We start from the raw sequence: 120,386 nt of genomic DNA, 5'->3' as shown, positions 1-120,386 counted from the left end.
GAGGAGTGGACCAAAGAGGAAGCTTGAATCTATCGTTGCTGTGGCTCTGGTGTAGGCCAGCAGCTGCAGCTCTGATTAGACCCCCTGGACCTTCCATATGCCACAACTGCGGCCCTAAGAAGACACACACACAAAAGAATTGGAGTTGTCTAGGAAGAGACATTCAGAAGATCTGAATGTCAGGACTGAGCCTGGAGAGCCGTCTGGGACTCATCAACTTCTTGTTGGTAACTAACACCATAGGAGTGGACCACATTGCTTTAGGGAAGTATGCCAAGTGACAAGACAAGACATATGAAGACGTTTTGCCATAATGAAGAAAATATGGCGACAAAAATATTCTAAGGTGGAAAGAAAGGGAGGTGAGGGGATTTCATTAAACTTGCCTTCTCCCCCCCATCACCCCAGGCTTCAGCCCATCACCACTTCACCCTCACTACCATGCTGCTACCTCTTTCGTATCCACCCTGATAATTGGCATGGGACTAACACAGCATTTAGTAATCCTTGCTCACAAATTGACTATAAAAAACAACTTTCCACATTCACCAGTAAGTATGCGGTTCTTGGAGAAAATTTGCCTGCCAATAGGTTCCTCTCTCCCTCTCTGATGGGAGAGAGATTTTCCTGAGGCCAGGCATGTTCTTAGGTGACCATGGTCCATGAGACGCTGTCAACCAGTCTTTGTTTGACCAGCTCTTCTTCTAACTTTTGCTTTTCCGGCCCTTCAGGTCTTTGTCCTATAAATTCGTGGAAAAACCATTGGCACGTGGTCAGCTACTGGACCTTCGAAAAACAGTACCAGCACCTCTGCCCCACTCGGCCCAGCCCCACCCGCAGGCAGTTAATAGGAGAAAGGAGTAACTGTGTCCCTCCTGGCTTTCGGTTGTGCATCTTGCTCTTAAATCCGAGGCCTCTGGGGCTGAATGAAACTGGACAAAGTGTGCTGAGTAGCCTAACAGGGATGGTTCTTTTTCTGAAAGTTCCCTATTGCGGAAAAATAAAATTATGTGTTTAATTTATGAAACCTGATGCCTGATTTGCCTTGGCAGCCATTCTCCTGGGCTTGGCCAAGAGTCCAGCAACACTAGTATACTGATTAATACCAGCTCAGCTTTCTGGAGAAGAGCATTATTTACTTGACCATTTTCTTAAATCCCTTTTAATTTGGGTGTATCTTAACATGATCTTATTGGCTTTAACATGCTGTATCTCTGACCACTGGCCCCAGAGAAGCCTCAGGGAAAACTCTTCTGCTCTGTGCACTTGCCTCGCCATCACAAAGCAAGATTTTGTTCCATCCGGTGATTAGAAACGGCATGTCACGTGCTCTGTTCCTTCTGGGACAGGCAAGTTCTAAGTGTACTTTTGTCCCCTGCTGGTCCTCAGGCCACTAGTAGAAAGGGAAGGAGACGATGCTTCCCAGAATTCAAACGGAGCTTTCTGCAAGATTCCATCCTCCCTTCCAGCTTTCCTCCTCCCCTCCTCCCTTCCAGCCCCCTTTGGATGGTGACACCTCGGCTCATTCCGCCCCTCCCTTGAAAAGCCCACAGGATATCAAATAGCGTTTCTCTGAGGGGACACAAAGGACCGAGGAAAGGTTGGGCCCCAGACAGTCCCTGACAGGGAAGTGTAAACACAGCTGCGGAGATGGCAGAAAGCACCCTCCCTCCTCCCCCATTTCCCACCCAGAAGCAGGGAAGGGCCACCCTGCTGTGGAGAAACAAACAAGAAAACAAAGCAAAGCACAACCTAAAAGCCTGCATGAAGGTCACCAGGAACTGGGGCTGCTGCCCAGGCCTTGGTGGGGCCAGCTTGCGTGCCAGGCCCCTCCCTGAAACACTTCGAGGCAAAGGCAGCTCCAGAGCAAGTTAAGGTCTGGACACCACTGAGCCTGGAAACATGGCCCAATTTTGGAAGCCTCTCCACCCCCGGACATTGTGTCCTCTGATCTCAAAATCCCAGCTTTCCGCCTCAGGTACTTAGCTCCTGACCCCTGGTTGCTTAGGGATCATAATAATGCATTCAATTCAGCAAGCAAGAACAGGCCCACAATAAACCCTTGTCCGTGGCTGTTAGAAGTTTAAACTCTGAGCCTCCAAGCCAAAACATTGGCCTCCTTAGTCTTTGTTGATTACAAAATAAATAAGTCCAGCAGGAAGGGACTTTCTCTTGAGGGGGATTACTTGGGCGGGTGGGATTCAGGCTTCGCTTTGCGCACATTCTGAAAGCTCCAACCTCATGGCTAGGGTGGCACTGCCCGTTCTCAGCTCTCTTGGCACAATTAATGCTGGGCCTCGATCCCACAGGGCGCGCCTTTGGCACGGCCCCGCCTGGGAAGTAGCCCTGATCAGCTAGACAGCTAACGAGCTGTGCTTCCTTCCTGGCCAGCAGGGTCCTCCACGGTAGAACTGCAGGACTAGAAAAAGCAATAATAACCTTCAAATACGGGCCACTCAGTATGTGCCTGGCGTTGTGCGAAGTGCTTTGCAATGATGGGTCGTCTCCTTCCATTCGAACTCAGCCATAGCCTTACATGCGTTTTGCAGCTGAGGAAGCCAGAGCTTAAAGAGATTCTGGAACTTGGAGTTCCCCTCGTGGCTCAGTGGTGAACGATTCTGACTAGCATCCATGAAGACGCAGGTTCAATCCCTAGCCTTGCTCAGTGGGCTAAGGATCTGGCGTTGCTGTGAGCTGTGGCGTAGGTTGCCGTCTTGGCTAGCATCCCATGTTGTTGAGGCTGTAGCCGTGGCATAAGCCGGCGGCTAAAGCTCCTATTCCACCCCTAGTCTGGGAACCTCCACATGCTGTGAGTACAGCCCTAAAAAAGCAAAAAAAAAAAAAAAAAAAAGAGACAGAGATTCTGGAACTTGCCCAAGGTCACCCAGCTGGTAAATGGTGTGGCCAGGATTGGGGCCCCGTTGTTCTGACTCCAAACCTGTACTCTGAACGACTCCACTCTACCTCCACTTTTCCTCTGAGGTCTAGCTCTGAATCACGAGTTTGTTTCCTCCACTGTTGTCTCCTCTCACCAGTGGAATCAGAAAGCGAAATGGATTTGAGACTCTTCTCTGCAAATTCAGGAGAAAACAGTTCCTGAAAGGCAAGGGTCTCCTCACTTGCTCTGTACTGGAGATGCCAGTCATAGCTGGACACTGGACAGACCCCATATCAGCACAGCACAGCCTGTGTGGAAGACAAACAAATCCTAGCCAGACAGGAAAGGGGAGTGCCCCTTGGCTCTGAGACTTCCCCTTCTTTCTTTCCTGGCTTATCAACAGAGTCCCATGCTTCTGAAACTATGGCCCTTTGAACCTCACTGCAGCTAGGATGGGATACAAGGCTGTGGGGACTCTCTAGGGGAAAGAAAAGGACAACACATAAGTCTATAGATGACATCCATGGGAAGGAATAAATCTAAATCGCATTTATTTTTATATTTCACTCATTGCCTTTAGCATTCACATAATCACTAGATATTGGACCGGATGTGAACGTACATCATCTCATGCAAGATACCCGGGGGGCAGGTATTGTTATCCCCAATTTACAGAGAACATTGAGGCTCAGGGAGATTGACAACACTGGTAAAGTCGGAGGACTGGAATTTGAACCGAGGCTAGGATTATCTGACTCCAAAATCTGTATTCTTTTCAATACAGAGTGGCATGTAATGAAAAAAAAAAGAAAGAAAGAAACTGGAAGGATCCCAGAATACCTTGGACCTAGAGTTTCATAACTCTATATAGTACATATTATGATAGTAACTACCGTTTATCTCAGGCTTACTAGTGCCAGGCATGGGGCCAGATGTTTTAACATGCCTCATCTCTACTGCTCAGTGAGATACACACCAGAAACCCCATTTTTGTAGATAAGGAAACAAGCTCAAAGGAGTTAAGTAACTTGCACGAGGTCATATACAATCAAATAAGCAATGGTGCTGGCCTACTTGACTGCAAAGGGTGTGCTTTTAACCACTCAGGCAATAGAAATAATAATTGTTGGAGTTCCTGTCGTGGTGCAGCGGAAACACATCCGGCTAGGAACCATGAGGTGGCGGGTACAATCCCTGGCCTCGCTCAGTGGGTCAAGGATCTGGCGTTGCTGTGAGCTGTGGTGTAGGTCACAGATGTGGCTCAGATCTGGTGTTGCTGTGGCTTGTGGCATAGGCTGGCAGCTGTAGCTCTGATTGGACCCCTAGCCTGAGAACCTCCATATGCTGTGGATTCAGCCCTAGAAAAGACAAAAGACAAAAAAAAAAAAAAAAAAAAGGAAAAAAGAAATAATAATTTTATTTATATATATATATATATGTGTATATATATATACATAATGGACCAAGCACTCCTCTATGTCCTGTATTTTTTTTTTTCTTGCCTGCGCTTGCAGCATATGGAGTTCCTAGGCCAGGGATCAGATCTGAGTCATAGTTGCAACCTATTTTGTAGCTGCAGCAATGCTGGATCCTTAACCCACTGTGCTGGGCTGAGGATAGAACCTTCATACCACTGCTGCAGAGATACCACCAATCCTGTTGTACCACAGTGGGGACTCCTATCCCCATTTTAAAGATGAGAAAAATATGCCTTTTATAAGATCACTTAAGCTCACATTACACACATAGCACGTGTTAAACATACATGTGCTTAGTCTCCTATTTGCTGAAGTTGGATCCTTGCTACGCTCTTGAAAATGATTTATTTTCTAACATTGTGGATTTTTTTCATTATCCACCTAATGCATTAAAGTGGGAGAAAGGATGTGAAAAGATACCACCTGCAGGTGAAAGAAGCATAGATAGGACAGGAATCATAATGAGTGGGGAAGGCCCTGAGGAGCCCTGTCCTGGCTGCCCTTCTGGCCAGGCTTCCCCATCCCTTACTATTTCCACCGGGTTGGATGGATCGTAGGTTGGATTCTGTCTAGCAGGTTGGATGGTAGGTTGACTGCCATCAGGTATTGATTAATCTTTCTCGGCCTCAGTTTTTTCCTTTGGAAAGTGGGTTGCTATGGTACTTCATTTAATAGAGTTGTGAGTTTTCAGTGAAACGATTTGTACAAAGCCCTGAGCATGCTGCTTGGCTTCCTGGAGCCGTCCCCATGTTATACAACACCTAGACTTCTAAGGTGCTGGGAGGGGACAGAAGAGCTCCTGGGGATGGTTTCTGAGGACCAGTCCTAAGGAGTGGAGGAAGGGCGAAAACGATCCTGGCATCTAGCATTGGGTCCCGACAGCAACCATGAGTCAGCCCCAGGTGCCGAGGGACCAGCAGTGTTCTCAGCACTGCTGGGCGTGTGCTGTGGTCTCTTGGCCACCATCCTCTTCAGTCACGCTGTCTGAAAGTCCTTCTTGTAAATCTGGCCTGGGTTCTTTTGAGAAAAACAGCCTCCACCATGTGATGTCATGGTCCAGCTTGGGTCAGGGAAGGAGGAGAGGAGGAGGCTATGCGCACAGAGTGGGGAAAGAAGGATCTTCCTCTTTCTGGAGGGCTCAATCTGGTCCTGGAAAAAGCCTATCTCCTTCTCCCCTCTCCTCAGGACCCAGTAAAGAATCAACATCCTGGGGTTCCCGTTGTAGCTCGGTGGGTTAAGAATAGGACTAGTATCCATGAAGATGCTGGCTTGGCACTGGCCTCACTCAGTGGGTTAAAGGATCCGGTGCTGCCGTGAGCTTCAGTGTAGGTGGCAGATGCAGCTCAGATCTGGCATTGCTGTGGCTGTGGTGTAGGCTGGGAAACCCTAGGCTGGGAACTTCCATAAGCCATGGGTGTGGCCCAAAAAGACAGGGGGGAAAAAAAAGAAAAAGAAAAAGACCAAAAAAAAAAAAATCAACATCCTGATTTTGTAGTGAGAGGGAGGAGTTTCCTGGTGGCTCAGAAGGTTAAGGATCTGGCCTTGTCACTGCTGTGGCTTGGGTTGATGCTGTGGCACAGGTTCGATTCCACGCCCTGGAACTTATGCATGTTGTGGGTGCTGGCAAAAAAAAAGAGTGAGAGGGAGGTGATAAGTCTAATGGCTAAGATATGAAGCTTAGTATCAGTCTTGGGTTTAAATCCTGGCTTTGCCAATTATTTTCTCTGGGACCTTGAGCAAATAACTCCTGTTTTCCCCATTTCCCCCATGCACAAGATAATTCTGAAGTTACGGTGGTGAAATATTTGCTTGTTTGTTCGTTTTTGCTTTTCAGGGCTGCACCCAAAGCATGTGGAGGTTCCCAGGCTAGGGGATGAATAGGAGCTAAGCTGCTCGCCTTTGCCATAGTCATAGCTACACCAGATCCGAGCCGTGTCTGCAACCTATGCCACAGTTCATGACAATGCTGGATCCTTAACCCACTGATCAAGACCAGGGATTGAACCCACAACCTCATGGTTCCTAGTCGGATTCGTTTCCGTTGCACGACAATGGGAACACCTATGGTGGTGAAGTTTTAAGAAATGCTTGCAGCTCACATAGCATATGTGCCAGAGGACACATTATGCAGCACATAGTAATTGTTCAATAAACGGTAGCTACTGTTAAGTCCCTAGCAGTTGGTAAGGAAAATTGCTTGACCATTTTCCCTGCTTTTTTCCTATAACTTACAGATCTTATAAGGGAGCCAACGTTTTCTCCAATAACCATTCTTCCCTGTGAGAGGGGATCATGCGGGAGATGAGGAGGCTGGGGAGAGATGGAGCAGTTGTGTCCTAACCCCTTTGTCTTTCCCTCCCTTAGTCAGCTGGCTCCCTGGCTGTCCCTGCTGCCTCCCTGCTCTCTGAAGAAGTCTGTCTCCTCTCTCCTGCTTGGAAGGATCAGCCCCTCCCAGGCAGAACTTCTGCCTTCCCTGACCCTGACTCTTCCCCACACCTTCCCCAGGTGCTCTGCTTGCCCTCTTCTTCCAGACAGCTGGGCAAGAGGCTAGTGTGTGTGATGGTCTTTACGCTGCAGAGATGCTAGTTCCTGGATGCTCATAGCATAGAAGGCCCCTGGTGCTTTTTACTCCCCCTATGTTGTTCTGGATTTGTCTGCCTGTGTAGGGGGAAAGCTGAGAATTAGAAAAGGCACTCCTTCTTAGCATGACGTCACCTCTCTCCCTGATCTGGGCGGGACAGCTCTTGGCCCGTAATAAGAAGGGAAATTTACAGGGCAGTAGGATCCCTGTCCAGGAGAAGTCAATCTAGGTTGGGGCCAGAAATCTCATGTCAATGTCCAGCTGGATCAGAACCAGTTCCCTCTCTTCCCAAGTAGTGAGGGTAGGGGTCGGGTAGGGATAGAGGAATAAGGGAGTGTGTGGGAAACTCAAAACCTAGACCTCACTGGGTGTAAGAAAAAGAGATAAAGACACTACTATACTACAGAGGCACATCTGTGTATCGTGTCATGGAAAGATAACCTAAGGCATAGTATTGATTTTTTTTTTTTTTTTGTCTTTTTGCTATTTCTTTGGGCCGCTCCTGCGGCATATGGAGGTTCCCAGGCTAGGGGTCGAATCGGAGCTGTAGCCCCCAGCCTACGCCAGAGCCACAGCAACGCGGGATCTGAGCCGCGTCTGCAACCTACACCACAGCTCACGGCAACGCCGGATCCTTAACCCACTGAGCAAGGCCAGGGACCAAACCTGCAACCTCATGGTTCCTAGTCGGATTCGTTAACCCCTGCGCCACGACAGGAACTCCTGATTTTTTTTTAAGTCACTGAACAATGAGGATATTACATCCCATTTTATGTTTTTTCCTAAAGTTCAAAAAAGGTGAGAAAGGAATGAGTTTTCTGTGTTTAAATATGTTGCAGTGAGGGGTTCCCGTAGTGGCTTAGTGGTTATCGAACCCGATTAGCATCCATGAAGACTTGGGTTCAATCCCTGGCTTCCCTCAGTGGGTTAAGGATTGAGTGTGGCTGTGAGCTGTGATGTAGGTCGCAGACACAGCTCAGATCTGGCGTCGCTGTGGCTGTGTTGTAGGCCCGAAGCTACAGCTCTGATTCAACCCCTAACTTGAGAACTGCAGGTGCAGTCTGAAAATAAGACCAAAAAAAAAAAAAAAAAATTTGTGTATTACTTTCAGTTAAAAAGTACATCTTAGGAAGTTCCCACGTGGCACAGTGGGTTAAGGAGATGTTGCCACAGCTTGTGGTGCAGGTCACAACTGCGGCACAGGTTTGATTCCTGGGCCAGAAACTTCCACATGCCGTGAGTGTGGCCAAAAAAAAAAAAAAAAAAAAAAAAGTTCACTTTTACAGCAAGTGTGTATTTTAAGGAGTTCCCATCGTGGAGCAGCGGAAACGAATCTGACTAGGAGCCATGAGGTTGTGGGTTCAATCCCTGGCCTCGCTCAGTGGGTTAAGGATCCCGGTGTTGCCATGAGCTGTGGTGTAGGTTGCAGACGCGGCTTGGATCTGGCATTGTTGTGGCTGTGTTGTAGGCTGGCAGCTGTAGCTCTGATCAGACCCCTAGCCTGGGAACCTCCGTATGCCACAGGTGCAGCCCTAAAAAGACAAAAAAGACCAAAAAAAAAGTATATATTTTAAAGCAGAAATGAGCATAGAAAGGAAAAGTAAGGGCTCCCAGGGGTGGAAAACAGGACTTCCATGAAAGAACCAGCCTCTGTCCCTAATGAAGCCCTTCTCTGTCCCCTTGCTGAAGATCATGGGACTATTTCCTATGACACCTTGGAAAAGGTGAGGTCTCTAGTCCTTATTCAGTCCCAAAGGACCTCAGTAGCAGACCCCCCAGTTACCAGGTTGCCCCCAGGAGTCATCCAACTGGCGAAGAAACTTGGGAAGAGGAGAATCAGGGGAGAGTCTCCCAACAGGAGGTCTGGACTCCCAAGTTCAGGAACGGCTACAGTGAGCTCTCCTTCGGCGGTCTCCCCACCCATCAGGACGCAAGCTCAACCCAGCTCTAGGCGAAAGCCACCACTTTCTTCCAAGTCACTTACTTTTCTCCTTTGGTACTAAGATCATTTTATATATGAAAAGGCTGAGCTCCAAAGACATGAAATAGCCTGCCCGAGGTTACACAGTGGGACACGAGGCAAAAACTGCCTTCAGAGTCCTAACCACAGTTTATTTGTTTTTATCCATGATACCACTCCCTTATGTAAAACCCAACATTTGTTTCGGTCAACTTTGATCTTGATCCCAACCCCAGTCCTAACCCACAGTGGGCTCGGGTGTTTCTGGCCAGTGGAAATGGCCGATTTGGCTGTCTGCCCCTCTTTGCTTCCTCCTCCCAGCTTATCACCCAGAAATCTCCCTCTTGACCATGTTCCCTTTTTGCAAAGGGCAGTCAAGGGTGGAAGGGAAGGCACGGAGTTTGTCCCTGGTGTGAAGTGGCTCCAAGGCTGCCTGGCTCTTCTCTGCACAGTGCAGAAGATGACCCTCACCAGGAGGGCTTTGAGGTTCATGCCAAGTGGGCAACTTCCCTCTGGATGCCTTGCTAAAGCAACCTCTTGACCCTACCCCTGGTGGTACAAGAGGTTATCAGTGGCCATGATTTAAGAGCCTAAGACCCTGAGATAAAGATTTGAAGAGAGATCGTGACAGATAATTTGTGGTGGGCAGGAATCAGTAAACTGGGACAACAGCAGCAGCTGAGTCCAAGGGTCAGTGTCTGGGAGTAATTTAGGAAAGTTTGGTGCTGACAGCTGTGTCTGGAGTTGAACGTCATGGCCAAGGCAGCTCCTGGGATCCTCCGCTGCTTCAGACTAATGAAGCTCTGGCTCAGGACACGGAGACAGCTGTGGTGTGGCAGAAGTCACAGCCGCTGGGGCCCCAGGCTCAGCCTTCCTGCTTCTCAGAAGAGCGACCTTAAGCAAGTCCTTAGGAAAAGAGGAAAGGAAACCAGTGTCTGCTGAGTTCAGTGCCCTTTCACAAGTGTCACCCTCACTATGATTTAGTCCCACGTTCACACAGAAGGGATCAGAGAATTCTTGATGGTAACTGATGTCATTCCAGGCTATAGAGCTGGAAAGCGGGAAGGCAGGACTCCCGGGGCTGAACTCAAGTTCTGGGCTTTCCTCTGAGCTTTAGCTTCCTCCTCTGTAAATTATGCACCCATCTCATGAATGAAGCCACACATTGTAGGTTCTAGTCTAAACTCTTCCTTTCTCACAACCTTGGCCTTGAAGGGCTGTGGCTATTTTCTCCTTGCGGGGGGAGTAGTCTTACTTTTGCCCCTGCCCTCAATCTGCTTTGTGGGTCTAGGGCCCAGGGACTGCCTCAAAGGGAGGGTATGGGCTTTGGTTTCCCCTCTACCCCCATCCCCAGGCCTTCTCCCGACTCGGAAGGGCTGGCTCCCTCTTTTCCTCCCCGGTTTTGGCAGGCAGGCCGACAGCAGTGGGTGTTCCCAGGGAAAGGGAACGCGGAGCCCAGCTCAAGGCGCCCCTTCCCCCACGGCCCAGGACAACCCCAACCCCCAGCCTTAGATACTGAGGCGTCGAGAGAGGCCCTCTGAGCTCCCAGCCCCCTCCCTCTCCCCACACCCTCCTCCCCCAACACTCCCCCCACAAACTCGCGGAGAAAGGGAAAGGGCGACTAGAGTGCGGGGAGCGGGGAGCGGATGCTGGGAGACCCCGGCGAGGCCTGGGCGCCATGCAGCAGAGCCGAGGAAATGATCCCGGTTCTGGGGTTACGAGGGGAGCTGTCCAGCCACACGGGGTGAACTGGAGGAAAGGGTGGGCCAACGCCGGCCAGGCGGGCGCCAGGGCCGGGTGGGGCAGCGACTCCCCCTCCAGCCCGCGGGCCCCGGGCGTCGCCCCCGCCCCCCACGTGGCCGCAGCCGTCCCAGCCCCTGCGAGGAAGCGGCGCGGCTTCCTGCGGCTGGGGACGAGGATATTGGCGCCCCCGCCAGCGCCCGGCTCAGCGCCGCCGCCCCTCCTCGCCTGCTCGCCGCGCGATGGCCTCGCTGCGAGCGGAGCGCGCCGCCGGGGGCCCGCGGCTCCCCGCGACCCGCGCCGGGCGACCGGCAGCGCTCCGCCTCCTCCTGCTGCTGGGCGGTGAGCGCAGCGCCCCGGGGCCCGGGCAGGAGGCGCGGGAGGCCCTGGAGGGGAGGGGGGCTGGACGGCCGAGGCCGGAACGGCCCCGGGGTGCGGGTGCGGACAGCGCTGCCCTTCGGACGGCCCCGCCTCGGTGAGGACGCCGCGCGGGCTGCTTCCCACTTGGCGAAAGCTGGGGTGCCAGGGCCCCTCCGAGAGGTCTTGGGAGGTCTGGGGCTGATGTGGAGGCAGGGGGTTTGGGTATGAGTGGGAAGGAATTGGTGCAGCCCCTTTCTTCCGGGCACCCGGTGGGGGCCTGCCTTACTCCTCTTTCTCTTCTGAGAGTAGCCCTGATTTCCAAGAGTCTCGGCCCCCAACCCACAACCCCCCCTCCTCCAGGCTCCACCGCCCAGATCCCCATCCGACCGCTCATTGCTCTCTTTCTTTTCTGCCCACAGCTGTCCTGAAGCCCCAGGAGTCCCTGGCTCAGCATTTTCCCACCCCAGATTACTTAAATTTAGAAGGTAAGTACCCAGTGGCTGTGGGAGGGTGGCTAGGGGAAAGAAAGAGAGAGGTCAGTGAACAGGGTCCCTTTCCCACAGGCTAGGCCCCAAACTTAGTTGGCTCCCCTAAATTCCCCTCTCTTTTCTCTTGGGGTTCCTTATAGTCTTTCTACCTCTCATCCCAGAGGGACCCCATCAGCTCTGAGCTGGTCCACCTCACAGTGGGTTAGAAAACCCCCCTCCCCCAAAAAAAGGAATTCCTTTTTTTTTTTTTATCTTTTTAAAGCGGCACCTGTGGCCTATGGAGGTTCCCAGGCTAGGGGTCAAATCGGAGCCACAGCTGCCGGCCACAGCCACAGCAACACCAGATCCGATCAGAGTCTGTGACCTATACCATAGCTCATGGCAACGCGGGAGTTCTTTTTTTTTTTTTTTTTTTTTTTTTTTTTTTTTTGTCGTGGCTCAGTACCTTATGAAACCCAGTGAGTATCCATGAGAACGTGGGTTTGATCCTTGGCCTCGCTTAGTGGGTTAAAGATCCCGTGTTGCTGTGAGTTGCGATGTAGGTCCCAGATGCTGCTCAGATCCTGCGTGGTGTAGACTGGGAGCAACAGCTCCAATTTGACCCCTAGCCTGGGAACTTACATATGCTGCAGGTGCGGTCTTAAAGGAAAAAGAGGAAGGCCCCAGAAAAAGTGGATGTGGAAGCTCTTGTTAGGTAGGGAGGTCCGTGCACACGGGAGGCATTAAACTTTTCCTGAGCTGGGACTCTCTCCTCAGCCAGGAGTGTCTTGCTTGGGAAATTTCTGAGGCTCTCCTGGCAGTCCCTATATTCAAAGACAGAAACCGTGGTTCCTCAATGGAACTATCTGGATCAGAGGGCTTGGAGGGAGGGCTGGGGTGTGGTCGATATGCAGCATCTCTACCTACAGGGAAAACACTGGAGGAGAACTATGAGACAGATGCCCAACTTTGCTGGCACGATTATAAGGATTATATGGACTCTATCAAAAAGGATTGGTGTGACTGGGCCCTGATTAGCAGGTAGGGGCAATGCCGGAGGCGGTTTGGACCAGGGGTGGGGGCTTGTTCCTTGTGGGCCTTGAGTGAGTGTGGGCCGGTCCTCTTTCTGGGCCTAACCCCTCCCTCACTCCAGTCCTCTCCTGCCCCCAGGCCTTATAGCATCCTTCAAGAATGCCTGGAACAGAAAGCAGATGCGTTCAAGCTGGGCTTCCCCAATCCCTGGGCAGAACGGATCATCTTTGAGGCTCACCGGATCCACTTTGCCAACTGCTCCCTGGTGCAGCCCACCTTCTCAGACCCCCCAGAGGATGTGCTCCTGGCCATGATCATGGTCCCCATCTGCCTCATCCCCTTCCTCGTCACCCTCGTGGTATGGAGGAGTAAAGACCCTGAAGCCCAGACCTAGGGTGGCGTGAGCTCTTCAGTAGCCATCTTCCTCCTTCCCTCTGCCACCACCAGGTCTCTCTCCTCCCCTCCCGACTTCCTTCCCTCACTCCCACCCCAACCGCAGAGCCTTAGATTGGTGGAAATGGAAGCTGGGTGGTGTCATGGCACAAGTTCTGTAATCTTGAAAATAAAACTTTTTTTTTTTTTTTTTGTACGCCATTCCCCTCCCCATCCCATCTGTATCCTTCCCAGACTCTCTGCCTTTCCCACAGGCCCTCAGCTCTAGGGAGCAGAGCTGGAAGAATCTGGATAGGTCCACAGTTCTGTTCACTTACCTGCCCCCATCCCCTCCCCCACCTGAAGGCCACACCCCTGTACTCTTTCCTCCCAAGGCCAGGCCTTTCCTGCCCCTATCCAAACCCAGCTCCAGGAAACAAGCAGGAAGAGACTCCCTTCCGGTTTGCACAGCTGCTGGAGAGGTGAGGGGGGAGGGAGGAGGGAGGACTCTCTGCTGTGACTCCTGCAAGAAGCAAAGGGGACCACCCAGGAGCCCTGAATTTTACTCTTCTTCATGGCTCAGTTGATTTCCAGGGCCTGGGAGTTGGAGCCCTGACATGACCAACAAGAGTCCCTCCCTAAGGACCTCAGGATTGAGGACAAAGGCAGTGGGGGCTTCTTTTAGACTCACCCCAGGACTTCCCCTCCAGGTCCTTGGCCCTCATCCTACATTGTCCTGGACCCTGGGTGGGTGTGGCCTACAGCCTGGCTGCACACTGCCCCCTGGTGTCCACTAAAGCCAACAACCAGAAGAGGGACATGACCTGGAAGAAGCTCAAAACAGAGGAGATAGGACCATGAGATAGAGACCCATCATCCCCATAGCAACCTAGTTCTTCACTGGACCCTTCTGTTGGCTTCCTGATCCATACTTATGCTTCCTTAATACACCTTCCCACTTTCTAGGGACATACCTAGAGACCATAGAGAACCATTTCTATACTTGGACACTCCTGTATGTTCCCTGGACAGTGAGGCCCAGTTCTCACCAGGAAACCTTCACCTCCAGTTCTCCCTGGGACAAACCTGCCGGGTCATCAAAAACATAGGGAGTTCCCATTGTCATGCAGTGGAAATGAATCCAACTGGGAACCATGAGGTTGTAGGTTCAATCCCTGGCCTCACTCAGTAGGTTAAGGATCCAGCATTGCCATGACCTGCAGGGTAGGTCACAGATATGGCCCAGATCTGATGTTGCTGTGACTGTGGTGTAGGCCGGCAGCTGTAGCTCCGATTCGACCCCTAGCCTGGGAACCTCCATATGTGGTGGGTGCGGCCCTAAAAAAAAAAGCAAAACAAACAAACAAAATCTAGAAAGGAGTTCCCATCGTGGCTCAGCGAGTTAAGAACCCAACTAGTATCCATGAGGATGCAGCTTCAATCCCTGGCCTCGCTCAGTGGGTTAAAGATTCTACCTTGCCACGAGTTGTGGCATAAGTTGCAGATGTAGCTTGGATGTGGCATTGCTGGCTGTGGCATAGGCTGGCAGCTGCAGCTCCAATTCAACCCCTAGCATGGGAATTTCCATATGCTGCGGGTGCAGCCCCAAAAAAGACAAAAACCAAACAAACAAAAAAACAAAACAGAAGCATCTAGAGAATAACTTTGTTCTTCATAAAGACATCTGTTTACTCCTTGTGGCACCTGGTGCCTCTCTAGGACCTCTCCTTCCCTCTTTGTTGATGTATGTGCCTCCCTGAGTACATGCATAGCTACTTCCTGGGACACGCCTGTCTATTCCATACATACATACCCACATGCTTCCTGGAATACATCTATTCATTCTCTGAGACACACTTCTTCTCTCCTTGGGACACATCTGTCTCTAGAGACATACCTGTTCCCTAGGACATTTTGACTTTTCAACAGAGAGAAATCTTTGCTCTATTTCCATCAATGCATCTGTCTTCTCCAAGGGTATACCCATCCTCTTCTTGGCTCATATTTGCCTTCATGCATTTTTTTTTTCCAGCCATGCCACAGGCTACGGAGTTCCTGAGCCAGGATCAGATCCAAGCCACAGTTGCAACTTACACCGCAGCTGTGGCAACACTGGATCCTTAACCCACTGTGCCAGGCTGGGGGTTAAACCTGCATCCCAGAGTTCCAGAGACACTGCTGATCCTGTTGCGCCATGGTGGGAACCCCATGTATTTTACTAAAATACATCAATTGCATGCTGGTGTAAGACACTGTGTATAGCATATTGTGTTGGGAACACAAGTTAGATAGGGCTAGGCTTCTGTTCCCAATGCCTTTCATCTAGTAGGGAGCTGATATGTACACAAATAAACACAAACAATGGCCTGTGTGATGAGAGTCATGGCAAGAGATGCAAAGCAAATATGATCTGAGTGCAAAGGAAGGAGGGATCATGTCTACCCAAGGTGTGATCACAGGAGGTGAGATCACAGGAGGGTGACTGTAGATTTGGCACCTGATTAGCCTTAGATTGAGTACATTCCCCTAAGGGAGAGAATAGAAAGGGAGGTGAAATTGGAAATTATTGCAATAATCTAGTCTTGAGAAAATGAGGGCAGAGGGACTAAAGGAGTGGTAAATGGGGAAATGGAAAATAATTTAAAAGTAGGAAAGATGATTAAAAACAAAGGAGGGAATCTGTAGGGTTTGGCTATGAAGGTGAGGGAGAGGAGAGATTAGGACTGACTCCAGCTTTGAACTGAGTTACTAGGACAATGGTGGAAGTAATAATAATTTTTAAAAGCCCATTAGGAGGAGAAGCTGGCCTGAGAAAAGGATGTATAATATGAGGTAACAATGGAACAGCTGTGATGTACTACAGAGAGTTAGAAATGGGAGTGGTGGTGGGAATGCTGGTGGTAGAAAGGGATTGGAGCTAGAAGTATAGGTTTAAGAGTCTCCTGCACATAAATGCCATATGAAGCCATGCGAGGGATGAGAGTTCTCAGAGAGGTGTACTGAAGAAGGCTGACATTCTTAGGAAATAACTACATTTAAACAATGATGGAAAAAGAGCATGAAGGGAAAGATCAGAAAGACAGTAACAGAAAAGGATAAAACAGTGCCATGGGAGCAAACGGGATGATGCCCTTTGAGAGAACATCATCTATTGAATGGTGGACCAGGAATTGTACACAATGAAGGATGGACTTTGATGGAGGAGATATTAGAGATCAGACAGGAAATTAAGAGGCTGGTAGAGGGAAGGAAACTCCATCTTTCCAAGGAGAGATGACTGCATGTTTGTAGACTAGAGGAGAGGAGCTAGGGGAAAGGGAAAAAGGGAAGATGAAGAGAAGTCCTGGAGGAAATTGGAAAGGAGAGGCAAGAAGATGCCAAAGGGTTGGGCTTATAAAGGAAGAGTGACACTTCCTCCTTTGAGTCCAAAAAGGAGCAAAGGTGGAGAGGAATTTTTGAGAGATGAATTGTGTTAGGTGACAGAGAGGAAAGATTAAGGAGTTCACCTGTATGGATTTAATCTCACAAAAATAGAAGGGAAGGGCATTCTGCAGGGACACAGGAGATGAGAACAGGTGGAATGGCTTGATGGATGTGGAAAAGTTTGAAGAGTCACCTTGAAGAATGTGACAGGGAGTCAATAAAAGACAAAGTATCACTGGGGTGCATTGATTACCCAGCAGCGAGGTTAGTCAGGGAATCTGGGCTCAGTCATCAGGTTCTGGTGTTTGTTTGTTTTTTTTTTTTCCCCAGTAATACTCCTGGGCCAAGGTGTGAAAAAAAGGTCGTGGGGCAGGTGGGCAAGAATCAACAACTCTGGTTTGAAGTTCTCTGGATGGCAAATGGGTTTAAGGATCCTGCGTTGTCACTGCAGCTTGGGTGACTGCTGTGGTGCAGGTTCGATCCCTGGCCTGAGAACTTCCACAAGTCACTGGCAGAGCCAAAAACAAAACAAAACAAACAAACTCTGGTTTGGAAACTGAGCAGGAGGTAAGCAGGCAAGGGGACAGAATTGAGTAGTCTAGGCTGGGCAAAGAGTCGGGGTCCAGAGACTTGAGACTAGATAGGTGAAGAAGTGGGAGAGTTGTGAGAGGGGTGGCTGTGGTCAAATATGGCAGCTCTGAGTCATGGAATCAGAGCCGTTTCCAGTGATAAAAGCTACAAATGTGCTCCTGGAGAATGATGGAGTGGAAAGAAAAAGGAATTGAGGAGAATGGGGAATTGCGAGGCGTTTAGCTTAAATGACACAAAAGTTAATATTAAAAGAAACCTAGCGAGTATTAACACTCTGGAGACCTGGGTTCTACTTGCAGTTCTACTATGCCTCTTTTTTTTTTTTTTTTTTTTTTTTTTTTTTTTTTGTCTTTTGTCTTTTTGTTGTTGTTGTTGTTGCTATTTCTTGGGCCGCTCCCGCGGCATATGGAGGTTCCCAGGCTAGGGGTTGAATCGGAGCTGTAGCCACCAGCCTACGCCAGAGCCACAGCACCCCTGGATCCGAGCCGCGTCTGCAACCTACACCACAGCTCACGGCAACGCCAGATCGTTAACCCACTGAGCAAGGGCAGGGACCGAACCCGCAACCTCATGGTTCCTAGTCGGATTCGCTAACCACTGCGCCACAACGGGAACTCCTACTATGCCTCTTTTGGGGAAGTCACTACCCTTCTCTAAGGCAGAATGAGAAAACTCCTCAGGGCTCTTTCTGATCTAGACAGCAAGGATTTGGGGGATAATGGCAAGGAACCAGCAGGGACGCCCGGAACCTTTCTGCTATGCTTTCTACCCGGACGAGTCGGGGAGGAGACCGGAAGTCCTTTGCCGCCGGGTTCCGGGGTTCCTGGGCTACTACGATGGCGATGAGTTTCGAGTGGCCGTGGCAGTATCGCTTCCCGCCCTTCTTTACGTGAGGCTCAGACCCCGAGAAGCCCCGCCGGGCCTCCCTCCCCTCCCCTGGACCCCGGGCTCAGCCCTGATGCTTCAAACGGGGAGGGGGAGAACGGACCCGATCGCCACTACCCGCAGTCCCTCACTTTCTCCCTAAAACGCGCCTCCGGCAAGCGCCGCCGGTCGCCCTCTCACGTCCTCTAATTCTTTGCCCCACCCGCTTCACCCGGTAGGTTGCAACCGAACGTGGACACTCGGCAGAAGCAGCTGGCCGCCTGGTGCTCTCTGGTCCTGTCCTTCTGCCGCCTGCACAAACAGTCCAGCATGACGGTGATGGAAGCTCAGGAGAGCCCGCTTTTCAACAACGTGAAGCTACAGCGTATCCTCCCTCAGGCTCTTCCACAGCCCACACACATGCACTTCCACACTTCCCTACATGCCCAGACTTCACACCCCTCTTCACCCACAGAAGGCAGGTTCCCACCCAAACTGGACTTGGGAAAGAGCCAGTCTGTGCAGCTGACATCCATTTTTCCTCCAACTCCAACCCAAATGCAGTGCCAAGTGCTCTTGTCCTAGGCAGTGAGTACCCAGGTGTCATTCAGATCTTACATTTTCTGCCCGGAAGCCAAGTACCAAGTTTATCAACCTGAGCCTTTTTGACTCGTTGAATCTTCTGTCTTCCTCTGTATGAGGCTCAAACTCTGGCATTACCTTTAGTAATTTTCTCCACCTACTCTTCTCATCCCAGGAAGTAAGGGTCATTTGCTTTAGCTGCCTGATTCATCCCTAAAATATCTGGAGAACAGCTGAGGAAGGAGAGAGGTCAGAGGATGAGAAATAATAGTACCTTTCATTCTCTGAAGCTTTTCCTTTCAATTGGACTAGTTCTCTTTATCTCTCCCCCTCCCAAGATGCAGAAAATGCCAATTTATATCCTATTGGGGAATTGCACATTTATGTGTGTGGGAGGGAAAAGAAGGGTAGTTCTAAGCTTGAGCCTGGCTCTGAGAAATTTTATCCCACCCAGTTCATTCCATTAATGCCATTTCCTTAACCTTAAACCAGGGAAGCTCCCTGTGGAATCAATCCAAGTTGTATTAGAGGAACTGAGGAAGAAAGGTGGGTTCAGTTCCCCAAAGTGCTTATTTTTCCTCCTAGTCAGCTTTCTTTCTTTCTTTCTTTTTTTTTTTTTTTTGTTTGTTTGTTTGTTTGTTTGTTTGTTTGTTTTTGCCTGGTAAGGTTGCACCCATGGCATATGAAAGTTCCCAGGCTAGGGGTTGAATCAGCTACAGCTGCTGGCCTATGCCACAGCCACAGCAACACAAGATCTGAGCTGAACTGTGTCTGTGACCTACACCACAGCTCAGGTGTAGGTCACAGACATGCTTAACCCACTGAGGGAGGCCAGGGATCAAACCCGCAACCTCATGGTTACTAGTCAGGTTCATTTCTGCTGAGCCACTACGGGAACTCCTAATTGCGTTTTCTTAAGGGCACCTTAGCACAAGTCTTTTCTTTTAAAACCTTTTTTTTTTTTTTTTTCCTCCCTCGGTTTGAAGCCGAGTGTTCTGTAGAATAGTCCAATTCCCTGAGTTCTTTTCCCCCACTGGTATACAAAATTGAAGTATCTCCATCTGTGTCTTAAGACCTAAAGAGAAGGGAAATGAATGCCTTGAGATAATAGTAGTAAAACAATTCTTGAATTTCTCTCTCTGAAAGCTGAGTCTGTTCCATCTTGGTTTTTGCCTCTTTGTCTCTTTTTAGAGCATGATGCTTTTTCATAAGTATCTGTTTTGCAGGGAACTTGGAGTGGTTGGATAAGAACAAGTCTAGCTTCCTGATCATGTGGCGGAGGCCAGAAGAATGGGGGAAACTCATCTATCAATGGGTGAGACTATTCGGACAGCAGTGACCCAAGGCAAAGGAAAATGAATCTGCTCAGCAGATGCCTGGTGCTGTCAGATCCAGACTGAGCAGAGTGGGAGGGGGTAGAAAGAGGAAGTGTACGTCTTCCAGGCAAGTCTCTTTCATTGACTCAATTTCCCTGGTTGCAAAGAACTTCCCTTTCTTTGCCCGTAGGAGGCCAGAGGCTATGTGAGGCCATGTTTGGAAGATGCAGTACTGGGAACCATGAGTACTATTGTTGGCTGGAGCCTCTGGCCACAGAAGATAAATGGGGAAAGGAAGGAAAAAACAAAACAAAACAAAAACCTGGAGCCCCTCCCCCCCCCACATCCTTATGGGGCTGTCCACAATATAAATGAGACATTCTGAACCAGTGTGGGCATTGGGGACAGACTCTCCCTCTCGAATTCCCGGTTACTACCAGCCCTAAACATTCCCAAGGGACAGAGGAGGGGAAGAAGCATCAACAACCCAAATATAACAAACACATAGCACCCATTCTTGAACAGGAAAACAACCAGAGTGAGAGGTCACTCCTCAGCCACGTAAAGGCCTGTGGTTTAGTGGTTCCGCATGTGTGTGCGTACATGTATAAATATAGCACCTGTAGGGCTTGTGGTCTTCAGGCCACACCTCTGCTGAGCTGACAGTTCTGGTTTGAGAATAAGTATCATTCTTGGGTCAAAGAGGTGGAGCTGGTGAGTTTACCTTCTCCCAGGGAATTCCTGGTTCTTATTCAGTTGCTGTTCTCTGTGTCCACAGGTTTCCAGGAGTGGCCAGAACAACTCCGTATTCACTCTGTATGAACTGACCAATGGGGAAGACACAGAGGATGAGGGTAATGCTTTTCCCTTCCGCCGCAGTTTTGTCATCTGAATCCTCGTCTCTCTAATCCTTTTTTTTTTTGGTCTTTTTGCCTTTTGAGGGCCGCTCCCTCGGCATATGGAGGTTCCCAGGCTAGGGGTTGAATTGGAGCTGTAGCCACCGGCCTACGCCAGAGCCACAGCAATGTGGGAGCCGAGCCTCGTCTGCGACCTACACCACAGATCACGGCAACGCTGGATCCTTAACCCACTGAGCAAGGCCAGAGATCGAACCCACAACCTCATGGTTCCTAGTCGGATTCATTAACCACTGGGCCACGACGGGAACTACTCTCTAAACCTTTTTTAGTAGACATTCGGATTTCCCATTTTTCTGCCTCTGAATTCTAAATACTAAATAATACAAGGGTTCTTAACCCATGTCCAAGATTTTCATAAACCACCTGAATTCACATGCAGAAACCCATGAATTTTGTTAGTGGGTGTGTATGTGCATTTTTCTAGGGATAGGGTCTATAAGATTTTGAAGGGCATCTGTGACCCATGAAAAGGTATGAATTTTTGGTGTAGACACCAAATGAAGAACCTGGGCAGGAGATTAAGCCTGAAATCTCCTTCTTTGCTGACTCAGGCTTTCTTTCACCCTTTATTCTTATAGAGAGCTCAAGATCTGTGGGTGTCAGCTAAAGGGATTGGGCCAACACCCCCATCCCCACCCCCAGCCCTTTAGAATATTCTGGTTTCTGGCCAGGCAAGGATTTGTATACTGTTTGATTTTTACATAGTGTAAATACTCTCTTTTACCTCTGACTTCATATTCTGATCCCCAGGATCACCAAAAGTACCAATCTTAGCTGGGGAAAAGGGGGCACCTCCCCTTTCTGCCAGACCTGGCTGCCCCAACCGAGTTTACAGCTCTTGGCTTTTCCCCCCTTTCCTGCAGGCCTCTGCTTGCTACTCCCACCATCATGCCATGACTTCAGTGCTGCAGCCTTGCCCAGCCCACCACTCAGGCCAGGCAAAGTTGGAGGCTTCCTCAGAAAGCAAGCTCCCTGACTCAAGAGCTGGGCCCCCGCAGGGGGTGAGGTGTTGCAAGCCTGTTAAGGCTTGCCTCCTGCCTCTTACATCTCCCGGCAGTATCTTGCTGTATCTCTAGATACTCAGCTGGCCCTTGGCTCCCAGCCTTGTTCTTTTTAGCTAGGAAAGGACAGATATCTGTGCTGGACCTTAGCAGTCTCCTGGCCAGAGGTATGGCTGTATCTCTTTGTGTTAGGACAGGTCCTCCCAATGGGTACAGATGCATTTAGGGTCAGTGTGCAGGTGACAAGGGTCTTCACCTCCCTCGGCTTGATTGTCAGGGCCCCGTCTTTGTGGCCCACAAGCAAATGGTGTTCCTCTTGTATATCAGAACCTAATGGGGGGGGGGGCTGGTAATGCAGGAGCACATGTGGATTGTGTCTGATTGAAGGGGGAAATAAGCATGAACTCTCATTCCATGTTGACTCAGGCTTTCTTCCACCCCTTACTCCTGAGGAATTCCCAGGAAGGGTGGGTGGCAGCTGCAACAATATAGATGGCCTTGCTAGGTCTCAGCTTCCAGCTAGCCTGCTCTTCTCAGAGGCCTTGAGCCCCACGGAGCTGAGTGTCCCTAACTACCCATCTCTCCCTGTCCAGAGTTCCATGGGCTGGATGAGGCAACTCTACTGCGGGCTCTGCAGGCCCTACAGCAGGAGCACAAGGCTGAGATCATCACCGTCAGCGATGGCCGAGGCGTCAAGTTCTTCTAGCAGAGACCTGTCTCCCTTTACTTCTTACCTCCCACCCTTCCAGGGCTTTCAAAAGGAGACAGACCAAGTGTCCCCACAGACTGGATCTGTGACTCCACCAGATTCAAAAGGGCTCCAGTCCAGGGATGGGTTTCTTACCTTCACCATGTGTCTGTCCCTGGAATAGGGTGAGGCTGGGGTGCCAGGGAGAAAAGATGTGCATCTTCTTGCCCCACCTCCTCTTCTGAACTGGGGTCTGTAAACCTGACACTTCACATGTGTTCACATAAGTTCATACACACATGCGCCTGCACAAGCTTCTGTCTCTTCCCTCTCCTACCCTCTCAGCTGCTGCCACCTCCCCTCTCAGGCTGGTGCTGGATCCTTCTTAGGGGATGGGCAAAGCCCTGGCTGCAGGCAGCCTTCCAGGCAATATGAAGATAGGAGGCCCAGGAAGGGGCCTGGCAGTGAGAGGCGGGCCGGACACAGATTTATAACATTAAAAAGCTCAACCCCACTGTCTGCCGTTGAAGTTACTACTGCAATGGTCAAAGGGAGGGTTGAGAAATGTTAACCTGCTGAGTGAATCCCAGCCTAGGAGAGGGGACAGAAAGGCCTGTGAAAAGGTCCTCCCAGGCTGGCAAGCTCCAGTGAGCCTGTGGTTTTACATCTGCTGGGTGGGCTGCGTGGGGGAGTGCTGATGGGACACAGCTTGGGGACAGACAGACTGCTTTCTGTCTGTGAAATGGAGTGACTTAACAGCTCACTCTGCCCTCCGCCATCTCCCCTTGGAGGTCCTGAGCTCCTCTGGAGCCCCTCCCTCCCTCCATCTGGTCTGGGTGGGGTAGTTGAGACCAGGGGGAGCTGAGGGGGAGTAAACCGGATATGGCCTTGGGTTTATTGGCAACTTAGGCAAACAGAAAGGGGAGGAAGGAGAGCCCACATTGCAAAAACAGCCACTCTGGCCAGGGCCAGGCTGCGGTCAAGGTAGGGAGGTGCAGAGGATGGGTTACCCGGTCCTTGGTTTTGGGGAAAGGCTTGCTCTGGGGTGCACACACCCATCGCTGTGCAGCCCAGAGGGACTGCAGCTTCGGAGAAAACCAGATCTTTCCACTGACCTCTGTATTGTCGGCCTGGGGCCACTCCGGGCGATTAGGAGGGGGTGGGGCCGCTTTATCTGGGGCGTGCAGGCCGGTGGTATCCTCCTCCTCACCACCCCCTCTTCTAGAGCAGGGGAGCCGCCGTCACGTTTCATCTCCCCGTCCCAGTACCTTCCCACTCCCCACCCCCTAACTGGTTTGCGCTCTCTTAGGGTGGGAGGACCCCGCCGCCTCGCACCCGGCTCTCTCGCTTCGGAATGAGACTAAGGCAGGGTGCCTGGGAAGGCCGGGGGGAGGAGGGCCAGCGGCCGGGGGCGGGGCGGCGAGGGGCTGCGCTAGGGGCTCCTCCGCGCTCGAAGCTCCGGGGGGGCGGCCCTGGGGGGTAGGGGCGGGGCGGGGCGGGGCGGGGCTGCGGGGCCGGCGAGCCCGGGGCTGGAGCCCCAGTAGCTCCGCTGGAGCGCTGCGCACCCAGCCAGTTTGCCTGTCAGGCCGCCTCCTCTCCCGCCGCCCGGCTTACAGCCGTGCGACGCCCGGCCCTTCCTCATGCTGGCACCTCCGGCCCCGGAGGCCGCGGTCCCCATGCTCCAGTCGGAGGCCGACCTGGCCTTGCGGCCCTCGCCGCCTCTCGCCGCCGCGGGACCGCCCCGCCTCGGGCCCCCTCCCCGCCGGGCGCGCCGCTTCTCCGGGAAGGCTGAGCCCCGGCCGCGCTCCTCTCGTATCAGCCGCCGCAGCTCAGTCGACTTGGGGCTGCTGAGCTCTTGGTCCCAGCCAGCCTCACCCGTTCCGGAGCCCCCGGATCCTCCGGACTCCGCTGGTTCCGGCCCCCCAAGGAACCCACCGCCCGGCTCTGAAGAGCCCCCTGAGGGCACGTGGACCGCGGGCGTCCAGGTGAAGGCTGCAGACCCTGTGAGTCCAGAGCTCGCGGGGTCCACAGGAGCCTTGGGGTCCCGGGAATCGCAGAGGATCCCCGAGGCGGCGGCCCGGGAGCGGCGGCGGGAGCAGGAGGAAAAGGAGGACATGGAGACCCAGGCTGTGGCAACGTCCCCGGACGGTCGATACCTCAAGTTTGACATCGAGATTGGACGTGGCTCGTTCAAGACGGTGTATCGAGGGCTGGACACCGACACCACAGTGGAGGTGGCCTGGTGTGAGCTGCAGGTGCGGCTGGGCGCCCCCTCGGTGACACCACAGGATGGGACCCTTTGGAGGGCTTGGGATGGGAGATTCAGGGGACTGCAGCAAGGGGGGCTGTATTTTCCAGTCAAATGTCCAGACACTCTTGTCCCCCTTGCTCTGATGATTCATGGACCTGGCTAATACTGGGCTGTGGAAGGAGAAACTGAGGCAGGTGATGTATGGTGGCTTCCCTCTGGGTTTAGACATTCTCTCTTTACAGTCTCCATACGCAACCCTAAGAGATGGGAAATTGAGTAGGGAGCCAGTTCAGACCTGAGGACTGGCTGGCCACACCACTTTGCAGCCGTGGTCACCCACCATCTCTTCCTTTCTCTTTCCCCTGAGTCCTGAGACCCTCAGTCTGACCCTGGTCCTCCTGCTCCTTCACCCTGGATCTTTGTAGATTAGGAGGCTGGAATGATGGAGGCCAGGAGCTGAGACAGGGTCCCATCCACTTCCAGAAGATTTAGGGCTGTTGTGGCAGGACGGGGCCCTCCCAGGCCTCTTCTGGAACAGTTAGACTTCTGGATTTCTCCACAGCTGGAGGAGGGGGAGACAGGGAGCTCCAGCCCTGGACTGAGTCCTCATCCCACTGCCTACCTGGCCTCTCCCTTCCCAGATCCAAAGGCGCTGAACCCCATGGGCTTTAGGGGTATGTTGGTTTAAAAGACCTTACTTCCCGGGGGGAAACCTAGTTAGGTCTGGGCTAGCAGCTATGGATTCAGACAGGGGGCCAGAGCCTGGGGGAAGGGTCCTCCCCTCCAGCCCTGGCATTGGGCTCACCCCTCGCGCCTGCCAGTGCCGCGCCCCAGGCTCTAGGCCAGGCAAGGAGAGGCGGCCAAACTGGGGGTGGTGGTGGAGGAGGGAGATGGGGGGAGCGTGAGACAGCCATGGGGCAGGGGCGGTCTCCTGGCGCCTGGTCTTGGATCCTTTCTCTCTGTGTACCTCCCTCTGCTGCCCTCCTGCCTCCTGCCTCCCGAGCAGTTCCCAGTTTCTGAGGCCAATCCCCTTACCAGCCCCAATTCTCTGCCCGCCCGTCCGCCTGCTGCCTGCCTGCTGCCAGCCCCCAGGCGTCCCCTCCCGCCCCATGGCTGGCCTGGGCGGCTACAAAGACACTATTGAGCTCAGGGCTCCCAGACCGGGCTGCATAAAAGCACTTGTGTCCAGCAGGAGGGTCCAGGGGCGGCCCCAGGCCCAGGGTGGGCGTGTCCTTGGAGCAGCGCAAGGGGGCTCACTGGGAATTCGGTGTTTACAATTAGTTGGCAAGTGATTCCACCTACCCAGGCCCATCCATTGGTTCCCACTCTCACCTCTCTCTCCCAGTCCCACCCCGTTTGCTCCTACCCTCCCTCCATAGGGGTCCTGGGCCTGATGTGACCATGCCCCTCATCTCCTACACCCCACAGACTCGGAAACTCTCTCGAGCTGAACGGCAGCGATTCTCCGAGGAGGTGGAGATGCTCAAGGGGCTGCAGCACCCCAACATTGTCCGCTTCTATGACTCGTGGAAGTCGGTGCTGAGGGGTCAGGTTTGCATCGTGCTGGTCACCGAACTCATGACCTCGGGCACGCTCAAGACGTGAGCTCTGCACCTGCCGGTGGTAGTTGGTGGGAGGACTGGAGGTGGGAGGTCCCCGCTGCTTTTGGAAGAGCCCCAGTCTCCTCAAACTCTCTACCCAGGTCCCAAACCAGGCTCACGCTCTCCCATCCACCCCTCTTGAGCGTCTGGCCCCTAAAGAGCCCACACTACCTCTGTCCTCCTCTCTAAGTAGCCTATCTTCCTGCCGCTCGTGGGAATCTGGCCTTATCACTCCTCCTTAAACCCCCTGCAAGTCCCCACCGCCCTCGGGATAAAGTCCACACTCTAAGGACTGCTCACAAAGTCCTTATAGAGCCAGGCTACAGTCTAGACAAACTGAATTCCCAGCACCTCCTCCCACCCTGCCTTGTCCCTTGCTGTCTGCGTGCCTTTGAGCACGGGTGTCGCTTCTGCCTGGAAAGACTCCATCCTCCCTTCCCATTTTCACCCTTGAACTTCTACTCATCCTTCAAGATGCAACATAAAATTTATTTCCTCAGTGAAGCTCTCCCTGATGGCGGGGGCAGTTAGTCATCCCTTCCGGCGCTTCCACAGCACCTTGGCGGCGACCCTATCTATGAATTTACCGCCGGTCTCCCGTTTTGTAACCTCGTGTCTATCTACCACACCCCTGACTGCGTTTGCGCCTGAGTCCCGGCACGGATCTAGGCCAGAAGATGCTCGCAGAAGATGCACAGGCGGGGGAGTGGGTGGGGCTACGCGGTATTTTCCAGCGATGGCGGGGCGGGGGGGGGGGCTCCTACCCCGGCCTATGTGTGCCCCCTCCCCACGACCTCCGCGATGCGCTCTCCTCCAGATACCTGAGGCGGTTCCGCGAGATGAAGCCGCGAGTCCTTCAGCGCTGGAGCCGCCAAATCCTTCGAGGGCTCCATTTCCTACACTCCCGGGTACCCCCGATCCTGCACCGGGATCTCAAGTGTGATAACGTCTTTATCACGGGGCCTACGGGTTCCGTTAAGATCGGGGACCTGGGTCTGGCCACGCTCAAGCGCGCCTCCTTTGCCAAGAGCGTCATCGGTGCGTCCCTCCAGGAGGGTCCTTGCCCTTTCCTACCCTCCCCATGTCAGGAGAGCCCCTCGGGACCCCCCTCCCCCCAGCAGGGTCCTTCAAGATCCGCGGGGTTAGAAGACCATAGGGAAGATGGGGACACCTATGGCATTCCCCCCCCCCCCCCCGCCGCCACGACGGGAGGGTCGGTTGCTCGCCCTCCAGAGCTCGTGGGGTTGCTCCCGGGCTACCTAGCATAGTGTACGCTCAAGGGGAGGGAAGAAGCCAGAGCGGAGGCTCTGCAGCCTGACGCCTGCTGTGGATCTTACAGGGACCCCGGAGTTCATGGCCCCAGAGATGTACGAGGAAAAGTACGATGAGGCCGTGGACGTGTACGCCTTCGGCATGTGCATGCTGGAGATGGCTACCTCGGAATACCCTTACTCGGAGTGCCAGAATGCCGCGCAAATCTACCGCAAGGTCACTTCGGTGAGAGGGGGTAGGGAAGAAAGGGAATTACAGGTCCCTCTTCCATTTTCCTGCTGCAGCCACCCCGCGGTCAATGCCCTTTCCCTTACTGAAAAACGGCTAGACATAAAGACGCCCTGGTGAGCACTGAGCGATATTGGATGCACACACGGCTCCTCCAGTGCAAGCTATTTAGAATAATGACGTGTGTAGCGCTCCCTAGAGTTTACAAATGATTTCGCATCCAATCTCCCATCCGATCCTTCCAGCTGCCCCGCGAGGTGAGCAGGGCAACCGTTCTGCCCTGAATTTTACGAATGAGAAAACTGGCTCAGCGGGAGACTTTTTCAAGGTCCCACTGTCGATACTTGGGGCGGCGGGGTGGTGGTGGTGGTGGGGACTGGAATTTGAAATCAAATCGCAGTGCTTTTGCGACTTCATGCCCTGCTGCCTCGGGCGGGGAGCGGGGCTGTAGAGAGCTGAGGTGCCAGGGCCGGAGGGCCTCACGCAACCCCATTCTCCAGGGCACGAAGCCAAATAGCTTCTACAAGGTGAAGATGCCCGAGGTGAAGGAGATCATTGAAGGCTGCATCCGCACGGATAAGAACGAGAGGTGGGAAGGGGAGCGGGATGGGGATGGGTTGGGGGGCGGGCGGCAATGGGACTCCGCTCAAGGTGGGTGGCGCCGCCTTCAGGTTCACCATCCAGGACCTTCTGGCTCACGCCTTCTTCCGAGAGGAGCGCGGCGTCCACGTGGAGCTGGCGGAGGAGGACGACGGAGAGAAGCCCGGCCTCAAGCTCTGGCTGCGCATGGAGGACGCGCGGCGGGGGGGCCGCCCAAGGGACAATCAGGCCATCGAGTTCCTGTTCCAACTGGGCCGGGACGCGGCCGAGGAGGTGGCGCAGGAGATGGTGAGCGGAGGACAAAAGGCCCTGCACCTGGCATCGGAGGGACCTGTGGGCGGTGACCCGAGGGGCGCCTGGGTGGTGGTGGGAGACCAACCCAGCTTCCAAGGGACTCCTTGCCAATCCCGGCTTAGCACACCCTCATGCACACCCCGTGTTCTGCACAAATTGATGATTTCTTTTTCCAGAACAAGCCCCAGGTCCTCCGACCACCCTGTTACTTCCTGTTGACTCGGTTTTCCTGAAATGCCCTTTTCTCTGACTTATCTTTTTTTCTCTTTTTTCATCCCCCCTTCCCCATCTTGTCTTTTCCTCGATTTAACTTCATGTTCAGATCTATCAATTTCAAGAAGTCTGTCTTCTCTAGAGTTAAAATTAAACGTTTCTTACTTTTTAGTCGGTCCTGCGGGCATCATCGGTCTTGTTTCATACCAGGGTACACTCCTGTCTTTATTCTCCACTAGATTATAAAGTCCTTGAGGGCAGAGACTGTGTGTATTGACTTTTCTATCCCTGACAGTGCTTAGCCTTTGGTGAGAGCTCGTTAGTCATCACTTCTGTACACAGCTGAGAGCCCTTTCACATGCGTTTGATGGTTGTTAACAACCCTGCATGGAGTGATTTTATCCCTTTATTGATGAGGAAGTGAAAGCTGAGAGAGGTTGAGTAGCTTGGACAAGGTCCCAAGCAAGTGAGTGGCAGAAATGACTCACGTTCAGATTTTAGGTCCTATCACCCTGTCCCACCTCCTTTACATGCCCAGCAGTTTGTTGTTGAAATGAACGAGATGATGAACAGAGGCTGGGGGACCAGGAGAGGCATATATGGGAGGCAGAAGATATGGGGCTGCAGAGGCTGGGGAGGGAAAGAGTATTTTTTTTTTTTTGGTTTTTTGGGGCTGCACATGCAGCATATGGAGGTTCCCAGCCTAGGGGTTGAATGGGAGCTGTAACTGCTGGCCTACACCGCAGCCACAGCAACATCAGATCCAAGCCGCGTCTTCAACCTATACCATGGTGCACGGCAATGCTGGATCATTAACCCACTCAGCCAGGTTAACCCAGGGATCGAACCTGAATCCTCATGGATGCTAGTCAGCTTTGTTTCTGCTGAGCCATGACTGGAACTCCTGAAATTCGTGATAGAAAAATGCAGTTGAAAGACTGGGGATCATTTGTCGGTGGGTCTGGGTCTCAGAACCTGAGACTGTGTTTGAAATATGGCATAAGAGCAGGTCTCTGTAGCATAACTCGAACCTGACCTGAGCTCGCATCCTGATCAGTCACATACAGGCATTCTTGACCTTGACCCTGTTTGGGGGATTGTGCTTTGTAGGATGTTGAGACAAATCCCTGACTTCTACTCACTAGATGCCAGTGGTAACTACCCCCCAGTTGTGACAACTAAAAATTGCCAAATGTTCCCTATGTACCCGGAGAACAATTGACTTACTGTATAACCATGAACTGCCCACTCACTTTATTTCTAAAATGGGGCTGTTAAGACCTGCCTCCGAAGGTTGCTGGGAGGATTTAATGATGATAATATAAAGAGCTGCCAGTTAAGATACACAGTAGGTAACCAATAAATGTTGGTTGCCTTTCTCCCATATCCTGGAGGCCTCAAGGTGTCCTGATGGGTCTTTGTTGGGGCAGGAGGAAATCAAACTACCTCAAACTGTGTTCCTCGCCCTCCTAACTCCAGGTGGCCCTGGGCTTAGTGTGTGAAGCGGATTACCAGCCAGTGGCCCGGGCAGTGCGTGAACGGGTTGCTGCCATCCAGCGAAAGCGTGAGAAGCTGAGAAAAGCTCGAGAGTTGGAGGCCCTCCCCCCAGCACCAGGACCCCCACCAGCAGCTGTCCCTGTGACTCCTGGTCCCTCCAGTGTCTTCCCCCCTGAGCCTGAGGAACCAGAGGCAGACCAGCATCAGTCCTTCCTCTTCCGCCATGCTAGCTACTCATCTACCACCTGTAAGTCACCTTTGACCTAGGGACCCAGGTCCCAAAAGGCTTGGCTTCTGCCCCCTACCCAGAAGTTCAGCCCTACCTGGCCTTCCACATCTAGCCATAGCTTCTTCTGGGAAGGAACTCTCATAGCTCCAGGCCCCTCCTTGCCCAGCAGCCCCTGTCTTCCGCCACCATTCCGCTTTATTTCCCCTTTTTTAATCCCCTCCCTCCCCACCAGCGGATTGCGAGACTGATGGCTACCTCAGCTCCTCCGGCTTCCTGGATGCCTCAGACCCTGCCCTTCAGCCCCCTAAGGGGGTGCCATCCAGCCCCGCTGAGTCCCATCTCCGCCTGCCCTCGGTGAGAGGGGATCACATGGGGGGCTCCCAGCCATGCCCAGCTTCTGACTCCCTTCCTGTAAAACCCAACCCCATGACCTGGTCCCATGTCCTTGGAAGTCCACTCTTCTTGTCCTCCACCTAGTACCACAGCACCCCGGACACCACCTCTTTGGATCCCAACACTTATGCTCCCCTGACCTCATGAACCCATGTCCTATTTCAGGCTTTTGCCCTCTCTATTCCACGTTCTGGCCCTGGCAGTGACTTTTCGCCTGGAGACAGGTAAGTTCGGGTCTGAGTTGGGGTGTAAGGGTGAGACATATGGGGATCTCGGGTCCCAGTGTCCACTCTGACACCCCTCACTCCCTTCCTTTTCCCAGTTATGCCTCAGATGCAGCATCAGGCCTTAGTGACATGGGAGAAGGGATGGGACGAATGAGGAGACCCCCAGGGAGAAATCTCCGGCGCAGACCCCGATCCCGGCTTCGGGTCACTAGTGTAAGCAAGGGTCACAGGAGTTGGGGAATAACCTACAGGGCACGGAGGGAACTGTCAGGGGATGGGGGAGGTCTGACAGAAAAAGGGGAGAAGCAGTGTGTTACTGGTACCCAAGAGGCAGCCGGTCATGTTTTTAATATGAGCATTTGGGGGTTTGGGGGCAGAATATGCTTCTTTCTGGTTCTAATCTGGCCACTGTCACTTGGTTGGAGTGGGGTGGGGACTTGTGATGAAGACTTGACCCTCTGATGACTCTGACTCTGAAGGTCTCAGACCAGAATGACAGAGTGGTTGAGTGCCAGCTACAGACGCACAACAGCAAGATGGTGACCTTCCGATTTGATCTGGATGGGGACAGCCCAGAAGAGATTGCAGCGGCCATGGTGAGGGGGAGAGAGAGAAGGATGGGGTCTTTGAGTCTGGGACAAGAGTCTCCCTCCTGATGTCCCCTGGTGCTGAACCCCACCCCCAATCCAAGAGCAGGGGTTTTAAAGCTCATTGGCACTCAGCACAGTGACACTGCAGACATCTCTGCTCTTGTTTGGGGGAGATTTCTGTTTATCCAGTAAGGCTGAGATCCTCAGCGGGGGCAATTTGAGACTAACACAGGGTACACAAGTGCTGCAGTGAAGTGTGCACCAGACACATGATACTGCGGCTGTAAGTAGAGAGTAGGCTGGGGGAAGCTGGGGGAAGAAGCAGAACTCCTGCAGGGTCTTGACAGATGGGTAAGAATGACAGTGAAGAGTGGAAAGGGCGTGTCTAATGGAGGTACAGCAAAGGAAAGGCATGGAAATAGGGAGTGACTTGCAATATGGGACTGGGAGGGCTTCATGGAGACCTTTGTCATTGGAATTAAGGGTTCCGGTAGGAGAGTCGTGGAAGAGAAGTTGGGCCTGTAGAGTGGACCCAGATGATAGACAGTCTTAAGAGTTAGAGTGTGGTGTTCCTGTCGTGGCTCAGTGGTTAACGAATCCGACTAGGAACCATGAGGTTGTAGGTATGATCCCTGGCCTTGCTCAGTGGGTTAAGGATCCAGCGTTGCCGTGAGCTGTGGTGTGGGTTGCAGACGCGGCTCAGATCCCGTGTTGCTGTGGCTCTGGCGTAGGCCGGTGGCTACAGCTCTGATTTGACCCCCTAGCCTGGGAACCTCCATATGCTGCGGTGTGGCCCTAGAAAAGTCAAAAAAAAAGGGGGGGGGTTAGAGTGTAACATGGTGAGAATAGGTTTTAAGAAGACGTCATGGCTCAGCAGTAATGAACCAGACTAGTATCCATGAGGATGCAGGTTTGATCCCTGGCCTCACTCAGTGGGTTAAGGATCCAGTGTTGCCGTGAGCTGTGGTGTAAGTCACAGACTCAGCTCAAATCTGGCGTTGTTGTGGCTGTGGTATAGGCTGGCAGCTGTAGCTCCTATTTGACCCCTAGCCTGGGGACCTCCATATGCTGCGAGTGTGGCCCTAAAAAGACAAAAAAAAAAAAAAAAAAGAAGAAGAAGAAGAAGAAGATTGTTTTGCTGTGCAATGTGGGAAAGGGTTGAGGGTAGGGAATCCAGTTGGCAGGTGGACACAAGAAGCCAGAGGTGGTTCAAGGAGAGAATGGATTATGGGGGAGGGAGGAGGAAGAAAAGGGATGAATTTGAGGGTTATTTTGGGAAAATGAATTATTCTGTAATCCAGTTTATTGACAAAGTACAATATACATAGTTGATACTCCATAAATATTTGCCGAGTCGATACAGTGGGGAGTTAGGGAGAGGGGATATCAAGGGCAACTTGTAGCTTAGAGGACCAAATGGGAATAGGCCATTAAAGGAAAGAGGAAGTTAGAAGATGAAGGTAGGATTTTTATTTGTTTCTTTTTAGGTTATGTGTGGCATATGGAAGTTAGACCCCCCCAGGCTAGGGGTCTAATCGTAGCTCCAGCTGCCAGCCTACACCTAAGTCACAGCCACAGCAACAAAGGATCCAAGCTGTGTCTGTGACCTACACCGCAGCTCACAGCAATGCTAGATCCTGAGCAAGGCCAGGAATTGAACCCGTGTCCTCATGGATACTAGTCGGATTCATTTCTACTGTGCCACAATGGGAACTCCTGAAAGTAGGGTTTTTTTTTTTTTGTTTTTTTTTTTTTGTTTTTTTTGGGATCATGATGGGCTTGAGTAACAGAGGGGCAGGCAAGATAAAGTCCTCCATAGGAGCAGGATATGGTCAGGCATGGCTAGAGAGAGCCGTGGATCTAGGAGTGTCAGCACAGGGCTGAGTGTAAGAGGAGACAGGCCTGCAGAGTCAGAGGCATAGAGGTGTGTCCCAGTGGATACCCTCAGTTCTGGGATGGAAGCAGCGGGACTAGGTCATCGAAGGACAGAGATGGAACCTGATGGACTGGAGGAACTCCGAAAGATGTTAGTAAAAATTGAGTAAGGAGTCTTGGAGTTCCTGTTGTGGCTCAGCTGGTTAAGAACCCGACATAGTATCCATGAGGATGCAGGTTGGATCCCTGGCCCCTCCTCGGTGGGTTAAGGATCTAGCATTGCGGAGTTCCCGTCGTGGCGCAGTGGTTAACGAATCCGACTAGGAACCATGAGGTTGCGGGTTCGGTCCCTGGCCTTGCTCAGTGGGTTAAAGGATCCGGCGTTGCCGTGAGCTGTGGTGTAGGTTGCAGATGTGGCTCGGATCCAGTGTTGCTGTGGCTCTGGCGTAGGCCGGTGGCTACAGCTCCAATTCCACCCCTAGCCTGGGAACCTCCATATGCCGAGGGAGCGGCCCAAGAAATAGCAAAAAGACAAAAAAAAAAAAAAAAAGGATCTAGCATTGCCATGAGCTGTGGGGTAGGTTGCAGATGTGGCTTGGATTCTGCATGGCTATGCCTGTGGTTTAGGCCAGCAGCTGTAGCTCCAGTTCAACCCCTAGCCTGGGAACTTCCATATGCAGCACATTCAGTCCTAAAAAGAAAAAAAAAAAAAAAAGAATTGAGTAAGGAGATTGTTTCAAGGAGGAGGCACAGGGCGAAGCCTGGAGCAAGACCACGCTGGCTTTTGTCAGGAGGAGCTCTTTGTGGAGACCGGTTTCAGGGGAACGGGGAGGTGGATGCCAGGAGGGAAGGGAATAAGGGAATGGGAGAAACGCCAGACTTCAGGAACTCTCTCTAAAGCGTCTCCTCTGCCACGTCATTCCGCTTGTGTCCAGGACAAAGACAAAATTTCCCTTGCATGCAGGCTTAGATCATCTTCTGACAAGCCTTTCAACCCTTGAAGAATCTTTCCTTCAGTCTCCCTGGTTTCTGGATGGTCTGATGAAGAGGCTTGGGTGCTTCAGCTTCTGCCTTGATCTGTTTGGAGGTCTCTCACCCTGGGAGCCTTCTCTCCTGGGCTTTCAAGCCCCACTCAGACCCCTCAGAGACAAAGTGACCCTGTCCCTGAACCGAAGGTCCAGTGCCGTCTTTTCTCTCTTTGGCAGCCCACCCTCCACTCCCCTGTATGAGAATTCTCCTGAGACTTAGATCTGCTTTCATTGCTTTTTGCCCCCAAATCTTTAGTGGTTACCCATGATTACTAAATCGGGCTACCCAAGGGAGCGTGGCCTTTAAAACTCATAGCACTTGCCACTGTGTTTCAGTTTTCACTATTTTGTGAATGTTCCATGCCCTTTCCTGCCTTAGAACATCATGGAACATAGGAAAGGGTGGACTTTTACATAGGACCTGAGTTCAAACTACAGCTCTGTGATTTACTAACGCAGCAAACTTGGGCAAGTTTAACCTCTTTGAACGTCGTCAGTGAAACACAGGTGATGATACTTATTTTGCAAAGATGTTCTGATGTAATATATAATTTATGAGAAGTGATAGAGCATATATGAGAAGTAGAATAACGACATAAATATGGGAAGTGTCCACGGTGGTAGGTCCTCAGTAAAGGGTTACTTTTTTTTTTTTTTTTTTTGTCTTTTTGCCATTTCTTGGGCTGCTCCCGCGGCATATGGAGGTTCCCAGGCTAGGGGTTGAATCAGAGCTGTATCCGCCGGCCTACGCCAGAGCCACAGCAACGCGGGATCTGAGCTGCGTCTGTGACTTACACCACAGCTCACAGCAACGCCGGATCCTTAACCCACTGAGCAAGGCCAGGGATTGAACCCGCAACCTCATGGTTCCTAGTTGGATTCATTAACCACTGAGCCACGACGGGAACTCCAAAGGTTACTTTTCTTACTCATTCTTCAAGGCTCAGCTCTGGAGCCATCCTAGCTTCCCCCTTATTCTCTAAGATGGTATGACCTGCTTTCATCTAGGAATAGCATTTTTGAAAATTGTGTTAAGAATCACATAACATAAAATGTACCTACCGTCTTGGAGTTCCCATCGTGGCTCAGTGGTAACGAACTTGACTAGATCCATGAGGATGTGGGTTTGATCCCTGGCCTCGCTCAGTGGGTTAAGGATCTGGCGTTGCCGTGAGCAGTGGTGTAGGTCACAGACGCAGCTCGGATCCTGTGTCGCTGTGGCTGTGGTGTAGGCCGGCAGCTACAGCTCCAATTCAACCCTTAGCCTGGGAACTTCCAAATGCTAAGTGTTTGGCCCTAAAAAGACCAAAACAACAACAACAACAACAACAAACAAACAAAAACAAAAACGGACCATCTTAACCATTTCAAAGTGTACAGCTCAGCAGTGTTAAGTATATTCACACTGTTGGGCAGCAGATCTCTGGAACCTTTTTTTGGCCGCCCAGCGACATGTAGAGTTCTGGGGCCAGGGATCAGATCCAAGGCAGTTGTGGCCTAAGCCACAGCTGCGTCAACACTGGATCCTTAACCCACTGTGCCCAGGTGAGGGATTAAACCTGCATCCCAGTGCTCCCAAGATGCTGCCCATCTTGTTGCGCTACAGTGGGAACCTTTTTATCTTGCAAATCTGAACCTTTATACCCATTAGACACCAGCTCTCCCTTTCTCCTTCCCATTTTTTTTTTTGGCTGCGCCCGTGGCATGTGGGAGTTCCTGGCCCAGGGACTGAACCCGAGCTACAGCAGCATCCTGAGCTGCTGCAATGACAAAGCTAGATCCTTAACCCACCACCACAGGAGAACTCACCTGTCCCCCTCCTAGTTTTTTTTTTTTTTTTTTTCCTCACAGGAGGAGCAGCTTGATGTGGGATCTCAGTTCCCAGAAGAGGGTTTGAATTCCTACTGCAGCAGTGAAAGTCCTAACCACTAAACCACCAGGGAACTCCCTAGAATAGCATTTTTATCTATACCTCAATCATAAATGCCTTACCTACTTGGGCTGACTTGCAGTCTCTTGAGTCAGGTATATATGTGTCTCTTCCATTAGATTTTGGATTCTTCAAGACTGGGACCTTGTTTCTTGACTTCTTATGTTTTTCACAGAACCTAGTGCAATGCCTGGCGTCTACTATGTGGTCAGTGTTTGTGGAATTGAATGTTACATTTACCACTTTTTTTCTTCTTTTTCCTTCACTCTGTGGGGCTGTGTGTGTCTATGGACCAGGGTGATATACATTATAAGTCCTGTGAAAGCAGGAATTTTGTCCAAAAGCATGTGAGGCAACAGTGGAAAGAACTCGGGTTTTGGCTTTACGCAGATCCAGGTGCAAATCCCATGATCTTGGGATGACTGAACTTTACCTTGTTAAGCGTTGGTTATCTTAACTCGAAAGTGGAGGTGTTAATATAGACCTTGGAGAGCTGCCGGCGGTGGTAAATGTGATAAGATCTGCATATACAGGCGTGCTGTGCATGTTAACTCCTTTCCTCTAAGCTGTACTCCTTACACCACACAGTGCCTGGCACAAACAGATACTTATACTCGTTTTAGGTTGGTGGTGAGCAGAAGCAAGGGGGTGAGGGTTTGTTTTGTTTTGTTGTCTTTCTAGGGCCATACCCACGGCATTTGGAGGTTCCCAGGCTAGGGGTCAAATGAGAGCTGTTGCTGTCCATCTACACCACAGCCACAGCAACATGGGATCTGAACCGCGTCTGCAACCTACAACACAGCTTACGGCAACACTGGATCCTTAATCCACTGAGCGAGGCCAGGGATCGAACCTGCCTCCTCATGGATACTAGTCGGATTAGTTTCCACTGAGCCACAATGGGAACTCCAGGTCGGTTTTTAAAACTTGGGGCAGAGAGAGAGGGATGAGTGGAGTAACTGAGCCCGCCCTCTCCCTGCTGACTCTTGCCAGGTGTATAACGAGTTCATTCTGCCCTCGGAGCGAGCCGGATTCCTGAGCCGGATTCGGGAGATTATCCAGCGAGTGGAGACACTGTTGAAGAGAGATACTGGCCCTGTGGAGGCAGCTGAAGACCCCCTGGGCCCCCAGGTCAGACCCCTCTGGGCACCTCCAGGGGACTCTGCTCCAGGCTTCATTACTCACTGCTCTCTCCTCACTTCCAGATGCCTGGGCTCTAACTTGTCTTCATTTCTGGGACCCCAAAACAATGGCTTTTATCCCATTTGAGAATCGAATCGGTATTGTGGGTGAGGTCTACACCACAGCTGAGGCAAAACCAGATCAGATCTGCATTCTGGACCTAGGCAGCAGCTTGTGGCAATGTTGGATCCTCAACCTACTGAGTGAGACCAGGGATTGAACTCAAATCCTCAGAGAGACAGCATCGGGCTCTTAACCTGCAGAGCCTCAATGGGAACTCATCAATGCATACTTTTTAAAACTCATTATTTGGAACCAATTTCAGACTTAGAGAGAAGTTGCAAGAATTATGCAAGGAACTCCTAGATTCCCAGCCTAGATTTGCCAGTTGTGTTTTGCCACATTAGCTTTAGCGTTCTTCTTCCTCTATCTACGTGTGTGCATGTATTTTTTTTCCAGAACCATTTAAGCAACTTGCAGACATCCTGCCCCTTTACTACTAAATATTTCAGCAAATACACTTTTGAATCCCATGAAACACATCTGTGGACTCCTAGAAATTCATGAGTCCTTGCTTGAGAACACCAGTCTGGAGTTCCTGTCGTGGCTCAGCTGTTAACGAGTCTGACTAGCATCGAAAGTGGGTTTGATCCCTGTCCTCTCTCAGTGGGTTAAGAATCTGGAGTTGCCATGAGCTGTGGTGTAGGTCAAAGGTGCAGCTCGGATCCCATGTTGCTGTGGCTCTGGCATAGGCTGGTGGCTACAGCTCCGATTGGACCCCTAGCCTCGGAACCTCCGTATGCTGCTGGGGGAGGCCCCAAAAAGACAAAAAAAGAACCCCAGTCCAGCACCTTCTGTCTAAGACACAGCTCTTCTCACTGTGACTGTGACCCCTTTCTCTCTCAGGAGCCAGCATCTTTGTCTGCCCTCCCAGGCTCCCTCGCAGACCCATCCAGTGGTATGTACTGCACACTGTCCCTACTCATCCCAACCCCTGGGTTGCGGCACAGGGAATGGAGGACCAGAAACTCAACATCCCTCCCTCCCCAGCAGAGCTCCAGACCAGCAGCTCCCCAGAGCAGAGGAGCTGGGCAGCCTTCTCCACCTCTCCCTCTTCTCCTGGAACCCCCTTGTCTCCTGGAGCCCTCTTTTCTCCTGGAACCCCCGTTTTCCCAAGCCCCATCTTCCCCATCACTTCTCCCCCATGTCATGCCAGCCCCTCCTCATTCTCCCGAATTACTTCCCAGGTCTCCCCAAATCTCTCTCCACACACCCCCAGCTCTCCACTTGCATTCTCTGCCAGTGCACCCCAGTTTCCAGTCCCGTCTTCTCAGTTTCCACAGAGTTCTCTCCTCCCCAGTTGTTCCCAGGTCACTCTTGCTCCTTCTTCCTTTCCTCCCTGCCCCTCAGCTTCTCCCCTCCCCTCCACCACAGCAGCCCCTCTCCTCTCTCTGGCTAGTGCCTTCTCACTGGCTGTGATGACTGTGGCCCAGTCCCTGTTGTCCCCCTCACCTGGGCTCCTCTCCCAGTCTCCTCCAGCCCCTTCTAGTCCCCTGCCTAGCCTGCCCGCTCCAACTCCCCTTGCTCCTTGTGGCCAGGAGAGGCCTTCAGCTCTGACAGCTGAGATGGAGAATGAGGTGAGTAGGAAACCAAAAGGGATGATTGGGGGGCTCCATTCTGGATCATTTCTCTACTCATGGATCCATACTTTGTAGGCCTCTCCAAATCCTGGTCGGCCACTCCTGGGTGAAGCCAGACTGGCGCCTATCTCTGAAGGTGAGGCCTCTGACCACTGACCTTCCCCTGCCCGCTAATCAACCTCAGTCACTTTATATCCTGCCCCTGATTTCTCTCCCTTCTGCCCTGGCTCCCTCCTTGTCTCCCTACAGAGGGAAAGCCCCAGCTTGTCGGCCGCTTCCAAGTGACTTCATCCAAGGAACCAGCCGAGCCTCTTCTGCAGCAACCGACATCTGGCTCCCTGAAGCCTCCAACCCCTCAGCTGACCTCAGAGAGCTCAGACACAGAGGACAGTGCTGGAGGCGGGCCAGAAGCCAGGGAGGCTCTGGCTGAAAGTGACCGCGCAGCTGAGGGCCTGGGGGCTGGAGCCGAAGAGGAAGGGGATGATGGGAAGGAACCCCGAGTTGGGGGCAGCCCTCCACCCCTGAGCCACCCCAGCCCAGTGTGGATGAACTATTCATATAGCAGCCTATGTCTGAGCAGTGAGGAATCAGAGAGCAGTGGGGAGGATGAGGAATTTTGGGCTGAGCTGCAGAGTCTTCGGCAGAAGTAAGTCCGGGGAGGACGGAGGTCAGGAGGTGGACTTGGGAGAGCGAAGTGTTTGGCTGGCCTCTCATGCTCCTGGTGTGTCCTCAGGCACCTGTCAGAGGTGGAGGCACTACAGACACTACAGAAGCAAGAAATTGAGGACTTGTACAGCAGGCTGGGGAAGCAGCCCCCACCGGGTATTGTGGCCCCCGCTGCTATGCTGTCCAGCCGCCAGCGCCGCCTCTCCAAGGGCAGCTTTCCCACCTCCCGGCGCAACAGCCTGCAGCGCTCTGAGCCCCTGGGCCCTGGTGAGACAGCTGTGGCCCAGCTCCCATCTTTCTCAAGTTCCCTCCTTAGTAATCTGTTTTTTTTTTCCAGGCCCTGGGGGTCTGCCCCTTGGTTTGGGGGGACTAGCCCCCCTCCCCACATGGCCCCCTCCCTCACTCAGTGCTCTCCCTCCCCATCCTGCACCCAGGCATCATGCGAAGGAACTCCCTGAGTGGCAGCAGCACCGGCTCCCAGGAGCAGCGGGCAAGCAAGGGGGTGACATTCGCCGGGGATGTTGGCAGGATGGTGAGGGCGGGTCCAAAGGGAGGGAGAGCCCAGGGAATGGTAATGGGCTGCAGCTTTGCCCTCTTCCCACCCTGGAGGTTTCTTCAGTGCTTTTTCTTTTCCCTCCAGTGACTTCTGAACAGAAGCCATGTGTCTCACCCACACCAGGGCCCACCATGGAGCTTGTGCTCTCAGAATCTGCTGACCAACACAACTCTGCAAGGAAGACCTTGGCACTGAGGGAGTAGGAGGCCCAAGGGGCATGGAGAGTGCTACTCCATTATTATAAGAGTCAAAGATGTTGGAGCTGTCTGCTGTGTGTAGAAGGCAGAAGTCCTGCGGCCTACCATCCTCATCCTTGCCACTTCCCCAGCCAAGAGTCAACCACTAAGCAATCCCACCAGAGCCCAGATGCTTCTAGGGGGCACACTCCCAGCTGAGCATGAGGAGGGGGTGTTCTCACACCAGAATTAGTAGCAGCCAATAAAAATGCTGGCGCCTAGAACCTGGTGATTTTGTATCTATTGGGCCTTAGGAACTAGGTGCAAGCTTTGTGGAGTAAGGCAGGGGAGAATTTAGCAGAGGAATTTAGAATTCCCCTCTCACAACAGGGAGACAGGGATGGAACCCAGCCTTCTGGCTTCTTGCCAGCAGTCCATGTGGAAACTGCAAGGTCAACAATCCACCTGACCAAGCTACAATTCCATCCAAACCCCACCATAGTCCTACACCAGCAGGCCCAGTAGAAGTTAAAAGAACAAAAGCTGCTTGTCCCTCATATTTCATCTCTCTCTCCATGGGAAAAGGTCAAGTTGGAGTAGTGTGTTCTCTCCCCCCCTTCTTCTTTTGGTAACACCTGTCGCATGCGGAAGTTCCCAGGCCAGGATCGAACCCACCCCACAGCAGCAATCTGAATTGCTGCAGTGACAATGCTGGGTCCTTAACCCACTGGGCCACAGGAGAACTCCTGGAATAGTGTGTTCTTGAGGGTAGAGGACAGAAGAGTGTCCTTCCTTCCCCCAAGACCTAGTTCAGTCTCGAACAGCCCAGTGACCCACCATGATCTCTCTCTTAAATCAGGTGGAAAGATCTCATGGAAAAAGTAATTCTAGTTAAACATTTACGGCTCCCTGGGGCAATGCCATTGCTGTGGTTACTGCCTGTAGAGCTTTCCAGCATGAGTGTCAGCTCCAACACACTCACTGGACTCAGAGAGATGACTCAGTTTATTATTCTCAACCTGACCCCATCTTCCACCTTAGGCTCCAACATTGCAGAGCTGCCACACCCACCCCCATAAGAGCCCACCTCTTCTACTCTGACCTCCCTGCCAGCACCTGGGAGGAGAAGGGGTTAAACAACAAAGTGAGAAAGACTGGGAAAAGTCAAAGTCAAGGTCGGACACCTCAAACAAGGAAACAAATTAGGAGTCAGTGTCCACACACACTGGGAGGTGGGCACGTTCCCTTGACAATGGCCAAATGCACAATCCCTGGCTACTTGGGCTCTACCATCGTTCAAAACTGGTAAGAAGGCCAGCAACGCTGTGAGCAGGCTTCAACTTCTACCGAGTCACGGGGCATCAGTCATCGTGTGAAGGGGCTCCAGCAGGTTGGAGATGCACCATGCCCATGTGGATCAGTGTCCTGATGCCCTTTCCAGAGCTCGGGCTCGAGCAGCTTTGGCCTCATCCTCCAGCTCATCCAAGAAACGCTCCTGGGACACCGAGTAGAAGGTGTAACCATCTGGGGAGGTGGGTTCAGGAAACCACGTGGAATGTGCGCATTCCCTTTTCCCACACTTGCTCAACCACCGCTGCTGATCATCCTCCCAAATTCGATCTTCTGCCGTCTGCTCCTGGGAGCCCTCACCCGACTCCGTAATCATTAATCAATTATACTAAAATACTACCTTTAAAATGACAACGTAAGGTACACCAAACGCTTGATTCAGAGTTAAAAGGAGCCAAGGTTTTCATATCTCGGGCTCCTTCTACCACCCCCACACTGCCCTCCTACACGCCCCTGCTGCCCTTCCTGTTCCCCTAAATGCGGTCTCCCTGAGTCTACAGTCCAAACGGATACAAATTGCCAACACCAGCGCCCCGATGCCCAGGCCGGTCACGATGTTCCGGGTCCGCCGCTGTGGCAGCGTCTTCTGCCACTGGGCGAGCTGCACCTGCCGCATGAATTGCAGCTGCTCAGGAGTCAGTTTCTCCCGAGTCGGGTCGATGCGCTGAGCCACGGGGGCCTTTCCACTCTTAGAATCCACAGGATTGCCAGCTCCCGGCGCCGCCATGTTACCGCTCCGCCCTTCACAATTCCCGGGGCGCGGTGCTTGCTGGGAATCGCCGTCCTCGGCCGCCGCAGGGGGCGCTGGGAGATGTAGTGCGCATTTCCTTTCGAGAAGGGAGTGTGGCTCCTGGAAGTAGGGGGAGGGCGGGGCAGGCGGGAAGAGACTGTGATTTCCGATTGGCTGAGGGGTTCGCGGCCGTTGGGGCGAGAAAAGGCTGTGGAAAGCTTGAGGCTGTGGTATGAACAGGGTTTTCCTCAGACTTGAGGGGAGGACAAGCGCGCAGAAAGGGACGAATTAACCAGGATGCGGCAGAAGAGTCTACAGAGAAGCTAAGGGCGTCGGTTTACGGATCCAGTGAGCGTTCAGGTGCCCGAACAGGGTTCTGAAAATGGACCGACCTGTAAGGCCAAGATTGGCCTCTCTCAGTGACTTTCAGTTTGGAGCTGTTGCCACAGAGACGATCGAAGACACTCTGCTCCACTTGGCCCAGCAGAATGAGCAAGCCGTTCAGGAGGCCACGGGCCGGATGGGCAGCTTCAGGGAGACCCGGATCGTGGGTGGGGACTCAGCCCGGGGAGCTGGGTTTATGGGTAACTGGGGCACCAGTCTTTGAGGCACCGACCTTGAGATTCAGTCTAGTCTACTTTATTCATTCAAATAAGGTTTTGGTTTTGGTTTTGGCACCTACTAAAATGCAACTGCTATATGCCAGGTGGTTGGGGTAACAGTGATGAACAAGACTCACCAGCACCCTACCTTTGGTTTCAACACGTATAGAGTACTTATTCTCTCTGCCTCCTGGGATAGAAAGATGAAAGATCTAGTCCCTGCTTTCAAACCATGTATGTAATCTTTAGAGGACAGTAGGACAAATCTGCAATTGACTAGGTACAAGTATGGTTAGATAAGCGACATACCACATAAAGCTAGCTTTTATAGGGAGTGATGGAGTGAGGTGGGGGTAGGAGGAATTAAAGGAGTCCTTCAGGCATCGTGGCATTTGAAGTAGATCTTGAAGGAAGGAATCCATTTTGTTTGGCGAAGGTGGTGGAGAGGGACTGTGTTTCTACTAACGGGGTAATACGAATCAAGCTATGGAAACAGGGACACTTTGGATGAATGCAGATATCATGTTATCCAGGTTGGCTAGAGCATGTGGAAGAGTAGGTGAAATTCAGACCAGAAAAGTGGTTTGGAAACATTCCATGTGGAACTTTAAATGCCAAGGTGAGGAGTTTATACCTGACTTATTAGGAAAACAAGAAGACATTGAAGGTCTTTTTATAGGAGAGTGATATAACTGTAAACTTTCCCTTAGAAAAAATTATTTTGGCTGTGATGTAAAGGATGGATTGGAGTAGGGAGAGATGGGAGGTAGGAAAAGTGGAGTGGAGTCTTTGTCAGTAGTTTTTGTGACAGGGCAGAGAAAATGACAAGGGAAGGTAGACTAAAAATATTTCAGAGGTAAAATCAGGGTCCTGCACTGGATGAATTTCAGAAGTGAAGACAGCCAATATTACTATGCCAAAAGATTGAGCCTAGAAATATAGTGGTGCCATTAAGAGAAACACGCACATACATTAAAAAAATAGAACAAGAGGAAATGTGACATTTGGGAAAGAAAATAGCTTTGGGATCTCCTGAGTTTCAGGTGCCTATAGAAAATCCAGAGGAAGGTTTCTAGCAGATTATTTCAAAAGTAAATCAGAAGATAGTCATAAAAAAGAAAAAAATAATGCCATTTGCAGCAACATGAGTGGAACTGGAGATTCTCATACTAAGTAAATCAGAATGAGAAAGACATCATATGATATTGCTTGTATGTGGAATCTAAAATATGGCCCAGATGAACCTATCTACAGAACAGAAACAGACTCATAGATATGGACAGCAGACTTGCTGCTGAGGGGAAGGAGAAAGAAGTGGAATGGAATGGGAGTTTGGGGTTAGTAGATGCAAACTATTGCGTTTGGAGTGGATAAGTAATGAGGTCCTGCTGTACAGCACAAAGAACGATATCCAATCACTTGTGATGGAATGTGATAGAAGATAATATGAGAAAAAATATGTATAACTGGGTCACTTTGCTGTACAGCACAAATTTTTTTAAAAAGTAAGTCAGAAGAGAGGTCAGAATTAGAGATAAGGTTTGGGGAGCTATCTCTATAATGATACTGTTGAAATTGTGGCAAAGGATGAGTTCCTAGAGGGAGAGAAGAGTAGCTGGTCTAGTACAGTTCCTTGGGAGAGGTTTTGTGTTCGGGAAAGTGGAGTAGGAAGAAAAGCCGTGAAGAAAATAAACGGAGTGGTTGAACAGAAGCAAGAGACCTTTGGAAGCAAGAGGAGAGTTTCATGAAGGATGATAGTCAGTAGTTTCAGATGCTTCAGGGATATGAACAACGGGAATGAGTATTGCAAAAGGGCCATGATGAACAATTTGGATATATTTTCTGACCTTTGAGACAATCATTTCAGCAAGTTGTAAAAGGGAGAAGCCAAATTGCAGAACATTAGGGAGTAAATGATGAAGTGGAAGCAGCAGGTGTAAGCTAGGCTTTCAAGAAATTTAACAGTGATGGAAGCTAGAGAGATAGAGCCCTAGCTTAAGAGAGTAGGGGGGGTGTCTTTTAGTTAATAGATCTGAGTATGTTTGTAAGTAAGGAGGTGGAGTCAGCAGTGAGAGAGAGATGAAACCCTCATCCATTCCGCCTAACCCAAAGAGTTTTCTTGGCAAATTAAAATGGAAAATAGAAACGATTGCCCAGATAATTAGGTCAAAACCAAAACCAAACCAAACAACTGCGTGTGCAGGCAAGTGCGCGCGTGCGCGCGCGCGCACACACACACAGAAACGAGACAAAGAAATAAAACCTAAATTTTGGCAAATAAAAGGACTAGCTAATAACACAATTATGTGTTCTAGGATACTTTGCTTAACTGCTTAAACTAATTATCTTCACTGGACACTGTTAGCAGAGCTTAGCCTCTGTAACAAGGTTTTGTCCATATATCTATGTATAAACGTGTGTCAAGTAGATTGCTAAACTGTCTTGTGCTAGCTTACACTTGATCTTAGCCAAAAGGCCAAAAAGCACTTGTCTTGTGCTAGCTTAAATTTCACAGTTTTTTTTCAGATTTTCTCTGAAGATATATGGTAATTTGCCTGTATGTAATTTGCTAATCAGTGTTTAAAAGTTCCTAATTATGCAGGAGTTTTGAGAACTAACATTTAACCTTGTTTCCACCCTTTAATGATATTGCTAACTAAACAGAATTCTATCTGGGGCTGTTCTTTCAAACAGAAACACAAGCAGCCTAGAATTTTGCCAAGTTATCTTACCCTTCCCACCTTCCCAGTGACTCTCCGATCCCAGGTTGGGCTATGTTCCCTGATTTAGGGGATGTTTCTTCCAAATAAGCCAGTTCACAGTAACAAACTTGTTCCTGGGGAGAGGCTCAGCTACCACAGATTTGCCCAACGAACTGGTGGCGGAGAGGTGGTGTCCAGCTGTAAGGTGAATTGTGTTTGTAAAGCAATAGGAGTCCTTCAGAGGGTGGTTACTAAACAAACAGTGTTATGAAGAATACCGAAGCTCCAGAAGAGACCTTTCTGTTCCTGTCAACATTCCACTGAGAACAGAATATAAGGGTTAGGTTTTTATCCATCCAAGAATCTCCCTTGAAGCTGGAGGTTCCCAGCATGGTGTAGAGGCCAGCTAGACCAGCTGCTATTTTTGTGCATAGCCGGCCAAGCCTTTTATCAGCTGAGACCCACAGGAAGGCTCAAGGGGCAATGAGCAGGCTTGGTAAGCTTTTGTCTTTGCACTCAGCCTCGTTTTCATGCCTCTCATCTGCCTATGGCAGCAAAGGGAACCAGGCTCTGCTTGGGTTGTTTCAGTCTCATCTTTCTCACCTCCTGACCCTCTTCCCTGGGCCCCCTTATGGCTTTTACACAACACCAAGAGTTCGCAGGGTCATTTTGGTTGCCCCTTGTGAATTAGGCTCCTCTTTCTTGTTTTGGCAGAGTTTGTTTTTCTCCTGTCTGAACAATGGTGTCTGGAGAAATCTGTGAGCTACCAGGCTGTAGAAATCCTAGAAAGGTAAATCCCTGAGCATAGGCCTTTGTGAGGGGTACCTCTCAGAATAGCTAATGTACCCAGATCTTAAAAAAAAACAAAAACAAAACCAAAGCAGTTGTCCCTTACCATCCATGAGTCCTGGTTTTCACCTTTTTTTTTTTTTTTTTTTTTTTTTTGCGTTATAGAGCCTCACCCACAGCATATGGAAGTTCCCAAGCTAGGGGTCAAATTGGAACTGCAGCTGCCAGCCTACACCACAATCACAGCAACGCAGGATCTGAGCCATGTTTGCATCCTACACCACAGCTCATGGCAACACTGGATCTTTAATCCATTGAGTGAGGCCAGGAATTGAACCTGCATCCTCAATGAATACTAGTTGGATTCATTACCGCTGAGCCACAAAGGAAACTCCCTGCACCTTTTACTTGCAAATGAAATTTAAAAAAAAAAATTTTTTTTTTTTTTTTGGTCTTTTTGTCTTTTTAGAGCCATACTCATGGCACATGGACTTTCCCAGGCTAGGAGCCCAGTCGGAACTGTAGCCGCCGTCCTACACCACAGCCACAGCAACTCGGGATCTGAGCCTCGTCTGCCACCTACACCACAGCTCATGGCAATGCCAGATCCTTAACCCACGGAGTGAGGCCAGTAATCGAACCTGCAACCTCATGGTTCCTAGTTGGATTCGTTAACCATTGTGCCACGACGGGAACTCCTGAATTTTTTTTTTAGCCAGCAGTTGATATTGGAGAGAATAAGAGGTAGCGTAGTTTGAAGCATGAAGCCCATTTAGTTTGAATGAGTATGATTGTTCCCTCTCCCCTTTCCCTTCTTTATAGGTTTATGGTTAAGCAGGCAGAGAACATCTGCAGTCAAGCCACAATCCAGCTGAGAGATAAGGCGGAGCCTCAGAACTGGAGGGCTCTGAAAGAACAGCTTTTCAACAAGTTTATCCTGCGTCTTGTGTCATGTGTTCAGCTGGCAAGCAAACTTTCCTTCCACTACAAAGTAAGGAGCTGCTCATGGGCACCTGAATGTTAGGGAGAAACCAGCTCATTGAAACGTGACTGTGAGGAACCTGCTCTTGGGCTAGGTGATACTACTAGTGCAGAAATTCCAGAGTGTAATTATGCTTCCTATGCATACCTCCTACACACACACACACACACACACACACAGTCACACAGAGGCAGTTATCAAATAGCCTGTAGTTCTGTTCCCAAAGCATAATTGCTGGACAGATGCCATCATTCATACAGGTCACCTTTCCTCCTCTTGGACTCAAGGATGGTTTACATAAGGTGCCTGAAATGCCAACATAACTATTAATATTAAAGGCAAACTATTACACTTATAAAGGATGTTGCCACATCAGTAATGCAGTGCCTGTATGGTAAAGTATCATTCATTCAACAAATATTTTCAATGGCCAGATGCTACACTAGGTGCTGTGGCTACAAGAGTAAAAATATTGTCTATGCTCTCAAGGAATTTACTAATGGGAGAAGACACACAGGCGAGTAATGTGAAAAAGTACTCTGATTAGCATAAATGCAGATGGCTGTCAATGTACCTAATCAGCCTTGGAGACTCAAGGAAGTGTATTTAGAGAAAATGGCTTCTTTGAGGCGAGTGTCGGGGAGATGGGTGGCTCTTAAGGGAAGAGAAAGGGAAAGGGGGGGAATCCAGACACAGGAAATAGCCTGTGTAGAGGTTTGGAGAGCATATGGGTTTGGGAATGGCAAGTAATTCTGTAAGATAAGTGTAGAGTGTAAGGGGGAATTATCAAGAGAGATGCGATAAAGGCACAGGCTGGATTGTGAAGGGCTTTGTATACCGTGCCAAGATGTATGACCTCTATTCTGACACTGCTCTCACCTTCACTCTATTTTGGTTTTCTTTGCTCAGATAGTCAGCAATGTTACAGTCCTGAATTTCCTCCAGGCTCTAGGGTATCTACACACCAAAGAAGAACTGGTGGAGTCAGAGCTTGATGTTTTGAAGTCCCTGAACTTCCAAATCAATCTGCCGACTCCCTTGGCATATGTGGAGATGCTCTTGGAGGTTTTAGGTACTTTATTAAGTGTGTCGGGCATGTGGGTTGGAATCTTCCATACAAGGCAGTAAAAGGGAATTAGTTGCTTTAGTGGTTAAGGATTTGGAGTTGTCACGGCAAGATTGTCGGGTTAAATCTCTGGCCCAGGAAATTCCACGTGCTTCGAGTGTAGCCAAAAAAAGAAAAAAAAAAGAAGGCAGTAAGAAAGCGCCCAGGGGTTTGAGGGCAGTGGGCAGAACCTGACAATGAGGAAAACAGCAAGTCCATGATGACTGAGGAAAGCCGTTTAATCTAGCACTTGTCAGGGGAAGAAACACCAGTCTTAGCAGCTGGTTTCTATTTGACTGCATTAAGCACTCTCCTATTGCAGGATCAAAGAGTTGATTTTATAGAGAGGCATGAGATAAAAGGGGACAAACACACTCTATTTGTATATATACTGTAGATGGCAGTTTCTCTACCTCTCCCTTTGTCCTTTAAAGTCGACCTCCAGCTAAAGAGGTTTCTCAGAGTAGAACATAGCAACCAGGAAGCACATGAGCAGCTCAGCAGCTTTGTGTCATACGACAACTATGATTCTGATCAGAGAAGACACACACAATGCTTTTTACTACATGCATCTCCATCTAGGATACAATGGCTGTTTAGTCCCAGCCACGAGGCTACATGCGACCTGCCTGACCCTACTCGACCTAGTCTATCTTCTGCATGAACCTGTATATGAGAGCCTGCTGAGGGCTTCCATTGGGAACTCCACACCCAGTCAGCTGCAAGGGTAAGGCAACTCCTTTAAATGTAGGCTCCTTCCAGAAAAAGGGAGTCAGGAACAAACCATGAGAACTTGGGTAATGAAGTTTACCTAGCAAGGCACCTGATTCACTGCTACCTGTGCAGGTTACCTTGTTCTAATTAACTTCCAATATGTTGTTTGGATGCAGATGACCGAACCCAATCAGCAAAACCATAAAGGCTTTTACTTTCAAATTTAAATGACTTCAAGTAATTAGCATTTTCCCTAGTTCTTTTTTTATAGCTGCTTATAATTTGAGATTACTGAACTGCTTTTATAGTCACTTGGGGGAAAAAGCCAGTGATAGGGTTGCAACTTGGACAAAAGTGTTTGATTACTGTAAAGTCAGACTGGTAAAAATCCTCACAGTTATATTTGTTAGGGAGGCAAATGGAAAACAAAAGGTCCATAAACCATTCAGACAGGAGGCTCATGTTTTAATCCCAGTAGAGTTGCGGGAGGTTGGAAGAGGGAGTCAACGAGCTATTACTTGGCCATTTCCTTCCATGCATTAAAAATTCTAAGGTGACCAACATAAACAACTCAGAGTTGAAGTTCATGACCCTAGGATTTGGAAGATGCAATTTTAGCTCCAAAATTAATATGGTTTTAATCATTTAGGGAAAAGTTTGTTTCAGTGAAGGAAGACTTCATGCTGTTGGCAGTAGGAACCATTGCAGCAAGTGCTTTCATCCAAAACCATGAGTGTTGGAGCCAGGTATGCACCACTGAACAGGACCAGCATGGTCAGAATTCATTTAATAGAAAGCATTCTCTCATCAGTTAAAGGAAAACAAAAGACAAGCTATAAAAAACAAGTGCCAAGACCCAGGATGAGGATGAATAAGCAGGATTTGGGAGAGAAAAAACTAGAGTAGGACTGAAAAAATGTCCTCCAGTTCTCCTCTTATGAAATTGGAAATGGAGGCCCAAGTTCAGCCTGTTCGTTTCCCATTATGATGATAATCTGCTACTATGTTGAAGTCCAATAAGTATATCCTCCCAAATAGAGAAGATGTCAAGACCCAAATATCCCTCTTGTATTTCACCAAACTGGAGATAGCAGAGGGAAAAGTCTAGCAGAAACTTTCCATGCTAACACCCTCAGGGCAAAGGTATCCTAGTGTGATCTGGCCATTGGCAAACACTGGGATCTGGATTTAATCTCCGTAAATTCAGAAAAAATTTACACTTGGCTTGAGAGAACAATCCAATCCCAGCAATGTGTCTGTCTGTGCACTAACACACACTTCTTTAGTAATAAGAAATCTGTCTGTTTCTGAAGGTTGTGGGGCATTTGCAGAGCATCACTGGCATTGCCTTGGAGAGCATTGCTGAGGTCTCTTACGCAATCCTGACTCACAGTGTGGGAGCCAGCACTCCGGGCCAAAAGCAGCCTGTTCCTCCCTACCTGGTGGCCCGAGCTCTGAGGGCTGCTGCTTCCCCCGAAACATGAGGCAGGTGGAATCTGCCAGATATAAACAACAGTTTTGTATTCCAAGTTCATGCTTATATTTCTGCCTCAGAGAAAGAGTTCAGGTGAATAAGCATGTCCTTTTTGTCATATCAAATGGAAAATGTCAAAGGCTGAGAGGAGATAGAATATCAGTGAAATTCGTTTATTTCTGTTTGACAAGATATTTATGGCTTTTCTTTAACTGTTCATTTTATTAAGAGAGAACATCAGACATGGAGATTAGTATTAACCCAAACTGAGACCATCTGGGTGACCTTGACTGAGCATCAAGGAAGTAGCCTTTATTTTCCCTTAAAGTTAAATATTTCTGTTCCTTTACTAAGAGCTACACAAATAGGGCTTTCTCCACAGCTGTCTATTTTTCCATTAGAGTCTTTTTAAAAAACTAACACCCATCTCTAAACACGTTTCAACAGACTTTCCACATACCTGCACTTGAACTCAATTCTCCCAGAATACAAAGCACTCTATTTTAGTTAAAGAAAAACCCAACAGTGCACCTCTAGGCAGTCATAAGACTGCAGGAAATCTTTTATTACAAATAATTAAATCTCTCCATAAGGTCTCAAACAGTATCAAACACCATTTCATATCTCTAACACAGAGCAGAGCAGGCATTCAGGACTAGAACCAAGTGAGAAGTGTTGAATTTCAAGCTTCTGATCACATCACATGGTGACCAAAGCTTATATGTCATTTTCTCACGTTATCCAGCTGTGCATCACACATCTTGTCGTCTCAGTGGAGACAAAAGTTTCTACTTCATACTGTAAGTACAGGAAATTGAGAGACATAAAATCCAGTGAAAACACGTCACTCTCAACTCAGTTAAAAAAACAACAACAAACAAATTAGCTGTTTTGAGGGGTCAGAGGGAAAGGAAGGCATGGGGTTAAGAGTCAAAACTATGACAAAGGCTGGTCGCACTATACATGGCCTGTCGTAGCTCTGGAAATTTTCTGTCCTATTTTAAAATAAAGTGGCTTTTGTGGATTTTGTCTTTTTTGGTATTGTAAACATGTGCTATTGAATAGTACCCGATTTTAATTTAACAATTTTTTTTTTTCAAACAAAACAAACTTTAAAGCCTTTGAGGCAAACAATCCCCTAAGGAATAAAGAAAGTCATTTGTTATAAAACTGTGAGGATACCCAAGCAAGACCCCACTTAAGATTCGTCAGCATGAACTTGAGAGCTTTTGTCCACTGTTCCTCAGAGTTAAACTGGGTTTTGATGGAATAGGAGCCGCCACTGCCTCCTGTGTCTTCAATCTTGCCTTTCTCCACATCCATCCTGCAGATGGACACAGCAGAGCTCATTAGTAACTGAGAGCTGAGTTAAGTCAGTTCAGGCAAATGGGCAGGGACTTGATCATGGGACCATTCGCGTCATTTTATCTATTAAAGAACTCTTGGCGAAGAACGGTAGTGTATTTTGGATTTGCTTGAAAGCCCAATATCAAGAAGGCTGTCACAAGAGCCTCATTGTCATTGTGGAGTACAGGGCAAGGACACACACCCGAACAGATGAGAAGCCTGGAGCAGAGGGTAAGTGCCGGTTTCAGTCCTCCTCACTTGTTTTCCTAGGCATCCCTCCACTCATGGGGAGAGAAGGGAAGCAGAAGAAATGAAATTCTTTGTTTTGGGGAGACTGAAGCAGCCCAGCCTTACTCTTTAACTAAAGCCTCCATCCATTTCTGGGCTCCCACGAAATTTGAAAGCATTCCTGTATATTTCCAAGGGCGTTAAGGGAAAAAAAAAAAAACCTTTCTGAAATTGGAGAGGCTTGAGCTCTGTGCCAAGAAAATCCCCCCACATCATCTAAGTCAACATTCTTCTTCTCCAGGGACCAGCTGGTCACGATCTGTCCAGTGTTGGATCCATTTTTTGCCCATCAGTGTCAGGTGATTTTACTCCATTTTCTGCTTTCCCACCACAGATACTAGTTTTGCCTCCATTCCTACTGTCCCTTCAGTTCTCACTTTGGTCCTACTCTAGGTTCATTCAGCCCTGGGGGATACTGACCTGTAAGGAAGACAAAAACGTGTCTCGCCTTTCTCAACCTCTTCTTTGAACTGCTGCACACAGTCCAGGAAAGCCACCATCGCATGATCAAACTTGTTGTCCCAGAAAAACCGCAGCCCCCCAGAACAGTACAACGGCAGCTCCTACCCAAGAAAGAGAACTGGCTGTGGGTATGGCCCTAACACAGGCTACCAGAGATGGTTCCCAATCCTATCACTCTCTCAAGTCATATCCTAACTGTATTCCACTGGCAACAGTCACCTTGGGCAAATAACAACACACCCAGAACTGTTTCGCCATCAGTGCCCCATCCTGGTGCACACATTCTCCTCTGATCTGCCCATGTCCCTTCTTAACAAACTCTAAAAACCTTATTTACTGTACAGGCCCCAAAGAGACAAGACACTGAGCAGGACTCAGGGCTCATCTGTCTAAGAAAGAAACTAAATAATGCCATTATCAGGAGTAAACCATTTCAGAGTTCCCTGGTGGCCTAGTGGTTAAAGAGCCAATATTATCACTACTTTGGCTTGGGTCACTGCTGTGGTTCCATCCCTGGCCCAGGAACTTCCGCATGCAGTGGGAACAACAACAAAAAGTAAATCATTTTGTTACGGGGTACAAGGATTTTTGTATTCTAGCAAAAATGGAGCTTCCTAGAGTACCTTAGATTTGTCTGTCAGAGACTCCAGATATGAATGGTTTCCATAGGGAACAAGTCGATACCTAAAATGGAGATGCAGACAGAGGTGGATATAGGATTCCTCCTAAAATGATTACTGGGATGTTACAACACAGTGATTTTCAGTCTTCAACTACCCAAAGACCTCTCTTATTATTCCCACTCCTCTCCCATCTCCCCAGGTTCCATGTTTAAAAGGTTTTGTTTACTGAACAAATTACATTTATTATATAATCATCTAGGGGCCTTTTATGGATGAATGTATGTTCCCGTTTAGATTTAGAAGCAAAAACTGAAAAATAGCTCAGGAACACAAGGTTCCAGAGACAGGAAGATGGGGACCACTGCTATGGTCATGCAGTCCAAGGACTGTTTGACCAGTGGAACGAACCTGAGGCGAGGGGACAACCAGAAGCCGACAGTCTTCACAGAGAGAATACTCCGTTTGTTGGGAACAGGGGCTCTTGCCATAGTGGAAAAAAGTACTAGGCGGGAGATAGAGCTTATATCAGAGACACTCCGTACATTCAAGAAAGGACTACATTTCTTACCTCTGAAATTTCAGGCCCATCTTATTGGCCAGGGCATGGAGCAGCAACACTGTCTGGCCCCAGGCAGCATTAATCTCATTCCATTCCACGGGAACACTGGGCAGGCGACCCAGCCTGAAGTTATTGATTGTGCCAAATTGTCCACTGTGCCTAGAGGAGAAGGGCAGGGAAAAATACAAGGAGAACTTTAAACTTGGCAAAATCTAAAATTTCCTGCTCTCCCATAAAAACTGGCATAAATCTCTCTTCTTATCGCCAGATTCATATATCCAAGCTCCACTTGGTACTTTAAATACATGTCTAAAATGTGAGTCACCATCTTTCTCCCTGCTGCTCAGACGCCAAAGTAGAAACTCAGGCGTCATCCTTGAATGCTCTAGCTCCCTCCTCCGCCCCAAACCACCAGCTCTACTGATTCTATCTCCTAAACCTCTTAAATCTGTCCACCTCTCTTCAGAGTCAATTCTCCTACTCTACCTTTTCCTGTTTAGATTCCTACTGACAACTTCCCTTAGCAACAAGCATGCCCTCTTCCCCTAAGTCATTTCCCACATCACAGGTAAAAACCATCATTCACAAAAGCAAATGTACCTTTGTCACTTTCCTGCTTAAAATGCTTCAGTGGCTCCCACTGCCTTTTGGATAAAGTCCAAGTCCCTTAATGAGCCCTACAGCTCCTTTAGGAATTGGTAACTCTCCAGTTTCATATCCTGTCATTCTCTCCTTTACACTCAACCCCAGACACAATAAGCTCCTTTCAGTTCAGTAGGAGATTACCACCCCCACGTCTCTCTGTTTCTGTGCACATGATGTTCTCTCTGCCAGGAACAACCCCATCCACGTCTCAGCTTCAACAGCTTCTTCTGGGGGAAATGTTCCATGCCTGGCTGCAGCCTCCCCACATTATGCCCTGATGTGTTGCCCAGCACCCAGCTGTATTACCACCACTTCACTGTATTACAATTGCGTTACCCATCCATCTCTTCCATGAGATTGGAGCAACTGGAAGGCAGAATGTACACTGCTTGCTGCTGCCTTCCTAGTGCTTAGCGCAGTGCCTACCACGAGGTAGACGCTCAACAGAAACCAGCTGGAATGGATGAAATGTCAAATAAACGAATAAACAAATGATGCTGGGGGCAAGCAATCAGCACCAGGCAGAAGACCAGAGTTTTATGTGGCTGGAGGGCTCCGTTCCTTCCCTTTCCTTGGAAGAATGGGTGCCACTAAGCTCTAGAAGTCTACTCCCCCCCTTGTGCCCATCCCATCACAAGGAATACAAGAAACCTTCATCTAGTGATCACTCATTAGATGGGGTGATAATGTAATAGAATACTATTTCATAGGAGGTGGGCACTCTGGCTTGGTGGCCAACAACTAACATCAGGACGTGTGGCGCTTCCTAGACGCGCCTCACCCTCCAGCCCTCATTACCAAATGTGGAAGGTCGCATTAAAGACGTTGGTTTTCTTCAGTTTGTCCAGCTGCATCTGGGCATAACGCATCTGGTTTTCCACACTCTTCAGCTCATCATCCAGCTCCAGCTGTTGCCGTTTAAATTCACTGTATTCCCTTTGATACCTGTGAAGTGCCATGGTGCCCAAAGGCTGTTAGTTGGGGGCTAAAATTTCTTTCTCACCACCCCCCCTTAATGATTTCCTCCAGTGATTATCGTCACTTCTAGTTGCAGCATCTTTTACAGCTGGCATAGCTCCCAAAGGAACACACCTGCCCTGGCCGTTTTGCCTGGGAGGGACAGAAATGTCTCAGATTCCAGCTGCCCATGTGCAAAGAGGGGAGGAAAACAAGACTCTACCAAACCGGACCAGACAACTCCTGGATTTTCCAAAGCAAGGTGATTTGGATTTTCCAGAAACAAGGTGAATTAGTCAAATTGAATGTCTATCACTTCACTTCTATATGCTTATTGTCCTTTGGTCATAATTGAATGTCTATCACTTCACTTCTATATGCTTATTGTCCTTTTATTTTTTTCTACACCTGCAGCATGGAGAAGTTTCCAGGTCTGGGATCAAACCCATGCCACAGCTATGACCACACTGGATCCTTAACCCACTGAACTACCAAGGGACTCCTTTATTGTCCTTTAAATGGTTAGTATACATCATTTATAATGGAACTTGTCATACTACCCGTTGAGAAAATTAACTATTTTCTCTGTCCTTCACGTCCCCACCTTTAATTAGTTTGGACACTGTCTCCTCCACTAGACAGAGGGTTCTCTCAGGTCAAGAGCACCAATGACATTTCTGAGCTCGAAAAGAATGAACACAGGCCAATATTCTCATCTTTCCAGAGGAGAATGCTGGATTCAGTGGCTGACTTACCCAAATGAGCCCCATTCCCTACAGGACAGAGCTGTTCCTAGAGGCCTCCTTCTCGGCTCTTTCTTTCTTTCTTTTTTTAAAATTTATTATTTTTTGCTTTCTCGGGCTGCACCCATGGCATATGGAAGTTCCCAGGCTAGGGGTCAAATCGGAGCTACAACTGCCGGCCACAGCAACATGGGATCCAACTGCATCTGTGACCTATACCACAGCTCACGGTGATGCCAGATCCTTAACCCACTGAGCGAGGTCAGGGACCAAACCCGCAACCTCATGGTTCTTAGGCGGATTCGTTTCTGCTGCCCATGATGGGAACTCCTCGGCTCTCTATTTAACCAACACTTTTTTTCACTTAATCATGATGACTCTTCAAACATAAGCATCCCAACAATCCTCTGGAAACAGGGCCTGAAAACAATATGCAGGATCTGGAGCAGACATGCTGCTGAATGACAGCTGACTGCAGTTTACAAACTAATCCAACACATTCAGCTGGAAGCCACCGCCTCACCCGAAGTGTTGAGGGCAGGAAGACAGAACAGGGTGATGACTCACTGAGCTTCCTCCTGATCCAACCTCTCAGCCTCGGCCTGGACCTTCTCGAGATTTTCTGCCACTATAATACGGTTCTTTTCCACCTCTTCCAACTCCTGGATCAGCCTCTCTTCCTCTAATGCCAGCTCCCTTAGCTCCATCCGGAGCTGTTCGCTGTCATCTTCATGCATTTGCTCTAAGATCTCCAAACAGCGTCTGCCAAGGACACAGGTGGAGAATGCTTACCAGAGAGAGCCTCTTATTCCATTTACCCGAGTGGAGCACAGCTCTTGGGTAAGGGCCACGTAGTCCCAGGGCAGTGAGAGCTCGAAGACCCAGAGCTCCATTTCCCCGCCCAGGCTCTGGAGGCACTCACTTGTAGTTCTGACACTCATTTTCAGTGACATTGAGCTGAGTGTCCAGCTGGTCTAAAAGAGTATCTGTGCATTCCTCACACAGCGGGTGATCCACATCTGTCTGGCCTGACATGATGTCAAAAAGATCCCCAGTGACCTGGAAGTGTGGGAGAGTCAGGGCAGGGAGGGGCCTGGGCGACTTGCCCAACACCCACCCTCACCAGCCAGGCCCACTGCCTGACAGCCAACGAGGCCGACTTGCCTTCAGTCTTCGGCTGAGGTTCTCCATGGTGCCACCATCGGATGCCTCCCCGATCAGAGTGAAGCTGTTGGCACTTTCTGTAGACATCATCCTGCAGACAGCCCCCCGCCCACGGGCCACATGAGGGAGCAGAGAGGCCTCCTCCACCTACTACAGTGCCAGTGGCAGAGACTCTCAAGCACCGGCTGAGGGGCCTCAAGGCGCATACCCACTCCTAGCCCGACTGACCTCCCCAGGGTACCTCTCTCCTAAGGGAAGGCCATGCTGGTCACTCAGCATGAAGGTTGGCCTGGATAGACTAAGGAGGGAGAGGGGGATTAAAAACGGATATAAGTGTGTCTACAGTAGAAAAGGAAAGTGAATTAGGAAAGACTATTTTTTAATATTATACCCTTTGCCAGCCACCTTCCCATGCATCAATACCTAAGGACCTGAACATCTAACAACATTTGGTAGCTTAAAACTTTTTGAGAGCCCATCTCTTTTCTTAGTCAACCATGCTCTCAGTTTTTCTCAGTTCTTCCTCAGGAGGGCTATCGTCCCTTCCCACTGTGTGGATGGCTACAGGAAAGACCCCATCAACACTGGAAGGTGATGGGCCAGGTGTAAGGGAATGCGTCTTTTCTGGAAGAGCCAAAAGGCTAGGTGATGATTCATCTCCATCACCTGGCTCCAGGTCTCAATTTTGGGTTCAGTTAAAATGCTACTGGCCTTTGGCAAGGAACAGGGGGCTGAGGAGTAGTAGGCACCTGGCTGGGGGGATGAATCTGCGAGAGACACCATCCTGGCGAGTTTCAATAAATGGCTCCTGGGAAGGAAATAAGAGGGCATTGGAATTCTGGCAGCTTAGAGGTAGAGTCTATTTCCCCTACCAAATAGTTCCTCAGAACTATTTGGCTTTAGCCTTGACTCGTAACCACAAGACGTGAGAAACGACAGACTTAAGAAATGGGTATTACCCTAGCCAATCCTTGGGTGCAAAGGACCCCCGGTACAGACAAATCCCAAGTCCCATTTGATTTCTTTTTTTTTCTTTTTTTCTTTTTTCTTTTTGCCTTTTCTAAGGCTGCTCCTGCGGGATATGGAGGTTCTCAGGCTAGGGGTCAAATTGGAGCTGTAGCCGCTGGCCTACGCCAGAGCCACAGCAACACGGGATCTGAGTCACATCTGCAACCTACACCACAGCTCACGGCAAGGCTGGATCCTTAACCCACCGAGCAAGGCCAGGGATCGAACCCGCAACCTCATGGTTCCTAGTCGGATTCGTTAACCACTGAGCCATGACAGGAACTCCCCATTTGATTTCTTATGGGGAACAGCATTTCCTAACTATGTCAGGCTCTGTTATAGTTAAGCTGGCATTTTCTCAGCACTTACCAGTCGGGGTAGGGAAGAGAATGCCCTATATCATGTCACATGGAAAAAGCCAGAGCAGACTGCAATGAAGTTTGCCATGGCATAGAACAAAGTAGATAATTTTATCTTTTTCATACTTTGAGACAATTTATATATGATTGGAATCTTTTTTAATCAAAATCTTATGACATCTATCTTTGACAAGAAAATGATCACTCATGTTAGCACAGCTTAGAAAAATGACATGTTCTCTAACACTGACAACCCTTTCTAGCTATTTAATGCATGGACACAATTTGACGTCTGAACCAAGATACTTTAGAGACTCCAGAGGAGTGGATGTTAAGCATCAGCAATGACAACAGAAGTAAATCGGGAATGCCCTGGGACAAGGTGGATACACAGGTCATTCCGTCTTACATATAATGGTTTATAATTCTACTTCTAATAAACAAACGCCTTGCTCCACATGTTCAAATGGATGCCTCCTTCAGTAACCCTGTGACCTCAGGTGCACTTCTGCATCTCCAATGATCCACAGTGGCCTGACTGCAGAATTGTCTTTTGTTTTTTTTTGTTTTTTCTTTGTCTTTTTGCTATTTCTAGGGCCACTTCTGTGGCATAGGGAGGTTCCCAGGCTAGGGGTCTAATTGGAGCTGTAGCTGCCAGCCTACACCACAGCTCACGGCAATGCCGGATCCTTAACCCACTGAGCAAGGCCAGGGATCGAACCCACAACCTCATGGCTCCTAGTTGGATTTGTTAACCACTGAGCCACAACGGGAACTCCAGAATTGTCTTTTGTTAACCAGAGATCCCAAACGTCTGGGGGCTCTAGAAGCACCAAGTACCATGCAGAAACCCACTTTGCATTCCAGTGTGTTCATACCTCTCCTGGATTAGCCTCTTCCTCCTGGGTCTCTCCTGGTTTCACCTGGGCTGTGGCAAGTAATGGAGCTAAGAGCAAAGAAAACACTGAGTCTTTCAGAAAGAGTCTTAGAACAGAAGCATGTATAAAAGTATGAAAAAAGAATCAGAAATATCCTCATTGGCACCCTCACCTCCCCCTTTTCCTTAAAGTACAATTTACACAAAGAAGAATCTGTTGTTGTCTTCGCCTTACCCCCAATAAGTCAAATTAAAGTTTTCTGGTTTTTTGTTTTGTTTTGTTTGTCTTTTTTGCCATTTCTAGGGCTGCTCCCGCGGCATATAGAGGTTCCCAGGCTAGGGGTTGAATCGGAGCTGTAGCTGCCGGCCTAGGTCACAGCCATAGCAACACAGGATCCGAGCCATGTCTGCAACCTACACCATAGCTCACGGCAATGCTGGATCCTCCGCCCACTGAGCAAGGCCAGGGATCAAACCCACAACCTCATGGTTCCTAGTCGGATTCATTAACCACTGCGCCACAACAGGAACTCCAAGAATTGTTAAATTTTTTCGGTATAATGGTATGTCTTTAAGGAGACAACTTATCGTTCAAAAATACTAAAAATACTGAAATATTGGATCTTCCTGTTGTGGCTCGAGCAACGAACCCTTCTAGTATCCATGAGGATGAGGGTTTGATCCCTGGCCTTACTCAGTGGGTTAAAGATCTGATGTTGCTGTGAGCTGTGGTGTAGGTCACAGGTGCAGCTCAGATCCTGAGTTGCTGTTCCTGAAGCTGTGGCTGGCAGCCGCAGCTCCCATTTGACCCCTAGCCTGGGAACTTCCATATGCTGCCCCTGTGGCTCTAAATAAAAATAAATGAAAATACTGAAACATTTATATGTTTAGATTTGTTTCAAAATAATTTGGGGGGAGGGGAATGGATGGGACTGTAGATGAAACATGGTTAGCTATGTATTGATAATTGTTGAAGCTGGGTGATGAGTACACAGGGATTCATCATTAAACTTTGAAGTTTCCCTTAACAAAAGTTAACACTCCCTTTCCCCAGAATAATTGGGAAGGAACATGAGAGAACTTTCTGAGAAGATGAAACCTTTCTACATCACAATGTAGATCTAAGTTACATGAGTGTACCCATTTGTCCGAAATGTACAGCTAAGATTTGTACATTTCAATGCATGAGAATTTACCTTCAAAAAAGTGGGGGGGGGTAAAAAGCAAAATAATTGAGTGGGGATGGGAGATGAGTGGAGGTATAGAGAAAACAAGAATGGCAAAAAGTAGCTAATTGTTAAAGCTAGATGGGAGTTCCCGTCGTGGCGCAGTGGTTAACGAACCTGACTAGGAACTGTGAGGTTGCGGGTTCGGTCCCTGCCTTTGGTCAGTGGGTTAATGATCCGGCGTTGCTGTGAGCTGTGGTGTAGGTTGCAGACGCGGCTCGGATCCCGTGTTGCTGTGGCTCTGGCGTAGGCTGGTGGCTACAGTTCCAATTCAACCCCTAGCCTGGGAACCTCCATATGCCAAGGGAGCAGCCCAAAGAAATAGCAAAAAGGGGAGTTCCCGTCGTGGCGCAGTGGTTAACGAATCCGACTAGGAACCATGAGGTTGCGGGTTCGGTCCCTGCCCTTGCTCAGTGGGTTAACGATCTGGCGTTGCCGTGAGCTGTGGTGTAGGTTGCAGACGCGGCTCGGATCCCGAGTTGCTGTGGCTCTGGCGTAGGCCGGTGGCTACAGTTCCGATTCAACCCCTAGCCTGGGAAGGAGCGGCCCAAGAAATAGCAACAACAACAACAAAAAAAGACAAAAAAAAAAAAAAGAAATAGCAAAAAGACAAAAAAAAATACATAAATAAAATAAAATAAAGCTAGATGATGGATACAAGAGAGTTCATTATGCTATTTTCTTGACTGTATGTTTGAAATTTTCCAAATACCTTGAGATTATCTGATACTTTGCCGATAAAGAAACCAAGAAATCAAGGCTTAGAGAGGTGAAGTAACTTGCAAAAAGTCATTCAGTTAGTAAATGACTGTCAGGATTTAAATCCAAGCGGGGCGTTCCCATCGTGGCTCAGTGGAAACAAATCTGACTAGCACTCATGAGGACACAGGTTCGATCCCTGGCCTTGCTCAGTGGGTTAAGGACCTGGCGTTGCTGTGGCTGTGTTGCAGACCAGCAGCTACAGCTCTGATTGGAACCCTAGCCTGGGAACCTCCATATGCCACGGGTGCAGCCCTAAAAAGCCAAAAAAAAAAAAAAAAAAAAAAAATCCAAGCAGGCTAACTCCAGACTTGTGAGTTTATTTACACTGCCTATTCAGGTGTTCCCTCTTGGCTTAAGGTTAAGAACCTGGTGTTGTCACTGCTATAGCTCTGGTTACAGAGCTGTGGTGTGGGTTCGATCCCTGGCCCAGGAACTTCTGCAAGTGGTGCAGCCAAAAAACAAAGCCAAAACAAAAAAACCTACCTATTCGGTCTTTTTTTTCTAGCTTTATGTCACTTCCTAGGACTTTGAGAACCTTGTTCCTCTACTTACCAGCTGGGTAAGTTATTTAACCTTTCTTAGCCTTAACCCTTCATGGGTAAAAGATAACTTTACTACTACTCCACAAGGGAGTAAAACTGTACTACTCCATAGGGGTTGCTGCAGGGACTAAACTAAAAGTAAAGCATGTAATGCACTTGGTATATGGCAAGCCCTCAACAAATGCTGTTTAATATTATATATACACATTCCTTTACTATGAAGCAACAAGAGCAGAAAACTAAGGACCTTTCCTTGCTATAGAAAGCTCTCAGGAGTACACAGTGTCAGAACTCCTCTATGTTTCCTATGAGAAAACAAAAAGCCAGAGAGATGAAGGGACTTTTCTAGGCTCAGGAGGCATGTCTATGGCAGATGTATAGTCCTTAAGATCTTCATTTCCAAAGCTGCCCACTTTCAACGATCCTGACCACCCTCTTTCCAAGGGTCCTCGCTAACCTGTAAGCTCCTGAATGGTAACACGATCCAGGATCTTGAAGCTCGTGTCCAGTTTCAGGGGCTGGCTGCAGCGCTGACACACGAAGCTCACCTGCATGGTGCTGCTGGATGTCTTAGACCCCTCCATCCCTGCGGCGGTGGAAAGGAAAGGATGTTACGGAAAACCGGCGCCCTGAACCCTCGGTCTGGGGCTCCACCTGCCTTGCTGGTGTGGTGCAGGGGTAAAATCCCCGCCCGCGCCGTTCCCTGAAGGACCGGTGGGGTACCAGGCGGACCTCTTCCGGGGTTAGCCCCAGCAAAAGCGGTTTACGACCCAAAGACAAGGAGGGTTTGCAATAGGGACTGTCAAGGTTTCCAGGTTCCCTTCCAAGGACGCGGTTCAGCCACGCATGCTCTTCACCTCGGGACCCGGAGCCCGCTACCCTGGTCCGGTCTACCGCGGGGGCATCGTGGCCGTGGGTCTACCCGGGACCAGGGCCTCCAAAATTGCCATCGCCTAGCCTTCACCTACTTCCCGGTCGGCCAGCGGAGGACTTCCGTCGGGACCGGATGTGACGTCACAGCAGCTGCCGCAGCTGAGGGTAGGGGAGTTCAGTCGCCGTCCACCCTCTCCTGTCCGGCTGCGGCATCTAGGGGCTGAGCTAGGAAACGCGGCAGGCATGGGCTGGAGGGCCGGTGCTGGGGGGCGGGGAAGTGGAAGGACCGAATTGGGAGGGAGTCAGGACAATCCATCCTTCTCTAATTTAGTTTTTAATACCTATAAAGTTATGCCCCCCCTTTTTTTGTCTTTTTAGGGACCCACCCGCGGCATATGGAGGTTCCCAGGCTAGGGCTCCAAGAAGCTGCCGGCCTAGGACACAGCTGCGCAGTCTCCGAGCTGAGTCTGCAGCCTACACCACAGCTCACTGCAACGCCGCATCCTTAACCCACTGATCAAGGCCAGGGATCGCAGCCACCTCCTCTTGGATGTAGGTCGGTTCGCTACCCGCTGAGCCACGGCAGGAAATACAAAGTTATACTTTTTTTTTTTTTTTCCTTTTTATGGCCACACGTGGGACATATGGAAGTTCCCAGGCTACGGGTCCAATCTGAGCTGCAGCTGTCGGCCGATGCCACAGCCACCCAAACGCCAGATCCGTTTGGCATCAGCAACCTGTTCTGCAGCTTGTGGCAACACCAGATCCTTAACCCATTGAGCGAGGCCAGGGATCTACTATTCGGACTCTTAACCCTCTGAGCCACAATGGGAACTCCTTCATTTTCTATTTCTTTTTTTTTCTTTTTTTTGTCTTTTTGCTATATCTTGGGCCGCTCCCGCGGCATATGGAGGTTCCCAAGCTAGGGGTGGAATCGGAGCTGTAGCCACCAGCCTACGCCAGAGCCACAGCAACACGGGATCCGAGCCGCGTCTAGCAACCTACACCACAGCTCACGGCAACGCCGGATCCTTAACCCACTGAGCAAGGGCAGGGACCGAACCCGCAACCTCATGGTTCCTAGTTGGATTCGTTAACCACTGCGCCACGACGGGAACTCCCCATTTTCTATTTCTATATAAGTTTCAATTATAATTAGGGAAAGTGGAACACTTCAGGTGTTGAAATGAATTATAAAATTTTAAAACTAAAACTTTTTTTTTTCTTAGTGCAGGAAAATCAATGGAACAGAATGTAGTTAAAAAATAAGCCAAGGCGTTCCCGTCATGGCTCAGTGGTTAACGAATCCGACTAGGAACCATGAGGTTGAGGGTTCGATCCCTGGCCTTGCTAAGTGGGTTAAGGATCCGGCGTTGCCGTGAGCTGTGGTGTAGGTCGAAGACATGGCTCGGATCCCGTGTTGCTGTGGCTCTGGCATAGGCCGGCGGCTACAGCTCTGATTGGACCCCTAGCCTGGGAACCTCCATATGCCGTGGGATTGGCCCAAGAAAAATGGCAAGAAGACAAAAAAAAAAAAAAAAAAAGCCAAGTAGGAGTTCCCTTTGTGGAGCAGCGGAAACGATTCTGACTAGCATCCATGAGGATGCAGGTTCCATCCCTGGCCTCACTCAGTGGGTGAAGGATCCTGAGTTGCCATGATCTGTGTTGTAGGTCGCAGACACAGCTTGGATCCTGCTTGTTGTGGCTGTGGCGTAGGCCAGCAGCTGCAGCTCCGATTCCACCCCTATCCTGGGAACTTCCATATGTGGCCCTAAAAAAAGCAAAAAAAAAAAAAAAAAAAAAAAAGCCAAGTATACTAGGGGGTTTGGTATGTGATAAAGCTGGTATTTTATTTATTTTATTTTAATTTTAATTTTTTATTTTTTGTCTTTTCTAGGGCTGCACCCTCAGCATATGGAGGTTCCCAGGCTAGGGGTCCAATCGGAGCTACAGCTGCCGGCCTACATCACAGACACAGCAACACAGGATCCGAGCCGGGACTGCAAACTACACCACAGCTCATGGCAATGCCAGATCCTTAACCCACTGAGCAAGGCCAGGGATTAAACCGGCAGCCTCATGGTTCCTAGTTGGATTCATTTCCGATGCACCATGACGGGAATTCCAATTTATTTTATTTTACATTTATTTTATTTTAATGTCTTTTTAGGACCGTACCCGAGCCATATGGAGGTTCCCAGCTTAGGGGTTGAACTGGAGCTATAGCTGCCATCTTATACCACAGCTACAGAGTTCTCTGCTTCTCTGATAAATTTCCTCCATTAATAGGGATTGTTTATTTTATTTTTTAATTAAAACTTTTTTTTTTCTTTTTAGGGCTGCACCAAAGCATATGGAAGTTCCCCAGGCTAGAGGTCTAATAGGAGCTGCTGCTGCTGGCCTACACCACAGCCACAGCCACACTGGGTACGAGCTGCATCTGTGACCTGTACTGCAGCTTGCCACAATGCTGGATCCTTAACCCACTGAGTGAGGTCAGGAATCAAACTGGCATCCTCATGGACACAATGTCAAGTTCTTAACCCACTGAGCCACAACAGGAACTCCTACTTATGTATTCTTTTTAACTGTGCTTTCAGCATGTGGAAGTTTCCAGCCACAGCAGTGACCCAAGCCGCTGCAGTGACAATGTCAGTGATCTGATGAAGGACAAGGGTAGAAGCAGGGAGATCAATTGGGGGTTTTGCATGAATTGAGGCAAGAGATGATTGTCAATTGAAATACGAAGAGTTATAGACAATAAACATGATACGACTCCTTTTGTACAAAAAACAACATATATGAACGTGTTAGATGTTATACGAAATGATATACAGCAAGCAGTGTCTTTTCGCCTGGACAGAGACTTTTCCTTTTACTTCATACAAGTTTGTACTGTTGGCTTTTTTTTTAGAGTAAGCCCATAATTCATTTGCAACAATATTCAACTTTCACAGAAATAAAATTGAACAATACGGGAGTTCCCGTCGTGGCGCAGTGGTTAACGAATCCAACTAGGAACCATGAGGTTGCGGGTTCGGTCCCTGCCCTTGCTCAGTGGGTTAACGATCCGGCGTTGCCGTGAGCTGTGGTGTAGGTTGCAGACGCGGCTCGGATCCCGCGTTGCTGTGGCTCTGGCGTAGGCCGGTGGCTACAGCTCCGACTGGACCCCTAGCCTGGGAACCTCCATATGCCGCGGGAGCGGCCCAAGAAATAGCAACAACAACAACAGCAAAAAGACAAAAAAAAAAAAAAAAAAAAAAATTTGAACAAACGGGAAGTTAGGGTAATGGTGTCATGAAATTACCCATAATCTTACCACACTGTAATTATGCTTTCCATTATGATGTCTTATCCCTATACTTTTAAACAAGGTTGTATTTATATTGGTAATCTATATGTGGTTTTTGTATCTTACTTTTAAAATTTAACATTACATAATAAATATTTTCCCATGTTGCTCTACAGTTTTTGTATTAACATACTTAGGACTGCATCACATCACATCAAGCGTGCTATCTTAATAGTGTGCTATCTTAATGTGTTTCTTCGTTGCTGGAAATTTCCATTGCTTCCAGTTTTGGTGATTACAATAATGCTGCAATGAGAAGCTGACTGTTTCCTGATGGTAGAGTCTCACAATTTGGATTTACTAAATTTAAAAAGTTTGGGAGTTCCTGTCATGGCTCAGTGGTTAACGAATCCAACTAGGAACCATGAGGTTGTGGGTTCGGTCCCTGGCCTTGCTCAGTGGGTTAAGGATCCAGCATTGCTGTGAGCTGTTGTGTAGGTTGCAGACGCGGCTCGGATCCCGTGTTGCTATGGCTGTGACCTAGGCCGGCAGCTACAGCTCCGATTTGACCTCTAGCCTGGGAACCTCCATGTGCCACGGGAGTGGCCTAAAAAATGGCAAAAAGACAAAAAAAGAAAACAACCACACACACACACACACACACACAAATCAATGGAGTTCCCACCGTGGCACAGCAGAAACGAATCCGACTAGGAACCATGAGGTTTTGGGTTCAATCCCTGGCCTCGCTCAGTGGCTTAAGGATCTGGCGTTGCCATGAGCTGTGGTATAGGTCACAGACGCCGCTTGGATCCCGTGTTGCTGTAGCTATGGTGGAGGCTGGCAGCTGTAGCTCCAATTCAACCCCAGCCTGGGAACCTCCATATGCTGCAGGTGTGGCCCTAAAAAGGAAAAACAAACACACAAACAAAAAAAACCCACACACAAACTGAAAGTTAAGAGTTAAGTTTTATTTGGAGCAAAATTAGGACTTCAGCCCAGGAGACTGCGTGGGTAGCCTCAGGAGGTATCCCTGAGAAAACTGCTCTGAGGAGGAGAGGGGGGAGCTAGGATATGAGTTTTTGCAACAAAGAGCAGATCGTAGGAACAAAAGAGATCTGCACTCACTGAAATGATTGCTTTGATATGCACCTCAGCTATCCGGGCCAATATCCTGTGTTTTCACAGCCTTAGCTTCCTCAGGGCTAGCTGTTAGGAGTGGCTGCAGTCTGAAGGCCATTAGAGGGCAGGTATTCTTTCCTGAGTTCTTTCAGGGCTCACTGGCTCACTCTTGGAGGTGGCTGCATTTGCAGATGACTGTGACATCCCTTGTTTTGTTGACTTAACTACAGCCCAACTGCTGTAGCTCTGAAATACCGCAAAGAGGAAAGGGGAAATATCAGGATATATGTGATAAAGGGGAAGGGGGACGTGTGTGCAGCCACGCACACATTTCACAAAAGTTTGCTTCTGGTCTCGTGAAGATTACTACTAGTCGCGAGGAGCAGACATCACCATGAAGGATTTTAGTTTTCCTAGATACTAGGAAATGCAAGAATTGGGCACATAAAATCTTCTCCTAAAAATATCTAACTGGAGTTCCTGGTGTGACTCTTTGGCTTAAGAACCTGACTAGGGAGTTCCTGTCGTGGCGCAGTGGTTAACGAATCCAACTAGGAACCATGAGGTTGCGGGTTCGATCCCTGCCCTTGCTCAGTGGGTTAACGATCCGGCGTTGCTGTGAGCTGTGGTGTAGGTTGCAGACTCGGCTCGGATCCCGTGTTGCTGTGGCTCTGGTGTAGGCCGGTGGCTACAGCTCCGATTGGACCTCTAGCCTGGGAATCTCCATATGCCGCGGGAGCGGCCCAAGAAATAGCAAAAAAAAAAAAAAAAAAAAAAAAAGAACCTGACTAGTATTCATGAAGATGCAGATTTAATCCCTGGCCTTGCTCAAGGGGTTAAGGATTGGGCTTTGCTGTAAACTATGGTGTAGGTTGCAGATGCAGCTCGGATCTGGCATTGCTGTGGCTGTGGCATAGGCCAGCACCTGCAGCTCTGATTCAACCCCTAGCCTAGGAACTTCCAAGTTTCACGTGCAGCCCGAGAAAATAAAAAATAAGAAAGATCTAACTATCCGAAAGACCTATTCTTCCAGTTTTCCCATAGCACAGAGTGCCTCACTCCTGGTTTCCACCCTGAGCTCTGCTTAGTGGGTTCTGCAGGTCAGCAGCTGCCATGGCTCATGGTTTAATCCACGTAGAGGCAGATGGCAAGTAACCGTAAATGCGAAACTCCAGTTCACAAGATTTAACTTACATAAGTGACTCACATTATATTTCTAGCCTCTGAGACACTGCTGTCCCAGAGCCTACTCCGATTTGTTGTGCGAAATAACCAATGCTATAAGACAGATGAATGGGTGAATTAAGACAGACAGCCTGGGGAGTTCCCACTGTGTGCAACTGGTTAAGTATCTGGCCTTGTTACTACAGAGGCTCCATTCCCTGCGGTCTCCAGGGTTCAATCCCAGGCCCAGGAACTTCCACCTGCCTCCGGTGGGTGGGGGGCGGGGCTGGGCGACAAAAAGTCGGGTAGGGGGGAATACAGTCTCCGCCTTCCACGAGGAAAATGGATACAGCATTGCCCTAGAAGTTAGGAGATGTGAGTTCTGGACTTGGATATACTGTAAACACTGTGTAGCCTAGGACAAGCACCGCCAGACTACAGGCATCAATTTGTCCATACATCTGGCACTTGATCTCTGAGGTCTAGGAGTAAGCGGCTAAATGGCAGAGAAAGGCGGGGAAGCCTGGTACAACAGGACTTGTTTCCTATCAGGCTCCAACCTAACATGAGAGCTTGGACCAAGAGGAGGAGACAGCAGGAATCAGAGACTAGACGCCCCGAACCCAGCGCGGGTACCACCGGCTTCCTCGGGCCGACGTCACCGGGGCGCGACGGCGTCTTCTGTCGGGTCCCCCACTCCAGGCAGCAGCGCCTCCGACGGTCCCTTCGGTGAAGGTGAGTGCCGGAATAACAGAGAGGCAAACGGTCCTCGAGTCTCTCTGAGACTCCGATCTCACTCCACCACCCTCTGCTGCCCTCCCTTTTACTTCACCCTTATCGGGCACAGGAGCCGAGAGATAGGAGCAGAGCTACCATCGTTCAGAGCCGAACCTCAGCGCGGCTGCGCAGGGCACGTGCACATCCTCTCGGAGTCCCGGCGATTGGCTGTGACGTAACTTCCGGTGTGAGCGGCGAAAGCCGGGAGGGCGAGCGAGAGAGAGCAGGCAGCAGGCAGCAGGCGGGCGGACGGACGGCACGAAGGGAGGGAGCAAGTGAGCAGTGAGTGGGCCAGCGAGAGCGGCCGCGTCCCGAGAGCAGCCGAGATTCCTCCCGTCCCTCTGACCCTCTCCCCGGAGCCCACAGCGCCTCCGGTCTCCAGCGGAGCGGACACGGCCCGGCCCGGCCATGGCCTCGTTGCTGAAGGTGGATCAGGAAGTAAAGCTCAAGGTAGGGGTACGGTCCGGGCTTCCTTACTCCTTGCTTCGATCCTCGAGCTGTCTGACTGGCTCCCTACTCCCCATGGCGTCTTTGTCTCCCTGGGGACACCAGCCCTGAGCTTCCGCTCGGCTCAGCCCAGCCCCCCACTCCCAGAGATGGCATCGGGGGAGACGCTACTATGGGGTGGCCTTCTGTACCCTGTCTAATGGTGGAGAGCCCCGGGGAGACTTCCGCGGACACGTGGTGGACTTAGTGCTTTAGGCCAGTGACAGCTGGAAGTCCCCCCAGCCCAGCAACGTCCCCATCTCTGGGCGCTGCTACTGCCCCTGCCCTTGGCGTCAGGCCTGCCTCACATCCTAGGCCAGGTTTGTATGGGGGTTGACATGTTTGTGAGCTCACGCCTCTCCCATCTACCTGTCTTTTGTCTGCTTTCAAATTCAGACAAGCTACAGACAAAGGGAGGGAGGGAGGGAAGACAGGTGGGTGCTGCCCTCCAGCCCCGCTTCCCTCTCCTGAGATGGAGAAATGGATCCTTAAAAAAATAAAGTATTTGCAGTCTGGGGGCCTCTCAGCTTCTCATTACAATTACAAGGTGAGGGAAAGACAGTTGGATTTGGGTTTCCCCATCCTGCCCATACTTCTCTTGCCAGGTACTGACTTGCTCTTACTGAATTGCTTTCTTTGTTAATTTTAGGTTGATTCTTTCAGGGAGCGGATTACAAGTGAGGTGAGTGAAAGAAGTAGAAAATCGAGCATTGGTTAATGGTTGGGAGTTCTCCAGAGAAGAGATGTCTGTAGAGACAGACCTTCCCTCAGTTACTAATTCAGCTATATTTTCCCTCATCTTTAGGCAGAAGACTTGGTGGCAAATTTTTTCCCAAAGAAATTGTTAGAACTTGATAGTTTTTTGAAGGTGAGAGACCCTTTTCTTTTCCTCAGAGTCCCCAGTTTTTTTGGCCCTGGTCTTTCTGTCAAATGGGACAAATGACGTGTTGATTCTATCTTGTTTTGTGCTGTAAAGCCGTCTTCATATGTTGCCCTTGAAATGAAATACTTCTTTGTTCATTTTGAAAAGACTGATGTTTTGGGGGTGGGCGTCTCTTTTTCAGGAGCCAATCCTAAACATCCATGACCTAACTCAGATCCACTCAGACATGAATCTCCCAGTCCCTGACCCCATTCTTCTCACCAATAGCCATGATGGACTGGACGGTGTAAGTATCCTGTATTTATCTCTGTGTGTGTGCCGAAGCAGTAGGCGCTCTGTCCTCAAGTCTCTGGTCAGCTTGAACGTGTACAGGGGGTACAGGGGGACAGTGGGATTTGGATCTGGGAATGAGGATTCTTTTTTTTTTTTTTTTTGGCTTTTTGCTATTGCTTTGGGCCGCTCCCGCGGCATATGGAGGTTCCCAGGCTAGGGGTTGAATCAGAGCTGTAGCCACCGGCCTACACCAGAGCCACAGCAACGCGAGATCCAAGCCGCGTCTGCAGCCTACACCACAGCTCATGGCAACGCCGGATCGTTAACCCACTGAGCAAGGGCAGGGATCGAACCCGCAACCTCATGGTTCCTAGTCGGATTCGTTAACCACTGCGCCACGACGGGAACTCCCGGAATGAGGATTCTTACAGACATATGACTTTGGTACACCCCCTTCGGTCCCCGGTTTTCATTTGTAGCATGTGTTAATGGGTACTCTGTTAGAGTGAGTTGAAAATAGGGCTAATAGTGACAAGGTCCCTCAGGTTACCTGGTCTGTCACCATGGCTCTAGGCAAGACTTTTCATCCCTGTTTCAGTGTCTTGAGTCTTGTTATGGGAGGGGGCAATTGTTCTTGCTATATAACTGCAGTTCCCCGTCTTTCTGTATCTTTAGCAACTAGTCTTTAGAATATGTCCACATTCTGTTATAACAATGATGACCCCATATTGTTATTTATCTGCTATATATATTGTTATTTATCCGTCGGTGTCTCATGGGTAGAACTTGCACTTTTGGAAAGGAGAAACTATCTGAATTATCTTTGTATCCCCAGCACCTAGCATTGTTCCTTGCAAGTGCTAAATACATGTTTGTTGATTGAATATTCTTTGTGGAACAAGCACATTTGTTTATAATCCCCTTAGTTATACTCACTCTGCATTCAGTAGTTCATTCTTTCTGTTGTTCATAGTATCCACCCCTCCCCTGGTTGCCTAATGTGTTATATTTCTTGAAAAGTTGGTCTTTCCAACTATAGTGTAAGTTGCTTTGTGGGAAGAACCTTTTCTTAAAGCTTTGTGTGTGCTTAGTGAATTGTGGGTAAATTAATAAGACAACCTGTGAAGTCAAGGTAGGGATTAAACTTGCTAGAAGGGTAACTTGCAGTGGGGATGTGAGTGTCGAATAGGCTGATTCTTGTCTCTTTGTATCCTTAGCCCACTTACAAGAAGCGAAGGTTGGATGAATGTGAAGAGGCCTTCCAAGGTAAGAGCCACCTTCACTGTCCCCTACCCCAACCCTTCCTGGCTTGCAGCCCTGAGAAGCAGGATGGATCTGGTGCTCTCCTGTCCAGCAAGCAGGATCTGATTTTATTTCCTAGCATTAGCATTCCTAAGCTCTCCAGACATTGTCTAGTACTCTAAACCTAATTTTCCTTTCCTCTTTTTTTGTCTTTATAGGGCTGCACTCACGGCATATGGAGGTTCCCGGGCTAGGGGTCTGATCAGAGCTGTTGCTGCTGGCCTACACCACAGTCACAGCAATGCCAGGTCTGAGCCGCATCTTCGACCTACACCACAGCTCATGGCAACGCCAGATCCTTTAACCCACTGAGCAAGGCCAGGGATTGAACTCACAACCTCATGGGTCCTAGTTGGATTGTTTCCACTGTGCCAGGACTGGAACTCCGTAATTTTCCATTTAACAGGGAGGGTTGGACTTAATGTGAACTACCAAGGGAGAGGTTGGAGGTGGCTACACATCACAGATTTTTCGCAAAACCCCAGTTCATATCATTTTTTCCTCTTCAATAATGCTTGGTGCGTTAAGTCTGTAGAGCATATTTTAATCTTGTTCTTTAGACTTTCCGGATGTTTTAGACACTCATCTGTTAATCCCCATATTCTCTCTTTTTTTAATTCTGTTGGTGGTGTCACGGTTTATAGATAGCTTTGTGACAGATAAAAGGCAGAAGTCATAAGCTTTTCCTTGTGGCGCAGTGGGTTAAGGATCCGGTATTGTCACTGTTGTGGCTCAGGTCGCTACTGTGGAGCCCAGGATCTTCCACATGCCACAGGCATGGCCAGGAACAAAGGTAGAGGTCATAGTATCTCACGGGTCTAGGAAAGAGAGAAAGGTGGGGAATGCTGCCTCCTTCCACCCAGCTCCAGTCATTTGACCTTCCTCGTGTCCTTGCCAGGAACCAAGGTGTTTGTGATGCCCAATGGGATGCTAAAAAGCAACCAGCAGCTGGTGGACATTATTGAGAAAGTGAAGCCTGAGATTCGGCTGCTGATCGAGAAATGCAACACGGTGAGGCAGGGGCTGATGACCTAGGGGCTGACCCCAAATAGCCTGGCTTGAGCTATGCAAGACAATGGATGTGGGGCCAGAGGCGTGGAGGTGATGTTGGAGTTGGCAGACTAATTATCTTGACTCCTGTGCTCCTGGCATCTGGCCCCAGCAGCATGAGTTGTATATGTCTTGGCTTAAGTAGAAAAGGCTAAGATCCTCATATGCATATTTTGGTCCCCTCACCCTTCAGGTCAAAATGTGGGTACAACTCCTGATTCCTAGGATAGAAGATGGGAACAACTTTGGGGTGTCCATTCAGGTAATGTGCTTGCATTGGAAATGGGAGAGGAAGGTTTGGGAGGTAATCTCATCTCCCCTGCTTTTGTGTTTTCCCTTTCTCTTTGGTTTGCTGTGGGGTGATGTGGAAGTGGCTTTTAACCTTTTTGTTTTGTTTTTTTTTTTCAGGAAGAGACAGTTGCAGAATTAAGAACTGTTGAGAGTGAAGCAGCTTCTTATCTGGACCAGATTTCTAGGTAGGGCTGCTTGGACTTGGCCCAGGAATTGAGGGCTGGTGAGATGGCATGCGCTGTCTGGGGTCCCCTGCAGCTTTCTCCTCTTCTCTCTCCTTCCAGATATTATATTACAAGAGCCAAATTGGTTTCTAAAATAGCTAAATACCCCCATGTGGTAAGTAAGGGTTTGTGGCCGAGGGTGGAAGTGGTAGGACAGGGAGGCATGCCTTCCTGGGAAGAGCTGCGTGGGACAGTCAGCCCTCGAGGACTAGCCTTTTCTCTGCCCTTCGTCAGGAGGACTATCGGCGCACCGTGACAGAGATTGATGAGAAAGAATATATCAGCCTTCGGCTCATCATATCAGAGCTAAGGAATCAGTATGTAAGTAACCTTGGTCCCCGCCCACAGGTGCTCTGGCTTCTCTTGGTTCTGGTGATCGTTTTCTTGCCACTCTCTGGGGGTTGAGATGAGAGATGGAGGTAAAATGAGTGGAACAAATTCCTCCCATCAACCGGGTGTTGAGAACTCTGGGGTCACTGACGGTATCTAGCCGGGTATCCTTTCTTTGTACCTGGCTGGGAGGGAGCACGATATGCAGTACAGTATAGGGGTGAAGCTGGGGGTGTGAGAGTCAGCCTTGGGTTTGGAACCAATTCTGCCTGTAATGTGTGGCCTTGGGCAGGTTTAACCTCAAGCTTCAATTTCTTCATCTCTGACACATTAAAGAACCCGGTGCAATTCTTAGTGTGTTAAATGCTTAGTAAGTGTTAGTTATTGGACACTTGGGGCCTTGGAGATACCCAGGTGTGCCCAGTTGGGGGAATAAGAGAGGTCATAGGGCAGCTACCCTGAATTCAGGTTCAAGCGAGTGAGATCAGGGCTATGTGAACGATTGCTGGGGGCTTTGGGGGTTTGTCTTGTTTCCCTAGGCAGGTGGGGGTAGAACAGACGTGTGATTCCCTGATCCGTCTTCTCCCAGGTCACTCTACATGACATGATCCTGAAAAACATCGAGAAGATCAAACGGCCCCGGAGCAGCAATGCAGAGACACTGTACTGAGGCCAGGGCCAGGGCCAGGGGACTCTGTGAGTCTGGCTCAAGACCGACATTGCCTTGGTTTGTTACATGACTATCGTGATGGGGAAACTGGCTGGAAATAGTAATCACACCTCTCTCTGTTTTTAGTTAGAGTCTAATGAAACTCTCATGTAGTTCTGTGACGTGTTTACCTCTTTTTTCAGGCCTCAGGAACTCTTCTATTTCCTTCCCTCATACCCCAGACCCCCGTCCTAATTTCTGGAGTACTCCAGGTTTGTGTGCGCAGGATGTTGGCACAAGTTTACTTGTGTTTTCTCTCCCCACTTCCCTTCTGTGTCTTGGGCTTTATGTTTTCTTCCCTTTGATGTTCAGTTGGTTAGAAGTTGAGGGAACTTGAAGGAAAGTGCTAGGTATTTTGTAGGAACTGGGGCTGGATGGGGGAACCAGCTTCTCTCTTCCTGATGGCAGGTTAGTATCTCTTGCCTCTGTGGGACATTGGATCCTCCCTGCCACAGTTGCCCTGGTGATGACTTAGGGTTTCCCATCCACATACATGACACCTTGAACCTGATCACGACAAGAAACACCTTAGACCTTCTGCCAAGTCCCTAGCTCCTTCAGATATTTTTATAAGTAGGATTTTCACATACACAGATGTGCATCTCACACACACACACACGTACATGCGCGCCCTCCGACTCTGTTACTTGATGCCTCCCCCACTCTGCCCCACCCACAGACCTTGTCTGTCAGTCTGTCTGTGTCTCACACACACATACACCGTTCAGAAGGTGATAGTTGTTTAAGTCCTTATCTGCTGGGACCCATTGTCTCCTGACATTAGCCTCTTGGTGCTTGAGGCTGGTGGGTTGGAAGACAGCTGAGAGATGAGAAGCAGAGGGAGTGGGGAAGGCCCCTTCCTCTGTGACTCGGGTCCTTTTGGACGAGTTGAAATTGGTGTGGGGGTGACCAGAAGCTGCTGCTCCTACTGGGCTTTCCCGTTGGGAAAAATGTTTCTCTTATTTATAGTGTTGTGCTTCCAGGGAAAGCAGTCACTTGTATGTGTATGTGTGTGCATGCACACGTAGGCATGTACACGTTGTGTGTATGTGGACATCTGTTGGGCAAGTCAAAACCATAGAAGAGTTGCCTCTTATCTCTCGAATCGTCTGGAGATATCACTTGTTACAGCTTTTGTGTTGACCCTCATCAACCCCCACTTTTTTATTCTCACCACTGGAGAGAGAGTCTGTCGGTGACTCTCTCGGTGTCTAATTCTGACTTTTATTCTTTGTCTTGTCTCTGTCTTCCAACCTCCAATCATATTTCCACCTGGATGCATCATCTTTACTCCCAGTGCGCTGTAGAGAAGGAGTTCGGGTGTGGTCTTCCCGTGAATAGTACTCAGTAACAAACCAATTGCATTTTAGTTGGGCAGTGCTCCTACCCACCCTCAGACCCCTTTCAACGAAAACCCTCCCTTCCTCCCAACATGTGTTTCTCAGTTTCCCTTTTTGTTTGTTGGATTGTTCTAGTGCCCCTGCTCCCCACCTTACCACCCTTGGATCGTAATGTAAAATTCTTTTACCATGTCAAGAAATTATTAAAAATACAGGTACTTTGACCTCTTTCTAAAGCCGCAGACCCTGATGCGATGCTCTGGTGGCCAGGGACACACCCGTACTCTGTGCACATTGGGATACTCACCTCCATGTGTATACCTCCAGCCGCCCTATGGGGTGTCTTTATACCATTTGAGCTGCCTCTTTTCTTGGGAATAATGGAAAGATGGAGGCTTCTGCCTCCCAAGAGGCAAGGGTGGGTCCTTCATTTGTGTTCAGGCTGAATCACATGAAAGTTAGCTCTTCCCAGACCTAAGCTGCCTTCTACCCTCACAAGACCCCAGCTCCTTCCTTCCTTCTCCAGCGATACCCATGAACTGCCAGTAGAGGCTGCTCTAGATCCGTGCGTGGGGAATCACCCGGTTCAAGGCACAACCTACTCGGTCATTTCCTTTACTTTATACTAATACTTCCCTTCGAATAATGTCTTAAGTTTCTTGAGGTGATGCCAGGGACCCCTGGTTTTGGTTTTCAAATGACTTGGAGGGCTGTCTAGGACCCTAGCTCCCTCTGAAATAAAGTTTATTCAACTTCCACCTTGCAAAGTAGCGTTCTCATATCCGATGATCTGGTACCCATTGTCTCTGCAGAAAAAGATTTAGGGTCTTGAACAATGGAGGTTCATCTGCTCTGTTCTGTTTCAGAGATCGCTGACAATTTTTGAACCTCCCCTGTGGCAGGCGCTAAGCATTCTGGGCATGATCACATTTACTTTTCATGAATCTCTGGGGAAGTTTTATCCCTTCTTTATAGGTGAGGACACTGAGATTCATGATAAGTAATGCCCTTGAGATCACACAGCTTAGGAACCCACGATTGGTGTACAGGTCTGACTGCTGCGCCTAGGCCTTCGCTGCTCCTTTCCCACCAACTACATGCAAGTGGTCTGAGACTACAAATCAAGGGCTTGGCCTTAGGCAGCTGGCAGAACACAGTGCTTACCGCTGAACTGGGCAGTGGATCCTGGAAATGTTGGGGGGTAGTGCCTGCCAGGAGGTAGGAAAATGGACAGAGTGTCTGCATGTAGCACCCAGGACTTGACTGGGCACCTGAGATTTGCATTCTTCCTCAGACCCATTCAGGGTGGAAAGTAGAGTTTAGCGTATATACAAATGCCCTCTAATCTGGTCTAAATAATAGTGATGGGTACTGACCATGCTGCTGGGAGGAGTTCAGGGGGAGGAGAGAGGCTGTGCACGTGGAAGGAATACCTTGAGCCAAACCACAGAACAGAAAATTGGAGCAGAATGATATAAATCAAGGTCAGAATTTTCCTGTCCAACCCACAGGGCGGAGTTTTCTCTATTCCTCTCCATCCCACTGCATATAAACTGGGATTTGATGTCAGTAACTGGAAGGAGCTGCTGGTAGGCCTCTCATTTCAGCTCTCAGCTTTCACCATGAACCTCAAGGTAGTCCTCGTGTTGCTGGCACTGTCCCTCATTACCATCTTTGCTCTGGCCTATGTCTTGCTGACCAGCCAAGGTGGCTCCAGCCAGCCTCCCCACTGCCCCTCTGTATCCCACAGTGCCCAGCCCTGGACACACCCTGGCCAGAGCCAGCTGTTTGCAGACCTGAGCCGAGAAGAGCTGACGGCTGTGATGAACTTTCTGACCCAGAAGCTGGGGCCAGGCCTGGTGGATGCCGCCCAGGCCCGACCCGCAGACAACTGCATCTTCTCAGTGGAGCTGCAGCTGCCCCCCAAGGCGGCAGCCCTGGCCCACCTGGACAGGGGGAGTCCCCCGCCTGCCCGGGAGGCCCTGGCCATCATCTTCTTTGGCGGACAACCCCAGCCCAATGTGACCGAGCTGGTGGTGGGGCCGCTGCCCCAGCCCTCCTACGTGCGGGATGTGACTGTGGAGCGTCACGGAGGCCCCCTGCCCTACCACCGACGCCCCGTGCTGGGAAATGAGTCCGCCCAGATGTGGAAGCATTTGAAAGAGGTGGAGCTCCCCAAGGCACCAGTCTTCCTGGCTTCTGTCTGCAGCTACAATGGCTCCAATTTGGCAGCTCTGCATGCCACCCCTCGTGGCTTACGCTCAGGGGACCGTGCTACCTGGATGGCCCTCTACCATAACATCTCAGGTGTTGGGATTTTTCTTCATCCTGTGGGGCTGGAGCTCCTGCTGGACCACAGGGCTCTGGACCCTGTCCGCTGGGCTGTCCGGCAGGTCTTCTACCTTGGGCGCTACTATGCCGACTTGGGCCAGTTGGAATGGGAGTTTAAGGCTGGCCGGCTGGAGGTGGTTAGAGTTCCTCTACCCCTGCCAGATGGGGCCTCATCCCTGCGGTCCCGGATCTCCCCCGGGCCTCTTCCCCCTCTTCAGTTCTCACCCCAAGGCTCCCGGTACAGTGTACAAGGGCACCTGGTGGCATCCTCCCTCTGGACATTTACATTTGGCCATGGGGTGTTCAGTGGCCTGAGGATTTTTGATGTTCGGTTCAAGGGCGAGCGAGTGGCCTATGAAGTTAGTGTCCAGGAATGTGTATCCATCTATGGTGCCGATTCACCCAAGACAATGATGACCCGATACCTGGATAGCAGCTATGGACTTGGCCGTCACAGCCGGGGCTTGGTGCGGGGAGTGGACTGCCCCTATCAGTCTACCATGGTGGACATCCACGTGTTAGTGGGCAGAGGGGCAGTCCAGCTGCTCCCAGGGGCTGTGTGTGTATTCGAGGAGGCCCAGGGGGTACCCCTCCGAAGGCACCACAATCACCTTCAGAGTCATTTCTATGGTGGTTTGGCTGGCTCAGCCCTTGTAGTCAGGTCTGTATCCTCCGTAGGCAACTATGACTACATTTGGGACTTTGTATTGCACCCAAACGGGGCACTTGAAGGGCGGGTCCGTGCCACGGGCTACATCAACACAGCTTTCCTTAGCGGAGAGGAGAGCCTCCTCTTTGGGAACCGAGTAGGGGAGCGAGTGCTGGGGGCGGTGCACACACACGCCTTCCACTTCAAGCTGGACCTGGATGTGGCAGGTGAGTACCCAGGGGATGAGACTTGGGAACAGCGGTGGGCCAGAGGGAAGGGAGGCCCCCCCGCCACGTGAAGCTCAAAGTGGCAAGAGGGCGGCATTTCAGCACTGCAGTTGCGGCAAAAGCAGGGACTGATTGGAATGAAATGAGCCTGAGGTACTGGGCTTACGGTTATTTGACAAAAGTTAGAGAGGCTTCCCCTGCCCAGCCGCTCCGACCTGCTGTGATTGTGGGACTAAATGCAGCGGCTGCGCTGGGCTAGCCAGCCTCCTTAGCCCGTCTGTGGGTGGTGAACTTGCCCTGTCTGAGGCTGGGGTTGGGGCTCTGAGTTCTTCCTAATTCTGAGAGTCACCGGAAGTGGGAAAAGCGGGGGCCTGAGACAAAGATAGGACACAGTCTGTCTAAAGAGGTTTTCGGCGTGGAGGTGGTCCTGGCACCTGAGAAAAGGAGGTCCTAGCTGGAGGCTGCTCTATAGGATCTCAGACCACTGGGGACACAGGATAGGGGCCCCATCCTCCGGGGAAGCCAGCTCATTCCTGTCTGCACATGTCATGACAGTGGGCTCTCTGGTGACAGGGCAGGCATGCAATAGGCTTGCTGCAAGTGTAGCAAGGGATTGCTTAAGTAGGGCTCAAAGCGCAGAGGGGGTTTTCTCTTCCTGGCAGGTTTTTGTCCGGGATGGAAAATGATTAACTTATCAACTCAGTCTGTTAGACCCAGAACGATAATTGGGACTCCGCCAGACCCTCTCCATTTTTCAGTAGTGGAAACTAAGGATGGAGGCGGGGGGGGGGGGGGTGTGAGGCAAGTCAGGAAGTGGCTGCCTAAATACAATGCACTGTAACTCAGTATATTTCTTGTGAAACATGTTCATATGAGTATGAAGTTGGTGTCTGTGCGCCTGTGTGTGAGGTATGAGGGTGGAGGGAAGAGAGAGCTAAGAAAATAGCATGATTGAAATGCTGCTTGCAATCATGCATGTTAAATTAGATGATTATTTGATACATTTGGAATATATTTTCCGACTTGAAGCTTTTTTCCAGCATTTTAGCATTAAAGACGTCCTGGGACAAGATGTAACATCAAGTAACATTTATTGGATCCTTAGACTTTGTGGCCCAGGCTGCCGCTGTGGGCCAGAGAGGCTGTGTCAGGGCTCCCCCACCCCCACTCCATGCACAGAGGACAACCTGCAGGGGCACTGGCTTCTGCAGAGCCCCTCCCTGTGCCAGCACCTTCACATGAGTCAAGTTTAAAGAAAATAACAGTCTGAGCCTGTAGAAAAAGTATAAATGTTTCAGGGATCTCCCAGATATTTTAAAGATATAAATGTACTTGCTTGTTCAAAAAAAAAAAAAGACTGAAAGTGGTCCCTGCCTTAATGAGAAACAAAGCAAGGTCTCAGAGCTAGGAAGAGTATGCAGGGCACCATGGAAGGGGATTGGGTTTTTCCAGCCAGCTTCTCCAAGACAAATATCCCTTTCATAGTTGGGAGAATGTTACTAGGCACCTGTATGTGCTTTTCCATTTATAGAGCTCAGTCATAGAACAGCTTTCATTACGCACAGTGTGGAGACTGGCGAAATGAGGATCAGAGAGAAGCAAAAAATTGGTCCAAGGTCTGTTGCGTAAACCAGTGCCGCTAGAACCTTCAGCAATGATGGAAACGTGGTATGTCTGCATCGTCCAGCATGTTAGCCACTAGCCACGTGTGGCTCTGGAGCACTTGAAAAGTAGCCTAGTGTGACTGAGGATCTGAAATTTTCGTTTGTATTGCAATAGCCACAGCCACTTGTGACAAGAGAGGGCAGGTTCAAAGGAGAGGGGCTAGCCCTCAAATCCAGACCTCTGGCTCCCAGCACTAGGTGCTCTCTGATGAGCTGTCCTTTGGCAGGCTGGTGCGGTGGGCATCACAGAGGAGATGAGGGACCTGTGTGACCTGCTGTGGAACTCCTCTCCCTCCCCTCACCCTGGCAGGGCTGAAAAACTGGGTGGTAGCTGAAGACGTGGTGTTTAAACCTGTGGCAGCCCCTTGGAGTCCGGAGCACCAACTGCATCGCCCAGAGCTGACCCGGCAGGTCCTGAGAAGGGAGGACCTGACAGCTTTTCTCTGGGGGACCCCCCTTCCCCGCTACCTTTACTTGGCTAGCAACCAGACTAATGCCTGGGGTCACCAGCGCGGGTACCGAATCCAGATCCACAGCCCCCTTGGCATACACATGCCCCTGGACAGCGACATGGAGAGGGCCCTCAGCTGGGGGAGGTGAGGAGCACCCTGGGCACTGGGTGGCAGGGAAGGCCTGGTCCCCTTCCCATCCCTGCTCGTGGAGACCCCGACTCACTACTATTGGTTTCCCATTCATTCCCGGATGTCCTCTCAGATCCAAGTAGATATGGGATGGGAAATGGGCCCACACAGCATCTGATCCAAAGGACTTCTGGGCTGGTAAAGGCCCTTGACATTTTCTGACACCACCTTCCCACAACACTCCTGGTCAGATACCAGCTCGTGGTGACGCGGAGGAAGGAGGAGGAGTCACAGAGCAGCAGCATCTATTACCAGAATGACATCTGGACATCTGCTACGGCCTTTGCCGACTTCATCAACAATGAGACCCTCTTGGGAGAGGTTGGTAGGCCTGGGAGCAGGGGAGAGGGGCTCCCCTGGGCCTGGGGTCTTGGCTGCCTGGCCCCTGGCTGTGGGGCGGAGGGAATTGTAGGTTTCCAGGTCTTAGATTAAGGGCCAGGAAGTTGCCTAATGACCAACCTGGGCCATCCCTCCTGAGGTGAGATTAGCTCTGGAACACTGCCCACCCTGCACTGTTTCACAGGGGTCACTGCACCTGTTATTTGGACCCAGGGCAGGGCGGAGCTGGAGGCGGGGCAAGCCTGGAGGGTGGGGGTTGTGGCTGAGGGGAGGTTCTCCGGGTCTCGCCTCCAAAGTCTTCAGCTCCTCCTCTTCCTGCAGGATCTGGTGGCTTGGGTTACAGCCAGCTTCCTGCACATACCCCATGCCGAGGATGTCCCCAACACAGTGACTCTGGGGAACAGAGTTGGCTTCTTGCTCCGGCCCTATAACTTCTTTGATGAGGACCCCTCTGTCTTCTCTCCTGACAGCGTCTACTTTGAGAAGGGCCAGGATGCTGGGCGCTGCAGTGTCAATCATGTGGCCTGCATCCCCCACCTGGCGGCCTGTGTCCCGGACCTGCCCCCTTTCTCTTATCGAGACTTGTAGCCCTGAGTGTGTGTGTGCGCGTGCGCGTGCGTGCGTGTGTGCGTGCGTGCGTGCGTGTGTGTGTGTGTGTGTGTGTGGTGGGACCTAGAGGGGGGTTGCTGAGACTCGTACCTTCCTCTCTGTTCCACTTCCTGCTTCCCTGATGCCTCTACCCTTGGGAAATAACTTCCTACCACATAAACCTCCATATATCCTTTTGGTTAATTCTTGTTTCCAGTTCATTTTTTTAAAATGAGGAATTTATATAAATGATATTGTTGTCAAAATATCCAAGCAGAAACACTGCAAAACCCACCACTCTTCAACCTCTGGCGAACATTATCCCAGACATTTCTTTTATGCATGCACATTGACATCGAAGATGAGATAGAACTTTGTAAAAATTGATGGGTGTTTGTAATTTATAATAAAAATATTCCAAGATTTTTAGTTGAATTTCTTCTATTTGACTTTTGCAATATCTGGAATCCCCCAGAGAATATTAAGGACTCTGGCCAAGAAAATTAGCCGTGGAGGAAAAGGGGACAGACCTGGCCAAGAAATGCTGCTTGGGAAGCTGAAGGGCTGGGGGTGGGGGGGTTTGGGGCAGGAGGACAGTAGTTCCAGGTTACAGGAAAGGGAACATCCTGCTCCGGGAGAGTGGGGGCTGGGGAAGAAGGGGGTCTGAGGGGGAGGGACTAGGGGCTGCCTCCTCACGAGTGGGGCATTTCTGTGCTCAGGCTGGTCAGCTGCATTATTTTGAAATCCCCACCACCCTTCCCCCCACCCGAGCTCTCCCCTGTTCCAACACTGAATTGGAGCTTTGAAGACAAAGCCATGTAAGGTCTGTGGAAATCGCTGCTGCCCTCCTTCAGGCCCGCCCTCCAAACTTGGCCCGCCCCCCACCCCCCAGCCTTCCCATGCTGTTCCCACCCTCAGTCTCCTTTGCGTCTGAATACTGGGAACCTCTGCCGGGGTCCAGGAGCCCCCACGACAGCGGCCAAAAGAGACCTACTATATTCTCTGCTGGCCTGAGAATACACATCTCCACTTTGGTTCAATCTTCTGTCTCTATGTTTATGGGACAATGAACCAGAAGACCACCCTCGTGCTCCTCGCTCTGGCTGTCATCACCATCTTTGCCTTGGTGTGTGTTTTACTAGCTGGCAGGGGAGGAGATGGAGGTGAACCCGGCCAGCCTCCCCACTGCCCCTCCGGAGCTCCGGGTGCCCAGCCCTGGACACACCCTGGCCAGAGCCAGCTGTTTGCAGACCTGAGCCGAGAAGAGCTGACGGCTGTGATGAACTTTCTGACCCAGAAGCTGGGGCCAGGCCTGGTGGATGCCGCCCAGGCCCGACCCGCAGACAACTGCATCTTCTCAGTGGAGCTGCAGCTGCCCCCCAAGGCGGCAGCCCTGGCCCACCTGGACAGGGGGAGCCCCCCGCCTGCCCGGGAGGCCCTGGCCATCATCTTCTTTGGCGGACAACCCCAGCCCAATGTGACCGAGCTGGTGGTGGGGCCGCTGCCCCAGCCCTCCTACGTGCGGGATGTGACTGTGGAGCGTCACGGGGGCCCCCTGCCCTACCACCGACGCCCCGTGCTCATGCGAGAGTACCTGGACATCGACCAGATGATCTTCCGCAGGGAGCTGCCCCAGGCTGCTGGTCTCCTCCACCACTGCTGCTTCTATAGCAGCCAAGGTCAGAACCTGGTGACCATGACTTCAGCCCCCCGTGGTGTGCAGTCAGGGGACCGGGCCACCTGGTTTGGCCTCTACTACAACATCTCAGGGGCCGGGTTTTACCTGCACCCGGTGGGGTTGGAACTGCTGGTAGACCACAAGGCTCTGGACCCTGCCCTCTGGACCATCCAGAAGGTCTTCTTTCAAGGCCGCTACTATGAGAGCCTGGCCCATCTGGAGGAGCAGTTTGAGGCCGGCCTGGTGAACGTGGTGGTGATCCCAGACAATGGCACAGATGCGTCCTGGTCCCTGAAGTCCCGGGTGCCCCCAGGTCCAGCTCCTCCTCTGCAGTTCTATCCGCAGGGCCCCCGCTTCAGTGTCCAGGGGAGTCGCGTGGCCTCCTCGTTGTGGACTTTTTCCTTTGGCCTCGGAGCTTTCAGTGGCCCAAGGATCTTTGACATCCGCTTCCAGGGAGAACGACTAGCTTATGAGATCAGCGTCCAGGAGGCCTTGGCTGTCTATGGTGGAAATTCCCCAGCAGCAATCATGACGCGCTATATGGATGGCAGCTTTGGCATGGGCAAGTATTCCACCCCGCTGACCCGTGGGGTGGACTGTCCCTATCTGGCCACCTATGTGGACTGGCCCTTCCTTCTGGAGTCTCAAGTCCCCAGGACACTACACGATGCCATTTGTGTGTTCGAACAGAACCAGGGCCTCCCTGTGAGGCGACACCACTCAGATATTCGCTCCCACTACTTTGGGGGCCTTGCAGAGACAGTGCTGGTCATCAGATCTGTGTCCACCATGCTCAACTATGACTACGTGTGGGACATGATCTTCCACCCCAATGGAGCCATTGAAGTCAAATTACACACCACAGGCTACATCAGCTCAGCCTTTCTCTTCGGTGCTGCCCGAAAATATGGAAACCAGGTTGGGGAGCACATCCTGGGCACCGTCCATACCCACAGTGCCCATTTCAAGGTGGATCTGGATGTGGGAGGTAAGATATGCCGCCAGAGGCAAGGGTTCCAGAAGAGGGGGCTGAAGATGATCTCTGTTTGCCTTGGGTTTTTTTGGAGGTTTTCCAGGGAAAGAAGTTCTGAGCATGCGTATGTGGGTTTTGGAGTTTCAAGTTTCCTCTTTTGCTGGATGGGAGATGGCGGGCTGAATTTTCCTAAGGTCTTAGATCATTGGCTGTGGGCAGAGCTGCCACCCACCCTCCCAGGACCTCGTCAGAAAATCTTGGGAAACAGCTAAACTCAGAGAGGAGGCAGAGGGGGGGCTAAGGGTCCCCTTTGCCCTCTCCCCTCCCTGGCACTGAAGCCCCACTTCAGCAAGGCAGACATAAGTTTTTCAGCTCATCTCTGTGTCATCTCTGTGTCTGGCCTGCTGTGCAGGTGTTTGGGAGGGTCTGTTTGCATTCTGCAGTGTCTCTGGCACTTGCAAGCCAGCCACGGAACACCCCAGGTTGTTTATTTCCTTGAGAAGGGGACCCTCCCCCTCCCTGAGCTTCCATCTCTAAGCACAATACATTTAAGTGTGAGGGCTAAAGTGGATATTGTGGAACATTCCAGATAGTTCCTGGCGTTGGTGCTCATAGAAAGCCAAGACTACGTGATATCTTGGTGTTCTGGTCATTTCACTGTCCTTCCCCACATTGAGTTAATCACCAGATTTTTTCCTGTTCTGCCTCTGAAATAGTGCCAACCCCCTGTTGGCGCCAGCCTACTCTTTGCTGCTTCACTCTTCTTCTTCTCAGATCTGGGGTTCACCCTGCACCCAGAGGGACCTACCAGCCTATGCCATCCAGCTCCCTCACCCACTTCCCCTTTTCCCCATCACCTATAGGATCCTGTCCTAAGAAGGACCTACAAGGCTCTTCCCTTCAGAGTGTAGCTCCTGCCTGCCTTTCAGATCCTTCCCTGTGCTGCTTTAGCCACACTCACACCCTCCCCGTCCCTGAACACACACGCCACACGTGACAGTCAGGCTTTTTGCTTTTGCTCGTGGTGGTTTTTTTTTTTAATTTTTTTTATTTTTTTGCCTTTTTTTAGGACTGCACTTGCAGCATATGGAAGTTCCCAGGCTAAGGGTCAAATTGGAACTAGAGTTGCTGGCTCGCACTACAGCCACAGCAATACCAGATCCGAGCCACATCTGTAACCTCTACCACAGCTCATGGCCAAGCCGATCCTTAACCCACTGAGCAAGGCCATAGCCGAACCCATGTCTTCATGGATATTAGTTAGGCTCATGACTGCTGAGCCGCGACTGGAACTCCTGCTCAAGTTTTGCCCCTGCCTAGAATGCCCTGCCATGTCATCTCTGCTGGTGACACCTTCTAAGGCCAGGCTGAAATGTGGCCCAGGAAGGCCCCTCTTCCTGCCAGTACCTGTATTCCTCCAACCTTGACTCTAGAATGTGCTCCTCTCACACTGCAGGCCCCTCAGGGCTCTGCCTCTCTGGGACTCCTGTGAGAGCGGGAGGATAAGGATGATGCTTCCTTTATCAGAGGGTCCCCAGCGCCGAGCACAGGCCTCTCCACTAACATGTGCAGGGATGACTAGATGAAATCCTTGAAGAAATATTTCACAGGTCAACAGCTTTGGCCGAAAGACTAGGGCTATCCTGGGGAGAGGGGAGGGAAGCAGGGGGCACACTCACTCTGGCCTCTTCTTTGGCCCCCACTCTGGAGCCAGATGGGGGCGGAGTCCAGAGGGGGCAGGGCAGCTGCGTGACCAGCCCTCCCTCCCCCTCTCCCCCCCGCCCCGCCCCTCCCCTCCATCCCCCCCCTGCAGGACTGGAGAACTGGGTCTGGGCCGAGGACACAACATTCGTCCCCACGGCGGTACCCTGGAGCCCTGAGCGCCAGATACAGAAGCTGCAGTTGACCCGGAAGGTGCTGGAGACGGAGGAGCAGGCCGCCTTCCCCGTGGGAGGTGCGGCCCCTCGCTACCTGTACCTGGCCAGCAACCAGAGCAACAAGTGGGGGCACCCGCGGGGCTACCGCATCCAGATAGTCAGCTTTTCTGGGGAGCCGCTGCCCCAGAACAGCTCCATGGAGGGAGCCTTAAGCTGGGAGAGGTGGGTGGTGTGGCCGGGGTGGCAGGGGTGGGGGTCGGGGTGAGAGTGAGAAGGGAGGGTTGGGAGGGACAACTGGGAAATCACTTCAAATTGTACTCAAGGTGAGGTAAGAGCTCAGAAAGGATTTCCTGGTTATCAAAAGTCACACAGTGGATACAAGGTCCCCTGGGATGCTAAAGCCCAGGAGGGAAAATTCTTTTCTGTTTTGGGGGGGGCCATGCTGTGAATTGGCAAAGGATGAACAGGAAGACACGTGAAGATGTTGGGCAACCCACTAGGGTGGCGTCAAGAGTCACTGTGGGAATACGATGGGAAAGCTGAGGCCCACTTGCCTGGCTCCCTTCCATGATGATCAGGCAGCAGGATGGCCTTAGTGACCATGGAGGCCTGACCCATGCACCTCTAGGTACCAGCTGGCCGTGACCCAGCGGAAGGAGACAGAGCCCAGGAGCACCAGCATCTTCAATCAGAATGACCCCTGGGCCCCCACTGTGGACTTTGCTGCCTTCATCAACAATGAGACCATAGCTGGAGAGGTCAGTTGACTGCAGGAGGGCCGAGGGAGGAGTGTGGGGACCCAGAGATGAGCCCCACCTTGTCTTTGGGGTCCCTGAACACCATCTGATCTCAGGGGTAGAGCTGACTCCTGTCTTTTGTGCTCTGGGGACTCTCATCATTACCTGTTGAGGAAAACGTCCCAGACTGGGAGCTCATTTGTCCACAGTGGCCGAGGCATCATTGACTAAGTCCTTTAGGGGCCCCAGGACTCAGGAGCATGGAAGTGACCAGAAAAGACCACATCTGGTTGTTTTTTTTTTAGGGCTGCACCCAAGGCACATGGAGGTTCCCAGGCTAGGGTTTGAATCAGAGCTACAGCTGCCAGCCTGCACCACAACCACAGCAACACCAGATCTAAGCCACATCTGTGACCTACACCACAGCTCATGGCAATGCCAGATCCTTAACCCACTGAGCGAGGCTGTCATCCTCATGGATACTAGTCGGGTTTGTTAAACACTGAGGCACGATGGGAAAGCCAAGACCACATCCCTCTCTCTCTCTCTTTTTAAATTTTATTTTCAATTATTTATTTTGTGTGTGTGTCTCTCTCTCTCTCTCTTTTTTTTTTTTTCCTTTTCTAGGGCCACTTCCCACCGCATATGGAGGTTCCCAGGCTAGGGGTCAAATCGGAGCTGTAGCCACCAGCCTACACCAGAACCACAGCAACGCAGGATTTGAGCCGTGTCTGCGACCTACACCACAGCTCAAGGCAATGCCGGATCCTTAACCCACTGAGCAAGGCCAGGGATCAAACCCGCAACCTTATGGTTCCTAGTCGGATTTGTTAACCACTGCACCAGGGTGGGAACTCCAAGACCAAGATTTATAGCCAAATCTCTCTTCCTGGCCTGACCACTAAAAGATTAATTTCTAAATGTCAACCTTTTCCCTCCCTCCTTCCCTCCCTCCCTCCCTCCCTCCTTCTCTCTCTCTCTCTTTCTCTCTCTTTCTTTCTTTCCTTTTTAGGGCTGCATGTGCAGTGTATGGAAGTTCCCAGGATAGGGATCAAAGCGGACCCACAGCTGCTGGCCAATGCCCCAGCCACAGCAACGCAGGATCCTTAACCCACTGAGAGAGGCCAGGGATTGAACCCGCATCCTTGTGGATACTAGTCAGGTTTGTTACTGCTGAGCCACGACAGGAACTCTGTAAACGTCAACCTTTTCTGCCTCCCAAACCCTGATCATCCCTCCCCCATCCTCCTCTTGGTTATAGTTAGGGGAGAGGAGCTGAAGCAGCCTGTGGTGTCACCATCTCTCTGGGGGGGGGTAGGCTGATGGGGACGTGATGGAGGAGGTCAGAGGTGGCGGGCACAGGCTGGGACATGGGGGCAGGTGTTGTTCCCAATATGAAATTGACTCTTTGTGCTTTGACATGTGGCTGGTAGGAAAAATGGTCACGACTTCCTTTTCAGGGAAGGCAGGCTGCTAAGGTGAACCCTCCCATACAAGGCCACTGTGGGAGACAGACATGTCCTTAGCAAAGCCAGGCCTCATGATCCTCTCTCTTCGCCCCCCCAGGACTTGGTGGCCTGGGTGACAGCCGGTTTCCTGCACATCCCACACGCAGAGGACATCCCCAACACAGTGACGGTGGCGAACAGTGTGGGCTTCTTCCTCCGACCCTACAACTTCTTTGACCAGGACCCCTCCATCAATTCTGCTGACTCCATCTACTTCCGGGAGGACCAGGATCCTGGGGCCTGTGATGTCAACCCTCTGGCTTGCCTCTCCGAGACTGCTGCCTGTGCCCCCAGTCTCCCTGCCTTCTCCCACGGGGGCTTCTTTCACAACTAGGGGGTCCCTGGGATGGGGAATGTGGCCGGGGCTGCAGGGCCAGGGGGTGTGGGGCCGGGGGGCGAAGGGCACTGGGCCGGGCAGCGTGTGCCCTGTTCTCCTTCCTCAGACCCCAAGGTCCTCTCTCTCCATTGCCCTGCTTTGCCTCCCCCTCCTTGCTGGGAGCATCCTGAGCCTGTGATGCCTGACACAGGGCTACTCAGCTTTGTGGACCCCAGACCTGCCGGGTTCCTATCGCAGAGAGGAGAGAAATGGCCAGCCAGGAGCTTGGGTGATGGTTGTCTTTCCAGAAGACTCCTGTTTGGGGTGTTCTTTTGTTTTTTTGCTTTTTGTTTTCTGTTTTTCCTTTTGTTTTTGCTTTCTGGCTTTCCCAAATCTTTTTAGGCCATCCCAGGTCTCTCCTGAGACTCCCCAGTTCTTCCCTTGGGACGTGAGAATGGGGGCTCTGCTATGGAGATAGCCCCCTAGAGGCCCCAGAGCAGGGATCCTGCCAGGCTGATGAATCCACAAATAAGGCGGGAAGGGGATTTTATTTTATTTTATTTTATTTTATTTTTGCTGTGCCCTGACATGTGGGAGTTCCCGGGCTAGGGATTGACCTCGTGCCACGGCAGAGACCCAAGCCACTGGGCCACACGCGAACTCTCCGGAAGGGGCCCTTTGGCCCAAGTTTCCTCTCATCCTAGTTCTCCTTCTTGCCCAGCCTCCTACTGTTCCTGCCAGTTCTTATTCCTGGGGATTTCCCTTCCAGCCCCGAGGGACTGTTCCTCTGCCCGGAAGCTTTCCTAGCCCCCCTGTCTCAGCTCTGATCTCCTCTCCTGACTCTAGCCTGTGGAAGTCTGAAAATGCAAGGTACCTCTGGTTTGAGAGGACAGTCCTTGTCTGGCTCCCTGTGCCTGGGCACTGCCCCCAACCCCAGTCCTGGGGCCCGGTGCGCACAGTCCTTTCTGCCCATGCGTATAGGCCTGCCTTGCATTCTCTACCAAAGGATGGCCATAGAGACATCAGCAGCTCAAGTTAGCACGTTAGGTGGATTTGTATGTGCAGTGGTAATGAGGAATGGTCATTTTGTGCCAGGTCTGGGTGTGACCAGTGCCCCCTGTCCTCTGCAGCACCCAACATGGGGGAGGCCTGGGCACCAAGCCTGAGAAGCAGGAAGACCCAGGCACTGCAGCCCCAGGGCCACGGGCTGTCCAATCAGGTGTGGGCATGCAAATGAGCAGGGGCCCTCTGTGGGAGGAGCCTCTCCCCTAGGTTGTCCCTAGTCATGGTGGGAAGTGGGTGTTCTGAGTTGGGGGTTTGTATGCAAACAGCAAGAGATGGGAAACTGCAGAGCTGTCCTTCCCTAGAGGATCAGTTAAATAACTTCTGATATAGCCTTACGAAACAATACTATGAAGCTATAAGCCTAATTGCATCTCTTTATAGGGAATAATCTTCCAAAGAAAAAGGCAAGGCACAGAAATGTGTATAGGGCTCTTCCATTTGTGCTTTCAAGGGAGGATATTATAAATACGTATTTTCTTATCTTATAGATGCATATGAAACGGGTAACACTGGTTGCCTCTGGAGGGGAACCAGGAGGTGGGCACAGGGGAGGGAGGAGATCTACTACTACATACCCTTTTGTACAGTTTGAATTTTGACCCATGTGACTAATATTACCTATTCTTGTATTGTTATTCAAATAAAAAATAGGCCCAAACAAGACCTGATTTTTAAATTTTTTAATTTTTTGGTATTATTTTTTTCAGGGCCATATCCATGGCATACGGAGGTTTCCAGGCTAGGGGTCGAATCAGAGCTACAGCTGAATGCCTACGCCACAACCGCAGCAACGCCAGATCGAGCTGTGTCTGCGACCTATACCACAGCTCACGGCAACGCCAGATCTGTAACTCACTGAGCGAGGCCAGGGATCAAACCCACTACCTCATGGTTCCTAGTTGGATTTGTTTACACTGCACCACGATGGGAACTCCAGACCTGATTATTTTTAAAAACTGAGTCTTCTTTTAGGAAGGGGTCGTGTGGGGAGGGTAAAGCGAGTGAAGAGATGGGCCCAGGGACTCAAGTTTCTCAAGTTGTTGAGACCCAGAGAAATTGGTGTGGCCTCTGGGTAACTCCCGTGTCTTCTCTTGCGTGTATATCTCCGCGGAGAATGTTAAACTTCAGTCTGTCTGTCTTTTGCTCTCTCTCCCTCTCTCATAAGATGGGGCAATGAGAGCAATGAGGAGGGGTGACTTCTGCCTGTTGGAAGACCAAGCCAGGCTAGGAGGTGAAGTCCAGGAAACAGACGTTTGGATGCTGCTTAGCTTCTGACCAGAGGAAGATCATATCCAGGGAGCTCAGCCATCACAGAAGCTTCTGCTACCTTCTGTCTTGCCCCAGGTCCAGTTCACTTCTGGGTCAATGGAACAGTGGATGAAGATGAGTCAGTGAGCTGGAGAGAAACTAGGTTCCAAAGAACAGGGAGAAAGACTTCAGTAAGGAGAGAGGGCCAGTGATTGCCAGATGAATTTATCACATGGCCTGGGGTGGAAGCAAGAGTGACAGAGGGCTGGAGTTCCCGTTGTGGTGCAGTGGGCTCAGAATCTGACTGCAGTGGCTCTGGTTGCTCTGGAGGCATGGGTTCAATCCCTGGTCTGGGGGCTTCTATATGCCGTGGGCGCAGCCATAAAAAAGAAAAAAGAAAAAAAAAAAAAAAGAGTGACAGAGGACAGTAGGAGATTGAGGACAAGGAGTGATGTCGTGGCCAGTGTGGCTCTGATGCTGACTCTATACTTCTTTCTCTGACCTGTTCGACTTCTCCATTACCCACTTACCCTTTGTCTCCACCTCCTTCTGGCTCTTCTTTGATGGTCAGTTGCACAACAGTCAGTGCTGGAAGGAAAAGGGATAAAGGAATGCTGGTGTCCATCCCCCTCCAAACCCCTGGTTTTTCGTTTTTGTTTTTCTGGCCATGCCAGCGGCCAGGGATAGAACAGGTGCCACAGTAGTGACCCAAGCCACAGCGTGACAACACCGGATCCTTAACCCGCGGAGCAGGGAACACCCCACCTCATTTTCCTAACTTGAAGCTCGTTGACCTTGAAACCCGTCTCCAGACCAACGAGCATGAGTGAGCCTGTGAGTGTGTGTGAATGATCACACACAAGGTTTGATCTGAGAAAGGGACCGTGGTTATGTCTCTCTACATCTTGTCTTGGGGACCACACCCCCGTCCCAGGCCTCAGGGAACATGTAGATTGTGAGACGTCAGCTCGGCCAGGGTCAAGAGGGCAGCAAGGGGGGTATCCAGCTCCCTTCCCCACCCACAGGCTTCCTTAAGCCCCCTCTCCCCTCTGCCCCCAGGCTGGCTGGATTGTTAGCCTCAGACTTGGGGTCAAGCAATAGGAGGGAATAGTGACGGAGGATGTCATCGTGTCCCCAAGGCCAAGAGCTTTAGGACTTGGGTCCATTGCCCTGAGAGGAGCTGGACAAGGGGACGCCTAAGGCTTCAGTTGGGGGCAGACCTGGGACTTCTCTAGGAATGTAGACACAGGAAGCCCCTGTGAGGAGCACAAGATGAGCCCACCTGCCTCTGCTGTCGTCCCGCAGCCCCTGGGAAGGGTTCCCACTGCAGGTGCGAGAGAAGGATTCCTACACGCATTCCATAAAGATTTCCCAAGTGCCTCCTACCTGCCAGGCACCTTGGGAGGCACTAGGATACACTGTGGAATAAGACATAGTATCTTAAAAAAAAAAAAAGGAGTTCCCATGGTGGCTCAGCAGTAACAAACCCAACTAATATCCATGAGGACAGGGGTCCAATCCCTGGCCTTGCTCAGTGGGTCAAACATCCAGCGCTGTCCTGAGCTGTGGGGTAGGTCACAGCCGCAGCTTGGATCCCGCGTGGCTGTGGCTGTGGCCAGCTGCTGAAGCTCCACTTCGATCCCTAATCTGGGAACTTCTTTATGCCACAGGTGCAGCCCTAAAAAGTCAACAACAAACACAACAACAACAACAATATTTACTCTCAGGGGCGAGAGGAGTATGTAAAGGGTCGATTACATCAAGGATTTTAGAGGGGGGCTGAGAGGAGGACATAGCAGGCAGGGGCTCTTAACCTGGACTTAGGGCCTGGGGAAAGCTTCCTAAGAGTCATGAGGTTCAAACTGGTCCTGGCGGAGGAGTAGAAGTTGGTGGGGGGAGAAGGAAGAGAGTGGAGAGACGTCCCCAGGAAGAGGGGACAGCATGTTCAAAGGTCAGGAGGGGACAAGGTGGTACCATCCAAATACCCAAGTCCACGGACAGGTGTGTGGGCTGTGATGAGAGCCTGAAGGGGCAAGCAGGGGGCAGAGGAGGCAAATCCTTGCAAGCCATGGTTACCCTAAGGAAAATGGGGAGCCATGGAAGGATGCTAAGTAAGGAAGTGACAGGGTCCAGATACAAAGAATAGCATTGATGGAAGGCCGAGGCACTGAGAGATGCGTCAGAGGTCAGAAATGATGGTGGCCTGAATGCAAGGTTAGGTCAGGGGAAGGCTCCTGTGGGAAATCTGATCGAGGAGGCCCCATCTGCAAAGAGTGGATCAGAACCCCGTACAGGGATGCCTCCCTCTTACCCCCCCAACTGCTGCCGTGATCACAGAGAGAGGAAGGAAGGATGTCTGGGTATCTGCTCTGTGCAGCCCTTGACCTTCTGTTTTTTTGTCTTTTTATGGCCGCTCCCGTGGCATATGGAGGTTCCCAGGCTAGGGGTCGAATTGGAGCCGTAGTCGCCGGCCTACGCCAGAGCCACAGCAACTTGGAATCCGAGCTGCATCTGAGACCTACACCACGGCTCACGGCAACACTGGATCCTTAACCCACTGAGCGAGGCCAGGGATCGAACCCGCAGCCTTATGGTTCCTAGTCAGATTTGTTAACCACTGAGCCACGACGGGAACTCCTGCCCTTGACCTTCTGAATGGAAGAGCATGACTGTATCTAAGAAACACTTACCACTTGGGAAAGGCAGTTGCTGATTAAAGTAAAATCGCACCCAACAATCAGTCCTCTTGGTGGTTGGTGTGGTTATGGGATAATTGCTTAGATGATCCTTGTAAACTTTTTTTTTATTTATGGCCACACCCATGGCTTATGGAAGTTCACAGGCTAGGGATCGAACCTGTGCCACAGCAGCAACCTGAGCTACTGTAGTGACAACACTGGATCCTCAACCCACTGAGCCGCAAGAGAACTCCAATCCTTATAAATTTTATACAGTGCATGGTGGGTTTGGACAAAAGTTAACCCCCTAAAAAAAAGTGTCTGAAGCCCCCTGATAGCTTCTCTGACGGGATTTGGCAGTGAGGGTGGTCTTATTAGTTCTACAAGCTCTTTACTTATTTTAAGGGGAGACCAGACTTTCTGGCTCCTTTCAGAAGGTTCTCTCTCAGTTATCCACTCCTCTCCCTGTACTTTTTTCCCCCCTTTTCAGGGCTGCACCTGCGGCCTATGGAAGTTCCCAGGCTAGGGGCTGAATTGGAGCTGCAGCTGCCGGCCTACACCACAGCCACAGCAACGGCAACACCGTATCCGAGTCACGTCTGCGACCTACACCGCAACTTGCGGCACCAGATCCTCAATCCACTGAGTGAGGCCAGGGATGGAACCCACATCCTCATGGACACTATGTTGGGTTCTTAACCCGCTGAGCCACAATGGGAACTCCTCTCTCCCTATATTTTAAATTTCTCCCTCTTGTCTGGCTCTTCCTCAACTCTCATCTTGCTAAGCCTTTCCCAAGACCCTGCCTACAGCTTCTCCCAGCCTGTGCCTTCCCAGACGCCTTTGTCCAAGGAGCGTTCTAGCCCTGCTGGGTCTGCTTCCCTTCCTCCCCCAGTCCCTCCTCAACCCACTGCCCTCCCTCTGCTGACCCTCAAGCCACAGGCCCTGCTCTGACAAAGACCACCAGCAACTTCCAAGTGCAAATCAACAGGCCTTTCCAGCCACTTGCTTTCTGGACCTCTCAGTGGCATTTGACAACATTGACTGAGTTGTCTGCCTTCTTAAAAATGCTCTCCTGGAGGGAGTTCCCGTCGTGGCACAGTGGTTAACGAATCCGACTAGGAACCATGAGGTTGCGGGTTCGATCCCTGGCCTTGCTCAGTGGGTTAACGATCCGGCGTTGCCGTGAGCTGTGGTGTAGGTTGCAGACGCGGCTCGGACTCCATGTGGCTGTGGCTCTGGCATAGGCTGGCGGCTATGGCTCCGATTGGACTCCTAGCCTGGGAACCTCCATATGCCACGGGAGTGACCCAAGAAATGGCAAAAAGACAAAAAACAAACAAACAAACAAAAACACCTCTCTTCTGAGAGTTCCCTAGTAACTCAGCAGTGTAAGGATCTGGCATAGTCCTTGCCGTGGCTTGGGTTCAGTCCCTGGCCTGGGAATTTTTGCATGCCGTGGGCATGGCCAAAACAAAAAGCTAAAACAAACAACCAACCAACCTCTCTTCTATCTTGACCTCCCCATATTCTGACCCCTCATCCCCCACATTTGCTACTTCTCCCCTTCCTCCATCCTCAAGGTCACTGGCCCTTTGCCTCCTATTTGGTCTCCTTGCCTCTGTTCTGTTCCACGTCCAAGTCCCACTCCACCCTGCAGCCGGATCCGTGTCCCTGGAATGCAGATCAGAGTGGAGGGACCCAGGGGCACGAGGCGGTCCCGCTGACCACACAGGGCCTCGGGGCCAGCAGCTCGGCTCAGGCACCCGGTCCTGAGGCCCAGTCCTCAGCGTGTGGGCTGGGGGGGAGCTCTGGCTCAACCAGGGATAAATTCGTCTTCATCCCATTCACAGAGCCTGGGGCCAAGTTTGTCCAAAGGGAAATAAGACCTCGTGGGGGGAGCAGGACATGTGGTCCTGTCTCCTGAGTGATGCCCCCCAAAGGGGCACATTTTCCACAAGTTTTTAGGGTCTTTGACATGATGATTGTGAAGCCCAGGATGAAATGATATCAGAGGAAGCAATGTCACAGCCACACATTCAGGGAAGGTGGCAGAGGGGGCACCTTCTTCTATACCAGTCCCCTCTGGCTCCACCCATGCAGGGCAAAGCCTCTCCTCCCACCCCCTAATCATTACCCACCTCCCATCTGAGAGCCGGGCCCCACCCCACCAGACTGAACATTCTTTTTTTTTTTTTTTTTTTTTTTTTTTTGGCTTTTTGGGCCCATACCAGTGGCTCATGAAGTTCCCAGGCTAGGGGTTGAATCAGAGCTATAGCTGCTGGCCTACACCGCAGCTACAGCACCGCAGGATCTGAGCCATATCTGCGACCTACACCACAGCTCATGGCAACACCAGATCCCCGACCCACTGAGCAAGACCAGGGACTGAACCTCATGGATACTAGTCGGATTCGTTTCCACTGCACCACGACAGGAACTCCCTGTATATACCTTCTTTTTCTCCTATCATCTTCCATCGTGTTCCATCACAAGTGATTGGATGTAGTTCCCTGTGCTATACAGCAGGACCTTATTGCTTATCCACTCCAAATGCAGTAGTTTGATCAATTTCTATTGATTAAGGGTCCAAGGATCCTGCTCTGTAACAAAATGACTCCTTGTGTCAAATTTCCATATCCAAATAGAGCTGGTTGCATAACCAGCTGATATCTGGATAATCTGACCTTTCTGGTGTCGATCTGGTTTAATTACTCAATGTCTTCCCGCAATTGCCACTTTGTTTAAAACACGCATCGCATAAGGCTTCCTGACCTTACCTCTTCTGCCTGTCCCCTCCTGTCCCCGCATCATACCAGAGACGCTGGCCTTGGGTCCTTCCCTGGCCACCATGTCCAGGCTGTTTGGAGTTTCTGTACCTTTGCACCTACATTCCCTGCGGCTGGAATGTCCTGCCTGGTCTCTTCCAGGCGAATGCATTCTGCCTGCAGGATCAGTGTAGCTTGGTTTCTTGGGGAAGTATCCCTGCATGTCCAGGTTGGAAAGGAGTCTCCCCTAAGCCCAAGAAGGAAGTATGTCCCTCTCCGGAAGACTCAGTCTCTCCTCGTTTCCCTCAGGACCCACAGGCTGACAGATGAAGGTGGTCTCTGGAATGTCACTTGCCCAGGCTTGGAGGCCACTTTGTTCTCTGTTCTCTGCCTCCTCCAGGAGGAGGGTTTCCTGGAGGTGAGGGTTGGGGTTAAGTTCACAGCCAGTTTTCCAGCCACCCTGACCTCTGACCTGGTCCATGAATCCTGCTTGAGGGGTGCGGGGTCTCTGTTGCACTGCCCCCTCCCCCTACCTGCTGCTGCTGCTTCTTTTTTTTTTTTTTTTTTTTTGTGGTCTTTTTTGGGCTGCACCTGTGGCATATGGAAGTTCCCAGGCTAGGGGTTGAATTAGAGCTGCAGCTGCTGGCCTACATCACAGCCACAGCAACACCAGATCTGAGCCACGTCTGCCACCTACACCACAGCTCACAGCGCCAGATCCTTAACCCACTGAGCGAGGCCAGGGATTGAACCCACATCCTCATGGATACTAGTTGGGTTCATTTACTGCTGAGCCACGATGGGAACACCCCCCTCCAGCTTCTGACTGACCCACTCCCCTGCATGCTCCCCTCCAGGGATTTGGGGACAGGGCCTCCAAAACGTTGACCTGGCTCAGCCCTTCAGCCCTCCCAGCTCCTCCCAGGTGCTCTGTGTTCTCAACATGACTCTCAAGCCTCTGGTGGGTGCTGGTGGGATTCTGGATGACCGGGGGCAGGGGTGGGGGGTGGGGGTGGGAGCAGGGAAAAGCTTCAAAAACTAGAGGAAGAAAGGAGGGGATCTGACTGTAGGGGGCGTGCGCAGAGGTTTGCTTGCAGCCGTGTAGCTGGGACAAAGTTTCCATCCGGAGGGTGGAGGAAGAGCCCAAGGACAGTCCCTTTCTGCCCCTGTCACTTCTTCCTCTTGCCTCCCTCCAGCAGTATCCCCAAAGCCCGCCCCTCCCCCACTCCATCCCTCAACCTTGAACCTGAGTGTTTGATTTGGAACCAGAAGAGGTTTAACGGGGGTCACTGAAAGTTGTCACCTCAGCCCCACCTCCCCAGCCTGGCCTGACCACCGCCACCCGTATCTCCAACACTCTGCCTTTGGCTGACTTGAAAGTACCCATCATGCCACTGCCCAAAGGCACCACCCAGAGCCAGGAAACCCCAGAGACTGAAAGAGGCACTCTGTCTTTTGATTCAAGAGCCTGAAGACCGCTAGGAGCTCTAGCTATGGCAGTCTCCCTTCTCTGGTTCCTGTGCAGTGTTCTAGCGATGAGCGTGGGTGCGGGTGATGCTGGGAGTGAGGAAGGAGTTGGGAGGGAGTGTAAACCCGGCCAGCCTCCCCACTGCCCCTCCGGAGCTCCGGGTGCCCAGCCCTGGACACACCCTGGCCAGAGCCAGCTGTTTGCAGACCTGAGCCGAGAAGAGCTGACGGCTGTGATGAACTTTCTGACCCAGAAGCTGGGGCCAGGCCTGGTGGATGCCGCCCAGGCCCGACCCGCAGACAACTGCATCTTCTCAGTGGAGCTGCAGCTGCCCCCCAAGGCGGCAGCCCTGGCCCACCTGGACAGGGGGAGCCCCCCGCCTGCCCGGGAGGCCCTGGCCATCATCTTCTTTGGCGGACAACCCCAGCCCAATGTGACCGAGCTGGTGGTGGGGCCGCTGCCCCAGCCCTCCTACGTGCGGGATGTGACTGTGGAGCGTCACGGGGGCCCCCTGCCCTACCACCGACGCCCCGTGCTCATGCGAGAGTACCTGGACATCGACCAGATGATCTTCCGCAGGGAGCTGCCCCAGGCTGCTGGTCTCCTCCACCACTGCTGCTTCTATAGCAGCCAAGGTCAGAACCTGGTGACCATGAACTCAGCCCCCCGTGGTCTGCAATCAGGGGACCGGGCCACCTGGTTTGGCCTCTACTACAACATCTCAGGGGCCGGGTTTTACCTGCACCCGGTGGGGTTGGAACTGCTGGTAGACCACAAGGCTCTGGACCCTGCCCTCTGGACCATCCAGAAGGTCTTCTTTCAAGGCCGCTACTATGAGAGCCTGGCCCATCTGGAGGAGCAGTTTGAGGCCGGCCTGGTGAACGTGGTGGTGATCCCAGACAATGGCACAGATGCGTCCTGGTCCCTGAAGTCCCGGGTGCCCCCAGGTCCAGCTCCTCCTCTGCAGTTCTATCCGCAGGGCCCCCGCTTCAGTGTCCAGGGGAGTCACGTGGCCTCCTCGTTGTGGACTTTTTCCTTTGGCCTTGGAGCTTTCAGTGGCCCAAGGATCTTTGACATCCGCTTCCAAGGGGAGAGAGTGGCTTATGAAGTCAGCATCCAGGAGGCCTTGGCTGTCTATGGTGGTAATTCTCCTTCTGCCCTGAGAGGTCGGTATGCAGATGCCAGTTTTGGCTTGGGCCACTTCTCCACCCCGCTGACCCGTGGGGTGGACTGTCCCTATCTGGCCACCTATGTGGACTGGCCCTTCCTTCTGGAGTCTCAAGTCCCCAAGACACTACGTGATGCCTTTTGTGTGTTCGAACAGAACCAGGGCCTCCCTGTGAGACGACACCACTCAGATATTCGCTCCCACTACTTTGGGGGCCTTGCAAAGACAGTGCTGGTCGTCAGATCTGTGTCCACCATGCTCAACTATGACTACATGTGGGACATGATCTTCCACCCCAATGGAGCCATTGAAGTCAAATTACACACCACGGGCTATATTGGCTCATCATTCCTCTTTGGCGATGTCCAAAGTTTCGGAAACAGGGTTGGGGAGCACACCCTGGGCACCGTCCACACCCATAGCGCCCACTTCAAGGTGGATCTGGATGTGGGAGGTAAGACATATTGGTGGAGCAAGGATTCCAGTAGGAGTTCAAGTCTCCATGCCTAGCTTTAAAAATTGTCATGGAAACACGAAAAATGTAAAAACATATGAATGTGAAAATCATCAAATTCCTCAGAGATTGTCACCCGTAGATTCTCTGTTGCTTAAAATTATTTCCTTTTTGGAGTTCCTGTCGTGGCTCAGTGGTTAACGAATCCAACTAAGAACCATGAGGTTGCGGGTTCAATTCCTGGCCTCGCTTAGTGGGTTAAGAATCCTCCAATTGGACCCCTAGCCTGGGAACCTCCATATGCCTCGGGTGTGGTCCCAGAAAAGACCAAAAAAAAAAAAAAATTATTTCCTTTTTTTGAGTTCCCTGGTAACCTACCAGTTAAGGATCTGATGTCGTTACTGCTATGGTTCTGGTCCCTGCACTGGCATGGGTTTGATCCCTGGCTTGGGAACTTCTCCATGCCCCAGGCATGGCCAAAAAAAATTCTTACCTTTTTAAAAACAGTGCATCTGCAATTCTAGAATATATTACGGTGTATTCTATGTGTATGATACCGTATACTGATTATACCTTTTAAGATATTTTGTTACCAAATTTTGATCATGATGTACACATATTTGATCACTTCTGTTTTCTCACATAACAACATATAGAACAAGCAACGAATATTTAATGAATGCATATTTGTGGCAGGCACGGCACTAAAACAGATTCATAAAGGAAACAACATCTCTGCTCTCAGGAGGCCTACATTCTGATGGAGGAGCAAAGAGCACGTGGAGAGCTCCTGGAAAATGTGTGTAACAGGAACATTTTTGTGATTGGCTTCTCTGTACCTCAGTTACTCGAGCATAAAGTGCAGTGTCAGAGGCGTTCCCGTCGTGGCTCAGCAGAAACGAATCTGACCAGTATCCACGAGGATGTGCTGTTTGATCCCTGGCCTCCCTCAGTAGGTGTAGGTCGCAGACTCGGCTCGGATCCTGTGGTGCTCTGGCTGTGGTGTGGGCCGACAGCTATAGCTCTGACTCAACCCCTAGCCCGGGGACTTCCATGTGCCGTGGATGGGGCCTTAAAAAGCGAGTGCGCACACACACACATGCACACACGCACACACAGAGTGTAATAGTGTATTCCTGATAGGATTGTTGTGAGGATTAACAATGACTATTTTAAAATATTTTTTTTGAAATAGCTTTAGACTTATAGAAAAGTTGCAGACATTATAGAGTTTCCAAGTACCCTTCAGCAGCTCCCCCTAATGTTGACAATTTTGCATAACCACAGGATGAACAAAATGAGGAAATTAACATTATTACAATACTATAAACCTGAGAGCTTATGAGAATTTTTTTGAGCAAGTTTTAATTTTTATTTCTGCATTTCCCCCCTCATCTGCCCACCCCACTGGCCCCGGGGTCTGTTATAGAAAATGAAGATACATTTTCCCTGGGGCATCTGAACACAGCACGGTGAATTTTTTTTTTTAATTTATTGGCTGCACCCATGGGATATGGCCAGGGATCGAATGTGCACCACAGCAGTCACCCAAGCCGCTGCAGTGACAATGTTGGAAACTTAACCCACTGCACCACAAAAGAATTCCCATGCTGAATTTTTTTTTTTTTTTTTTTTTTTTTTTGTCTTTTGCCTTTTCTGGGGCCGCTCCTGCAGCATATGGAGGTTCACAGGCTAGGGATCTAATTGGAGCTGTAGCCACTGGCCTACACCAGAGCCACAGCAACAGGGGATCCGAGCCGCGTCTGCGACCTACACCACAGCTCACGGCAACGCCGGATCGTTAACCCACTGAGCAAGGGCAGGGACCGAACCCGCAACCTCATGGTTCCTAGTCGAATTCGTTAACCACTGCGCCACGACGGGAACTCCTTTTCTTCTCCTTTTTAAAAACTGAAGTAGGGGTCAGGGAAGGAGTGGTATGGACTGGAAGTTTGTGGTTAGTTGGTGCCAAGTATTACATTTAGAATGGATAAGCACGGAGGTCCTATTGTACAGCGTAGGGAACTATATCCAGGATCCTGGAATAGACCTTGAGGGAAGATAATATAGGAAAGGGAATGTGTATATATGTGTGACTGGATCGCTCTGCTGTACAGCAGAAACTGGCAGAACACCATAAATCAACTACACTTGAATAATAAAACTGAAGTATAGTTCACTTACAATGACACATTAATTTCAGGTGTAAAGCACAGCAATTCAGTTGCTGCTGAATAATTTCAGATTATTTTCCCTTATAGGTTACTATGAAATATTGAGCGTAGTTCCCTCTTCTATACAGTAGGTCCTTGTTGGTCATATATTTTATACATGGTAATGTGTCTGTGTTAATCCCAACCTTCTCATTTATCCCTTCCCCCACCTCCCAGAGCTTAGAAGAATTTCATCAGCTGTTCCACTGATTTCCTTTTTCTGTTCCAGGATCTAAACAGCATCCTGCATCACACTTGGATCCCCAGCTCCTTCATCCCCTGCTGTCTGCGGCAGTTCTTTTTTTTTTTTTTTTTTTTTTTGTCTTTTTGCTATTTCTTTGGGCCGCTCCCGCGGCATATGGAGGTTCCCAGGCTAGGGGTCCAATCGGAGCTGTAGCCACCGGCCTACGCCAGAGCCACAGCAACACGGGATCTGAGCCACGTCTGCAACCTACACCACAGCTCACGGCAACGCCGGATCCTTAACCCACTGAGCAAGGGCAGGGACCGAACCCGCAACCTCATGGTTCCTAGTCAGATTCGTTAACCACTGCACCATGACGGGAACTCCCATCTGCAGCAGTTCTTTAGGTTTATCTTTCCTCTCATGAACTGACCCTGCTGGTCAATCGATTTGTAGAATGTCTTTCTTTCTTCTTTCCTCTTTTTTTGTCTTTTTGCCATTTCTTGGGCCGCTCCCACGGCATATGGAGGTTCCCAGGCTAGGGGTCGAATCAGAGCTGTAGCCACCGGCCTACGCCAGAGCCTCAGCAACGCTGGGATCCGAGCCGCATCTGCAACCTACACCACAGCTCACGGCAACGCCGGGTCCTTAACCCACTGAGCAAGGCCAGGGACCGAACCCGCAACCTCATGGTTCCTAGTCGGATTCGTTAACCACTGACGGGAACTCCTAGAATGTCTTTCAATCTGGGTGGCTCTGATATGTTCGCATGATTAGATTGAGTTTGTGTTTTGTTTTTGTGTTGAGGGGGTTGGTAAGAAAACCACAGAAATGAAGTTATATACCCTTCTCCGAGTATCATACTAAGGGACACAGGGTGTCCATATGTCTTCCTGCCAGTTATTCTGGCCCCAGGCACTTAGCTAACGTAGTGTCTTCTATTTTCCTGCATTGTAAAAGTTAATCTTCTTCCATTGGCAATTAATAAATATTTGGGAGAAAATTGGATATTATGCAAATATACTATTTCTTTTCTTCTCAAACTCTTGCTCACTAATTTTAGAACTATTGGTGGATTTTCCCTGCAACAATTATGATTGCTATATTTCTCTGCTAGTCATTTAAATTTCCCCTTATTCTTTAAACATTATTTGTAGTTCTCCATAAGAAAGTGTTATTCCCTCCTTTTCCCTCTATTTATATATGTAATTATTTATTCATAACTTTATGGGTTCATGAATATTTTATTCTTAGGGCTATAACCCAGTACTGTCATTTCTCTCTCTCTCTCTCTCTTTTTTTTGGCTGCCCCACAGCTTATGGAGTTCACCAGCCAGGAATCGGATCTGAGCCATAGTTGCCCTACGCTGCAGCTGCTGCAAGCCGGATCCTTTAACTCACTGTGCCAGGCCTCGATCAGTCTTGCAACCTGCCGTGTAGAGAGGCTACTGATCCCGTTGCACCACAGCAGGAATTCCTATCATTTATTTCATTCCTTAAATTGTTCTGGTTTGGGCCTTTAGGAGATCTTCAGGTTGATTCCTGCGTCCCTTCTGACATGCTTCCATCCTTTTTTTTTTTTTTTTTCTTTTTTGTCTTTTCTAGGGCCTCTCCTGCAGCATATGGAGGTTTCCAGGCTAGGGGTCGAATCGGAGCTGTAGCCGCTGGCCTATGCCAGAGCCACAGCAATGCGGGATCCAAGCCACGTCTGCAGCCTACACCACAGCTCACAGCAATGCCGGATCCTTAACCCACTGAGGAAGGCCAGGGATCAAACCTGCAACCTCATGGTTGCTAGTCGGATTTGTTAACCACTGAGCCACGATGGGAACTCCTACTTTATAATTATTATTATTATTTATTATTATTATTGCTTTTTTAGGACCACACCCATGACATATGGAAGTTTCTAGTCTAGGGGTCAAATCAGAGCTACAGCTGCCAGCCTATGAAACAGCCATAGCAGCGAGGAATCTGCATTGCGTCTACAACCTACACCACAGCTCACGGCCACGCTGGACACTTAAGCCACTGAGCAAGGCCAGGGATCAAACCCGCATCCTCATGGCTAGTAGGATTCGTTTACTCTGCCCCACAATGGGAGCTCCCAGTGACACATTATTTAAATTGTCTAAGCTTCAGTTGTCCCCATCTTCATAAGGCAATGTCCTCCTTCATAAGTTTACACATCAATATACGAAAAGCCCTCAGCACGCTGCCTGAGCAGAGCTCCAAGTTCAGTAAGTGAGCTGCTCTGTTATTATTCTTATGATAAAGCAGTTCTGGTGATGCCATAGGGCTTCCCATGTAAGGTCCAGACCCCTTTCCTCAGGTCAGAAAGAACCTGACTCTGCCTGCTGCCTGCTAGACTGCTCCAACCTCAGGTTAAGCTCCCCCCTTTCAGCTCCTCTGAGGGAAAATGTCAGGGGAAGCCCAGTCACAAGGCATCTGGGGTTTTTATCAGAGATGCAATCAAGGAGAAAGAGCTTCTCCAAATCTCTGAATCAGGGCTATCCTGGGGAGAGGGGAGGGAAGCAGGGGGCACACTCACTCTGGCCTCTTCTTTGGCCCCCACTCTGGAGCCAGATGGGGGCGGAGTCCAGAGGGGGCAGGGCAGCTGCGTGACCAGCCCTCCCTCCCCCTCTCCCCCCCGCCCCGCCCCTCCCCTCCATCCCCCCCCTGCAGGACTGGAGAACTGGGTCTGGGCCGAGGACACAACATTCGTCCCCACGGCGGTACCCTGGAGCCCTGAGCGCCAGATACAGAAGCTGCAGTTGACCCGGAAGGTGCTGGAGACGGAGGAGCAGGCCGCCTTCCCCGTGGGAGGTGCGGCCCCTCGCTACCTGTACCTGGCCAGCAACCAGAGCAACAAGTGGGGGCACCCGCGGGGCTACCGCATCCAGATAGTCAGCTTTTCTGGGGAGCCGCTGCCCCAGAGCAGCTCCATGGCAGGAGCTTTCAGCTGGGAGAGGTGGGTGGTGTGGCCAGGATGGCAGGGGTGGGGGTCGGGGTGAGAGTGAGAAGGGAGGGTGGGGAAATCAATTCAGATTGTACTCGAGGTGTAGGAAAAACTTGAAAAGGATTTCCTGGTTATCGAAAGTCCCACAGTGGATACACGGTCCCCTGAAATGCTAAAGGTGAGTGGCGGGGTATCAGAGAGGCACTGGGGGAGGCGGACTGTTTGGGAGGCTCCATGTTACTGGGAACCCAGCTTCCCCCACCTCCCATGGGTGTGTGTGCACATACACACTCACGATCACAAACACACACACACACTCCTGCTGCCACAATCTTAGGCCACTCAAAATGAAGCCTCCTGGTTGGAGAGAGACATGCTGAACCACATACGATGGAATGTCCAAGGTAGAATCGAGGATGTGGGTATGTGAGCATTTCCTAGATTATTCTTTCAACTTTTCTATGTATTTTAAAATGTTTGGGAGTTCCCGTTATGGCTCAGTGGGTTAAGAGCCCGACTAGTATCCATGAGGATGTCGGTTTGATCCCTGGCCTTGCTCAGTGGGTTAAGGATCTAGCGTTGCCACAAGCCGCAGCATAGGTCACAGATGTGGCTCGGATCCCGCATTGCTGTGGCTGTGGTGTAGGCTGGCAGCTCCCGCTCTGATTTGATTCCTGGCCCAGGAACGTCCATGTGCCACAGGTGTGGTTCTAAAAAGACCAAAAAAAAAAAAGGAAGAAAAAGAAAATGTTCACCATCACAGAGAGGAAAACAAAGAGGAAGAACAGAGCCCAGATATGAGGGAGAATTTCCCCCAAATCCAGACACATGAGATACTAAAATTAACCTAAGATGGACATCAGGCCACACCTGTGCACCTGCATCCAGGCCCAGACTCCCACGTGGAGCGACAGTCCTGCCTGAAGTCTGAACGATGGGCTGGGAGACGTTTGAGATACAGGATGTTGAGCAAATGCAGGAACTTTAGGGGAGAGAGAGAGAGAAGGGGGCAGAGAATAAAGAGGCTGGATACCCCTTGGGCCCATTCCCCCTTTGCATCTCCTCCTCAGTGCAGCTTCAGGTAGCAGGATGGGTTGATGACCTTGGGGGTCAAATCTAAATCTCTGGCAGGTACCAGCTGGCTGTGACCCGGAGGAAGGAGGAGGAGCCCAGCAGCAGCAGCATCTACAATTTGAATGACCCCTGGACCCCCACCCTGGATTTCACTGACTTCATCAACAATGAGACCATTGCTGGGCAGGTGAGTTGAGAGGAAGGAGGATGGGGGAGGGGGGTGGCCAGGGAAGCAAGGATGAGCCTTACTCTCTCCCAAGCCAGATTCCTCGGGGGTCTTTAGAAGAAAAGCATTCTTCTAAAGCATTCTTCCACTAAGGAAGAAAGCGTTATGATTTCACTTTATTTCTGGGCTGGTGAACTGAACCCTCCCATACAAGGCCACTGAGGGAGGCAGACGTGTCCTTAGCAAAGCCAGGCCTCATGATCCTCTCTCTTCGCCCCCCCAGGACTTGGTGGCCTGGGTGACAGCCGGTTTCCTGCACATCCCACATGCAGAGGACATCCCCAACACGGTGACGGTGGCGAACAGTGTGGGTTTCTTCCTCCGACCCTACAACTTCTTTGACCAGGACCCCTCCATCAATTCTGCTGACTCCATCTACTTCCGGGAGGACCAGGATCCTGGGGCCTGTGATGTCAACCCCCTGGCTTGCCTCTCCGAGGCTGCTGCCTGCGCCCCCGACCTCCCTGCCTTCTCCCACGGGGGCTTCTTTCACAACTAGGGGGTCCCTGGGATGGGGAATGTGGCCGGGGCTGCAGGGCCAGGGGGTGTGGGGCCGGGGGGCGAAGGGCACTGGGCCGGGCAGCGTGTGCCCTGTTCTCCTTCCTCAGACCCCAAGGTCCTCTCTCTCCATTGCCCTGCCTTGCCTCCCCCTCCTTGCTGGGAGCACCCTGAGCCTGTGATGCCTGACACAGGGGTACTCAGCTTTGTGGACCCCAGACCTGCTGGGTTCCTGTTGCAGAAAGGAGAGGAATGGCCAAATGGGAGCTTGGAGTGATGGCTGAACTTTTCCCAGAAGACTCCTGTGTTTTTCTAACAGTTTTTTAATCTTATTTTTAAATGAGATAGAATTCACATACTGTGAAATTCACCCTTTTAACGTGTACAATTTAATGGGTTTTAGAACCTTCATAAAGTTGTGCAACCATTGCCACTAATTCCAGCACATTTTCATCATCCCAGCAAGAAACCCCAGAACCTGTTAGTAGTCACCTCCTATTTCCCTCCAACCCCTTCCCAGCTCTAGGCAACCATTAGCCTTTCTGTCACTGAAGATTTACCCATATTCTGGAAATTTAGTATAAATAGATTCATGCAATAAGCGGTCTTTTGTGATTGGCTTCTTCTTTTTTTTTTTTTTTTTTTTTTTTTGTCTTTTTGCCATTTCTCGGGCCACTCCCGTGGCATATGGAGGTTCCCAGGCTAGGAGCTGTAGCCACCAGCCAACGCCAGAACCACAGCAACGAGAAATCCAAGCCGTGTCTGCGACCCACACCACAGCTCACAGCAACGCCGGATGCTTAACCCGCTGAGCAAGGCCAGGGATTGAACCCGCAACCTCATGGTTCCTAGTCGGATTCGTTAACCACTGAGCCATGACGGCAACTCCTGTGATTGGCTTCTTGTACTAAGCACAGTGGGTTTTGAGGGGCACCCATGCTGTAGCATGAATCAGTACTTTATGGCTAAATAATATTGTTTTACAGCTAGGCCACATTTTGTTTCTACTTTTTGGTTGTCATGGATAATGCCGCTCTGAATGTTTGTGTACAAGGATTCACGTGGACAAATGCCTCCGTTTCTCTTGGGTATATACCTGGCAGTGGAATTGCTGGGTCATACGGTAATTCTATGTTGAACCGTTTGAGAGACATTTTTTCAAAATAACTGTTATCATTTCCTTTTTTTTCTTTTTGTTTCTTTTTCTTTTTGTTGGTGTAACATAACATAGAACTTTTCCACAAATATGCATACACAACATCTACTGTTTGGCCACTTTTTTTTCTTCTCTGGCCCCACTCATGGCACATGGAAATTGCCAGGCCAGGGAGTGAATCCAAGATGCAGCTCTGCAGTGGCGACCTATGCCACTGTGGCAATGCCAGATCCTTTAACCCACTGCACCAGGCTGAGGATGGAGCCCACATCTCTGCAGCGACCCAAGCCACTGTAGTCGGATTCTTTTTTTTTTTTTGTCTTTTTGTCTTTTTATCTTTTTAGGGTCACACCCACGGCATATGGAGGTTCCCAGGCTAGGTGTCTAATCGGAGTTATGGCTGCCAGCCTACACCACAGCCACAGCCATGCAGGATCTGAGTCATGTCTGTGACCTATGCCACAGCTCACGGCAATGCCAGATCCTGAACCCACTGAGCAAGGCCAGGGATCGAACCCAAGTCCTCAGGCATACTAGTCAGGTTTGTTAACCACTGAGCCACGACAGGAACTCCTGCAGTTGGAGTCTTAACCCACTGAGCCACAGTGGGAACTCCGCCATTTGGCCACTTTTAAATGTACAGTTCAGTTACCTTAAGTACATTCAGAAGATTTCCTGGGCCTCCCTAGGGCCTCTGCCCTGGATCTTAAGTGTGAAGGTGAGGCATCTAGAGCCCCAGCACAGGCTCCCCACTAGGTCAGTGTCCCAGAACTTAGGAAGGTGCTTCTGTCCTGCCCTGTCATCCTAGCTTACTCCCCTCTCCTTTCGTTTCAGTCTCCTCCGCCTCCCCTCCTCTTGTTCCTATCGTTTTTTTGTTTTCTTTGTTTGTTTTCCTGTTTAGGGCCACACCCTCAGCATATGCAAGTTCCCAGGCTAGGGGTCGAATTGGAGCTGTAGCTGCCGGCCTACGCCAGAGCCACAGCAACACCAGATCCGAGCAGCGTCTGCGACCTACATCACAGCTCACAGCAACACCCGGATCCTTAACCCACTGAGCGAGGGCAGGGATCAAACCCGAGTCCTCATGGACATAGTTGGGCTCGTTACCACTGAGCCAAGAGGGGGAATTTCCCTCCCCTCCTCTTGTGACTTCAGCTTCCACTCCCTGGTATTTCCCTCATGTGCTAGGGGGCTGGCCCTGCCACCCCAGGTCCAATAATCTCTGTCCCATTCCCTCAGTTTGGGTGTCCTTCTCTGTCCCTGGGCTGGGGAAGCCTTGGACATGCAGGGTGGTGTGGACCAGGGCTGTTCCCGTGGGGACAGGCCCCACCTGGTCAGGCAACAGCCTCCAGGGCCTCACACCCCTGCTGCCCTTCCCGGGGCATGGACTTTGGACGGACGTAAATATCAGCTGGGACATTTCCCAGAAGGGGGCGTGGAGGCAGGAGTAAGGTGGGGAGGGGGGTGGCCCTCAAAGACCAAGCTCTTCTCACATGGCCTGCGATGTCTGCCGCTAGAGCTTGCCCTGTCCTGTAAGAGGCTTTTCTAGACGGGGCTATGAGGTCAGGAAGAGAAAGAGTGCCTTCCCCAGCCCTAGGGGAGGACACAGCAAGAGGGCAGTTCAGGGAGTTCCCACTGTGCCGTCGCGGGTTAGGGATCCACATTGTCGCTGAGGCAGCGCGGTGGGTTGAGAATCCAGTGTTGCTGCAGCTGCGGCATAGTTTGCACAGCTGGATTCGATTGCTGGCCAGGGAAAGGCCATATCCTGTGGATGTGGCCCAAAAAGAGAAAGGAAAGAGGGGATTTCAGGGCACAGAGATTAGGGTCCAACTCTGCTTGTGACCGGAGGGAAACCGGAAGCTCAGATCGCATAGAATCCCATTGTTTCCCACAGGAGCTGCCTTGACCTAGGTTTAACCAAGTGAGTTGGGAAGAAAATAAGTTCTGGCAAAGGGCCCTTCCTATGAAGACTAAAAGCGCTGGGAACCACATTCTGGCTCTGAGATGAGCCGCAGCAGCACCTGGTGAAAAGTACTCAGGCGGGGAAGGGGTTAAGCCGAGCCAGTGTGCTGTTGCTGATTCTTATTTTTATTTTGCTTCTCGGTTCAGTGATGTAACTTCTCGTTACCCTCTCACTCCAGATAAATATATTTTGGCTTTCTTGTGTTTTCTTTCTTTTTTTTTAATTTTCATTTTAATTTAAAAAAATTTTTTGAGGTCTTTTTTTAGGGCCACACCCGAGGCATACTGAGGTTCCCAGGTTAGGGGCCAAACTGGAGCTGTAGCCACTGGCCTATGCCATAGCCACAGCAATGCCAGATCTGAGCCGCATCTACGACCTATACCACAGCTCATGGCAACGCCAGATCCTTAACCTACTGAGTGAGGCCAGGGATCGAACCTGTGTCCACATGGATACTGGTCCGATTAGTTTCCACTGAGCCACGAAGGAAACTCCTCTTTATTTCTCTCTGTTTCTGTCTGTCTGTCTGTCTTTGTCTTTTTAGGGCCACACCTGCAACATATGGAAGTTCCCAGGCTAGAAATCAAGTCAGAACTGCAGTTGGCAGCCACAGCCACAGCCACAGCCAGAGCAATGCAGGATCCCAGCCACATCTGCCATCTATCTACACTGCAGCTTGCGGCAACGCTGGATCCTTTAACCCACTGAGGGAGGCAAAGGATCAAACCCTCATCCTCATGAATACTAGTCAGATTCTTAACCCGCTGAGCTGCCATGGGAACTCCTGTGTTTTCTTGTTTAAAGAAATCCGGGAGTTCCCGTCGTGGCGCAGTGGTTAACGAATCCGACTAGGAACCATGAGGTTGCGGGTTCGATCCCTGCCCTTGCTCAGTGGGTTAACGATCCGGCGTTGCCGTGAGCTGTGGTGTAGGTTGCAGACGCAGTTTGGATCCCGCGTTGCTGTGGCTCTGGTGTAGGCCAGTGGCTACAGCTCCGATTCAACCCCTAGCCTGGGAACCTCCATATGCCGCGGGAGCGGCCCAAGAAATAGCAACAACAACAACAAAACAACAACAAAAAAGACAAAAAAAAAAAAAAAAAAAAAGAAATCCAGATGCTCTCATCTGGGCCCCTAAAACAAATGCTTGGGGGAGGGTGTGTCAGGGATCCTTCTCTTGGCTCTTCCACCTCTGCTCCTCCATATGCAGGGATGGGGAGAGGGGACCTGTAGTCCTAGGCTGACGTCTGTATGGGGGGCTCACTTGCTAACCAATGGGTGTGCGATGGGGCTCCCCATGGGGATCAGAGGGCACAGGGTGAGCTTCCCCAAGGGAGAATTGTGCACAGGGAACCCTGAGGAACAGACCCTGAAGTGACCCCGTTGGAAGGCTCTCCTGGGAACATAGCCTTCTAGCCACAAGAGAGAAGCAAACAGACCCTGAGGAATGCAGCCCAGAGGGATCCAAAGGGTCAGAGCAGCTCTAGGGGAGCCTGGAGAGGGGGAGGGGACCTTGGGAAAGTGGCCCCTCCAGAACCATTGGACCTACAGCCTTGAGCACCACACACATGTGCTCACAATCAGTGCGAGCTCCCTGGCCTGGCCTCTTAGAGGTGCTCCCCTCATGTCCCCACCTCGATTCTTGGCCTTGTGTGGGGGGAGACGGTGCTTGCTCCATTCAGGCCCTGCAGGCGGCGGGGCGGGGGGGTGTCTGGTGCTTCTGTCCTGTTCCTCCTCCCCACACCTGAGCCCTGTGAAAAGCAATAGACTGCAATGTTCTCAGTGGAGCTTGAGTCTCAGACACCTTCCCATTGCAAATTATTTTTCTTTTTTTGCTTTTGGCTGCCCCGCAGCACATGGAGTTCCTGGGCCAGCAATCAGATCCAAGCCATAGTTGCAACCTAAGCTAGAGTTGAGGCAACAACAGATCCTTAACCCACTGTGCCAGGCCGGGGGATCAAACCTGCATCCCAGTGCTCCCAAGACGCTGCCGATCCCATTGCACCACAAAGCATTTGTGGGAACTCTGCAAATTATTTTCCTTTTTAACGTTTTTTTATTTTTAGCGCCGTACCCACAGCATGTGGAAGTTCCCAGGCAAGGGGTCGAATCAGAGCTACAGCTGCCGGCCTACACCACAGCCACAGCAATGCCAAATCTGAGCCGCGTCTGCGATCTGCACCACAGTTCGCGGCAATAACAGATCCTTAATCCACTGAGCAGGGCTAGGAATCGAACCCACATCCTCATGGATACTAGTTGGGTTTGTTACCACTGAGCCACAAGGGGAACTCCTGCAAATTATTTTTCTTTAACCAGCTGTCCGTGTACCTCATTACATGGGCGTCTGTTGCTAATTCTGGTGCACAAACATTGTTACTGAGTCTAAGTGGTACTGCTTGGCTCCATGCACAACAGGCCAATAAATCAAGAGAGAAATTGTTGGGGCAAGCAATAGGAACTTTATTCAGAAAGCCAGCAGACTAAGAGGATGGTTGACTAGTGTCCCAAAGAACCATCTTCCCTGAGTTATAATTCAGGCTCCTTTTATACTAAAAAGGGAGGGGGGTTCTTGGTTGTTGCAAACTTTTTGGGGTCAGAATCCTTTGTTCTCGCATCTGTTCACTAGATCAGGTCGTGATGTCCCTGGGAACCTCTGACAACTCTGTTCTGCCACTTTTTATCTCTATCTGAATGTAAGAGTTTTATATCTTTAAAGGTCAGAGCCTTGCAAATGGGCCGTGCTGTGTATTTCAGGCTAGAGGCAATGTTCTTAACTTGTGGCAAAAGCAACCAAATACAAAGGTTAAAGTAAAAGAAACAGATCCGAGATAGTATCAGCTTTGTTCTTCCTTATTATAATTTTTTTGGTTTAACGTATGAACTACTATGTATGTAAAATGGTTGAGCAGCAGAAGAAAATGAAAATAACGTTAAGATTACTGTCATTCCTGATGTTCATAGTTAAAAACCCACACGTACCCCTTGACTGTAGTCTGTGGGCAAGAATATAATGAGGAACTCCTCCCCATTTCTCAAGGACCCTCAAGAAACGTGATCTCTCGGGAGTTCCCGTGGTAGCACAGCGGAAACAAATCCGACGAGGAACCATGAGGTGGCAGGTTCGATCCCTGGCCTTGCTCAGTAGGTAAAGGATCTGGCATTGCTATGAGCTGTGGTGTAGGTTGCAGACACAGCTTGGATCTGTTGTTGCTGTGGCTGTGGCGTAGGCTGGCAGCTGTAGCTCCCATTCGACCCTTAGTCTGGGAACCTCCAGATGCCGCGGGTGTGACCCTAAAAAAGGAAAAAGAAGAAGAAATGTGATCTCAGGTCTCTCCCACTTTTCCCATTGAAATGGATCTGGGGTAGCAGAGATGACTCTGGGCTAGCTGATTTCCATTTGCTGCCTCATTTATTCCTCACAATGGCCTTGAAGAAGTGGATATTATTATTCCCATTTTACAGATGAGGGCACGAAGATCCAGAGGGAGTAGGTAACTTCCCCCAAATCACCTAGCTGGCAGGTAGTGGGGCTGAGGTGGAACCCCGGTCTTTGTGGAATTACACCTGACATCTTCCTCTGCGCTGTTGCTCTTCTTCATTGCTGGGCAGGAATTAAACCAGGTGGGAGTTCCCTGGTGGCTTAGTGGTTAAGGACACAGTGTTGTCACTGCTGTGGCTTGGATTACTGCTATGGCTCAGGTTTGATCCCTGGCCTGGGAACGTCCACATACCTCGGGTGAAGAATTAAAAAAAAAATAGAAAAGAGAAATAAAGAAAGAAAGAAAGAAAGAAAGGAAGGAAGAAAGAAAGAAAAGAGTTAAATAGGTAATGCTTGAGCAGCACTTGGCACCTGTTCCAATGTAAGTGTCCCTCTAGGACAAAAACCAGCACTCAGTGGACCAGAGCAGAAAACTGCAGTTGCCTTCTAGCAAAGGCTCTCAACCTTCGGAGTTCCCTTTGTGGCTCAGTGATTAATGAACCCGACTAGGAACCATGAGGATGCAGGTTTGATCCTTGGCCTTGCTCAGAGGGTTAAGGATCTGGCGTTGCCGTGAGCTGTGGTGTAGGTCGCAGACGCAGCTCGGATCTGGTGTTGCTATGGCTCCGGCGTAGGCCAGCAGCTGTAACTCCAATTTGACCCCTAGCCTGGGAACCTCCACATGCCTCAGGTGCAGCCCTGAAAAGCAAATTAAAAAAAAAAAAAAAAAGGCTCTCGACCTTGACTGGATATTGAAGTCACGGGGAAGCTTGTAAAACTACATACTCAGGCTACACCTCAGACCAACAAAATTAGTCTCTGGAGGTGAAGCTCAGACATTAGCAGCTTTTAAATTTCCCCCAGCTGATTCTAACATGTGGCCAAGGCTGAGAACACCTTGGACCAGCAGATCAGTTCCAAGCCAGCCAGAGGAGCCCGACGAGAGAATCTAGAAAAGAATGTGTCTGTCAGAAGGCGCAGGAAAGGAGCATGACAGAGCCTGCCCTGGCAGTGACAGTCCACCCGCGTCTGGAGAAGAGGACCTGGCCCAAGATCAGGGTTTGTCTAGCCCTGAGGGCACAATAGCCACGTGGCTGGAGGCTCCAGGCCTTCTCAGACTGACCTCAAGACAAAATGCTGCCTCTGATTCATAGCTCAATGGGCCAGCTTCCCACCCCATCTCAGTCATGGAAAGAAAAGGGACGAGTCTGTTATAGCTCTTGTGTAAATGGTATATAAAATTTATTTTAAAAAATTAAAAATAATAATAATGGGAGTTCCCACTGTGGCTCAGTTGGTTAAGAACCTGACACAGTATCTGTGAGGATGTGGGTTCCATCCCTGGCCTTGATCAGTGGGTTAAGGATCTGGCATTGCCGTGGGCTGTGGCATGGGTCACAGATGCATCTTGGATCCCACGTGGCTGTGGCTGTGGCTGTGGCATAGGCCAGCTGACCCCTAGCCCTGTGACTTCCACAGGCCTCAGGTGCGGCCATAAAAAGACAAAAAACTTAGACCTCCCCTAAAAGACCATCCCCCTTGGTGAGCTGAGAAGCTGGTCTCCCATCTAGGTCCCTCCCCCGGACTGTGGTGATTTCCCAGGTGACCATCGTGGGGTTTCCCGGGAGGCATCCGCCAGACACAGGGCACGCCAGCCTCGCCGCAGACTTGGCGTCTAACTTCCTGAGCACAGACTCCACGTTAACACATTCCCATCTTCCTTCCCTCTCCCTCCTATAATTTTTCCTTTGTAATTTATAAAGGGCTAAGTGCCCTCTACAAATCTTCAGAGCTTCCTATTCTGTCCAGGGCATCTTAGATCATTTGCACAGTGGGTTCATCAGCCACACCCATTCTGATGCGCTGCACGCCAGACGCCCCCAACCATGGAAAATTCCCCAACGAGCCCATTCCCATCCACTCATGCCTCTGCGGCCCCAAAAGGCAAAACACACACACACACAAAATTAAAAGAAGAAAAAAATAAAACCTAACTCAAACATCATCCACATCCCTTTTCCCTGTTGGTGCCTTTGTTCTCCCTGCTTCCTTCATTCTTGGGACAGAATTCTACAAAGAAGGTTCACAGGCTGAACTCTAGTTCATTATCTACACATGTCCTCCCCTCGCTCCCGATCCTGGAACCTGAACTCTCTGGGAAAAGAAGCCTGTCCCATTGGCCTCAACGGCCTGGCACCCAGTATGGGATCACACCTATCGTGGCTGCATAAATACATCTTTGTTGAAATCTGAACAATGTCCGTTGTTATATTCAAGTAATTCTTTGTCTTGTAAAAAACCACTTCATATCCAGTTTCTCCTCCTTCCCCGCCCCTCCCCACCCCGTGCCTCCAGCCTGTGGAAGTTCCAGGGCCAGGGATCAAACCTGTGCCACCGCAGCGTCCTGGGCCGATGCAGTGACAACACTGGATCCTTAACCTGCTGTGCCACAAGGGAACTCCTCCAGTTTCTCCCTTGATCTATTTTACAAAGGAAGATCTACGGAAGCCCAAAGATCCTGAGTGAGTGATCACTCCTGCTGCACAGGGTAAGCCGGGACACAAGGACAAAGGGCAATGCTGACACACTGAGCCTGAGTGTTTCCTCTCCAGACGAGACCTGAACTGCTGGAACCAGCCATCTGGCCAAGGTTGCAGGAGGGAGGAGATGGGACAGAAAGGTTTCTGAGTTGGTGGACACTGGCAGGTCTGTAAACCAGTTCCCCACATTAGGTTTTCCCTGAAAGAGGAGGTGCTCAGAGCCTGGGGTTGGCCCAAGGGGGCATGGTGTGGGAGGCTTAGAAGCATAAGCTGGATGCTGGACCCCAAAGTGCTATAGAATTTGGCATGGTTGTGGGGAAGGGTGTTTTTTCTTTTTTCTTTTTCTTTCTTTCTTTTTTATTTTTAGAGCCGCACCTGTGGCATATGGAGGTTCCCAGGCTAGGGGTCCAATCGGAGCTGTAGCCACCAGCATATGCCAGAGCCACAGCAATGCCAAATCTGAGCCACGTCTTCGACCTACACCACAGCTCATGGCAGTGCCAGATCCTGAACCCACTGAGCGAGGCCAGGGATCGAACCCACAACCTCATGGTTCCTAGCCGGATTCGTTTCCCCTGCGCCACGATAGGAATTCCTCTTTTTCTTTCTTTCTTTCTTTTTTTTTTTTTAAGGCCACACCCAAGGCATATGGAAGTTCCCAGGCTAGGAGTCGAATCGGAGCTACAGCTGCCAGCCACAGCCACAGCCACAGCCACAGTAATGCGGGATCCAAGCCAAGTCTGCAACCTACACCACAGCTCACGGCAACGCTGGATCCTTACCCCACTGAGTGAAGCCAGGGATCTAACCCGTATCTTCATGGATCCTAGTCGGGTTTTTAATGGCTGAGCCATGAAGGGAACTCTGGGAAGGGTTTTTCTGAGGCAGCAAAGCAATGAATTAAAGATTTCCTCATTTGGCAACGTGGTATCGTGTTTTATAGTGTGGTTTCTGGAGCTAGATGCTGAGGTTTGGAGGTGGCAAGCGTGATCTTGGGCAACTTATTTAACCACTTGTGCCTCAGTTTCCTCTCCTGTAAAATGAGAACAGTAATAAAATCGACTTCAGGATTTTTTTTTTTTTTTTTTTCTCCCTGCTGTGTGGCATATGGAGTTCCCTGACAGGGATCCGATCTGAGCCACAATTTTAACCTATGCTGCAGCTGTGTCAACTCCAGATCTTTTAACCCACTGCGCTGGGACAGGGATTGAACCTGTGTTGTGGCACTGCAGAGATGCCATGGATCCCGTTGTGCCACAGTGGGAACTCAACCTCAGGATTTTTTTTTTTTTTTTTTTTTTTTTTTTTTTTTTGGGCTGCACCTGTGGCACATGCAAGTTCCTGGCTAGGGATCAAATCAGAGCTGCAGCTGCCAGCCTACACCACAGCCACGGCAATGCAGGATCCAAGCTGCATCTGCGACCTGTGCCCACAGCTTGCAGCAACACAGGATCCTTAACCCACTGAGCGAGGCCAAGGATCAAACCCAAATCCTCAGGAACACTATGTCAAGTTCTTAACCCACTGAGCCACAACAGGAACTCCAAACTCAGGATTTTTATGAGGACTAAATGAGTTAATTGCTGTAATTTTCCAAGACTAAGTTCTTGGCATGCCGTAAATGCTCAGTGAATGCTATGATTTAATATTTTATTAACCAGCATCTACTGGGGGTTTCAGTTGCTGCGCAACAAACCACCCTGGAAAATAGTGGCTTAAAACAACAAACAATTTTATTTGCTCATTACTCTGTGTGTTGGTCCTCTGGGCTGGACTCATTTGAGCAGTTCTGCTGGAGTAGCCTGGGATGACTTACGTGGCTGCAGATACCCAGCAGATGGACTGGGGCTGGGTGGCCTAAGATGGACCTCCCTCACCTGTCTGGAGCTGGGCCAGCTGTCAGACAGGCCATGTGATACAGCCTTGTGTCTCTAGTAAGCTAGCCTGGATTGCTTGCCTTTGTGGTCCAGGGTTCCAGCTGAAGCCCACAAGCCCTAGTGAGTGAATGCTTTTCAAGCCTCTGCTTATATCACATCTGTTAATGTTGCAATGGCAAAGGCACAAGATCAACCCCAGATTCAAAGGATGGAGACAGAAACTTCACATCTTGACAGAAAGAGAGGCAAAGTCATAATACAAAGGGTTGTGTGTCAGCAATGAAAGGAATCACTGCAGCCATCTAAACAAGCCACCACACTGACACCAGAGATGCAAGCGGAACTCTTTTCTGTAGACTGGAAGGGATGCTTTCTTGGTCCTCAGGGCTCAGGATAGCAGGAAAAGGGTGACGGTAAATGCGAGAAAACTGTAATGCAACATCTGAACAAGCCAAGTGCTCTAAGATAGGAATGGTTACACGCTAAGGGAGTTTGGGTCAGTCTGAGCCTTTATAACTGTTGAGAGGTGGGCACCAGTGGACCGGGAAGGTTTCATTAGTTTGGCCTTGAAAGTTGTAGACATGTGGAGTTGGGGAGAATTATATTCCAGATGGAGGGAAGAGCACAGTTAGGCAAACAAAGGCTCCTGTGGGAAATCCAAGACCATTAGTATATCTGGAACGTGAGGAGCTGCAAGACATAAGACTGGGGTCTGATTGTGGGTGAGCTTGAGTTTGAACTTCATTCTATAGGCAATGGGAAGCACTGGATGTTTTTCAGGTGATAAGTGAAAAGAACAGTATTATAAGAAGGGTCCTTTGCTCTTGCCAGGGGTCTGTAAGATGGCTTGGGTTGGGAAGTAAGGAGGGGAATAGGCAATCATTAGGTAATAAAGGAACTATCAGGGAGTTCTCTTGTGGCTCAGGGGGTTAAGGATTCAGCATTGTCACAGCTGCAGCTCAGGTCACTGCTGTGGTACAGGTTTGATTCCTGGCTCAGGAACTTCTGAATGC

The 120,386-nt window shown here is 50.5% G+C and overlaps 10 protein-coding genes and 2 long non-coding RNA genes across 32 annotated transcripts; 8 read left to right on the top strand and 4 right to left on the bottom strand.

Annotated features, from left to right (window-relative positions):
* Positions 1-10,860: 10,860 nt before the first annotated feature.
* Positions 10,861-13,080, top strand: RAMP2 (receptor activity modifying protein 2). The gene is given in 4 exon segments (NM_214082.1): positions 10,861-10,979; positions 11,417-11,482; positions 12,394-12,505; positions 12,635-13,080. Coding segments are annotated over 4 exon segments (534 nt in total). The 5' UTR covers positions 10,861-10,879; the 3' UTR covers positions 12,891-13,080.
* Positions 13,081-14,523: 1,443 nt separating this feature from the next.
* Positions 14,524-19,053, bottom strand: LOC146398121 (uncharacterized). Its single transcript, XR_014821140.1, has 2 exons — positions 17,504-19,053; positions 14,524-17,186 (listed from the first exon to the last, which is right to left on the bottom strand). It is a non-coding gene; the product is annotated as an uncharacterized LOC146398121 (long non-coding RNA).
* VPS25 (vacuolar protein sorting 25 homolog) lies at positions 17,692-22,767 on the top strand. Its single transcript, XM_021066978.2, has 6 exons — positions 17,692-17,771; positions 17,986-18,131; positions 18,821-18,874; positions 19,555-19,643; positions 20,423-20,498; positions 22,159-22,767. Exons 1-6 carry the CDS (start codon positions 17,719-17,721, stop codon positions 22,269-22,271), a joined length of 531 nt encoding a protein of 176 aa, XP_020922637.1. The 5' UTR covers positions 17,692-17,718; the 3' UTR covers positions 22,272-22,767.
* Positions 22,768-23,757: 990 nt separating this feature from the next.
* Positions 23,758-40,982, top strand: WNK4 (WNK lysine deficient protein kinase 4). Of its 10 annotated transcripts, none has more exons than XM_084984277.1 (19): positions 23,758-24,508; positions 25,933-26,055; positions 26,923-27,143; positions 27,445-27,602; positions 28,106-28,194; positions 28,277-28,493; positions 30,192-30,456; positions 30,671-30,792; positions 30,997-31,055; positions 31,154-31,271; positions 31,538-31,654; positions 37,475-37,612; positions 38,570-38,621; positions 38,717-39,300; positions 39,379-39,439; positions 39,553-39,949; positions 40,037-40,236; positions 40,404-40,501; positions 40,610-40,982. In XM_084984277.1, the coding sequence occupies exons 3-19, from the start codon at positions 26,945-26,947 to the stop codon at positions 40,610-40,612; spliced, it is 2,877 nt and encodes a 958-aa protein (XP_084840403.1). In that variant the 5' UTR covers positions 23,758-24,508; positions 25,933-26,055; positions 26,923-26,944; the 3' UTR covers positions 40,613-40,982. The 10 variants fall into 10 exon arrangements, with proteins under 10 accessions (XP_084840403.1, XP_084840402.1, XP_084840397.1 ...); XM_084984276.1 differs by having other exon boundaries at positions 38,714-39,300; XM_084984271.1 differs by having other exon boundaries at positions 25,933-26,105.
* Positions 40,983-41,688: 706 nt separating this feature from the next.
* Positions 41,689-42,804, bottom strand: COA3 (cytochrome c oxidase assembly factor 3). The gene is made up of 2 exons (XM_003131381.5): positions 42,565-42,804; positions 41,689-42,225 (listed from the first exon to the last, which is right to left on the bottom strand). Exons 1-2 carry the CDS (start codon positions 42,776-42,778, stop codon positions 42,119-42,121), a joined length of 321 nt encoding a protein of 106 aa, XP_003131429.1. The 5' UTR covers positions 42,779-42,804; the 3' UTR covers positions 41,689-42,118.
* Positions 42,805-42,959: 155 nt separating this feature from the next.
* On the top strand, positions 42,960-52,173 carry CNTD1 (cyclin N-terminal domain containing 1). 2 transcript variants are annotated; one of them, XM_084984436.1, is made up of 7 exons: positions 42,960-43,332; positions 46,800-46,875; positions 47,697-47,865; positions 48,802-48,928; positions 49,544-49,688; positions 50,325-50,421; positions 50,989-52,173. In XM_084984436.1, exons 1-7 carry the CDS (start codon positions 43,164-43,166, stop codon positions 51,157-51,159), a joined length of 954 nt encoding a protein of 317 aa, XP_084840562.1. In that variant the 5' UTR covers positions 42,960-43,163; the 3' UTR covers positions 51,160-52,173. The 2 variants fall into 2 exon arrangements, with proteins under 2 accessions (XP_084840562.1, XP_084840561.1); XM_084984435.1 differs by having other exon boundaries at positions 48,766-48,928.
* BECN1 (beclin 1) lies at positions 51,676-63,706 on the bottom strand. 2 transcript variants are annotated; one of them, XM_013980932.3, is made up of 12 exons: positions 63,680-63,706; positions 63,169-63,297; positions 60,183-60,250; positions 58,687-58,745; positions 57,938-58,028; positions 57,696-57,832; positions 57,341-57,535; positions 55,872-56,018; positions 54,438-54,587; positions 53,870-53,930; positions 53,205-53,347; positions 51,676-52,473 (listed from the first exon to the last, which is right to left on the bottom strand). In XM_013980932.3, the coding sequence occupies exons 2-12, from the start codon at positions 63,293-63,295 to the stop codon at positions 52,305-52,307; spliced, it is 1,347 nt and encodes a 448-aa protein (XP_013836386.1). In that variant the 5' UTR covers positions 63,296-63,297; positions 63,680-63,706; the 3' UTR covers positions 51,676-52,304.
* Positions 63,707-70,346: 6,640 nt separating this feature from the next.
* On the top strand, positions 70,347-77,594 carry PSME3 (proteasome activator subunit 3). 2 transcript variants are annotated; one of them, NM_214348.1, is made up of 11 exons: positions 70,347-70,389; positions 71,075-71,107; positions 71,231-71,293; positions 71,490-71,594; positions 72,799-72,847; positions 73,782-73,894; positions 74,127-74,195; positions 74,342-74,409; positions 74,509-74,563; positions 74,683-74,769; positions 75,368-75,500. In NM_214348.1, the coding sequence occupies exons 1-11, from the start codon at positions 70,348-70,350 to the stop codon at positions 75,446-75,448; spliced, it is 765 nt and encodes a 254-aa protein (NP_999513.1). In that variant the 5' UTR covers position 70,347; the 3' UTR covers positions 75,449-75,500. The 2 variants fall into 2 exon arrangements, with proteins under 2 accessions (NP_999513.1, XP_005668846.1); XM_005668789.4 differs by lacking the exon at positions 70,347-70,389 and adding an exon at positions 70,883-70,972 and having other exon boundaries at positions 75,368-77,594.
* On the top strand, positions 76,334-83,689 carry AOC2 (amine oxidase copper containing 2). Of its 3 annotated transcripts, XR_014821094.1 has the most exons (5): positions 77,909-80,034; positions 81,566-81,702; positions 82,009-82,294; positions 82,531-82,660; positions 83,000-83,689. XR_014821094.1 is itself a non-coding variant. In XM_003131393.5 (4 exons), exons 1-4 carry the CDS (start codon positions 78,450-78,452, stop codon positions 83,264-83,266), a joined length of 2,268 nt encoding a protein of 755 aa, XP_003131441.3. In that variant the 5' UTR covers positions 76,334-78,449; the 3' UTR covers positions 83,267-83,689. The 3 variants fall into 3 exon arrangements, 1 of the variants encoding a protein (XP_003131441.3); XM_003131393.5 differs by lacking the exon at positions 81,566-81,702 and having other exon boundaries at positions 76,334-80,034; XR_014821095.1 differs by lacking the exon at positions 81,566-81,702 and having other exon boundaries at positions 81,926-82,294.
* Positions 83,690-84,182: 493 nt separating this feature from the next.
* Positions 84,183-92,081, top strand: LOC100520329 (amine oxidase [copper-containing] 3). Of its 3 annotated transcripts, none has more exons than XR_014821091.1 (4): positions 84,183-85,932; positions 87,731-87,871; positions 88,423-88,552; positions 90,098-92,081. XR_014821091.1 is itself a non-coding variant. In XM_021066973.2 (4 exons), exons 1-4 carry the CDS (start codon positions 84,333-84,335, stop codon positions 90,371-90,373), a joined length of 2,292 nt encoding a protein of 763 aa, XP_020922632.2. In that variant the 5' UTR covers positions 84,183-84,332; the 3' UTR covers positions 90,374-92,081. The 3 variants fall into 3 exon arrangements, 2 of the variants coding, with proteins under 2 accessions (XP_020922632.2, XP_084840465.1); XM_021066973.2 differs by having other exon boundaries at positions 87,731-88,016; XM_084984339.1 differs by lacking the exon at positions 88,423-88,552 and having other exon boundaries at positions 87,731-88,016.
* A 4-nt stretch (positions 92,082-92,085) lies between these two features.
* LOC110256001 (uncharacterized) lies at positions 92,086-100,457 on the bottom strand. Of its 2 annotated transcripts, none has more exons than XR_002337102.2 (3): positions 100,322-100,457; positions 93,199-93,256; positions 92,086-92,827 (listed from the first exon to the last, which is right to left on the bottom strand). It is a non-coding gene; the product is annotated as an uncharacterized LOC110256001 (long non-coding RNA). The 2 variants fall into 2 exon arrangements; XR_014821125.1 differs by having other exon boundaries at positions 92,086-92,777.
* Positions 99,560-108,959, top strand: LOC110256000 (amine oxidase [copper-containing] 3). Of its 4 annotated transcripts, XR_014821092.1 has the most exons (5): positions 99,560-101,204; positions 106,287-106,572; positions 107,692-107,821; positions 108,084-108,778; positions 108,885-108,959. XR_014821092.1 is itself a non-coding variant. In XM_021066974.2 (4 exons), the coding sequence occupies exons 1-4, from the start codon at positions 99,608-99,610 to the stop codon at positions 108,357-108,359; spliced, it is 2,289 nt and encodes a 762-aa protein (XP_020922633.2). In that variant the 5' UTR covers positions 99,560-99,607; the 3' UTR covers positions 108,360-108,959. The 4 variants fall into 4 exon arrangements, 2 of the variants coding, with proteins under 2 accessions (XP_020922633.2, XP_084840466.1); XM_021066974.2 differs by having other exon boundaries at positions 108,084-108,959; XR_014821093.1 differs by lacking the exons at positions 107,692-107,821; positions 108,084-108,778; positions 108,885-108,959 and adding an exon at positions 106,898-106,964 and having other exon boundaries at positions 106,287-106,738.
* Positions 108,960-120,386: the final 11,427 nt, after the last annotated feature.

Source organism: Sus scrofa, chromosome 12 (genome assembly GCF_054392235.1).
Source record: "Sus scrofa isolate SSC_HxYL_T2T_F1_AM1 chromosome 12, Sscrofa_HxYL_maternal_Yorkshire_Landrace_v2.0, whole genome shotgun sequence".
NCBI classification, from domain to species: domain Eukaryota; kingdom Metazoa; phylum Chordata; class Mammalia; order Artiodactyla; family Suidae; genus Sus; species Sus scrofa.
The sequence above is the reverse complement of the archived record's forward strand: the minus strand, read 5'-3'. Positions and strand labels throughout refer to the sequence as shown.

Excerpts from the sequence above, each read along its gene's own strand:
- VPS25 (XM_021066978.2), top strand. The coding sequence starts at position 17,719 with ATGGCGATGAGTTTCGAGTGGCCGTGGCAGTATCGCTTCCCGCCCTTC. Across the intron at positions 17,772-17,985 it reads CGCTTCCCGCCCTTCTTTAC|GTTGCAACCGAACGTGGACA; the intron begins GTGAGGCTCAGA and ends TTCACCCGGTAG. Across the intron at positions 20,499-22,158 it reads GGAAGACACAGAGGATGAGG|AGTTCCATGGGCTGGATGAG; the intron begins GTAATGCTTTTC and ends CTCCCTGTCCAG.
- WNK4 (XM_084984268.1), top strand. The coding sequence starts at position 23,894 with ATGCTGGCACCTCCGGCCCCGGAGGCCGCGGTCCCCATGCTCCAGTCG. Across the intron at positions 28,195-28,276 it reads CGCACGGATAAGAACGAGAG|GTTCACCATCCAGGACCTTC; the intron begins GTGGGAAGGGGA and ends CGCCGCCTTCAG. Across the intron at positions 39,950-40,036 it reads CTGCAGAGTCTTCGGCAGAA|GCACCTGTCAGAGGTGGAGG; the intron begins GTAAGTCCGGGG and ends GTGTGTCCTCAG.
- COA3 (XM_003131381.5), bottom strand. The coding sequence starts at position 42,778 with ATGGCGGCGCCGGGAGCTGGCAATCCTGTGGATTCTAAGAGTGGAAAG. Across the intron at positions 42,226-42,564 it reads GGCGCTGGTGTTGGCAATTT|ATGGTTACACCTTCTACTCG; the intron begins GTATCCGTTTGG and ends CCACCTCCCCAG.
- CNTD1 (XM_084984435.1), top strand. The coding sequence starts at position 43,164 with ATGGACCGACCTGTAAGGCCAAGATTGGCCTCTCTCAGTGACTTTCAG. Across the intron at positions 43,333-46,799 it reads CAGGGAGACCCGGATCGTGG|AGTTTGTTTTTCTCCTGTCT; the intron begins GTGGGGACTCAG and ends TTGTTTTGGCAG. Across the intron at positions 48,929-49,543 it reads GATGCTCTTGGAGGTTTTAG|GATACAATGGCTGTTTAGTC; the intron begins GTACTTTATTAA and ends ATCTCCATCTAG.
- BECN1 (XM_013980932.3), bottom strand. The coding sequence starts at position 63,295 with ATGGAGGGGTCTAAGACATCCAGCAGCACCATGCAGGTGAGCTTCGTG. Across the intron at positions 56,019-57,340 it reads TTGGATCAGGAGGAAGCTCA|GTATCAAAGGGAATACAGTG; the intron begins GTGAGTCATCAC and ends GGCACTTCACAG. Across the intron at positions 54,588-55,871 it reads AATGCGACCTTCCACATTTG|GCACAGTGGACAATTTGGCA; the intron begins GTAATGAGGGCT and ends CTTCTCCTCTAG.
- PSME3 (XM_005668789.4), top strand. The coding sequence starts at position 70,898 with ATGGAGAAATGGATCCTTAAAAAAATAAAGTATTTGCAGTCTGGGGGC. Across the intron at positions 74,196-74,341 it reads ACTTTGGGGTGTCCATTCAG|GAAGAGACAGTTGCAGAATT; the intron begins GTAATGTGCTTG and ends TTTTTTTTTCAG. Across the intron at positions 74,410-74,508 it reads TATCTGGACCAGATTTCTAG|ATATTATATTACAAGAGCCA; the intron begins GTAGGGCTGCTT and ends CTCTCCTTCCAG.
- AOC2 (XM_003131393.5), top strand. The coding sequence starts at position 78,450 with ATGAACCTCAAGGTAGTCCTCGTGTTGCTGGCACTGTCCCTCATTACC. Across the intron at positions 80,035-82,008 it reads GCTGGACCTGGATGTGGCAG|GGCTGAAAAACTGGGTGGTA; the intron begins GTGAGTACCCAG and ends TCACCCTGGCAG. Across the intron at positions 82,661-82,999 it reads ATGAGACCCTCTTGGGAGAG|GATCTGGTGGCTTGGGTTAC; the intron begins GTTGGTAGGCCT and ends CTCTTCCTGCAG.
- LOC100520329 (XM_021066973.2), top strand. The coding sequence starts at position 84,333 with ATGAACCAGAAGACCACCCTCGTGCTCCTCGCTCTGGCTGTCATCACC. Across the intron at positions 88,017-88,422 it reads GGAGCCTTAAGCTGGGAGAG|GTACCAGCTGGCCGTGACCC; the intron begins GTGGGTGGTGTG and ends ATGCACCTCTAG. Across the intron at positions 88,553-90,097 it reads ATGAGACCATAGCTGGAGAG|GACTTGGTGGCCTGGGTGAC; the intron begins GTCAGTTGACTG and ends TCGCCCCCCCAG.
- LOC110256000 (XM_021066974.2), top strand. The coding sequence starts at position 99,608 with ATGGCAGTCTCCCTTCTCTGGTTCCTGTGCAGTGTTCTAGCGATGAGC. Across the intron at positions 101,205-106,286 it reads GGTGGATCTGGATGTGGGAG|GACTGGAGAACTGGGTCTGG; the intron begins GTAAGACATATT and ends CCCCCCCTGCAG. Across the intron at positions 106,573-107,691 it reads GGAGCTTTCAGCTGGGAGAG|GTACCAGCTGGCTGTGACCC; the intron begins GTGGGTGGTGTG and ends AATCTCTGGCAG.